Source organism: Microcaecilia unicolor, chromosome 1 (genome assembly GCF_901765095.1).
Source record: "Microcaecilia unicolor chromosome 1, aMicUni1.1, whole genome shotgun sequence".
Taxonomy (NCBI): domain Eukaryota; kingdom Metazoa; phylum Chordata; class Amphibia; order Gymnophiona; family Siphonopidae; genus Microcaecilia; species Microcaecilia unicolor.
In genome coordinates, this window is record NC_044031.1 from 40932637 (window position 1) to 41076815 (window position 144179).

The 144179-nt window shown below is 45.0% G+C and overlaps 4 protein-coding genes, 1 long non-coding RNA gene and 1 pseudogene across 7 annotated transcripts; 3 read left to right on the forward strand and 3 right to left on the reverse strand.

Moving 5' to 3' along the window:
• The first annotated feature begins 33216 nt into the window (after positions 1-33216).
• Positions 33217-67402, forward strand: LOC115465520 (retinoic acid receptor responder protein 2-like). Of its 2 annotated transcripts, XM_030196045.1 has the most exons (5): positions 33227-33492; positions 46337-46441; positions 54273-54371; positions 63959-64069; positions 66984-67402. In XM_030196045.1, exons 1-4 carry the CDS (start codon positions 33304-33306, stop codon positions 64061-64063), a joined length of 498 nt encoding a protein of 165 aa, XP_030051905.1. In that variant the 5' UTR covers positions 33227-33303; the 3' UTR covers positions 64064-64069; positions 66984-67402. The 2 variants fall into 2 exon arrangements, with proteins under 2 accessions (XP_030051912.1, XP_030051905.1); XM_030196052.1 differs by lacking the exon at positions 46337-46441 and having other exon boundaries at positions 33217-33492.
• LOC115460054 lies at positions 40032-42792 on the reverse strand (annotated as a pseudogene).
• Positions 48137-54336, forward strand: LOC115465513. Its single transcript, XM_030196039.1, has 2 exons — positions 48137-49670; positions 54250-54336. Exon 1 carries the CDS (start codon positions 48188-48190, stop codon positions 49121-49123), a length of 936 nt encoding a protein of 311 aa, XP_030051899.1. The 5' UTR covers positions 48137-48187; the 3' UTR covers positions 49124-49670; positions 54250-54336.
• Positions 67403-75790: 8388 nt separating the features above from the next.
• On the reverse strand, positions 75791-114481 carry LRRC61 (leucine rich repeat containing 61). Of its 2 annotated transcripts, none has more exons than XM_030189884.1 (3): positions 114372-114481; positions 94049-94222; positions 75791-77527 (listed from the first exon to the last, which is right to left on the reverse strand). In XM_030189884.1, the coding sequence occupies exon 3, from the start codon at positions 76888-76890 to the stop codon at positions 76090-76092; it is 801 nt and encodes a 266-aa protein (XP_030045744.1). In that variant the 5' UTR covers positions 76891-77527; positions 94049-94222; positions 114372-114481; the 3' UTR covers positions 75791-76089. The 2 variants fall into 2 exon arrangements, with proteins under 2 accessions (XP_030045744.1, XP_030045745.1); XM_030189885.1 differs by lacking the exon at positions 114372-114481 and adding an exon at positions 94895-94947.
• A 1690-nt stretch (positions 114482-116171) lies between these two features.
• On the reverse strand, positions 116172-133115 carry LOC115465539. The gene is made up of 3 exons (XR_003941430.1): positions 133103-133115; positions 132693-132699; positions 116172-116249 (listed from the first exon to the last, which is right to left on the reverse strand). It is a non-coding gene; the product is annotated as an uncharacterized LOC115465539 (long non-coding RNA).
• LOC115465530 (retinoic acid receptor responder protein 2-like) lies at positions 123632-138703 on the forward strand. Its single transcript, XM_030196066.1, has 4 exons — positions 123632-123878; positions 127164-127268; positions 130047-130145; positions 138465-138703. The coding sequence occupies exons 1-4, from the start codon at positions 123684-123686 to the stop codon at positions 138615-138617; spliced, it is 552 nt and encodes a 183-aa protein (XP_030051926.1). The 5' UTR covers positions 123632-123683; the 3' UTR covers positions 138618-138703.
• Positions 138704-144179: the final 5476 nt, after the last annotated feature.

Here is a 144179-nt window from a genome sequence, read left to right on the forward strand (position 1 = left end):
AAAAGCGACCCGTTCTTTGATTGGGAGCCAGTGCAGTTTTTCTCGGAGGGGTTTGGCGCTTTCAAAACGTGTTTTTCCAAATATAAGCCTGGCTGCTGTGTTTTGAGCGGTCTGACGTTTCTTTATTATTTGTTCTTTGCAACCCGCATAGATACCGTTGCAGTAGTCTACATGGCTCAGTACCATTGATTGTATTAAGTTCCGGAATATCTCCCTCGGGAAGAACGGTTTCACACGTTTAAGTTTCCACATTGAGTGGAAAGGGTAGATGTGAGGCGTCTGTTTACTCTTTCCAAAAATGCTAGGACTAGGGGGCATTCAATGAAGCTACAAAGTAGTAAATTTAAAACGAATCGGAGAAAAAGTTTCTTCACTCTACATGTAATTAAACTCTGGAATTCATTGCCAGAGAATGTGGTAAAGACGGTTAGCTTAGTGGGGTTTAAAAAAGGTTTGGACGGCTTCCTAAAGGAAAAATCCATATACCATTATTAAAATGACTTAGGGAAAATCCACTGCTTATTTCTGGGATAAGCAGCATAAAATGTATTGAACTTTTTTGGGATCTTGCCAGGTATTTGTGACCTGGATTGTCCACTGTTGGAAACAGGATGCTGGGCTTGATGGACCTTTGGTTTGCCCAGTATGGTAATACTTATGTACTTATGAAACTATAATACAACTTGTAAAAAAGGCCCGTTTCTGACACAAATGAAACGGGTGCTAGCAAGGATTTCCTCTGAGAGTGTATGTTTGAGAGAGAGAGAGTGTGTGTGTGTGTGAGAGAGATGGAGTGTGTGTTTGAGAGAGAGAGAGACAGACAGACAGAGTGTATGTGTGTTTGTGTGAGTTTCCCTCCCCTCCATCCATGTCCAGCATTTCTCCTCTCTTCCCTCTCCTCCATCCATGTCCAGCATTTCTCCTGGCCTCCACTGCATCCATATCCAGCAACTCTCCTCTCTCCCCTGCCCTCAGCTGCATCCATGTCCAACAATTCTCCTCTGTCCCCTGCCCTCACCTGCTTCCATGTGCAGCAACTCTCCTCTCTCCCCTGCCCTCACCTGCATCCATGTGCAGCAACTCTCCTCTCTCCCCTGCCCTCACCTGCATCCATGTCCAGCAGCTCTCCTCTCTCCCCTGCCCTCCCCTCCATCCATGTCCAGCAAGTGTCCTCTCTGCCCTGCCCTCCCCGCATCCATGTCCAGCAACTGTTGTCTCTCCCCTGCCGTCCCATGCATCCATATCCAGCAATTCTCCTCTCTCCCATGGCCTCCCCTCCATGTCTAGTGATTTCTTCTCTCTCCCCTGCCCTCCCCTCCATGTCCAGTGACGCCCCAAACCCCCCTACCCCCCCCCCCGAGTTCCAACCCGTCGTCTTCTCCCTCAGCAGCCCTCCTTGCCTTCGTGCCAGCCAGCCAGCGCTTAAAACTCATTTTACTAACCTGACTGAAGTCGTGACTGCAAAAGAAGCAGAGTAGAGCAGGCTCGCTTTCAGCCTTCCCCTTCTCTCTCAGCGTGCAGCCCTTGTGTAAACAGGAAATGAGGGTGGGACGCTGAGAGAGAAGGGAAAGGCTGAAGGCCCCTTCTCTCTCAGCGTCCCGACCTTGTGTAAACAGGAAATGAGGGCGGGACGCTGAGAGAGAAGGGGAAGGCTGAAGGCTGAAGGCGAGCCTGCTGTACTCTGCTTCTTTTGCAGTCACGTCTTCAGTCAGGCTAGTAAAATGAGTTTGAAGCGCTGGCTGGCCAGCACGAAGGCAAGGAGGGCTGTTGAGGGAGGTCCGGGGCTGTGGAACTCGGAGGAGAGGGGGACGTGGAACTCGGAGGGTAGTGGAAGGAGGGAGGGAAGGAGGGGGGCGCCCTTCTCACTTCCCATTGGGAGGGCGGGACGCTGAGAGAGAAGTGGAAGGCTGAAGGCAAGCCTGCTGTACTCTGCTTCTTTTGCAGTCACGACTTCAGTCAGGTTAGTAAAATGAGTTTGAAGCACTGGCTGGCCGGCACGAAGGCAAGGAGGGCTGTTGAGGGAGGTGCGGGGCCGTGGAACTCGGAGGAGAGGGGGGGCGTGCAACTCGGAGGGGAGTGGAAGGAGGGAGGGAGGGAGGGGGCATCCTTCTCACTTCCCATTGGTCTGGCCTCTGACATCATCCCCATGGCGGACCAATGGGAAGTGTGTTACGAACCCAGGCATCCAGACGGAGGTGCAAATTATTATATAGGATATTATGCATTATAAGGTTCCAGGGATTAGGTGGAGAAATTTAAACAAGTAAAATACAGGAGGGAAGGATGTGCTAAAGATCTCAAAGGACATCAGTAACAAAGTCATACTGGGACTGCTGTTTACTCAGTTATTACATACCAATATTGACAGCACTTGGGTAGGCTTGTTTAAAATGAGTCCAGTGGCTGCGGAAGCTGGAGACAAAGACAAGGAAACTCCCAGTGGGCTTAAGGCCACATAGAGGGGCATAATCGAACAGCGCCGGCCATCTCAATGGGCGGCCATCTCTGGGGACAGCGCCGTAAGTGGGTGGAGTCAACTGTATTTTCGAAAAAGACGGCCAGCCATCTTTTTCTTTGCTAATATGGTTGGGCCCGGCCAAATGTCAGAGCTCGCTGGATTTGAGATGGCCGGCATCGGATTTCGGCCATAATGGAAAATAATGCCGGCGATCTCAAACCCGGCCAAATCCAAGGCATTTGGTCATGGGAGGAGCCAGCATTTGTAGTGCACTGGCCCCCCTCACATGCCAGGACACCAACCGGGCACCCTAGGGGGCACTTCTAAAAATTAAAAATAAAAATAGCTCCCAGGTGCATAGCTCCCTTCCCTTGGTTGTTTAGCCCCCCCAAAACCCACTCCCCACAACTCTACACCATTACCATAGCCCTAAGGGGTGAAGGGGGGCACCTACATGTGGGTTCAGTGGGGTTTGGAGGGCTCACATTTACCACCACAAGTGTAACAGGTAGGGGGGGGATGGGCCTGGGTCCAACTGTCTGAAGTGCACTGCACCCACTAAAAACTGCTCCAGGGACTTGCATACTGCTATCAGGGAGTTGGGTATGACATATGAGGCTGGCATAGAGGCTGGCAAAAAAGTTTTTTTTGGGTGGGAGGGGGTTGGTGACCACTGGAGGAGTAAGGGGAGGTCATCCCCGATTCCCTCCGGTGGTCATTTGGTCAGTTGGAGCTCCTTTTTGAAGCTTGGTCGTGATAAAAAAGGGACCAAGTAAAGCCGGTGAAATGCTCATCAAGACTGGCTTTTTTTTTCCATTATCGGGCGAAGCCGGCCATCTCATGAGCACGCCCCCATCCCGCCCCCGTCCTGCCTTCACTACCCTACCGACACGCCCCCTTGATGTTTTGCCAGCTCCGCGACGGAAAGCAGTTGAACCCGGCCAAAATCGGCTTTCGATTATACCGATTTGGACGGTTTCAGGAGATCACTGGCCATCTCCCGATTTGTGTCAGAAGATGGCTGGCAATCACTTTCGAAAATGAGCTGGATAGATACCTTATTCTGGTAGCATCACTAGAGGTCTCTGCTGTGCAATTTTAGAAATCAGAGCCCTGTGATTCTTCACCAGATTTTCAGTTTGCAAATATAAAACAGTAAGATGGAGCTGGGAGGGACGAGGACTTCTTCGTGACTTTCTTCATAAAATTATAATCTGCTAAAAATATTCAATTCCATTATATTGTGGCCTTCAAGCCAGGCAGAGCAGGGCATGCAGTCCAAGTCTTCTCAGAGTGTCACTGGTAGTTTCTCATGAGGATCCCAAACTCTTCAACAAGGGCAAGGGACAGCAAAGACACCACCCCTCATAATGTCACTATTTACAATTAGGTGAGGTTTCCCCAGGGGTAGGGGCCAGAGGCTGGTGCTGAAAGGAAACAGTTAGTTGCAAAAACAACAGGATTTCCTAGACAAGAGAATGGTCTAGGTTGAATAAAACAACTTTGAGAAATTTTATTTAAACTCAGGAAGGAAAATACGGCAAAATAGGGTAGGACCAGGCTACAGGGTGGGGGTGGGGCGGGCAGTAGGATTTAGTACAACGCAACTGATTCCAAGAGATCAAATTATTCAGTATTGACTTGAGGGGGAAATCAGCAGGGATATTTAACTCAGAGAGAGGGAGGATTGGATGTGCAGGAATGGAGTTGCGGGGTGGGGTACAATGCCTCCTTGGCCCAGTGGCATAGTCATGGGGGCCATGGGGGCCTCGCCCCCCCCCCAAATTTGCTCTGGGGCCCCTGACTTGGCTGGCGGGGGTCCCCAACCCCCACCAGCTGAAGCATTTGTCCCACACTAGTCTCGCTGCATTGCCTACCCTGCTTTTAGTTGCGCCATGAATGCTCGTTTTAGTGAAACTGGCAGATCTAGGCGGTTTACATAAGTACATAAGTAATGCCACACTGGGAAAAGACCAAGGGTCCATCGAGCCCAGCATCCTGTCCACGACAGCGGCCAATCCAGGCCAAGGGCACCTGGCAAGCTTCCCAAACGTACAAACATTCTATACATGTTATTCCTGGAATTGTGGATTTTTCCCAAGTCCATTTAGTAGTGGTTTATGGACTTGTCCTTTAGGAAACTGTCTAACCCCTTTTTAAACTCTGCTAAGCTAACCGCTAACATAGGTCCAAAATCAGGTAAATCTCTCTTAACTGTTCCCTTCTCTTCCACTGCCAACTCCAGACTCCGTTCCTTTTATCTTGCTGTACCGTATGCTTGGAATAGACTTCCTGAGTCAGTGCGTCAAGCTCCAGCTCTGGCCATCTTCAAATGTAGGCTAAAAGCCCACCTTTTTTAGGCTGCTTTTAACTCCTAACCCCTATTCACTTGTTCAGTACCCAAGTCTGTTTTATCATTCCCACTTTAATTAATTCCCTTATCCCTTATTTGTCCTGTTTTTCTGTCTTGATTAGATTGTAAACTCTGTTGAGCAGGGACTGTCTCAGAAATGATAAGTAGTAGTAACCTTTCTCTTTATTTATTTATTTATTGCCGCCTTTTGGAAGGAATTCGCTCAAGGCGGTGTACAGTAAGAATAGATCAAGCATGAGTAATAGACAATTACAGCAGTAAAAATATTCAAAAACAATACAAAGTATGGCATGGTATGCTATTTACAATGTCAACACAATACGTAATAGACCATTATAGGTGATAGTGAAGGATAAAGCAAAGATGGAACATACAGAAGGGTAAGAAAGTAGGAAGAGTTAGAAAGTAAGGTGATTGATTTAAAGAAAGTTGCATATGAGGTCAGAGAAATGGTTAAATATTATCTCAGCTAGGGTAGGAGTGTATAAACATGTCCTACTGCAGTATATGCAGCCTGAGTACTCCTTGTGTGTGTGAGTGAGACTTAACGAGTTAGTTACTTCTTCCATTAAAGGCCTGGTTGAAGAGCCAAGCTTTCACCTGCTTCCTGAAGTAGCGATAGATAGTCTTCTGTTAAGCCATATTTGGCTGCTTGAAAACTTGGGATATCTTTGGCCGGTTTAAAGTCTGAATATTGACTTAGCTGGTTATCTTTAAACTGGCCCAAAATAAACCGAATATTCAACGCTGGTCACCGGGAATGGCCCAGAATTGAATATCCAGGCTCAGCACAGACTATGGGAATTAGCCAGTCTGACTTCCCCAGTCTGAATATTGACCCCATATTGTTTTTTCCCCAGTAGATTACATGACAGTTATGACAGTTAATATTCAACTTTTCCCTCCACGAAATACAAATACCCTCTTTGCTAAAGTGCTTTCGAGAGACAAAACCGTTAGATTTGAGGTTCTTCATGCCAGATTTAATTATGATAACTTCTCTGTTAAGAATATTAGCATAAATGAACACAAATAAAATCAATAAACATGAAGGTAATATTCAGCCGACGGTGGGAAGTGGGTAGTAAGCCGCTTCCAGCTGGGGACTGACCTAACCTTGGATATTCAATTCCGTGGCATTCGTGGCTCCCAGAATTCAATATCTGGGTACATGTGCTGAGCCAGCAGTTAACCGGGCACCGGCCAATATTCAGACGGGTGCCCAGGTAACTTTACGCATAAAGGGCCTCTTTTACTAAACTGCGCTAGTGGTTCCCAGTGCAGCAAATGAGAGGAAGGCCATTCAGTTCCAATGGGCTTCCTCTCATTTGCTGGGAATTAATAGGGCGGCTTTTGTCCTAACTTTATGCCTCCGATATTCAGTGCTATTTAACTGGCCTGAATGGCTGCTGACCGGTTAAATAGGGCTTAACTGGCTATCTGCCACTGAATATCCCCAGTGAGTGACTAGTGGCTAGCCAGTTATATTGCACACTATAACCAGCTATCTGTCAATTTTGAAAGCAAGTTTAGCAGCTATATTTGATCGCGTGAAACCGTAGAATATCTTTGGCTGGTTTCAGGATATCCAGCTATGTTATCTTGGAACTGGCCAAAAATAAACCGGATATTCAATGCCAGTCACCGGAAACAGCCCAGCATTGAATATCCGGGCTCAGCACCGACCACGGGAGTTAGCCAGTCTAACTCCTGTGGTCTGAAAATCAGCTTCTATGTGCTTAGCCCATTAACGGATTGAATATCACTGTTAATTGGCTAAGGTCCTGCTCCGCCTTAACTCCGCCCCCAGAGTGCCTGTAACCTAACCTGTTAGGGGATGGTTGGTTAGTTGGGATATTTAGTGGCGCTACCCAATACCTCTCCGGTACTATGTAAGCCACATTGAGCCTGCAAATAGGTGGAGAAACGTGGGATACAAATGCAACAAATAAATAGATGCTGCTGAATATCTGGGATTGGCTAGCTTAGTGGGGTTTAACTGGGCAGGAGCCCCTCCTTTCCAGTTAACCCCTTTTGAATATCTACCCCACTATTTAAGATTTTCTGTGACAGCAATTCTGACTCTTTGATGGCTTTCTCTGCTTGGAAGTTGTTTTATGATTCCCTTGGTATTAAGGCAAAATCTTCTTTCTTCCTAGAGCACGTTCCACTGTTCTCTCTCTGGTTTTCCTTTTCCAGAATATTCCAGAGACAAAGGTAAATCTTACAGAGGCTCTTGGAAGAGAATCGAACTCCACCAGTGATCGCTGCCAGGGTTGCTGTAGTGTTAATGCAACGCACGTCTCAGATCACCCGAAGTCAGCGCCAGAAGGAGAAACAGGGGGAACGAAAGCACGGCCCATTCAGAATGTAAGGAAACCTCTGTCACTAGGAATAAAAGAACAGAACATAGATTATTCACTTCTTTGTATCTGAGGTAGTTCTGATTGAAAAATGCAATGTTTCTCTTAACTGACATATGTGGCGTGCGTTCGTTTTACATTGTCTGGAACTGGAAGTTTTTGCATGGGTAAATGAGTATCTGCATAAAGACGGTCATTTTATAACAAGCATTTGTACAAGCGTTGATACTAAGCTTGTTGGATTACTGTAATATTTTTTATCTTGGCTGTTCCAAGGAGTTGTTAACAAAATTACAGACTATCCAAAACATGGCCTTACAGTTGATTTACTCCTTTAAAAAAATCCAATAGTACTTCTTCAATATATAAGCAGGTTCATTGGCTACCAATATATGCCAGAACCTTATTCAAGTTTCTGTGTTTGACTCAGTGGCGTAGCCAAGGGTGGGCTCGGGCGGGTCCAGGCCCACCCATTTTGTGCTCAGGCCCACCCAGTAGCAGCACACCTATGATGAGGCTGGCAGGGATTCCCAAGCCCCACCAGCCGAAAACTCCCAACAACTCTCTCTCCTGCATACCTTGTAAAGAGCAGATCTTCGCCTGCAGCGAGCAGCAACTGCTACATGCTGTGGAGCTAACAAAAGTAGTGTGTATTAGTTGCTGCTCGCTGCTGGTGAAAATCTGCTATTTAAAAGGTATGCGGGGGGTGGGGGGAATGCTTGAGAGACCATATGGTATGCAGGCGAGAGAGGGAGAGACCAAATCACTTGTGGGACGAGGCGGAGTTCTTCTGCCCACCCATCTTGGGCCCAGGCCCACCCAAAATTGGGTGTCTGACTACGGCCCTGGGTTGTATTTGGTCTATTTCCCTTATATTTGGTTAATCGTTTTGGGGGTCTTTTACAAAGCCAGGATAGCGGTTTTAGCTCACGGTAAAAATCAGTTAGCGGTAAACGCTGAGATCCCCATTATATTCCTATGGGCATCTCAGCGTTTACCACCAGCTGATTCTTACCGCAAGTTAAAAACTCTAGTATGGCTTTGTAAATGGCCCCCTTTGTCTTTTGAACTTCAGTGAACGACTCACAAGCTTGCAATTTATTCAGTTATCCCTTTTTAAAGGGTAGAAAGAGCCTCAGGTTATCGGAGAATCTCTTAGCCTTCCAAGCAGAAAGACTAGATAAAACTACTTTCAGTGTTATGCTTTCTGCTTTAGATTATAGGCATTTTAGATGCACGACTAAGATATACCAGTTTAGGAAATTTGTGTTAAATTCCATAGATTAACAATTATTGGTCGTCTATTACCTTGTTGTTCACTTTATTGTTAATTTTTAAAGGGAATTTTATTTTTTTTTATCATAATGTAATGTTGCTAATCTCTGGTAATTTCCAGATTTATCTTTTGTAATCCGCATAGAACCGAAAGGTAGATAGCGGACTATAAGATATTGTGTTACATTATGTTATGTTTAGTCACCTATGTGTGAAGACCACATCGGTACTTATTTATAACTTATTTTATAAAATACCAGCAAAACTGCTCTAGAAATAGCAGCCAGATTGCAGACATATAGGCCTGTTCAGACGGAGACTCCTGCTTTCACGGGACTTCTGCCGCTGGGGAGCCAATAACTTCCATTCAGCAGCCTCCCCCTTCATCAGCAGTAGGAGATGCATTAATAAGACATCAGCTCCTGCTGCCAAAATACCGGTCTTGCAATAAGAGTGGCAAAATCTTACAGCTCTTATCAGAAAACTGGTCCCGCGGTAGCAGGAGATGAAATTTTATTAAAGTACTGATACTGATACAGGCCGGTGGTGTTAATTTGCATGTTCACAAGTTGTACAACCTAGTAAAAGGATTCATATGCTGTCAGGATTCTCATAGAACCACTGGGTTTGTGAGCCCTTGGACCACTGCCAAGGAGCGGCAGCGGCAGGAGAATCACCTAAACACAAGACAAGGCAGAACAGACGTACCGGCAAACCCAGGACTGGAACTACCAGATGGAAGCTGCAGCCGAAGCAACGCAAGGTGGAGCAAGCAGGACAGGAAATCAGCCAAACTTCACCTGCACTTGACCGCCGTTCCTCAGGAGTTGAGCCCCTGGGTGCAGGCGGCCGGCAGGACTTACCGGACAGGACAAAAAGTCAGAACTGCAGGGTTCAGCAGCCGGCCAGCAAACAGCAGATCACTCCAGAAACCACACCGGGGTCCCAGACAGCCGCATGCAGAGAAATATGTCCGGAACCAGACAGGTTCAAAGGCAGGCAGCAGGCAGAAGAATAAACCAGGAGACATGCCAGGTCTTAGGCAGGCAGCAGACAGCAGAATTAACCAGGAACAAGCAGGGCCAAAGCCGCAACCGGAAATAGCACAGCAGCACTGCAACTAACTCTCACCAAAGGTAACTCCTCTGAGGACCTCTGTTGCAAGGCAAACTAGAAAGCTTCCCAGGTGCTTAATAAAGGCAACAAACAAGGGAGTTCACCAGGTACGGGTACTGCTTAGTTTCAAAAAACTCCCAAAACAATCTGGAAGGCTGGAAGTTCCGGACCGGACCGGAATATCTTCAGGAACATGGGAAACAACAAGCAGTCAGTCCATAGCAGCCACCAGGTCTAACCACTGGGGGCGAGGTGACTGAGAGCAAGGAACATGGGCACAACTGTGACATATGCACTAAACAATTGACTGTAACCACTGAGCCTACTCCCACTGTGATTCAACTAGCCGCTTATTTGAACAAAAAAATAATTAAAATCAGGGATGTTGTTAACAAGTCTAATTGCCATTCTCCAGTGTCAGAGAGTGTATTATCTAATTCTTATGATGTCGTTGTTGCACGTAGATACTGGTCCACTTTCTCTGTTCCCTTGCATGATACAGTTAAATCCTTTCTTTTAAAGTATTTCTTCTCACAGCGTACCTTGAACACCTATCCTAGTACTCACTAAAGCGTGCTCCCAGCTCATTTGTTGACCTCCTCCAGTCACATATCTCGTACATGTTATTTTGTGGTCTTTTTCCCATGGAGAAGGGTTCTATTATACTTACCCCTATTCTTAAGAGCACCCTGGTATCTGCAAGTAATGTAACAAATTATAGACCGGTTGCTTCTATTCCACTTTTGGTCAAGGTTATGGAGGGTATAGTGGCAGCACAACTAATGGACTTCCTATCTTCCTTTTCCCTCCTGCATAAATCAAAGTCGGGTTTCAGACTCTGTTATAGTATTGAAACAGTCCTCTCTATCTTAGTATTGAACTTTAGAGAAGAAGTCAGCTTGAGTAGTAAGTTTTTTAGTGGTGCAAAATAGAGTGGATACCCTGGAGGGAGTCGAATCAATGAGAAGGGATCTCCAAACGTTAGAAGAATGGTCAAGGGGCTGGCAGTTGAAATTTAATGCCAAGAAGTGCAGATGATGCACTTGGGGTGTAGAAACCCAAACGAGAGATACCGAATAGGAGGGGGAGAAATTAGTAAGCTTGACTCAGGAGAGAGACCTTGGGGTGTTGGTGTCCGAGGATCTCAAGGTGAAGAAACAATGTGAAAAGTTGATGGCCATGGCCAGAAGGATGCTAGGCTGCATAGAGAGGGGTATAACCAGCAGAAGAAAGGAGGTGTTGATGCCCCTCCACAAGTTGTTGCTGAGGCCCATTTGGGAGTGTTGTGTTCAGTTTTGGAGGACATATCTTGCTAAAGATGTAAAAAACTGGAAGCTGTGCAAAGAAAAGCTACAAAAATGGTATGGGATTTGTGTTGCAAACCATATGAGGAGAGACTTGCCGACCTGAACATGTATACCTTGGAGGAAAGAAGAAACAGGGATGACATGATACAGATGTTCAAATATTTGAAAGGTATTAATCCGCATACGAACCTTTTCCGGAGACGGGAAGGCGGTAGAACTAGAGGACATGAATTGAGGTTGAAAGGGGGCAGACTCACGAGTAATGTCAGGAAGTATTTTTTCATGGAAAGGATGGTGGATACATGGAATGCCCTCCAGTGGGAGGTGGTGGAGATGAAAATGGTAATGGAATTCAAACATGAGTGGGATAAACACAAAGGAATCCTGTCTAGAAGGAATGGACCTATGGAATATTAGCAGAGATTGGGTGGCAACACCAGTAATTGGGAAGCAAAACCAGTGCTGGGCAGACTTCTACGGTCTACGCCCTGATCATGACTGATTAGATATGAATGGGCTGGAGTGTAAATTTTAAGGGACTTCGATGTTAGCTTCAGAACTTTTAGTGATTTGAAAGTAAATTTAGTCACAGTTTCCAGGATTTTAGGAGTGGAAATGGATTGTCAATTTTCCTTAAGTTCCCGGTCAATATAATAGTGAAGAATTCTTCATCTTCTTAGAAAATTTAGATTTATTCAAAAATTCTTCAATCAGGAGATGTTCCGGTTGATAGTACAATCTTTAATACTTTCTCAGTTGGATTATTGTAACTCTATATATATTGGTTGTATGAAGAATCTAAAACGTAAACTGCAAACGGTGCAGAATGCGGCCATACGAGCCATTTTTGCTGCACACAAATACGATTCCATTACTGTATTAACCCATTAGTGTCCAATGTTCCCATATGTGGGAACAAGGATGGGAACATTGAGCACTAATGGGTTAATAAAACTACTACACTGGCTACCAGTGGAGGCCAGATTACAATTTAAGGTGCTGACACTGATCCGTAAGATTTTTTATGGGGACGCTTCGGCATATTTGTCGGATCACGTTTCGTTTTTAAACGGAAATGGTTTAAGAACAACTAGAAATTATTATTCCTGGTGTTAGACAGGTAAAGGCTTTTCACCCCCATAAGTCATGTTTTTCTTTTCAGGCTGCAACTTACTGGAATAAGACGCCTGTTTCTCTTATGGATTGGATAACTACAAGCTATTCAGAAAGTTGCTGAAAACCTTTCTTTTCACAAAGTTTTACAATCATGAATGATTACTGTTGTTCTGATTTCACTGTACTTGATGTATTTTAAGTCTGGTATGTAACGTTTTGAAGAATGCTTCAGTGTTTTGATTGTAACTTGCACTGAACTGGCTGGTAGTTGCGGGATGTAAGACTGAAATAATAATAATTATTCCAGGAGAAGTTGTTAATCAGTATTCTAGCCATTTTCCAGCATCCTATTGCATACCTAAACTCCACCATCGAGTTGCCATCTATAACCTCTCACCCTTTTTCCATCTTGCTCCACAGGACGGGGATGGTGAGAAGACCAGAAAGAAGTGACTTGTTCATAAGAAGATGTTTTGACAAAGAGCAAGAAAATGGCCATGTCGTCATTTTGATTGCTCATCTCCTGTGGGCATCTGTGTAACCCCATGCCAACCAGTGAAGAATGGTTAGCATAAATAGACTAACTCAAGAGTCGGTAAATGAAATTTACTGGAAGCTTAATCCAAATTAATGCGGGGAAACAGATGTAAAGAAGACAAACTTCCTTTCTAATTCTTCTTTTCTTCTATGAGAACTTCCCTGGCGAATTTAATGCAGTTTACTGTGGTTGGTCACATATACATGTATAGCTGTTACCTCGCCCATGAGAGATTCCTTTCATTCTTTCATAAGAGTCTGTGGATTGTCTTGTATTACCATACGGTATTAAGCTACATCAATGTGTGCTTTTTGCTTCTTCTTCCATGTGTAGTCTTAGCCTCCTCCCTCACGCTACCTGGTCAAGTGAGTGTAGTTCTGTTGCTTGACCTGTGAAGCAGATTTCCTGGGGAAGGGTATTGATCCATATTGTTTTTGGCGTTCCTCTGCAGCTTTCCCCCTCCACCTGCATTTCCCAATATCTTCTTGCCAATATAAATGTCATCTTTTCTTTCCATGTATCTAGATCAGACTGTGGTCTTCTTTCCTTCATCTTCTCTGTGGTCTCAGTCTATTTTTTTCTTCTTCATTTCCGAACTAGTCACTTTGTATCACCTCAAGGATCCCGAGTGGCTTACTCAGCTCTGTCATATCCATTTTTTCTCTCTTTCTTTCCCATGCTCCATAGACATAGTAACATACTATAGTAACATAGTAGATGACGGCAGAAAAAGACCTGCATGGTCCATCCAGTCTGCCCAACAAGACAAACTCATATGTGCTACTTTTTGTGTATATCTTACCTTGATTTGTAACTGTCATTTTCAGGGCACAGACCATACAAGTCTGCCCAGCACTAGGTCTTATAATTGATGTACCTGTAAATACCTAGTGGTCCAGTGGGGTCTGATGGGCAGCAGCAATGCCCACTCGCTCCTACCTGTCACGGCAGCTATTGTGAAATGGCTGCTGCAACCTCTAGCAGCAGCCTCGTGGCATTTGCTAGAATCCCAAGGCTTCTGATAGAGGTTGTGGCAGCCATTTTGCACTGGCTGCTGTGACAAGCAGGAGAGAGTGGGCATCATCTGCCCATAGGACCCCACTGGACCACCAGGTGTTTTTAGCTAGACCTGGGAGGACCTACAGGGGGGGTTCTTGAGCCAAGATACAACATGTGCATAGCAGGAGGGAGGGGAGATTGAGGTCATAGGGGAGGGAGGAGGCAGTAAGACAGCTAGCTACTGCCAGAACCTGAAAGCTAACTGGGCACCGGACACTATTCAGACCAGTACCCGGTTAACTTTGCAACTACAGTTAGGACAGCTTTTTTGCTGTCCTAACTTTAATTGTTTACCTAACGCAGGGGTTTTTGACCCAGTGCTCAGGGCACACCCAGCCAGTCAGGGTTTTCAGGATATCCCCATCCTGAAAACCCCGACTGGCTGGGTGTGCCCCGAGGACTGGGTTGAAAACCTCTGACCTAATTGGTTAGGCCCCAGCTCCCACCTAATTCTGCCCACAAAGTGCCCCTGCACTAACTGGAAAGTGTAGCAGGGGCATAGCCAGGCACCAGATTTGGGGGGGGGGGCATAGGGAAGAACTGGCATTTTCCATCAGGAGGAAGTCTTCAGGTGGCCGAGCTTGGGATCCCACCAGCTACTTCTAAACGTGTGCTACTGTTGGGCGGGCCTGAGCCCTAAGTGGGTGGGCCCTGGCCCACCCAGGCCCACCTGTGGCTACGCCACTGAAGTGTAGGGACAGTCTGTGGTGATATTTAGTGGCAGTGTCTGGTTAATTGGCTGAATATCACCACTTAGGCAGTCAGAAGCGATTTAACGGGCAGGAGCCTCTCTTGCCTGGTTAAATCACTTTCAATATCTGGCCCAAAGGGTTAACTAGCGAACGAGGGGAAAATAAGTGAAAAAAAAGCAGTAAGTTGCAGTCAAGGGCAGAGAATGTGGACAGAAGGATGATATATGCAAGGGAAGGAAATGTGTTCTGACTTTTCTCACAGCTTGAAAGAAAGGGGATAAGATAGGAAATTTCTGTAATTAGCTGACGCTTATAGAACTCTTGTTATCAGAAACCCTGTACAAATGAACTCTGTTTCTTTGTCTAATCAGAGAGAAATGTAGCTGCATCGACAATGTGCAGTTTTGCATTTTTATTTTAGAACAAGGCACTGATATCCGACCTTGCATTCAAGTGCTGTGCTGTTTTCTTTTCTCCCCTTTCTAGGAAACACATAGAAAAAATTTTTTCCCTTGTCCTTGCCATCTCTCATTATTTGTTTTCCTTTTTTCCTCCCCCTCCCCCCCCCCCAATATTAGCTGCTTTTACTGCCATCGTGAAATGGCATTTTTAAAAGTATCACAGAAAAGTCACCTATTTTTGTGACATTTATTTACAGCATTCCACGTTATTGGCCGCACTGCTGACGTGTGGTAGAAGTGACCATGGCTCCACATTTATTGAGGAGTGGAGGAGCAGCCTAGTGGTTAGAGCAGTGGGCTGAGGACAGTCCAATTCAAATTCCAGTACTGCTCCTTGTGATCTTGGGAAGTCACTTAACCATCCTTTAGCTCAGGTACCACCTTCTCTTACATGAGCACGCAGTTGTGGAATGCATTACCTACAGCCCCGAAAGCTATTGACGAAATAACCAATTTCCGCAAAGCTTTGAAGACACATCTCTTCAACAAGGCCTACAAAGAGAACCCATAGCCTTACAAATTACCTCACCAACCCACCCAGTTATTAAAGCCCACCTTCTATCCTGCCTAACACCTTCCTTCTTTCCTCCCTCACTTAATCTTTGTACATTACTAATTGTATCTGATATCATGGAATGATTATGTCATAACCAAACTCTGTAAGCCACATTGAGCCTGCAAATAGGTGGGAAAATGTGGGATACAATTGCAATAAATAAATACACTTAGATTGTGAGCCCTTCAGGGACAGGGAAATACTGTACGTGAATGAAACTCACCTTGAGCTACAACTGAAAAAGGCATGAGCTAAATCCCTTCCCTTAACTGTACCACATACCAGAGTGTTACACATGTGTATCAAAAATTGAAAATGTTCTACTTTTGGTGCATCATATGCAGTGGCAGGACTGCTCTATTTGCTCTAGAATAAAACAAAGAAAAGTGAAAAGAAACTAACATTTGTGATGCCAGATTAACACTGTTCCCTCATTCACTACAACATAGGTATGATGTCACAAAGAAGCCTCATCAGCCAATCACATTGCGAATTTCATCTGTCAGCACATAAGGCAAGTGGTTCTCAATCCAGTCCCTGGGACGTACCTAGCCAGTCAGGTTTTCAGGACACCCACAATGAATATCCATGAGATAGATTTGCATACAATAGAGGCAGAGCGTGTACATTTGTCTCATGGATATTCATTGTGAATATCCTGAAACCCTGACTTGCTGACTGTGTCCCAAGGACTGGGTTGAGAACCCCTGATTTTGGGTGATGTAATGGTGGCCAACACTGTTTCCTTGTTCCCCTCATTCAGTCTATTGATTCTTGTTTGACTGCTATGCCATCCAGGGGCCCTTTTACTAAACCACAGCAGACATTAACGCATGCCTACTGTTTGCCAGAAAATGCTGCCACGGGATGTTTTTTTTTTTTTTTTAGCACAGATGTGTCTATGAGCAGAGATTAGGTGTGCTCTATGCTAATCGGAGAGTGCAGGTACATTGCCACATGCTGCCTGATTAGCATGGAAGCCCTTACCACCGAGCAGGGGCGTAGCTATGGGGGGCCATGGGGGCCTGGGCCCCCGCAAATTTCATCCGGGCCCCTGGTTTGGCTGACAGGGGTCCCCAGCCCTGCCAGTTGAAGCCTTCTTCAGCGCCGGTCTCCGGCGCAGTCTCGTTTGCTGCCCTGCTCTTCTTTCTTCTTTCTCCTCCTATGTACATTGACGTTGGGGACCCCCAACAGCAAAGGTATTTGTTTTTGCAGGGGAAGTGGCAAGGAGGGGAGGCGAGGTGGTGGGGGGGAGGGGGCGGCACTCAAAATGTGCCCCCAACCTCGGGCTCTGGCCCCTGCCACCGTGAGGTCTGGCTAAGCCCCTGCCACCTAGTAAATAGGTGGCAGTAAGGGCTCCTGCGCTAACAGCCATGCGCTAATTGGGAAATTAGCGCATGGCCATTGCAAGACACAATACAAAATTGGCCATTTTACCGCCACGCTTAGTAAAAGGGCCCATCAGTCTCTTATAACCAGAGCTGACATTGTGATGTCATAATACCCCATTCCACCAATGCCTAAGAGCCAACCTCATCAGTGATGTCACAATGGCTTGATTGTCCTGTACTTTACTCACTTTAATTACATACAGTAGTGATTTCAATTTCTAGAGATGCTTCTCTTTTCATTAATTAAGAGGGGAAGTTATCAACATGGGCTACCGTTAAGAAGGGTTATTTACTGTTAACCCCAGTTATTAGTAACTAGGTTTCATTGCATAAAATGGGGCCTGTGCTAATTGCTAAAACAGCATGAGTTAGTGGCAAAACAGCACCTTTTAATGGTAACCCACATTGATACCTACTCCCCTTAATGCACTTGGTGGGCTTAGTTGCTAAAACACAGTAGGGTTTTGCACCGAGCCCATTAATGTCAATTTAGAAAATGCATTAAGGAGGAAATTCTATAGTTTGTTTGGCACCAATTCTGTAACGGCACTTAGGCGGCACACCTAAACCGTTCTAGAACATTAGCACAAAGTTGTGTTGACGTGCTGAAATTTAGGCATGCCTACTTATGACAGGTCGATGACTGGCATTAAATTGGCATTCCTAAATGCTCCATACAATGCCTGCAATTCAGAGTGGCCTAGTGATTAGGGTGCTGGACTTTGTTCCTGGGGAACTGAGTTTGATTCCCACTTCAGGCACAAGCAAGTCACTTAACCCTCCATTGCCCCATGTAAGCCGCATTGAGCCTGCCATGAGTGGGAAAGCGCGGGGTACAAATGTAACAAAAAAAAAACCTAGTGGTTAACTACTTCAGTGGCATTTTAATTTGTCTTTAAATCAATTGCACAACCATTGTACTTAGGAGGAAATGTATTTAATGTGTTGACCCCAGACATTCAATGCCGGGCCATTTACAGTGACCGGCATTGAATATCCAGGGTTTTTGTGGTTAGCTTTATCAACCAGCTACGTGAATATTCAGCACTGAAGTTAATAGCAGGCAATTTAGGTGGTCCAATTTGACTGCTAAACTTAGTAGGCCAGCGCTTGAACATTCGTGGATTACCAGCTATATCAATCCTTCTGGCTCACTCTTTCTACCTTTTTGGCCACCTTCAGTTCATCAGAAATGATTACCCCCAAGTCCTGCTCTTTTGAGCACAGAAGTACTTCTCATTGGGGCCCTTTTACTAAGGTGCGTAGGCACCTACATACATCCAACGCATGCCAATTTGGGACTACCGCCTGGCTACCACGTGCCTTGGGTGGCATTGCCATTTTTTACGCGGGTCCAATACGCGCAGCAGAAAAAATATTTTTATTTTCTACTGCGTGGCGCCAACCAGGTGGTAATCAGCAGTGTATGCAAGCTGATGATTAGCGCCTGGTTAACATGTGAGACCTCACCCCTAAGTTAATGGGTGGTGGTAAGGTCTTAGGGCCAAAATGGATGTGCATCAATTTTTATTTTTGCTGCACGTCCATTTTTGGCCAAACAAGAAAAGGCCTTTTTTGCAGGCAGGCTGAAAAATGGACCAGCGCACGTCCAATACATGCGCCTACAACAGCGCAGGCCATTTTCTGACGCACCTTAGTAAAAGGATCCCCTAAATAGTACTGCGCCCTTGGGTTTCTGTAGCCCAAGTGCATGACCTAGGGTTGCCATATTTGCAGAGACAAAAAAATAGGACACAAAAAATAAAAATGGTCGCTACCTTTGCTAAATAAATATTTAATCGTAGCAAATGTGTAAATGGCTTTTAGTTAATGAACACAGTACAGCAGTAGACAATAATCTACTTTTCAAAAACTGCCAGATTTGAGTTTGATTGAGTCTAAGCCCAAATGTACTCATCAGAATAGATATCCCTCAATAACTTTGGCTGACTTCTGAGATACATGTGAAAGTCTTTGCATGACATATTAGTGGCGTAGCCAAGGGTGGGCATGGGTGGGCCCAGGCCCACCCACCTTGGGCTTAGGCCCACCCAGTAGCAGCACACCTATGAAGTGTCTGGCAGGGATGCCCAAGCCCCACCAGCCGAAAATTCCTGTCCTTCCTGCGTACCAGCCTTCCCTCTGATGTATTCCCACCTATGCGGAAACAGGAAGTTGCATCAGAGGGAAGGCTGTGGAGCCAACATGAGCAGTGTGTTTTATTTGCTGCTTGCTGCCAGTGAAAATCTGCTATTTAAAAGGTATGGGGGAGGGGGATGTTTGAGAGACCATATGGCATGCAGGCGAGAGAGGGAGAGACCAAATCACTTGTGGGACAGGGCGGAGTTCTTCTGCCCACCCATCTTGGGCCCAGGCCCACCCAAAATTAGGTGTCTGGCTACGCCCCTGTAATATGCTTTGTGCTGCACAAACAAATTTCCTTTGACAGATTCAACCAGCAGGGAAACAGAGAAGAGATCAGCAATGCCTTTCTTTCTCTTTAGCACCCCCATGTGTCCAGACTGACTAACAGCCAGGCTAGAGCTGTTTTTTTTTTTTTAAGTTTAAAGTAATTTTATTGATAACTCAAAGTTAAGCAACACAACACACTCAATATTGCCAACTTACAAACAATAAGATACTATGCATGAACCATACAGCTTGTAGAGCTGGTTTTTATTTTGTTACATTTGTACCCTGCGCTTTCCCACTCATGGCAGGCTCAATGCAGCTATGGAGGGTTAAGTGACTTGCCCAGAGTCACAAGGAGCTGCCTGTGCCTGAAGTGGGAATCGAACTCAGTTCCTCAGGACCAAAGTCCACCACCCTAACCACTAGGCCACTCCTCCACTGTTGCTACTATTTGAGATTCTACATGGAATGTTGCTATTCCAACATTCCATTTAGAAGTCGGCCCTTGCAGATCACCAATGTGGCCGCGCAGGCTTCTGCTGTGAGTCTGACATCCTGCACGTACGTGCAGGATGTCAGACTCACAGAACCAGAAGCCTGCGCAGCCTTCTGCTAGTGGAATAGCAACATTCCATGTAGAATCTCCAATAGTACCTATTTTATTACATTTGTACCTCACGCTTTCCCACTCATGGCAGGCTCAATGCGGCTTACATGGGGCAATGGAGGGTTAAGTGACTTGCCCAGAGTCACAAGGAGCTGCCTGTGCCTGAAGTGGGAATCGAACTCAGTTCCTCAGGACCAAAGTCCACCACCCTAACCACTAGGCTACTCCTCCACTGGCAACAGTCCATGTAGAAGCCTGCCCTTGCAGCCGCGCAGGCTTCTGTTTCTGTGAGTCTGACGTCCTGCACGTACGTGCAGGACGTCAGACTCACAGAAACAGAAGCCTGCGCGGCTGCAAAAGCAGGCTTCTACATGGAATGTTGCTAGTGGAATAGCAACATTAACATTCCATGTAGAATCTCAAATAGTAGCAACAGAATCTCAATAGTAGCAACATTCCATCTAGAATCTCCAATAGTATCTATTTTATTACATTTGTACCCCACACTTTCTCACTCATGGCAGGCTCAATGCAGCTTACATGGGGCAATGGAGGGTTAAGTGACTTGCCCAGAGTCACAGGGAGCTGCCTGTGCCTGAAGTGGGAATTGAACTCAGTTCCTCAGGACCACAGTCCACCACCCTAACCACTAGGCCATTCCTCATGGTTTCTCTCATGTGGGTAGGTGTGTTGGTCATAAGCACATAAAAGAAAAAGAGAATATTTCCCCCCAAATTAAAAAAAACTGGAGGACATATCTGAAGAAGTCCTAAAGGAGGACACACCCTCTTAAAAGAGAACGTATGGCAACCCTAGCATGACCCTGCAATTTTTAGCATTAGATTTTAGTTGCCAATTTCTGGACCATTCTTCCAGCTTTGCTCTTCACCATCAGAGGTGCCAACCTTATTACGGAGTTTTGTATCACCTGTAAAGAGACAAATATTACTCGACAGCCCTTCCACAATATCACTCACAAAGATGTTTAAAAGATGGGTATTTAACTGTTCTGCAGATTTGGGTTTAATTATGCATGTTCACTCTTCATCCAACTCTTCCATATTAGGGAACCTATTTACGAATCTACACTGAGGTTTTACACTTGATGCATTGTAAGAGCCAGAGTTCAGGTGCGTTACATGCAAACTATTGGAAGAATTCACAGCGCTTAAGGGAAGGCAGTTGTACATTAAAATCACTACTACTACTGCTTAACATTTCTAGAGCGCTACTAGGGTTACGCAGCGCTGTACAAATTAAACAAAGAAGGACGGTCCCTGCTCAAAGGAGCTTACAATCTAAAGAACGAAATGTCAAGTTGGGGCAGTCTAGATTTCCTGGGTAGAGGTGTATTGGTTAGGTGCCGAAGGTGACATTGAAGAGGTGGGCTTTAAGCAGTGATTTGAGGATAATGGGAAATGGGACTTGATATACCGCCTTTCTGAGGTTATTGCAACTACATTCAAAGCGGTTTACATATATTCAGGTACTTATTTTGTACCAGGGGCAATGGAGGGTTAAGTGACTTGCCCAGAGTCACAAGGAGCTGCAGTGGGAATTCAACTCAGTTCCTCAGGCTCAAAGTCCACTGCACTAAGCACTAGGCTACTCCTCCACTAGTAACATTCCATGCAGAAGCCTGCCCTTGCAGATCAGCCGCGCAGGCTTCTGTTTCTGTGAGTCTGACATCCTGCGGCCGCTTCTACATGGAATGCTGCTAGTGGAATAGCAACATTCCATGTAGAATCTCAAATAGTAGCAACAGAATCTCCAATATTAGCAACATTCCATGTAGAATCTACAAATAGTTTCAACATTCCATGTAGAACCTCAAATAGGAAAAGGGAACTGGGACTTGATATACTGCCTTTTGGAGATTTTCTGTAAATACATCCAAAGTGGTTTACATATATTCAGGTACTTATTTCGTACCAGGGGCAATGGAGGTTTAAGTGACTTGCCCAGAGTCACAAGGAGCTGCAGTGGGAATTGAACTCAGTTCCCCAGGATCAAATCCGCTGCACTAACCACTAGGCTACTCCTCCAACTCTAGTCCTCTAGTGCAGGGAATGTGCACCAAAGATTAGCGCAAATTGCATTTAGTAGAAACAATTTTTATTGATGACATTTCCAACATATAAATCCAACATTGTCAGTAATATGAACAAGTTTTTTTGTTTGATTTAGACCAACATCGTCATCACTTTTTTCAAACTTTTGTATGTAATCTAATAATAAAATTATCAAAAACAACATCCTTAACACCCATCACATTATAACATTCTATCTCGTCTTTAACACTTTATAGAACATTAGATGTCGAATCTCATCATGGATAGTATGCCCTCCTCCCCTCTTCGTTTATTATCCCAATCGAATTAATGAAGTTCTTCCCTCCCCCCTCCCTACAAATTCCCTCCCCCCCTCCCCCCCCCTTTTTGAAGCATCAGTTCCTGAGTCCTAGGGATGTTGGACCACCTTTTTATTTGTTATGTTACAGGATTTGTCAGGTAGGAATGCGAGGGTCCCCCAATCTGTTAATAATGTTACTACGTGCGTGGGGTGCAAGGACCTGTATATAGTTTCTCCAAATAAGATATAATTCTTTTTGTCTTTTAAATCGCAAGGCGACAGCTCGAACTTCCATCAACAGTAAAGCATGAAATCTATTACGCCATTGCCAGTATGTCAGAGGCTCCTGCGTAACCCAGTTGACCAGTATGCATTTTTTCCCCACTAAGCAGGCCTTGTAGACCAACAAATTATGGTGGACAGCACCAGCCCCAGACCCTTCGTCCATCCCTAATAGGGCTTGTTCCGGTTTCAGCGAAATTCTTTTGTGTTCCAAATACCCTAAAAAATTAAATATTTTAGTCCAGAACTGCTGGACTTCCGGGCACTCCCACAGAGCATGGTAATATGTACAGGGCACATTTCCACATCTCCCACAAGTTGATTCTCCTACTCCTCCCATTTTGAAAAGCCGTGATTTAGATGTATAAGCCCTGAAAATCACCCTTCCTTGACATTCTCTTAATTCTGCACTGTTTATTCGTTTAGGGATTTGTCGTAAACAACTCAACAGCATATGCAATGTCACCTCCCTTCCAAAATCTGCTGACCATTTCAGTAGAAGCTGGCTCATAGTTTGATGTTTTTTGTGTTGTATCAGTCTTTTGTGAAGGAGTGATATTGAGACCGCCTCCTCAGTAGGCATCTCATACAATTGTTCTATTTTATTGGGCACATCTGCTATGAGAAATTGCGTGGGAATCCCTATTATATAGTGAGATATCTGTTGATGTGCAAAGACATCCGTCCACGAGACTTCACCTATCCCCAATGACTCCACTCCTCTCATCCTACCTGCAGAGTCTACCAGGTCTTGTATAATTTTAAGCCCTTTTTTTCTTCCAAATTTTAAATCTAAAATTATCCATTCCTGGAAGGAAGTCTCCATTCCCCACTATAGGTAGTAATCCACTTTGATGTGCATCAAACGCCCATTGGCGGCTCAATTCTCTCCATATCAATCTAAGTGGTCTAACCAACAGACTGTTCTTTATGTGTTTTGGTAGTGAGGACTGTTTGGCCTGCAGCACATACTGCAATTGCAGAGGGCTAACCCACCTCTCCTCCACTGCCCGCGGTGTGTGGTAAGACGTCTCCCTGAGCCAATCCCCCACATGTCTCATCAAACATGCTCTGTTGTAGCGTAATAAATTCAGTACCCCCACTCCTCCTTTTTCCCAAGAGTCTAACATATTTTGCCAATTTATTTGTGGTCGTTTATGATTCCAAAAGAACTTTGAGAGCATGCTCATCAATTTCCTCCAATCTTTTTTTAAAAGAAAGAGTGGTAAAACCTGAAAGCAATACAGCCACTTCGGGAAGAGTATCATATTAAATAAAGATATGCGGCCTAGTAGGGATAGCGGTAATTTAGTCCATCTATCTAATAAACGCTTTGTATACTCAAACAATTTAGCTATATTCCTCTGGTATAATCCAGAAGGCTCCCCCGGCAATTGTATCCCTAAGTATTCAAACGAGTTATTTGCACGTTTTAGTGGACATGCTAATCTAGACCACTCTGTTTCTGTCATATTTATCAATTGAATCTCAGATTTGTCCAGATTAAGACCAAACCCTGAAAAGTCCCCAAATTCTTGTAAAGTCTCTAAGATCACTGGTAAGGATAGTTCAGGTTGTGTTAGGATGACCAGTAAATCATCCGCAAACGCAGATATCTTAAAATGTTCGTGTCCTATATGTACCCCTTGTATCTCTGGTGATTTCAAAATATCCCGAATTAGAGGGTCTATCACCAATACGAACAGAAGTGGAGATAAAGGGCACCCCTGTCTAGTGCCTCTAGCTACCTCAAATCGTCTAGATGTCAATCCATTTGTCATCACCTCCGCCATAGGGCCTTTATATAACGTTCCAATGGCCCTCCCAAAAAACCCATTGATCCCATATGCTTCCAGTACTCCAAACATAAAGTCCCATCGTACTCGATCGAATGCTTTGTGTGCATCAAAACTGATCAGTATAGACGGATCTTTGCTCAGTGTTATGTGTTCCAATGCTAATAAAATTTTTCTCAGATTTTTTGCTACTGATCGGTCTCGCACAAACCCCACCTGTGGATCCAATACCAGGTGGGGCAGAAATCTAGCTAGTCTATTTGACAAAATTTTAGCAAACAGTTTGGCTTCATAAGCTATTAAAGAAATAGGTCGATAAGATTCTGTTTGAGTTGGGTCTCTGCCCGGCTTCAATAACACGATGATTTGCGCTGTTTTCAGCGAGTTAGGGAGTTCTCCTCTTTCTACATAATTGTTAAAGACCTTAGTTACACAAGCTCCAATCTCTTCAATCAGAATTTTGTATACTTCTGATGTGAAACCATCCACTCCTGGTGATTTATAGAGTGGACTGTCCCTTATACACCACTGGACTTCCTCCTCCGTTATGGCTGCATTTAAGATGTCTTGTTGGTGGCTTTTGAGTTGTGGAAGTATCTGTCCCCCTAAATATGAAGTCGCCTCCAATCCCTCGTCTGCTGGTTGAGAATACAAGCGGGTGTAAAATTCCTCAAACACTCTATTAATATCTTCATTAGTATGGAATCTAGCACCTTTCTCATCCTGAATTTGTGTTACCCATCTCCGCCCCCCCACCTGACAGACCAATCTCGCTAAGAGTTTCCCTTGTTTGTTAGCATGTTGGTATAACTGGTATTTATAATATATCAAAGACTTTTGTGTATGAGAGTGAATCAGTTGATTGAGTTCTACCTGTGTCAGCAGCAGTAGTTTCTTATGGGAATGGGATTGCGTTCTACCATATAGTTGTCGAAGCGTTCGCACCCTTTTCTCTAACCGCCTCAGCTCGGCTTCTCTCATTTTCTTTTTATGGGAGGAGTATGATATTATATGTCCTCTCAGTACGGCTTTGGCTGCCTCCCAAAAGAGAACTGGGTCTGATTCATAGCTTTCTCTATTAAATTCCCCATACTCCCTCCATTTATCTTTCAGAAATATATGGAATTGAGAATCATAATATAAATTTCTTGGGAACCTCCAATAATATGGGCCCTTTAGTTCAGCTTCCCATTTCAGGATTACCGATATCATTGCATGATCAGACACCAGAGTAGGACCGATCTCTGCCCTCTCCAGCTGGGTCGCCATGCGTTGTGATATTAGCAGGTAATCTATCCGTGACTGAGTACCATGGGCTCTTGATAAATGGGTATAGTCACGATCCCCTGGATGTAGCAGGCGCCAGGAGTCCAGCAGCTCCAACTCCGAACATACCCACGGTACTCCCCTGGAAAAATTCACTGGTCTTATCCGGGAGGGGCCAGTGCTATCCACCAAGGGATCAAATACTTGGTTAAAATCTCCTCCAATTATTATCGGCATCTGGTCAAAGCTTTGTACATGTTTTAGGAGTGTCTGGGAAAAATTTTTGTCATACTGGTTCGGAGCGTATATATTAACCAGTAACAATGGCTTATTGTTTAATGTAATATGTTGAATAATATATCTGCCCTGGAAGTCTTGAATCTTTCTGTGCTTCACATACTGTATTCCTTTCCTAAATAAAATGGCTACCCCTGCTTTTTTGTTTGAAGTTGGGCTATCAACCAGGTCTCCCACCCACCAGCGGCACAGTTTTTTATGTTCATCTGCATTCAAGTGCGTTTCTTGCAACATGACTATCTGGGCCTTATGTCTATTCAGCGTTTGCAATATCTTTGATCTTTTAATGGGTGATGAAATTCCCCCCACATTCCATGATATTATCTTAACCACAGTTGTTTCCACAAAAGCTCATTATGTTAACTCTCATTGAGCACAATTGTTCTGGAAGGCGAGAGCATCCCAGCTTGCCCCCGTCCCCCACTATTAGGTGGCTCCCTCCAATCCCCGTATACCTGTCCATGTCTTTACATTGAATTCCCTTACGTTGATCTATCAGCTTCCCCCTCTGTCCCTGTTCCTGATCCAAATCCCTCCCCCCTCCCTCCTCCCCCAATTGTCCCCTCTTCCCCTGTCCTAATCCCAGTTCCCCCATGTAGTTCTTATAGAACCGGTCACGTATAGGTACCCCACCCCCTCCCTTACTGATTTGATTGCATTCCCTGGTTATGACTATGTACTCAGTTATATTACCACTCTTATTGCGATTTACCTTGCACATCAGTCAGGTTATACAAGACAAAGCTGTTGAGTTATTAGCAAGCCAGGACCTTCTATTAAACCAACTTTAGTCTAAAGTCACAAGTCGCCATCTCGCAATTTTCAGGACTCAAATATTCCCTCTGTCCAATGTCCTTATCTTCAGCAGGTTATTGTTAATCCATTGTTATTCTCATCTTTCTGGAGTTCCATCTGTGTTTTATCGCTGAGCTTTATAACTCGTTCCGCTTTTCATTTTTATGAGGTCTCTTAACTGCTACACAGTCTTGTTATTCGCGTTTTCCAGTCATGAGGTTAGCTGCTATGTGCTATTTCATTTTGTTGCTTTAGTTGGTAGCGTTTTCAGATAATCTCTGGCTTTCTCCACTGTCTCATAGGTATGTTCCTCGCCCTCATAAAGAATCCGCAGTTTGGCCGGATATATCAAAAAGAACTTAATTTTGCGTTCATATAACTCCGCACATATTGGAGCATAAGCCCGCCTCGCCGTCGCCACGCTGATTGAGTAGTCCTGAAAGCATAAGATTTTTTTCCCTTCATACTGCAGTGGCTGACCTGCTCGAATCGCTCTCAGGATCGCCTGTTTGTGGCCATATTGTAATAGCTTCATAATTACCACTCTGGGTTTGTCATTTGATTGTCGGCGAGGCCCCAGCCTGTGCGCCCGCTCAATTCGCAGTGGATCTTGTAAGTTATTTAATCTTAGTGTCTCCGTGAGCCAGCGTTCCAGAAATCCCACCAGTTCTGCGTCTTTTAAATTTTCCGGAAGCCCAACAAGTCTTAAATTGTTCCTTCTTGCTCGATTTTCCAAGTCGTCTAACTTGTGTTCTAGGTCTTGCACCTTTTTTTGAAGTTCCGCTCGTTGCTCCTCGGGCTCCTGCATGCGATCTTCGATGTCGCTGATTCGCTGCTGCATGTGGTCAAGATCTAGATTAAATCCATCTAGTCGTTCATGGGCAGCCTCCGCTCGATCGTATAGAGCCTGCAGTTTTTTTATCTAAAGCTGCTTCCACTGCCGCCGTAACCTCTGCAGTGATCTCAGCGGTCCACGCGGAGCACACCGAGGAGTCCGCCATATTGGAATCTAGGGCCTTACCCTTTTCCTTTTCTTTCTTTTGAATTCTTGTGGCCATTCCTTAGCGAATTGTCGAGTCAAAGTTCTTGTCTCGTGCTCTCTTTTCTCTATTGTATTGCACGAGGTATTCTCTGTGTTTAACTGATGTCGGGTGCCGATTTTGCTGATGAGTATTCGAGGAAGTGTGGGAGCTCCGCTTTTCAGCGACTGCTCTCCACCATGGTACCACGTGACCTCAGCGCAAATTGCATTTAAATGTAGGCAAAAGGATGTAAATGAGGTCATTAACTATTCCCTCCAAAGCGCAGAGAAACAGTGACACAAAACCCTGCCCTAACGCTGGAAACCTACCGCTAGCTCCGAGGTCACGTTGAGAGGTTAGAAGAGAGGATTGCTCATGGATTCCTTTTAAAATCTGCTGTTTTTTTATTTAATTTGAAAGAGGAAAGAAGCCCATGCAAGCCTCTGAGTGCCAGTGGTAAAGAACAAATGTGTGGGAGTCCCAGCAAAACCGAAAGTGGAAGCACACATTGGCGCCTGTTTTCTGCGCTTAAGTGTAAGCTTTTCAAGTGAAAAAACATTTGAAAAGCTTATATTTAAGGAGCAGATGAACAGTGCTGATATGTGCCTGCACTTCAGGATTTGAATGAGCATGTGCACAAGAGTACATACAGTGGTGGAAATAAGTATTTGATCCCTTGCTGATTTTGTAAGTTTGCCCACTGACAAAGACATGAGCAGCCCATAATTGAAGGGTAGGTTATTGGTAACAGTGAGAGATAGCACATCACAAATTAAATCCGGAAAATCACATTGTGGAAAGTATATGAATTTATTTGCATTCTGCAGAGGGAAATAAGTATTTGATCCCCCACCAACCAGTAAGAGATCTGGCCCCTACAGACCAGGTAGATGCTCCAAATCAACTCGTTACCTGCATGACAGACAGCTGTCGGCAATGGTCACCTGTATGAAAGACACCTGTCCACAGACTCAGTGAATCAGTCAGACTCTAACCTCTACAAAATGGCCAAGAGCAAGGAGCTAAGGATGTCAGGGACAAGATCATACACCTGCACAAGGCTGGAATGGGCTACAAAACCATCAGTAAGACGCTGGGCGAGAAGGAGACAACTGTTGGTGCCATAGTAAGAAAATGGAAGAAGTACAAAATGACTGTCAATCGACAAAGATCTGGGGCTCCACGCAAAATCTCACCTCGTGGGGTATCCTTGATCATGAGGAAGGTTAGAAATCAGCCTACAACTACAAGGGGGGAACTTGTCAATGATCTCAAGGCAGCTGGGACCACTGTCACCACGAAAACCATTGGTAACACATTACGACATAACGGATTGCAATCCTGCAGTGCCCGCAAGGTCCCCCTGCTCCGGAAGGCACATGTGACGGCCCGTCTGAAGTTTGCCAGTGAACACCTGGATGATGCCGAGAGTGATTGGGAGAAGGTGCTGTGGTCAGTTGAGACAAAAATTGAGCTCTTTGGCATGAACTCAACTCGCCGTGTTTGGAGGAAGAGAAATGCTGCCTATGACCCAAAGAACACCGTCCCCACTGTCAAGCATGGAGGTGGAAATGTTATGTTTTGGGGGTGTTTCTCTGCTAAGGGCACAGGACTACTTCACCGCATCAATGGGAGAATGGATGGGGCCATGTACCGTACAATTCTGAGTGACAACCTCCTTCCCTCCGCCAGGGCCTTAAAAATGGGTCGTGGCTGGGTCTTCCAGCACGACAATGACCCAAAACATACAGCCAAGGCAACAAAGGAGTGGCTCAGGAAGAAGCACATTAGGGTCATGGAGTGGCCTAGCCAGTCACCAGACCTTAATCCCATTGAAAACTTATGGAGGGAGCTGAAGCTGCGAGTTGCCAAGCGACAGCCCAGAACTCTTAATGATTTAGAGATGATCTGCAAAGAGGAGTGGACCAAAATTCCTCCTGACATGTGTGCAAACCTCATCATCAACTACAGAAGACATCTGACCGCTGTGCTTGCCAACAAGGGTTTTGCCACCAAGTATTAGGTCTTGTTTGCCAGAGGGATTAAATACTTATTTCCCTCTGCAGAATGCAAATAAATTCATATACTTTCCACAATGTGATTTTCCGGATTTAATTTGTGATGTGCTATCTCTCACTGTTACCAATAACCTACCCTTCAATTATGGGCTGCTCATGTCTTTGTCAGTGGGCAAACTTACAAAATCAGCAAGGGATCAAATACTTATTTCCACCACTGTAAGTACATAAGTATTGCCACACAGGGACAGACCAAAGGTCCATCAAGCCCAGCATCCTGTTTCCAACAGTGGCCAATCCAGGTCACAAATACCTGGCAAGATCCCAAAAAAGCTCAATACATTTTATGCTGCTTATCCCAGAAATAAACAGTGGATTTCCTCCAAGTCAATTTAATAATGGTCTATTAGGAAGCTGTCCAGACCCTTTTTAAACCCCGCTGATCGAACCGCCTTTACCACATTCTCTGGCAATGAATTCCAGAGTTTAATTACACGTTGAGTGAAGAAAAATTTTCTACGTTTCATATTAAATTTACTACTTTGTAGCTTCATTGAATGCGCCCTAGCACTAGTATGAAAGCGTAAACAAACGCTTCACGTCTACCTGCTCCATTACACTCATTATTTTATAGATCTCTATCATATCTCCCCTCAGCCATCTTTTCTCCAAGCTGAAGAGCCCCAGCCGCTTTAGCCTTTGCTCATAGGGAAGTTGTCCCATCCCCTTTATCATTTTCGTTGCCCTTCTCTGTACCTTTTCTAATTTCACTAAGAGCTTTGCTTACCGCAAATTTCTTGTGCTATAGTGTAAGGCACGCCCCTTCCCCTTGCACATTGCACATATAATTTGCATGCTGTTAACGTTGAGCATTGGGAAGTTATTTTTGTACGCTGGATCCACTGTATTTTCTGGTGCAGTTCCCTATACTGCCAGAGTTCTGAGTATCAGCCCATAGGTGAGGTCTGAGCAGCCTGTACAAAGGTGTGATTTCTTTTCTTTTTGTAGTGGTTATACCTTCTTTGGCTATTGCCGTGTCACAGTTTCATTACCTTTTTAGATATGATCAGATGCCTTTCCTTTTTGTTAGTGAAGGACAGTATCTCCCAGGCTTTCACCACTGGGGGGGGGGGGGGGTGACATGTTTTTAGGGATGCAGACAACAGAAGTGCTACAGGGGGCACCGCTCTCCAAGAGTGAACGGACCCTGTGGGTCACCTAGGAAATGTCTGGTGGTGACAGTATGAGGGTTCTGCAGTCACCTAGATTACTGCAATGCAATCTATGCTGGATGCAAAGAACAAATCATTAAGAAACTCCAAACTGCCCAAAACACAGCAGCCAGACTCATATTTGGGAAAGCGAAATACGAAAGCGCCAAACCCCTAAGAGAAAAACTACATTGGCTCCCACTTAAAGAATGTATTACGTTCAAAATCTGCACTCTGGTTCATAAAATCATTTACGGTGAGGTCCCGGTCTATATGTCAGACCTCAAAGACTTATCACCCAGGAACACTAAAAGATCAGCACGTGCATTCCTGAATCTCCACTACTCCAGTTGCAAAGGACTAAAATATAAATTAACATATGCATCCAGCTTCTCCTACATAAGCACGCAGCTATGGAATGCATTACCACTCACCGTGAAAACAATGCACGACCTAACTAACTTTCGGAGATCACTGAAGACCAGCCTGTTCAATAAGGCATACCACAATGATCCAGCCTAAATACTAGACAACGAAACTCAAACCAGAACTGGATAAAACCTACCTCTCTATACTCGACTACCTCAGTTACTCTACCACGAATGAACTTTAACGCAATACCACTTTATCTCTCATTCCGAATTTGAACTCCTTATACTTGACTGCTTAATCTACTCTGTCAATCATGAACTTTAATGCAATACCACTTTGTATCTCTCATTCAAGTGTACAGCGCTGCGTACATCTAGTAGCGCTATAGAAATGATAAGTAGTAGTAGTCATTCCGGAAATGGCAATCGCCATTACGGAACAATGTAAGCCACATTGAGCCTGCAAATAGTTGGTAAAATGTGGGATACAAATGCAACAAACAAACAAACAAACAATTCCTATATAATAATTCTCACCACCAACGTTCTAATGTGGGACTGCCTGTGTCCGTGGCTCCTGGAGTTGCTGAGCTAGGCTCCGTAGCCAGGATGACGTCACTAACAGCTGATTCCCAGGCAGGGGGAGGAGTAGGGAAACATGTGTTTCGCTACTCCTCCCCCTGCCCGGGAATCAGCTGTCAGTGCGCTGCTCCCTGGCACTTCGGAGCAAGTGGCAGGGAGCGGCGCATCAAAAAACTACAAGAGCGGCACCATAGAATCCCCCCCTCGGCACATCACCCAATCCCCCCCCCCCCCCGGCGCATCAAACCCCCATCTCCACCCACAGATGCCAGTAGTAACACTGTCCGGCCGCTGCTGCTTCTCCCGTAGAGCAGCAGCGGCTGCTACAAAAAGAAAAGAGATAAATGTTTTTAAAACCAGTCCAAATCATTCGCAAATGCCCGAGTCTTACAACGCAGTCTCTGCAGCCGCTCCTCCTCTCGCCTCCACATCACTGCCCCTGGAGTAAGACCCCGGAGGAGCACAGTGATGTGACAGGCGAGAGGAGGAGCGGCTGCAGAGACTGCGTTGTAAGACTCGGGCATTTGCGAATGATTTGGGCTGGGGTTAAAAATGTCTATCGCTTCTTTTCTTTTTGTAGCGGCTGCTGCTGCTCAACAGGGGAAGCAGCAGCGGCCAGACAGTGTTACCACTGGCAGCTGCCGGTGGCGAGGGGGTTTGATGCGCCGGGGGGGGGGGGGGAGGGTCGCTGGACATAGGTAGCTGGAGGGGGGAGGGGAGAGGGAGGTGGGGAGGGGGTCCTGAGACCATAGAGGTGGGGGTGGGGAGGGGGGCCCTGCGAGAGGGGGGGGTGGGGGCTCACACTCACTTACTCACCCACTGTCTTTCACATACACTCACTCTGACACACTCCCTGTCTATCACACTATCTCTCTGTCACACACACACAGTCTCACACACACAGACACTCTCTCTCTCTCACTCACACACACACACACACACACACACACACACACACACACACTGTCTCTGTCTCTCTCTCTCTCATTCTCTCTCTGACACACACACTCCATCTCTCACACACACACTCTCTCTCTCAAACATACACACTCCAAGGAAAACCTTGCTAGCGCCTGTTTCATTTGTGTCAAAAACGGGCCTTTTTTTTACTAGTAAATACATAAATAAATAAACATTCCACATGGCTTTCGTAGCTTAGGATGAGGGGCAAACTGCAATGACTTTATGCAAGAGGTTTCAAATAGATACAACTAGCCCTTCCTACAGGATCACATTGACATCTCTGTCCTTCTGCTGCCTGGGGGAGGTGGAGTCCCGCTGAGTCCTGTGGGGAAAAAGAACAGAACAGGCATCATAAAAAATCAACATAGCAGGACGATAGAAGGACTGCCCTGGGTCTGGTTGTGATCTAACACTTTTAAACAAGTCTCTGCCAAAGGTCAGCTCTGAGGCACTGCTGCTGGGGGGGGGGGGGGGGTGGAGGTTGGGGAGGTGGAGGAGGGCAGTGATGGCTAAATAATAAGTTAATGGACGACTAGGGTCCACCGTCCATATTATACTTTAGCTTCTGGAAGGGATTAGGAATATTGCCATCGGGTCTGTAGGAGAACAGAGGAAGAAAAATCATGAAGGGAGCACTTAATATTTTCTATTTTGGCTTGGCCGCTGCCATCGCATTTGTTGCCGCCGTGGAGGAAGAGGAGCTCACGGAAATGCAGAAGAAGGTCCTGGGCCTCTCACTGCAAGAGTATCACAAAAAGGAGCACGTGATAAATGCATTTAAAGTCTCCTCCATTCAGAGCATCACTGAAACGGTGAGTGAAGAGCAACAAGCTGACTTTCATTTGAAATAAGACAGGACATGTCCTGTTTCGTTTGTTTTTATTTAATTAGTGGATTTATTGGGATTTATTAACAACCGTTGGGTCCCTTTTACTAAGCTGTGGTAAAAGAGACCCTGCACTAGTGGGTTTTTGCCGTGCGCAGAATCCCCTTTTACTGTAGCGGGTAAAAGATGGATAAAAGAAATTGCCATGCAGTAAGTTTGCACTTGCCACGCGGCCATTTCGGGAGGAGCACTTACCCTTTGAAGTGGTGGTAAGGGTCTCTCGCGCTAACCCGGCGGTAACCCCCTGCAGAAATTTCTGGCAGCGCTGAAAATACTGCGCGCTGGGGGCAGAGCTACCTCCGGCATCCGCGTTGGGTCAGCGGTAGTTCCAGATTGCCGAGTTGCATTCCTTTTGTAAAAGGGGCCCTTTATGAATAGATTCACACAAGGTGATGCATAGCAGGTGTACTTGACAGCATAACAATAGTAAAATGACCACACACTTAAACCCCCTCAAACCCCTGAAGAAATGTTTTCCTGCTCCCTCCTCTTTGCTTTCCCCAAACTCCTCACTCTAATTCTTACCTCTTCCACCAGTGAATAACAGAAGGAAGTAAGGAGAAACAGTGGGAAATGGGACTTGATATACCGCCTTTCTGTGGTATTTTGCAACTACATTCAAAGCAGTTTACATATATTCAGGTACTTATTTTGTACCAGGGGCAATGGAGGGTTAAGTGACTTGCCCAGAGTCACAAGGAGCTGCAGTGGGAATCGAACTCAGTTCCCAAGGATCAAAGTCCACTGCACCAGTAGCGTTCCTAGGGGGGCTGACACCTGGGGCGGATTACCGATGCGCCCCGCCCCCCGGGTGCAGCGCCCCCCCCGGAACAACGCGACGCCCCCCCACCGGCGAAAGAACCCCCCGGGTGCACGCCACTGGGGGGGGGGGGGGTGCCACACGCCTGCCGGCTCTTTGTTTTCATGCTCCCTCTGCCCCGGAACAGGAAGTAACCTGACAGGCGCGCGGCACTCCCCCAGCAGCGTGCACCCGGGGCGGACCGCCCCCACCGCCCCCCCTTGGTACGCCACTGCACTGCACTAACCACTAAGCTACTCCTGCACCTGGGCCTCTTCTGTGGAAATTCCTGTGGGTGGGAGCAATTTATTAATAAACTCTCTAATGCAGAGATGCTGAGGTATCCAGTCCCATGAGGGAGACTTTTTGTTCAGAGCTGGTTCTATACTTATATTCAATAGAAATAAAACAAAATAAAACATGGAAAAGAAAATAAGCTGTGGTAAAAGGGACCCTGCACTAGTGGGTTTTTGCCGTGTGCAGAATCCCCTTTTACCATAGCGGGTAAAAGATGGATAAAAGAAATTGCCATGCAGTAAGTTTGCACTTGCCACGTGGCCATTTCGGGAGGAGCACTTACCCTTTGAAGTGGTGGTAAGGGTCTCTCGCGCTTACCCGGCGGTAACCCCCTGCAGAAATTTCTGTATTAATTCCCAGTGATCAGGCATAAAGAGCGCGTACACCCCTCCCTCCTCCAGCTTCTCAACTAAAATCTAAAATCTAGTGCAGCTTGTGGGGGGGGAGGTGAGGGGCTGGTTGCTGTTTAGTTTGTGGGGTGCCCCGAAGTATTGTAATTTTGGTTCTGATGTATTTACTTGTAACCACTCAGTTAGCAGTAAGTAGGTTCCCGAGACTAAGTACTAGGGGGGAGGAGGGGTTGGAGGGGGTGTGGGGGGGGGGAAGGGAACTTTACACGTTGTATGTTTTAACCGCGATATTCTATTGGCTGTATGTAAGATGTTATGAGTATGTTAAGTTGTTTACCTTTGTTATAACAATAAATAAATCTTAAGATTAAAAAAAAAAAAAGAAAAAGAAAAGAAGATGATACCTTTTTTATTGGACATAACTTAATACATTTCTTGATTAGCTTTCGAAGGTTGCCCTTCTTCGTCATTGGTTAGAACATTCAAATAATATAGATATGATGCTAATGCTTTTTCTATCGACTTACTATGTAGTCAAGGGGCCAAGTGGAGATATATAGACAGTGCATTGTTTCTAGCAAAAAAAGGTGCCAGTACTCAAATGTTAGGCCACCCTTCAAGGGTGGAGTGAGTACTGAGGGATGCACTTCACAATAACCAGGCTCCCTGCAACTAGTCACAGAATCTATGACAAGGCAGAATTGGTGTGTAAAGCCTGAGCTCTTTCATTAAAACTTGGTGTTTTTGGGTCACTTTTAGCAGACAATGGAAAAGGTGCCGGTACTCAGTACCCCCAAGTACCCCCTCAAAAAAAGCCCTGTATATAGATGGGGACAAGAAAAGTGAAGCTATTACTACTACCACTTAACATTTCTAAAGCGCTACTAGGGTTATGCAGCGCTGTATAATTTAACATAGAGGGACGGTCCCTGCTCAAGAAGCTTACAATCTAAGAGACAAGTGAACGGATAGTCCAATAGGGGCGGTCAAATTGGGGCAGTCTGGATATAGTGAACGGTAAGAGTTAGGTGCCGAACGCAGCAATGAAGAGGTGGGTTTTAAGCAGAGACTTGAAGATGGGCAGGGAGGGGGCTTGGCGTAAGGGCTCAGGAAGGTTGTTCCAAGCATAGGGTGAGGCGAGGCAGAATGAGCGGAGCCTGGAGTTGGCGGTGGTGGAGAAGGGTACTATTAACCTCAGATACAACACCCTGTAATCCCCAGATGTGCCCTTCGACCTGGGGTATGTCAGCAGCACTATTTTAGCACAGCTTCCGAAATATACAGTCAGGAAAATAACTCCAGCAGTTTCAAGAACGTAATTCCAAAAACAAACAGGTAAAAAAAAAAACCCAGTAGTTTTAATAATGCAATTCCAAAAGCAAAACAGTTCAGGAATCTCAACAGCTTCAAAAATGCAGTTCATAAACACCCAGCTCAGAAATCCCCCATCAGTTTCAATAATGCAGTTCAACACAAACAGGGCATGAATCTCAGCAGTCACAATGATGCAATTCAAAATAAGCAATTCCGAAAACAAAAACTGTTCCAAAAACAAGCAGTTCAAAGAAAACAAGCACTTCCAAACAGGCAGTTCAAAAACAAGCAGTTTAAAAATCCCACCAGCAGTTCAGAGGGAGAGAGCCTCCAGGGGTCTCACCCTTCTCTGGCCAGCTCTATCTCCTGGCTTCCTCCCACTTGACCCCATCGCTTCCAGGATCCTCCACGATAGCCACTGCCTTCCTTTTTTTTTATCAAGACCCCTCACCAAGCGGTTACCTGCTATTTGAACTTTCCACCTTTGGATCTTGCCAGAGCTACAATATCCATCGGCTCCTCTTGCCTCACTTCTTCCTCCTTTTCTTCCCACTTCCAGTCCATGGGCTCCTCGCCCCACCCATTCTCCAGCTGATCCTCCTCCCCCTGCTCAGTTCTGCTTAGAGGCTCCCCCTCCATTCCTGGCCTCCCGATCGTGTCTTGGGTTTCACCTGCTTTTCCCTTGGGCTCCACTGAGGGCTGCTGGGATAGGAAGTCTTTGATGTTGTTGTAAGACCTCCTCAAGTGTTGCTGGGAATCGTAGTTTTTACCCTGCTTCCAGCCCTCTGGGGAAAATGATCTATGCCTTCTCCTGGCATGTGGAACTCCCTGAGCTAAGAATCTGGGTTGTCCCCTCCTCTGGGCCTTATCTTCTCCTCTGCCGGTACCCCCCCCCCCCCCCCCTCTCTGTCCTCTTATCCCCTTCTTCACAAGAGCTGGATGGCTGCCAATAGATTAATATGGCTAAGACTCAAATAATGATTCTGTCAGATCTGATTTATCTTTCCCTGTACAAATTGATTTGGAAGGTTCAATAATTGATGTTAAATGAGAAATGAAATATCTTGGGGTACTCCTGGACTCTTCTTTGTCTTCTTCAGGCCATGTCCAGAGCCTGGTCAAACAAATTTTCTTTAAAATAAAGCTTTTGAGTAGATTAAGGGCCTATTTGTCAGAGGATAACTTTAGGACGGTTATCATGTTACTTCACTATTCGACTACTGTAATGCTTTGCTTATGGGAGCTTCGGGGACTCTGTTGCATCGTCTTTAGATGGCACAAAATGCTTTAGTACTAGATTTAACCATATCATCCCAGTGCTGATGAAACTCCATTGGCTACCAGTTAAATGGCGCTCACAATTTAAGATTCTGACACTAATTTATAAGTGTCTGAACGATGAGGTTCCAGTCAGTTTGGCTACTCTATTTTGAATTTACTGTCTAAAAAGGTCCCTTTGCTCTGATAACGTGTTGTTACTTGATGTACCTACTGTGAAATATATATGATTGGAAGATCGTAGACTGAGAATGTTTTATGTGGAAGGAGTGAGGCTGTGGAATCGGTTCCCAGATCAATTTGCCTACTGAAGAAATATAGTCAATTTAGAAAACATGTGAAGGCATTCCTTTTTAGGGAGACCTTTGGTATTGATCTGGAGGCTTAGGGATGTTTGCTATCTGTGATTCTTGTTTGTTTTGCTGGAACAGCAAGTGTTGTTATTGATCTGGGGTTTTTTTTAAATTGTGTATGTGGAAATTGTAAACTGCTTAGAAAGTTTGATAGCGCAGTATAGAAACTGAGTAATAAATAAATAAATTTAGCATATTTCTGTTATATTATTGTTCTACAGTGCTGTTAAATGTGTATATTTTGATACTGTTTCCAGTGGCATAGCAAGGAGGGCTGCCACCCGGGGCGATTCGCCGTTGCACCCCCCCCCCCGGGTGCAGCATGATAACACCCCCCCTCGGCGCATCAACACCCCCCCCCCGGGTGCAGCATGATAACACCCCCCCTCGGCGCATCAACACCCCCCCCGACCCAGTGCCTACCCTCCTCAGCTCCCTCCAACCAGCTCCCACACCCTACCTTTAAAGAAATTTTGGAAGCCGTGGAGAGGCGAGGCGCAGTGCATCGCGCCTGGATGTAAAAAAAGCGTGGATCAAGATCGGGCGGGCCTTCCCTCAAGCTATCTGTCCCGCCCTTGCAGAAATAGGAAGTTGCGTCAGCGGAGGGCGGGACAGACAGCATGAGGGAAGGCCCGATGACGGTCCATGCTTTTTTTACATGCAGGCGTGAGGCGCTGCGCCTTGCCTCTCCACGGCTTCCGAATTTAATTTCTTTAAAGGTAGGGTGCGGGAGCTGGTTGGAGCCGGAGGGAGCTGAGGAGGGTAGGCACTGGGTCGGGGGGGGGGGGGGTGTCATCGTGCTGCACTCGGGGGGGGAGCTGGCAGGGAGCATCCCCCCCCCGAGCTGACACCCGGGGCGGACCGCCCCCCCCCCCCCCTTTTGCTACGCCACTGACTGTTTCATGTTAGTCCTATTATTAGGTTTAAATTGGCCATTTCCAAGTTTGCCTGATTTATTGTATTCATGTTTATGTTTGGTCATTTTACTACTGTTAGGCTGTTAACAAAATTGTAAATGCTATGTTAAACTGTACCTGTTGTACACCACTTTGGGTGAATCTCTTCATAAACGTGGTTAATAAATCCCAATAAATAAATAAATGCATACAGAAATGGTACAAAAAGTTATTGAGGGCTTTGCACAGTTTGACTCTGATGGAGAAGCTTAGCAAGCTTATAGCTGGTCTGTCAGTACTTTTCTAATAGAACTCAACATTTGGCTAAGCTAATTGTTTTCCCACTGATAGGGAGACCTAGCTTGGTTTATGGAAAAATGTTCTCTCTGGGCAGGGGGACCTCTTTCAGTCTCCTGACTTAATTGAACTGCTCTGACCCTTTTTGGATTCAGGTGCCTGGGGGCATTTGTCTATGGATGGACTTGTGTCTTCCAGGTGGTCTCAAGGCTAGGAGATCATTTACAGTTCGGGGCTGTCCTTTATTGGCCCATATGTTGCAGTTGCAAGCTGAATGGTTATCTTTCATAGCTACTGTAGTCTGACTGTTTCTTTCTGGAAGTGAGTGTGTGGACCAGTGGCGTAGCCAGAAGGCAATTTTTGGGTGGGCCAACAAGTTGGATGGGTGGGCACTAGAGTTGTCAACTTTTTGAAAGAGAAAAAAAAACAGTCACCTAATGAACCCATGCTTTGTCCGTACCCCACCCCATGCTCTACCTCTACCTCACTTCCAATTACTTCAATGAGGGTATCAGTGGAGGCTTCAGTGGCCAGTTGAGAGCTAAGAGAAGTACAAGAGACTACACTATTCTTCAGCCATCATTGAGACACAGTCCTCGGTATTGAAGCCAAATACATTCTGCATCCAGAGAACCTCCTGGCCTTCCACCAACAATGGATGCAGAACAGAGCACGGACATTTCCCTATAAAGCTCACCATACAAAGACATTTTGGTAATCTCAATAATAGACATATTGCAAAGTAATTTAAAAAAATCTATAAACAAAAAGTCAGTCAGAATCTAGAGCAAATCTACCATGCCAGCACTAACTTCCAAAACAAGGATCCTACCTATGAAAAGGTAGTGCCCTAAATATCACAGTGGAACCCTAAAATAGCGCTACATCTATCGAGAAAACTGAACAAGCCAAATGACTACAGAATGCTACATAGAATCTTCATGGTGACAGAATACCTCAGGGTCACACACACACACACAAAACAAATGCCAAATACACAAACTCTATAAATATAAATTAAACTGAAACCCCAAGAAGCCAGACCTTGCATGTAGTACAACATTAGAGAAACAAGAAAGGCATTTCCTCCTGTGCAAATTATAAAGATAGCACATGCCAGAGATAGTGTTTGGGGGGGGGGGGGGGAGGGAGGTGCAACTAAGGCAATTGTGCTTGGCTCTCTAGCCAGAGAGAACCCCAAGCCTGCCAGAGCTGAAGAAGGTGCAGCCTGGTAATGGGCTTTGGGGTCCTCTCCCAGATTCCTTCCCTGGGCCCCAGCCATATCTGACATATACCAAATCTGGCATATTCTAATCACAAAATAGAAAATAATTTTTTGTACTTTTTTGTTGTCTGGTCATTTTATTTTTCAAATCATATTGGTCCCAGTCTCTGGTTTCTGCTGCCCTCTGTCTTTCCTGTCCATTTGACATTTCTTCCGTCTCCATGTCACCATCTATCTTCCATCTCTGTGTCCACACATTTCCTTGTCCAGCATCTCTCCTGTGTTCATATCCCCACATCCATCATCATTCCTTTTTGCACCCATGTACCCCATGCCCAGCATCTCCCTTCTGTGTTCCTCTTCTTCCCCTTGTCTGGTATCTCCCCTCTGTGTCCATTGTATCTCTATTCCCGTATCTCCCCCCTTAACCATTGTATCTCTATTCCCATATCTCCCTCCCCACCCCGTGTTGGGCATTGCCCCTCTGTGCCCATATGCATCCCAATACAGCAGCTCACCTGTGTCCCTGTCCCCATGCTCCCACCCAATGCCCATCTCCCTTCTGTTTCTCTATACCTCTCTAGGACCCATTTCTCCTTCCCTCACATCAGTGTGTCCCTCTCCTCTCTGACCCCACCCCAACCAGCTCCTCTCCTCCTCTCTTCCCTGAATGTCACTCGATCCAGTCCCCAAAGGGCCCCTTCTGTTGTGGCAATAATAGTAGCAGAGGCTCTTGGAGTGTTGTACACCAAAGCCAGCTCTCCAAAACTTCCACGATTATCATAACAGCCAACACAGTGGGCCTGATTATCTCTAGTTACATAAATATCATACAATCCTCTTTCAATGACAAAGAAATTGTTTTCATCATCTCCCTCATCAATGACGTGTTCCTAAGGTTTTACTCTGTGCTCAAACATGGCATCCAGAACCTGAGAGAGCTGCTCCTGATCAAGGTTTTTGAAGAGAAGAATATCTTTACAGGCATCCTGAAGTCTGCATCGTTGCTCATCTGTTTTTGGATGAACCACCATGGTTCTGTCTCTCCCTCCTCTTCATCTGGGTTAAAGGCTTCAGCACAAACTGAAACTCTTCTGCTAAATCTGTTGATAACTGGTGGTTCAAAGTCGGAATCATCGTCGTCCTCGTCCCTTTCTTCTCCATCGCCGTTGAATTCTGTCTGCATGTGCTCGGTATCGAAGTTCACCCCCTCCGTAAGAGTTTTGAGGCCGCCCCCTGCGCCATCATGCTCCCAATTCTCCTTCAGACTCGTGAAATACTGAATAGCAAAGTTCACCAGGTCTGCGGGTCGCTGGCGCAGCACCTCCACCGTGTAGCCCTGCAACAAGTCCATCAACCCGTGCGGAATCCGGGATCTCGATACCCATCATCCCCTCCAGTTTACCCCGATTCCCTCCACACGTTCACTCAGTCACACATGCACACTTGCCAACGGAAGGGAGACGTAAACCTCGAAACAAATTTAAAAAACAAAACAAGGATTTAAATGCTATAATAAAACAAACAAAAAAAACCAAAACAAAATAAAGCTTTCTTCTCCCCCCTCCCCCAACCCTGAGAACCGGCTGCCCGAGAGCAAGAGAGACCGTCCTGCCCCTCGGCCCGACGCTGGCGCTATAAACAAGGGAAGGGGAGGGAAGGGAAGAGGTGCTGCGCTGGACAAGCAGGAGGTTGGAAGGAAGGAAGAGATGGGATGTTTTGGCTGGGGGGGTGTATGCTTCTGGGTAGGCCTGAAACAAAACTGGGTGGGCCTGGGCCCACTCAGGCCCACCCGTAGCTACACCCCTGGTGTGGACTATAATTCTTAGCTGTGAATGTGGGGAGGGGGAGCAGTCTCTGCTATGAGTTATATGCTCTTAATACATGGGGCAGGAAATCTCGAAGATTCTCTCTTATAATGCTAGGGGGATGCAGAGCAGCAGAAGAAGAAAGAAGGTACTTCTTGAATTGGGCCATAAAGGAAGCTGACATTTTTTTTTTTGGGGGGGGGGGGGGGCGGGGTTCAGCAGTCACACTTAAATTCTGATGATAAACTCCAAATGAGGGCATGGTAGCTAGGAAATTTTTATTTTTCATTTGGTACGTCCAAAAGCACCAGGATGGTTATTTTATATAGGAAATTATTTATGGGGTAGGTTCTTTGGAGCTGGAAGGATCAGGCTTAGCGCTACAGTTGTGTACACATTTGCTTTTTTATGTTTAGTAAATACATATACTCTAGGTCACATGATGCTGTGAACCAGTGGCGTAGCTAGGTAGGGCGCCAGGGGAGCGGCCGCTCCCCCAAACAGAGTTCTGCTGGCGCCGGCACCTATTTTTTTTTTGTCCTGTTGCAGTGAAAATGTGGGCCTGCGGAAGTCCACTCTCGCACCCCCCGCGCTGTCAACTTGCCTCATCCTGGTTCCGCTTCTGCTGTGAACGGCTCTAGACGTATGTTTGTAGAGCTGCTTGAGGGCCTTCTCCCAATCTCTCTTCATCGGCACATCAAACGTGATTATTGAGCACCTCTGGCACCAAATTGCTACTAAGCTTTATATGGACAAATTTCTTACCCACGAAGTGTACCCGATGGCCACTAAACCACAGCGTTGGGAAAAGCAGTGAGGTCAGGCTTCAGAGAACATCATGGCTGCCTCGCCTCCCGTTCCTGATTCGTTGGAAGCTACCAACCTGATTCTGGAGTTGACAGCAGCAATCGTTGAGGCTCTGAATCCACACTTCTCACAGCTGTCCGAACAAATGGCTGGAATTTCGCAGCTTACGTCAGAGCTTACTCATGGAACTGGGGAACTTGAATCTCAGGCTTCTGATGTTGAAGATTTGGTGCAGGCACACTTGAATGACTTGGCGTGACTGGAGGAGCTGTCACGCTCCCAACAAGTTAAAATTGACGACCTAGAAAATAGGGACAACCTGTGCTTTGTCAGCTTCCCAGAATCGGTACCTGACTTCTTGTTGTGCACTACACTTGAAAAAGGGTTGCCATACATCTGGTTTTACCCAGACATGTCCTCTTTTTGAGGACACGGCCGGGCATACTGGCGGATTTTGCCAGCCTGCTTGTTTGTCCGGATTTGCCGACAAATGGGCAGGCTGGCGGGCAGGCAGGCCTCAGGTTGTCCTATCTAGGGTTACCATATGGCTCCAGAAAAAGGAGGACGGATTCAGCCAGCCGGGTTTTACTTCCATTGCTTTCAATGGAAAGCAATGGAAGTAAAACCCGGCTGGCTCTATCCGTCCTCCTTTTTCTGGAGCCATATGGTAACCCTAGTCCTATCCTCCCCTCCCCTCCTTTAACTTAGTGTGGTGCCCTGGTGGTCTAGTGACCTCTGAGGGGTAGGGAAGAACCCCCTCTTTTCTGCCCTGCGTATCTACAGACTGTCTTGCTCCCGGCGCCGCTTCAAAATGGCTGCTGAGAGTTCAAGCAGCGGCCTCTAGAGACTTCCACAGAAGTCTTGCAAGGCCACTGCTTGAACTCTCGACAGCCATTTTGAATCAGCGCCAGGAGCAAGAGAGGTCTACAGCCGCATTGGGCAGGAAAGAGGGGGCTCTGGAAATGCATACGGGGCTAATGCAGACCTTTGTAGGAAATATCCAGCAGCAGGAGGAATCTCATATAGAGTGATGGAAGTCTGTCTGAGGAATCTGGGTGGAAGTGGGTCATCTTAGATGAAAGGTGGAAGCAAGAAAGGGAAGCATCAGCACAGGCCTCAGAAGCCCAACAAGATGAAGTTCTCCATCAGAAAGAGGAGTGTGACAGACTGTTAATGTCCCTGAGGGCTGAACTCTGTGCAGAGCAGCACAGTAGAGAGGGGAAAGAACAGGAAGTCACCCAAGTGCAGGACACCTTAAAAGAAGTTAGGGAGCCTGGATTTATTTATTTATTTATTGCATTTGTATCCCACATTTTCCCACCTCTTTGCAGGCTCAATGTGGCTTACAATACATCATGAATGGTGGAAATACATAAGAAAATAGATATTTAGTATTACAGAAAGATCTTGGGTAACATGATAATGAAAAAACATGATATTAGTGTAATAAGCAAATATTATAAGACAGTTCTGGATTTCTGTGTGAAGTTCACATTTGTTGATCTATGTGGTATGCCTGATTAAAGAGATGGGTCTTCAATAGTTTGTGAAAGTGAGTTAGTTCATAGATCATTTTTAAGCTGCGCGGTAGCGCGTTTCAGAATTGTGTGCTCAAGTAGGAAAAGGATAAATGATCTGCAGCTGGTCCATGAACAGGAGATAGCTGAGATGGCTCACCAACTACAGAAGGACCAGGTTAAGGTGGTAGCTAAGCTGGAGGTGGCGCTCCAAAACACCTCCAGCTTAGCTGCTATCTGAACCTCGTTCTGCTGTAGCATGGGTGTTAACAGCCTGTACAACAAAACAGTGGGTAAAAAACCAGGAGTTCCAGAGTGAAGATGAACCAAACTTTATTAATCAGTATATTGACTCAATACACTGATTAATAAAGTTTGGTTCATCTTCACTCTGGAACTCCTGGTTTTTTACCCACTGTTTTGTTGTATTGTGACTATCCGTGGGATTTCGTTGAGTTCTCCACGTTTGTGGATTCTCTACTGTTAACAGCCTGTCACACACCTCCTAATGGAGGACTTTGGCTTATTTGGCTTCTAAGGCCTGTGCAGAAGCTTCCCTTTCTTGCTTCCACCAGTCTCCCTGAAGTGCTGAGGCCCAGGGGCTTTGTCACACTACTCAAGTGACAGACCTCTACAAGATACATTACCCATATTACAAAAGATATAAGCAGGCTTAAACAGGCAGAGTTATATTGCTAAATCCTTGAAAACTAGGGTTAACATTGTCAAGATGAATGTGACCTCCTGCTTATTATGTATCTCTTGAGGCACTGGAATAGTGGGAGGAAGCAGTAAGGACAAATGGATGTATTATCTATCAAGTATTTCCTCTGTGCTGTGCACCACATTTTGATACCACATCGGGCAAATGAGGAAGGGGTGGGCAGCAGGGAAGTGCACTTGGTTTGTTTATGTATTAAAAAGAAATGCACACAAAATTGATTTAATGCGTGTTAATCTATGAATTAACCTTATTGTATTCCTCTCTACCATGTATGTATGCACATGGCATATATTTATATACCATGATCTGTTCCATTTATGATATGTTCCATGTATGTTCTATGGTATATTTCTTACCATGTATGCTCACAGATTATTGCAATACCATTTGTAATTCTGTTACCCGGAAATGGCATGCGCCATTACGGCAAATGTAAGCCACACTGAGCCTGCAAATTGGTGGGAAAATGTGGGATACAAATGCTACAAATAAATAAAAAAAATGTACACTTGATTTCAGCACTATGAAAAGTTCTGATACTCTTACAAATGTAAGAAAAAAATTAACAAACTGGAAATAAGGTAAAAAAAAATCGAGAGAAAGGTCTGAATACAAATCAAAACCAAACTGTAGCTTTTTATTCCCCTGCACATCCCTAGTGGACAGTGTTGTACCCACTATTCCATCTACTACTACTACTTAACATTTCTAGAGCGCTACTAGGGTTACGCAGCGCTGTACAAATTAACAAAGAAGGACGGTCCCTGCTCAAAGGAGCTTACAATCTAAAGGACGAAATGTCAAGTTGGGGCAGTCTAGATTTCCTGAGTAGTGGTTAGGTGCCGAAGGCGACATTGAAGAGGTGGGCTTTGAGCAATGATTTGAAGATGGGCAGGGAGGGGGGGCCTAGTGGACAGGGCTGTACCCACTATTCCACCTCTTTGTTCCTCATGATGGTGTGTGTGTGGGGGGGGGGCCTCCTGATTTTTGGGGGTCTGAAATTGCAGAGCATTATGAGATAAATTCAGTGGAGACCTGATTCCAACCTTCAAGAAGGGCAGCTGTACTTCCTCTAGCTGACTGTTTCTTTTCTTCCCTAATGAAGGTATTCTCCCAGGGGACTTTTGTTCATCTGCAGCTCCTACTTGAACAAACAAGCTGCAGGAAGCACCAATGGCAAAAGAAAGACTGCAAGATCCTAAGGAGAGCTGTAAGTATGGGCAGGCGGCCTCCTCCCCTCCCCCTCCATCTGCTTCAGCTCTAGTGCAGCTGGCAGCACCATAGCTGGAGATTCTACCTGGATAGCAATTGATGGCTCTGCTCAGTGAAGCTGGGAGTTAAATCCTCTGTTGCCGGAGATTCTGATGGGTCCTTTCTTTCCAGAGTCTTCCCTAAATAAAATTCCAAAGTGCAGTCAGAAAGAAAGAGCTCAGACAAAACAGAACCTGTTCAATCTATGATGAGGTGGAGTCAGGTCAAAACTATATAACCATGCAGATGAGGCTAAGTAGGGTGAACAGAAAAGCCATATCAGTCCTTCAAATGGGATGTGAACAGTAAATAATTACCCCCCCCCCCCCCCCGCTCTTTTACAAAGCTGCACTAGCGGCTACTGCGCAGCTTTGTAGAAGTGGGGGGGGGGGGGGGGCGGGGGAAGAGGTAAATACCTTTCCACAGGGAAAATTGAACATTACTAGTGGAAATTGGGACGTTGATTACTGCCAAACAGTCCTTGTGTAAAAGTAAACACATTCCCCCTGATTCCATATGGATCACCCAAATTTGGACACAAATCACAGAAGTGTGTGTAAACTAATTGGTCAATTAGGTGCTAACAATCAATGATTGGAGTTAATCCTATATAATAATTTGCACCTCCAACGTTCTACGTCTGGATGCCTGGGTTCGTAACATCCATTCCCACTCATTGCCCCGCCCTCGCATCAAAATGTGATGACGTCAGAGGGCGGAACAGTGAGAGGGAAGGGAACGCTGGAGGCTGGCTGACGTCAGGAGGGATGTTATGAACGGAACAGAAGCCAGCGCCAGCCAGCCAGAGAACGTTCAGGTACAAATCAAGGGGAGGAGAGAATCGCGGGACATCGAGGGGAGGAAGGGAGGAAGGAAGGGAAGGGGAGGGCAGAGGAGAATGGATGGGATGGGAGGACAGTAGAGGAGAGAATCGCGTGACACGGATGGGAGGGCAGGGAAGTGGAGAATCGCTGGACATGGGGGGGGGGGAGGGAAGAATTGCTGGACATGGAGGGGAGGGCAGGGGAGAGAGAAAAAAAAGCTTACATAACAGCCTTCCTAAGGCCTCTTTCATTGTTGAGGAAGCGGCCATGGTTCCACTAGTTTACACATAATTGGCATTAATTAGGAATTATGCGCATCTGCCCTATGCCCTATTGTTAAAATGCATGCCTAAATTTCAAGTTATGCAACTCGGGGGGGGGGGGGGGGGGGTTGTGGCCATAGAAGGGGCATGGGCGGTTCAGGGGGCGTTCCCGAAAATTAGTCATGATGTTATAGAATACTTGGATTTGCAATTTACACCAGCTTTTGGCAGGCATAAGTGCTCGCACCCAAAGCAGTGGCGTAGCCACAGGTGGGCCTGGGTGGGCCAGGGCCCATCCACTTAGGGCTCAGGCCCACCCAACAGTAGCTTATGTTTAGCTTAACTATTCTTTGAGTGAAAAAATTATTTCCATATAATTTTATTGAGTGTCCCCTGGTCTTGGTACTTTTGAAAGAGTGAAAAATCGACTCACACGAAGATTTAGTAGACCTCTTGAGGTCCACTGTGCAGTATGAGTCTCTGTAAATTTTCTAATACACCACCGGCTTACACAGTCTACTTTTTTCCGTGACGAAAGGAATATATCAGTGAATTAGTATTACTGAATACCTGAGTGAGGAACTGTCAGTGAGTGCATGCCATTAGATGTTTTAGCCCATGTTACAGAGGAATAACGAGATCCCGTCGCAGGGACGACTCGCTATAGTAAACCTTTCCAATTATCATTTATCTGAAGTTGAGGAAAGGGTGTTATCCAAAGGACTCACATTCGTCCCCACCTCTAGACACTTCCCCTTTCAGTTTCATGTGGACTTTGAAAAATTTATCCGCTCTCTCCAACTCAGAATGTTTTTCAAAGACTTTAAAAGCGCTTTTTCTGATTGTGTTGCTAAAAGCACGTGGATACCTCCGGGTCCACTTAATCCTGCTTTATTGATCTTCAAGCAGTTGGTCCTTCAGGATGTGGAACAGTTGGAAGTTAGTCAATACAGAGGTAGATCGAATATGTCAAAAGAGGAATTTCTGGCGATACAGAAACTCAAAAATGAAACGTCTATAGTAATTAGGAAGGCGGATAAAGGGGGTGCCATTTTGGTACTCAACAGAACATATTATCTCGATGAAATACATCAACAGCTGTCTGATGTGAATACATATTGTAAATTAAGGGAAGATCCTACTTTTGATGTATTGATAAAGATTCAGGAATTGACCAATTCTGCGGTCCAGTCAGGTTTTTTAACTAAGAAGGAATGCCAATTTTTGTGTCATCTTCATCCAGTTACACCTATATTATATACTTTCCCCAAAATTCATAAAAAATTGGAGGCCCCTTCAGGCAGGCCTATAGTTTCGTCCAGAAATTTGTTGCTTGAAAGAATCTGTAAATATACGGATTTCTCTTTACGACCACTGGTTCAATGCATTCCTGCATACATCAAGGATACATCGCATTTTTTACAAAGAATGGCTGGTCTGTGTATTGAGGAGAAAACTTTGCTGGTTACTCTCGATGTTCATTCATTATACACATCGATCCCTCAAGCAGAGGTGTTAGAGGCTGTTGAAGGGGCTTTGGAAACACGGCCATGACCTCATGTGGTCCCTATGGATTTTTTGATTAAGCTGATTCAGATCGCATTGAGCAATAATCATTTTATTTTTGGTGATGAATTGTATCTGCAGATATCTGGAAGAGCCATGGGGACCTCTTTTGCCCCTTCAATTGCGAACATCTTCATGGGGTGGTATCAGAATCAGCATGTTTACACCTCTCCTGATTTTAGTAAGGTACTCTATTGGGGTCGGTACATCGACGATGTTTTTGTATTGTGGCAGGGCACGGAAGATGAACTTTTGGGTTTTGTCCAATCATTGAACAGGTGCCATGCAAATATCAAGTTTGAATGAAAATATCATTTGGTTAACATCAATTTTTTGGATGTATTGGTGAGAAAAGAAATGGGGGTTTTAAGGACTGATGTTTTCATTAAACCTACAGACAAAAATTCCCTGTTGATGTATGACAGCATGCATCCTTACCACTTAAAATGTAGTGTTCCTTTTTCCCAGTTCCTTCGGTATCGGAGAATCTGCGATACAGCGGACCAATACCAAGAATCGGCTATCAAGTTAAAAGGTAAATTTAGAGAAAGAGGATATCCAGACAAACTTATCAAACAATCTTATAAACGAGCATTAGCGTTAGAAGTGAAAATACATAGTAAAAATATTTTTAGATACATTAAAAGCAGGAAGCCGGCTAAAGAATCGGTTGGGCCGCTGGACGAAAATGGTGTTAAAGGGGTGATCAGGGAAGACCGAGCCATAGCAGAGAAATTAAATGAATTCTTTGCTTCGGTCTTCACCAAGGAGGATTTGGGAGGGACACCGGTGCTGGAAAACGTATTTGAAGCGGGCGAGTCGGAGAAACTAAAAGAATTCTCTGTAAACTTGGAGGATATAATGGGTCAGTTCTGCAAACTGAAGAGTAGTAAATCACCGGGGCCTGATGGTATTCACCCCAGAGTATTAATAGAACTGAAAAATGAACTTGTAGAGCTACTGTTAGTAATATGCAATCTATCCCTAAAATTGAGTGTGGTACCAGAAGACTGGAGGGTAGCCAATGTTATGCCGATTTTTAAAAAGGGTTCCAGAGGAGATCCGGGAAATTATAGACCGGTGAGTCTGATGTCGGTACCGGGCAAAATGGTAGAGGCTATTATCAAGAATAAAATTACAGAGCACGTACAAAAACAGGCTGATGAGACAAAGTCAGCACGGATTTAGTGAAGGGAAATCTTGCCTCACCAATCTACTGCATTTTTTTGAGGGGGTGAACAAACATGTGGACAATGGGGAGCCTGTGGATATTGTGTATCTGGGTTTTCAAAAGGCGTTTGACAAAGTGCCTCATGAAAGACTCCTGAGGAAACTGGAGAGTCATGGGATTGGAGGTAGGGTATGGATTAAGAGCTGGTTGAAAGATAGGAAGCAAAGAGTAGGGTTGAATGGTCAGTATTCTCAGTGGAGAAGGGTAGTTAGTGGGGTCCCGCAGGGGTCTGTGTTGGGACCGCTGCTTTTTAACATATTTATAAATGACCTAGAGATGGGAGTAACTAGTGAGGTAATTAAATTTGCAGATGACACAAAATTATTCAGGGTCGTCAAGTCGCAGGAGGAGTGTGAAAGATTACAGGAGGACCTCGCGAGACTGGGGGATTGGGCGTGCAAATGGCAGATGAAGTTCAATATTGACAAGTGCAAAGGTATGCATATGGGTAAGAGGAACCCGAATTACAGCTATGTCATGCAAGGTTCCGCGTTAGGAGTTACGGACCTAGAAAGGGATCTGGGAGTCATCATGGATAAGACGTTAAAAACTTCTGCTCAGTGTGCTGCGGCGGCTAAGAAAGCACACAGAATGTTGAGTATTGTTAGGAAAGGGATGGAAAACAAAAATGAGGACGTTATAATGCCGTTGTATCGCTTCATGGTGCGACTGCACCTCGAGTATTGTGTCCAATTCTCATTGCCACATCTCAAAAAAGACATAGTGGAATTAGAAAAGGTGCAGAGAAGGGCGATGAAAATGATAAAGGCAATGAGAAGACTTCCCTAAGAGGAAAGGCTAAAGCGGCTAGGGCTGTTCAGCTTGGAGAAAAGATGGCTGACGGGAGAAATGATAAAGGTCTATAAAATAATGAGTGGAGTGGAATGGGCAAACGTGAATCGCTTGTTTACTCTTTCCAAAAATACTTGGACTAGGGGTTACACAATGAAGCTACAATGTAGTAAATTTAAAATGAATCGGAGAAAATGTTTCTTCAATCAATGTTTAATTAAACTCTGGAATTCGTTGCCAGAGAATGTAGTAAAAGCAGTTACTTTAGCGGGGTTTAAAAAAGGTTTGGATAACTTCCTAAAAGAAAAGTCCATAAGCCATTATTAAAATGGACCTAGGGAAAATCCACTGCTTATTTATAGGATAAGCAGCACAAAATGTATTGTACTGTTTTGGGATCTTGCCACGTACTTGTAACTTGGCTAGTCCACTGATGAAAACAGGATGCTGGGCTTGATGGACCTTCAGTCTGTCCCAGTATGGCATGTACTTAAAGTGCCATGGTTTTGGATGGAGACATGTTTGTTCATTGCCTCTGTTAGACCAGGAGGGGCATAATCGAACAGAAACGCCTATCTCCATGGGCGTTTATCTCCGAGAACGGGTCCGTGAAGGGGCGGACCCAAGCGTATTTTCGAAAAAATTAGACGTCCATGTTTTATTCGCCAAGTTGTGAGCTGGGCGTTTTTGCTTTTCAGCGATAATGGACAATGAAATCGCCCAGCTCACAAACGAATAAATCCAAGGCATTTGTTCGTGGGAGGGGCCAGGAGTCGTAGTGCACTGGTCCCCCTAACATGCCAGGACACCAACCAGGCACCCTAGGGGGCACTTTTACAAAAACAGAACAAAAGGTAAAAGAGCTCCCAGGTGCATAGCACCCTTCCTTTGTGTGTAGAGCCCCCCAAATCCCCCTCAAAACCCACTGCCCACAAGTCTACACCATTACTATAGCCCTAAGGAGTGAAGGGGGGCACCTACATGTGGGTACAGTGGGTTCGGGGGGGGGGGGGTTGGACGACTAAGCATTAAGCAGCACAATTGTAACAGGTAGGGGGGGGATGGGCCTGGGTCCACCTGCCTGAAGTCCACTGCACCCCCTAACAACTGCTCCAGGGACCTGCATACTGCTGCCAGGGAGGTGGGTATGACATTTGAGGGTCAAAATAAAAAGTTGTGAAACATCATTTTTTGTGGTGGGAGGGGGTTTATGACCACTGGGGGAGTCAGGGGAGGTCATCCCCGATTCCCTCCAGTGGTCATCTGGTCATTTAGGGCACTTTTTGGGGCCTTATTCGTGAAAAAACAGGGTCCAGGAAAAGTGTCCTAAATTCTAGCTAAAAACGCATACTTTTTTTCCATTATCGCTGAAATGCGCCCATCTCTGTTCGGCAGATAACCACGCCCCAGTTCCGCCTTCGCCACACCTCTGACACGCCCCCATAAACTTTGTCCGCATCCGCGACGGAGTGCAGTTGAAAACGCCCAAAAATCGGCTTTCGATTATACCGCTTTATTCGTTTTTGTGAGATAAACGTCCATCTCCCGATTTAGGTCGGAACTTGGGCGTTTTTCTCGTTCGATTATAAGCTGGCAGGTGTTTTTCTTAACTTCCTGGATCTGAAAGAGGCCTATCTTTACATTCTCACCCGAGCAGCTCACAAGTGCTACTTGTGCTTTTGTATCTTGGGGATAAATCAATTAAAAAATCCTCAAATTTATCACTGGGGGCAAGTAATCATCAACGTATTAAGAACCCAGCGCTATATCAAAAGCTCATATAGAAATCACTTCTAATTCACATAGGTACCAGTGATCATTTCTCAGCAGCAGTTTGTTGCACTTAGCTTATGTTGAGTTATTCTTGCTGTACACCTTCTTGAATGAATTCCTTCCAAAAGACGGTAAATAAATCCGTAAATAGAGAACTCACTCATGTCACTTTGTAAGTCTACGTGCTTTGAAAATATGCTTCTCTATGATCTGTTGACATCGTCATCGGTCCACTCAATTCTAATTTTTAATCTTTAAATTTTTCATTTTTTATCAAAACTTTTAAACTAATAACACATCTTAAATATCAAAATGTCTTAAAATGTTACTATATCACTGTGAAAAGCACTTATCGTTTATTAATGTAAGCCGCAATAAGTACTCCAGCCAACATGGGCCATGTTTCGCCTGTGCTGCATTAGGACTCGATCTTTATGAACTGCTGAAAAAAACTTTCTGCCACAGCTTCTATCTCAGCTTGAGGTCCTGAGAAACGATCATTGGCCCCATCCTTGGCCACCTTTAAATCTAGACTGAAAGCCCACCTCTTTAACATTGCTTTTGACTCATAACCACTTGTAACCACTCGCCTCCACCTACCCTCCTCTCTTCCTTCCCGTTCACATTAATTGATTTGATTTGCTTACTTTATTTATTTTTTGTCTATTAGATTGTAAGCTCTTTGAGCAGGGACTGTCTTTCTTCTATGTTTGTGCAGCGCTGCGTATGCCTTGTAGCGCTATAGAAATGCTAAATAGTAGTAGTAGTAGTAGTACCTATGTGAATTAGAAGTGATTTGTATCTTGGGAAAGCATTTTCAGTTCTGAGCCCTCTGGTATGGTTTGGCGCTGAAAGGTTTCAAGACCAGCACCAGCCTATATCCTGGTGATGTCTCTGGAAGTTTCACTCTATCTGCTGGTAGGAAAGGCAAGACCATCCCATTTGTCCACACTGGTGTGGCTGAACTAAAGGAAAGGAAATTAACAGGTATGACTAAATCTCACCATTACCGATGAAGTGTACATGAAAGTTTGTGAGCAAAATTGTTATTTAATGAGAAAAAAAGGGAGAGAGAGGTTAAATTAGTGGATGGGTATGTATCAGGGAGGGAGTTTGTGGGGGAAATGAATGTCAAAGACAGAACAAAAGAGTGAAATAAAAGTAGAGAAACAAATTAAGACATCAAGAAAATCTTCCCGAGATAGGTGAAATATTAGAATGCCATCAAGCTATAGCAGCAAACTGAACACTTCACCAATAGGTCCCTTCTGTTGCTAAAATAATTTCTGAAAAGAGGTGCTTCATTTTTCTATGTCAGTACTTGTTTGTTATTCTAACCAGAGGAGACTGAACTGCGTTACCTGCTATAAGATAGAGGAAGAGAGTCTAGAAGTTGTGTCTTCTTATATGGACTGCATTCCAGAACAGCTGCTGCAGACGGTAAGTGAAAGCTGGTAACTCGGAAGAGTTGATCCTTCTGGTATGTATTTCAGCCATAATGAGACTATTTGGGAAAAATATTATAAATCCATTCCTCCCAAATTTTTGTGTTTCATACTAACTACTGGGAACTCATAATAACAAAAACACTCTTTCCTTGTCATCTACACCAGACCAGTCCAGACTAATGGTTGTGGAGACAGAGAAAATAGTTCCAAGTGAACCGCCCCTTAAGGGTATCATGCAGCCTGTCTCCTAGCGGATGGTGGACGGATCTTGCAGCTGCTCTGGATTGCTGGCTGGTAGCTCCTGTCCTAGATTCTTCTGGTGACAGTGGAGCTAGGGGTGTGCTGGTAACCGTGTTGGGGCTAGTTTTAGATGATACTCAGTGGTCCTGAGTTCATCTGCCAGCTAGGGTGATATCTAGTGACCCTGGTTCCCTCCCCTCCCCTTCCTCCCCGGCTGTCTTTTTAGCAGGGTGATGGTTGGTTGTGGCATGGAGTAACTTGTCTCCCCTGTGAGGTTCTTCTCTTCTGTGGTGGTAGGTATATCTGAATTTCTGCCTCTGAGGTAAGCCTTTATTTATTCCTGTCACTAGTGAAGGAGGTTGTTTAAAAAAAGAAGGATAGCCGATTATACTGACTGACATAACCGGCTAGTCACCTATTTTTCAGCCTCACTTTAGTGGCTTTATTTGGCTGTGTAATTATAAGTACATAAGTACATAAGTACATAAGTAGTGCCATACTGGGAAAGACCAAAGGTCCATCTAGCCCAGCATCCTGTCACCGACAGTGGCCAATCCAGGTCAAGGGCACCTGGCACGCTCCCCAAACGTAAAAACATTCCAGACAAGTTATACCTAAAAATGCGGAATTTTTCCAAGTCCATTTAATAGCGGTCTATGGACTTGTCCTTTAGGAATCTATCTAACCCCTTTTTAAACTCCGTCAAGCTAACCGCCCGTACCACGTTCTCCGGCAATGAATTCCAGAGTCTAATTACACGTTGGGTGAAGAAAAATTTTCTCCGATTCGTTTTAAATTTACCACACTGTAGCTTCAACTCATGCCCTCTAGTCCTAGTATTTTTGGATAGCGTGAACAGTCGCTTCACATCCACCCGATCCATTCCACTCATTATTTTATACACTTCTATCATATCTCCCCTCAGCCGTCTCTTCTCCAAGCTGAAAAGCCCTAGCCTTCTCAGAAATATCCAGAGTACCTGAATGTAACTCACCTTGAGCTACTACCAGGGCCGTGCCAACACGGTAAGCACGGCAGGAAGGCGCTATCCTCTGGGGGGGATATTATGTAGGATATCCTTGGCTGGTTGGAAGATAACTGAAGTCTGAATACCAACATATTTATTTTTATTTATTTAGATTTTGCTCACACCTTTTTCAGTAGTAGCCAGGGCCGTGCCAAGGGTCTGTGGCGCCCCCCTGCAGATGATCAGTTGGCGCCCGCCCCCCCCCCCCCCCCCCGCAGACGAACAGTTGCGCGCGCCCCCCGTGAAGGTGATCGCTGCCCTCCCGCTCCCTGGGCCATGTCCCAACTGCCCGCCCTCTTCTCCCCCCCCCCACAAGATCCCTTTTAAATTTACCTCCGGCAGCGAACGAAGGCGCAGCGTCAGTGAAGGAGGCGGCGCTCCCAATGTCTCTAGTCTTCCCTTTGCTCAATGTCCCGCCTTCTTCTGATGTCATTTCCGTGACGTCAGAAGAAGGCGGAACACTGAGCAAAGGGAAGACTAGTAGAGACGTCGGGAGCGCCGCCTCCTTCACTGATGCTGCGCCTTCGTTCGCTGCCGGAGGTAAATTTAAAAGGGATCTTGTTGGGGGGGGGGAGAAGAGGGCGGGCAGTTGGGACATGGGAGAGGGCGAGGTAACCATGGCACAGCGGGGCGCCCCCCAGAGGATAGCGCCTTCCTGCCGTGCTTACCGTGTTGGCACGGCCCTGGTAGTAGCTCAAGGTGAGTTACATTCAGGTACTCTGGATATTTCTCTGTCCCAGGAGGGCTCACAATCTAAGTTTGTACCTGAGGCAATGGAGGGTTAAGTGACTTGCCCAAGGTCACAAGAAGCAGCAGCAAGATTTGAACCGGCCACCTCTGGATTGCAAGACCGGTGCTCTAACCACTAGGCCACTCCAGCCAGTTATCTTCTAACCACCAAAAAATAGACCAGATATTCAGTGCTGGTCACTGGAAACGACTAGGCATTGAATATCTGGGTTTAACGGTGACTGCGGGAGTTATCCAGGCTAACTCCAGCGATCTAAATTTCGACCCCTTTGGCTTTTTCCATAATGTTATACACTGTGGCGCTATGGATGGAATTTAAGTACCTCTCCAACTAAGGACATGATTTTTTTTCTGAGCACCATATATATTTAACACATATGATTTTAGGATTTATGATACAAACTCCATTTCAGGCAGCCATCTGGTTCATTCCATAGCATCAGTCATAATAAATATGACTAAATAAATGGTGTGTGAACAGAAAACGCCCCAGAAAAGAAACCTAGCTGTAAGGGGTCCTTTTACTAAGGTGTGCTGAAAAATGGCCTGCGGTAGCGTAGGCGCGGGTTTTGGGTCTGTAAAAAGGCCTTTTTTAAATTTTGCCAAAAATGGACTGCGGCAAAATCAAAATTGGCGCATCCATTTTGGGTCTGAGACCTTACCGCCAGCCATTGACTTAGTGGTAAGGTCTTACGTGGTAACCGGGTGGTAATGACCTACGCATGCCAAATGCCACATGACACGCGTAGCTGACGTGCACCAGAAAATACAAAATATTTTTCAGACACGCGTAGCGGACGCGTGCAAAAAAATAAAATTACCGCAAGGGCCACGCGGTAGCCGGGCAGTAACTTGGAATCGGCGTGCATTGGGCATGCGTAGGTGGTTACACAGCTTAGTAAAAGGGCCCCAAAAGTATTCAGGGGACATTCAGCGGGATATTTAGTTACCACAGTTACAGCAGCCATAGACCTGGCAAGGGTACATGTAACTTACTGTAGTCTATGTTGCACATGTAAGTAGCAGGCCCCCACTCATGTCCCTCCCATACTCTGCACAACAGCACAGAGAGAGTCCAAAGTACAGAACAAAGTCCAAATAGCAAAAAAAAAAGCACCAAGAACCTTCAAAATCGGGACACAATTCCTTTAATCGTATACCTTAAACATAAATGACCCGACACGGGCCGTGTTTCGGCGCACAGTGCCTGCGTCAGGGGTCTGTATCAAACACAGACAAACAATGCTGATTAAACGTATATTCCATAGGAAATTAATGGTAAATCCCAAACGAAATAATAGCATGTATAAAGAAATGAATAACATACATAGAGGGTGAACATGCACGTGTATTATTCTTTATGAAAAACATAGGTGCACCTTGTGGAAATACTCTGCCCATATGAGCACCTCCTTGCATTCACGTACTATCCCCCAAGTTCTGTAAATGGTGCTTAAAATTGCATGCGCACATTTGGGCGTTGATCCAATTAGTGCACACAATTTAATGAACGAGTCTATCAGTGCCAATAATTGAGCATTAACAATCAATTATTGGTGTTAATTGGCAACAATTTGGTTTTACGCTCGCATCTTGCTAGGTGCTATTCTATAAAAATGCACGCGTAAATTTTTCAGTGCTCAGCTGAAAAGGAGGTGTAGCCATGGGAGGAGCACGAGAAGGTCAGAGGCATTCGCTCAAGATACCCGCACTATTATAGAATTTAGGTGATCTGTGCCTGATTTACACCAGGGTTCTGTTGGTGTAAATCCTCATGTCTAAAAATTGGGCGCGGATGCCGGTGCTACGCGCTATTCTATAAACAGCGTCCAGCTCTGAGCACAGTTTATAGAATAGCGCTCAGTGCGCATTTTTGTGGGCTCCTAAATTTGGGCACCACTGACTGAATTTTGTCCTATCTGCCTAATGCTCAAAGCAGTTTAAGCAAGCAGGAGAGGCTTCGGCCTGCCTAAATCGCTTGAGGCCACCCAACTGCCATTAGCGGTACTTAACTGGGCAGTACCACTGCATATCGGCTCTAATCGGCCATATTCAAAGTGGACAGGACAGGGGTGTTACAGGGGGTGGAGTTTGGATGGAGCCAGCAGTTTTGCGGGTGCTGGCGATATTCACTGAATTGAGGACAGATCAAAAGCAGTCCTAATTTCATCTATTCAGCTATGTGGCGCCAGCATTGAATATCAGCTGGCATCCACATAACTTCCGGGTCCCGGCCTAAGTGTGCTGATTCCCCTCTCTCCCTCACCCCCAAAGTACATCACCTGCCTTACCCCTCTCCCTCCCTCCCACCCCTCGAAGCACATCACCCATCCGATCCCCCTTCCCCCGATGAGGCAAGATCCACACTTCCCAGCCCCTTCCAGGTCTATTTCCCCTCCTATCCACCCTCCACTCAGGCTAGGCCTCTCCCAAGCCTACCTAAAGTCCCTGGTGATCCAGTGGGGGTGATGGTGACCTCTTGCAACAGCCTCGTGGTACTACCAGGATGGTTGATGTGCTTTTTTGGGGGGAGGGGGAGGGAGGGAGCTCAGAAGAATATGTTCTTAAGAGATGGAGATTAGGGCATTACAGGACACCTGCATCTCTTCTGCAGGTTCCATCCGATATTCAGTCAGGACCTGCACAAGCTCTGGTGGCCAGTACGACTTAAACTAGCCAGAGATAATCAGTGCCAATGTCCACACATTGCCTTGCACTGAATATTCAGGGTTAATTTAGCCAGCGACAGTGTTTGAAAAATGCTGACCACTGCTGGCTGAATCAGGATGCCACTTACATGCTCCCTTACAGAAGAGCGCTTAGGTGTTTTGCTGCCACTTAAGCACATATTCTGTACACTTATGCACTCAAGTGGCCTGAAAGTAGGCGATACTGATCAGTTAGAAAATCCATTAGCCCAGTGCTTACCAAACCTTTTCAGGCCATGGCTCCATGGTTGTGGCTGCAGTGACCTCCTGAGTTTGCTGAGGTACGTCAGAATGATGTGCCTATGTACTTCCAGGGCAGGTCACAACCTCAAACATGGTGTGGCGACCGGTTACCATATGGCTCCAGAAAAAGGAGGACGGATTGAGCCAGCCGGGTTTTACTTCCATTGCGCAATGGAAGTAAAACCCGGCTGGCTCAATTACGTCCATTGAAAGCAATGGAAGTAAAACCCGGCTGGCTCAATCCGTCCTCCTTTTTCTGGAGCCATATGGTAACCCTAGCGCCGGCCTGCGACCTCATTTGGGAGCGCGACCCACAGTTTGGGAAGCCCTACATTAGCCCATGCATCAGTAGGCAGGGTAGGCATCTAGGAATTTTCTAGCTGGGTTCTTTATATGGAAGTCCAGGAGAAAAGCTAGAGTAATTCCAAAGGATATAAATAGAGGATTTGTAGCAAAAGTTGTTCCTCTTTTTGCCAAGCTAACAAGTGGAAGGCAAAGCTGCAGTATCAGCGGGGGTGGGCGCTGGTTAAATCCCATAGCAAAGTAAAGAAGGAATTTTGGGTGCTACCTTATCCCCAGACAAGGAAAGGGAGAAACAAGGAATGCTACTTCCTGACTAAGCAGGCCAAGATTGGTAGGAAAATTCAAGAGGCTTGTGAGTGTTAGAGGATGCCGGAGAAAAGAGAAGAGAGCCCTCCATACCACATACTGTCTGCCTTTTGAGCCATCCTGAGAGGAACCTGACCCCGAAAGCATGTTCACCCTGAGTAGTGTATCTGTGTTGGTAGCAGTAGCATCTGCTAAGAGCCTGGAGGTGCTTGTATCAGGAGAAAGAAGAAGGGAGCCAATAGGCAAGTCTAGAGAGGGGAGTAGTTTGCTAAGTACAATAGGGTAAGAGAGTTAGTACAATGAGACCTTACATTCCAGAGAAAAGGAGGATGTGTGGTTCCAGATAAGAGGAGAAAACTGGACTCAGACAACAGAAAAGAGAACCTTGAGGGAAAATTTCATACAAATCCAATGAACCATAAAAAACAATCTTGTACTTATATTCATCTCCTCCCCCTTCAATATTAAACCTGTGGCAGTCAGAATTTTTTAAACACTGTCTGCCCAGGCTGTTTCAGACCCTGATTTTCAATACCGGGCCATATTAAGATACCGGTTCTGAATACCCAGGTCTTTAGTGGCTGCTGGAAGTTGTTTGGGTATTGCTCAGAGCCATCTGGGCATGTTAGGACAGGTTTTTTTTTAATCTTTTTTTGTTTGTTTCATTTGTACCCCGTGCTTTCCCACTCATGGCAGGCTCAATGTGGCTTACATGGGGCAATGGAGGGTTAAGTGACTTGCCCAGAGTCACAAGGAGCTGCCTGAAGTGGGAATCAAACTCAGTTCCTCAGGACCAAAGTCCACCACCCTAACCACTAGGCCACTCCTCCACTCCACTCTAACTGCCTGAATAGTTATCAGGTAACCTGTACTGAATATCGGTGGTGCCCAAATAACTTCCCTTTCTGCCTTAGCTCCATCCCTGGACCACACTGATAGTGCTAAGGAGATCAGAGCAGATACTCAGTAGCAGGGGCAAGCTGACCATACAGACATTTGGGCAGGGCCCAGAGGGTCTGGGGGGGGGGGCTCAGTGCCTCCCTCCCCCCCCCACCTGCATACTACAGCCCCCACCCCCGAGCCTCAGTGGGCCCTCTTCAGGCCTACTTTGAAGGGCAGGGCCCAGAGGGTCTGGGGGGCTCAGTGCCTCCCTCCCCCCCACCTGCATACTACAGCCCCCACCCCCAGCCTCAGTGGGCCCTCTTCAGGCCTACTTTGAAGGGCAGGGCCCAGAGGGTCTGGGGGGCTCAGTGCCTCCCTCCCCCCCACCTGCATACTACAGCCCCCACCCCCAGCCTCAGTGGGCCCTCTTCAGGCCTACTTTGAAGGGCCCTGGTAGTCTAGTTGCCTCTTCAGGGGCAGGAAAGAACCCCACTCTTTCCTGCCCGGTGCATTGCTCTGTCCACAACCATCATATCTTCAAAATGGCTGCTGAGACCCGCGAGACTGCTGCGGGAAGTTTCGGCAGCCATTAAGAAGGAGCGGCGGTGCTGGGTAGAGCAGTGGCGGCAGGCAGGAAAGAGTGGAGTTCTCCACTCTTTCCCGTCCCCCAAAGAGGCCACTAGATCACCAGGACTCTTCAAGGTAGGCCCAGGAAGCTGTAGTGTGCAGGGGGTGGTGGTGCTGGAAACAAAGGTGAGGGCAGCAGCCCAATGACTCCTTCTGCCCGGGGACCCAAATCACTGTCAGCCTGCCCCTGTTCAGTAGCACTCTCTGGTCATCCGATCAATCCATGACCATCTACCCTTCCGGAAAGCACTAAAAACCCATTTATTCAAGCAAGCCTATCCAAATGACCCAAACTAATGAACCCATCTACTTAACAAATACCAAGAGACAACGACATTGACCCAATCTACACCTCCCACCTTAATCCATTCTCCACTACCTATCTCTACCAACTTATCTATTCTACTACTCGGCTTTACTTAATCTATACCCTCACTACAGTGTATTCCCTATTACTGTGTAAGTCGCATTGAACCTGCTTTGAGTGGGAAAGTGCGGGATACAAATGTAATAAATAAATAAATTAATTAAGTGCTCCTGAACACTGTTCCCTCTAAGCTGAGTGGGAGTCCTCCACCTACAGTCCTGCCAGTGGGAGAGGTGCCGTTTCACTATCATATTTTCAATAGTGAGGGACAGGCAAGCTTTACACGACTCTAGAGAACCTGCCTCTCCCTAGTGATTGAAAACACAATATTGATGCACCGCCCCCTACTGGCAGCAATGCAATTGGAGGATTTCCACTTAGCTTAGAGGGAACAGTACTCCTAAATGTCTGTGCTGGAGAAGTTAATGGGGTAGAAGCCACTCCTATCTGGTTAACTCCCACTAAATATTGACCCTATAATTTGTATTCACCCAGTACACTAAAGGGTTGCCATTCAAAAGGGTTTGACTAGGTAGGAGAGGCTCCTGCCCAGTTAAACCCCGCTGAGTGAGCTGACAGCTGATATTTAAGGGCACTTAACCAGTTAGTGCCACTGAATATGTTCGCTTACTAGCCATCCCTTAACCGGATAGGTTAGGGATGGGCTGAGGGTGGAGTTAGGGCAGAGTGTCAACTTAGTGAGTTAACTTCCGGGTCAGCAGACATACTTGGATATTCAGTGCTGGGAATCCAGCACTGACTATTTGGGATCTGGAAGCAGATTGCCAGCCAGTTATCACTGTAGGCTGAATATCAGGCCCTAATTTTTCAACCAACTTTTCTGGGCTTTGGTTTATAAGTATGGTTGGAGAGATGTGCATGTTCCAGGTAGGGGGCTTTAAGGTTCTCTTCATCCCCCCCCTCCAAAAACAAACAAACAAAAGTAAAGCAAAACAAAACAAGAAAGTCCTTTGTAGAGTCAGAGCCACTTCTAGCCAAAGAATTCACTACACATTAGCAACGTGTATAAAACATGATAAACTCCTCTTTATCGTGCATTCATATGAAAATGGCTTAGAGCACTCGATGGAAAGCTGCATCAGAAGTGTCCTGTGCAACATTTCAAAAGTACTTAGATCAAACAAGAATTCACATTAGAGAGTTCCACAGGGCTAGAAATTTAACCTATCCCCCACTGCAGTCTAACGCATACCTGCTAAGATCCATTCCAATCCCAACCAACCCTGCAATTAATCTCCTCCATCCTGACCCATACCCGCAAGAGTCAACATTATTACTTACTCACTTGCAGCCTTCCCTTTCCTCCCAACTCCAACAGCCTCCCGCAGTTATTTGGATGGTATTCACTATTCAACCAGTGAGTGTTTCGAGCCTCAGTCTGGTGTTCCGGCTGCCTCTCTGGATATTCCAAGCCTCATTCTGGTGCTCCAATCTCCCAGTGCACTGCGAGCCTCATTCTGGTATCACCAGAAATTTTGACAACACTTCCGCCGGAATCCCACGATAACTTCTTTCATCCTTGTGGGATTCCCGCAATCACCATTCCCATGCATCTCTCTAATTCATATCACGTAGAAATTATAAATTGTGGGGTGAACACTGATTTTCCCATCCAAAATGTATCTGTTTTGCAGTCTCCTAATGCTTAACAGAAGTTCTTAGGTGATCAGTGGCTGCTGCTGACTGCCTAGAGTGCCTTTGAATGCTGACTAGTGTATATGTAAGTTTCTGGTTTTATATATTCAGCATTGTCTGCCTAATGGTAACTCTGGCCACATAGATAGTAGGCCTAAAGTTAGCCAGGTAAATTTATATGGATAACATAAACTGGTTATATTTAGGGGAAGATTTACTTGGTTAATCCTTGCTGACTATCCACACCTAGATTAAGTAGCCATAATATCATGCTCAGGAGGGGTAGGATCAAGAGTACCTGGCTGGAACAGTGGTAGAGGCAAAAACAATAATTATATTTGGAAAGAGAAATTGGGAGGACACAGGCGACCCTTAATTGTGAAGGGAACTGGACAGAGTAGATGGGCCGTACTGTCCTTTTCAGCAGTTCAATTCTCTGTTTCTACAAACCCTTCTGCCTCTACCTGCAGGATCGAGAAGAAGGAAGAAGGGAGAAATGCAATGAAGTGAAACAAACCAGAGAAACTGGCCTGGGTCTTCCTGGTATCTTCAGCTTCTCAAGAAGTCGTCACTAGGCAGAGGTAAGTGCTTAGAAAGATACTGAAGGGAAAGAAGCAGAAATAAGAACATTCTGAATGCAAGCCAGTATCTCCAAGGTGAGGGGCAGGAATGGAACAAGTCATCATCAAAGTAGTCATCTTATATGGTCATCGTTACCATCATTTATTTAGATTCTATTGCGCCCCTATCAAGATCCCAAAGTGGACTGCAGCAATAAAAAATACATATTTAGAAACAAATTATTTATAAACAATAAAATTGTGTAACAAAAATACAATATACTACACGTATGAAACAGAACACAAAGTAAGAAACAAAAAGTAACCCCTACAATGTCAGCAAAAACAACCAAGAAATGATAAAAACATTTCAAAATTCACTAAAAAAACATGTACAAAATTATATATTAAAAAATCATATTCTAGTCATGTGTTCGAGGCCTTAACACAGAGACTTAGAACTCTGAAAATTAAATATTAAAATGTATCAACATTAATCACACGTTTTCGCTGGTTCTGTATACCTGGAATTTCAATGCTGGAGCCCAGACACGGCCAAGCATTGAATTTCAGGGTATAATGTCTGCAGCAGTCAGCAAAATGCTGATCGTCTCCGGCTGCATATTGAACCTGTTGATTTTACTAGGATTCAGGGGATTTATTTTGAGCTGTTTAAATCTGGAATAATGAATTATTTTATTTGTATTTGCTAAGCGTCTTTTCCCTGTATAAGCTTTGTATTGTATCCTGCTTTGCCACCTGTATTGGTTTTGAGTAATCACATTTTAACATAAACAAACATTATATATCTTCTAAAAATCTGCCCAGTTTACTTTTGAATTGATTTTGGAGGTTGATTCCCTAAATTCAGGCGATTATGTAGGTGACTTGATGGGCCATATTGGTCTTTTTTTTGCCATCATTTACTATGTTACTATGTATTGAATTGGCTGTGTTGGCATTGCCGCATGGCTTGGTAAACAGGGGGGGGGGGGGGGTGGAATTTATTGAGGGCCAATGATGGATTCCAGACAGGTCAATAATACAAAACAGGATTTAGTAACAAATGTTCAGCAGAAAGACTCAACATAGTGCTGTGTTTCGGCATAAATGCCTGCCTCAGTAGTCTCAAACATCTAAATCACTTAGGACACAGCTATAAAACCATAAAACATCACTCCAAAGTGAAACAAGTCTTGGCATGAATCCCTTTTTCACAAACACTCTGAGCAGCAGAGTCGGTACGAAAAAACGTATAGCATGTAAAAATATAGAAACGGATATTTACACTAACTCTAGGGCTGTCTGTACCTGTAATGCAAGAGTTGTGTCAGGTTACTTACACAAAGTAAGCACCTATATAGGCTTCTCTGTAGATGTCTACCCATGGTACCCTGTTATAAAATTACTTTTACAATGCATGGTGTTCTTTGCCTGTTGAGTTGCGGATAATTTCTTCTTATTTATTATTTCGGAAACAATTGAAGACTTATTTGTTTAAAAAATTTCTTTGTTAGGCTTTACTTTTTCATTTTTTTTCCCCTTATTTCTCATTTGTAATCTGTATTTTCCGTTATCTGCTTTGAACCTATTGATGGGAGTTGGCGGAGTACAAGTACTATTACTATATATCTTGGGGATCAATGACCAATATTCTATGTGATGAGTTATCAGTGAAAAAATAACAATAAAACTGAACAATTTCATAAAAATAAGGCTGACTGCTGCCGTGTCATGCGTCGATTACTAGGACATATAAACAACCATGGAGAAAAAAAACCTCTTTGATTTAAAATGTTTATGCTTAATCAAGACTTGATATACCACCTTGCAAGTTAAAAGTCAAAGTAGTTCACAAAAGAAAACCTAGAAAACAATTTAAAAAAAAAAACGTTAATAGATAACTGGAGTTTAGGTCAGACTGAGGTAGGCCACACAGAACATACTGTATATAGTTATGAAGAACTGTGGTGGGTCCCATGTGGACATTGAGATGCAGTATTCTGTTCATATTCACTTCAACATGTATGAAACCTCCAGAAGCTTTTCAGACACTGTTCTGGACATGGCTCTGTCGTTTCTTTCTTTACAATATCCGTAAAATCCGCCCCTTTCTTTCCGAGCACTCTACCAAAACCCTCATCCACACCCTTGTCACCTCTCGTTTAGACTACTGCAATCTGCTTCTTGCTGGCCTCCCACTTAGTCACCTCTCCCCTCTCCAGTCGGTTCAAAACTCTGCTGCCCGTCTCGTCTTCTGCCAGGGTCGCTTTACTCATACTACCCCTCTCCTCAAGTCCCTTCACTGGCTCCCTATCCGTTTTCGCATCCTGTTCAAACTTCTTCTACTAACCTATAAATGTACTCACTCTGCTGCTCCCCAGTATCTCTCCACACTCGTCCTTCCCTACACCCCTTCCCGTGCACTCCGCTCCATGGATAAATCCTTCTTATCTGTTCCCTTCTCCACTACTGCCAACTCCAGACTTCGCGCCTTTTGTCTCGCTGCACCCTACGCCTGGAATAAACTTCCTGAGCCCCTACGTCTTGCCCCATCCTTGGCCACCTTTAAATCTAGACTGAAAGCCCACCTCTTTAACATTGCTTTTGACTCGTAACCACTCACCTCCACCTACCCTCCTCTCTTCCTTCCCGTTCACATTAATTGATTTGACTTGCTTAATTTATTTTTATTTTTATTTATTTATTTATTTGTCTATTAGATTGTAAGCTCTTTGAGCAGGGACTGTCTTTCTTCTATGTTTGTGCAGTGCTGCGTACGCCTTGTAGCGCTATAGAAATGCTAAATAGTAGTAGTAGTAGTAGAGATGTTACCCATGTGCAAAGGCTGCTGTCTTGCTTATCCTTGGAGAAAACCTACTTCACTTTTTAACATTTCTATTTCTAATTTTATTTTTTCAAATCTCCTCTCTAGTCTCTTCAGCAAGACAAGGTGTCCCTTCCTCAAGACAGGAACAGATTTGTCAGTATGAAGATGAATTTCCTTCACTCGTTCTTCTGTTACACAGGGAACGGAGCAGTTGCAGGACATCAGAGCTTCATACCTTCGTGAACCTTTGAGCTGCTGATCGACTAATGAGTTCCTCTTTATTATAGGGATGTTTAGTAGTACCGTAATACTGAAATGAATGTGGGAAAAGCTGTTGTGTTGTCTAGAGTGGGATGAGTCTGTTTAGGAGAAGGTTACTGCCTTCTAAAGAGGGTGTCTATCTCCTGAGGGAGGGTGTGTTTCTTATTGTCAGAACATGATGCTGGTCCCAGGCATCTTGATAAATTTGATTTTGGTTTATTGTTAAGTTACAGAAAAGATTAAAGCATCTCTGTCTCCCTCTTGTTTGTTTTTTCTTCTTTGAAAATGGTGATATAGGCTGAGAGCACATAAAAGAACAGCAGTGGGAATACCCAAGGAAAGAGTTCCTTGCACACCCTAATGCAGCTTTCATTGGGAAGCGAGACACTGGCCAATGTCAAGTTACAATGTTTGATTATGGTCACCTCAAAAATTGCTGGTTTGAAGAAGCTATAATCTACTATCGTATTGACTGCAGCAAAAACGCTGCCATTGATGCGGTTATCAATATTTGTCCACAGTTGTCCCCTTAGAATGAGACTCAATTGGAAGTGTTTGCATCCTCTAAATAAGAGGTTCTCAATCCAGCCCTCGGAACATACCCAGCCAATCAGATTTCCAGGATACTCACAATGAATATGCACGAGATAGTTCTACATATGATGAGGGTAGTGCATGCAAATTTATCTCATGTACATTCATTGTGGATAGTGTGAAAACCAGACTGGTTCAGTGTGTCCCAAGAACTGGTCCGAGAACCCCTGCTCTAGATTAAGATAAATTAAGAGATTGAATATTTTTTTCAGTTTTTATTCCTGATTGCACAGTCAGGAAATAATGTTTTTGAATGTTTAAAATATCTGTGTTTTTTTTTGTGAACCACAATAGCTAATTAAACTAGAAATACTTCATTACAAGAAGTGATATCGATAGACCCAGCCACATAAGAAGAGTCCTGAGGCGGGCCAGTGGGCCAAATCACGGCCGTGTCAAGTCATTATTGCTGATCAATAAATCTTTTAGACCATACAGCATTATCATTTTATTGAGTCACCTTCGCTGTCTTCTGAGTGTTATCTCTCTGAGGTTTTGTTCTTCTGTATTTTTCATTACACCGGTATCATCATTGAGGTATTTGGGGGTATTGATAGATTCTACTCTGTCTTGTGAGCTACTTATTTTAACATTGCTTTTTATGCCTTACGACAATTATGTGCAGTGCAGAGCTATGTTAATGCTCATTTCTTGAAGACGCTCTTACATGCCTATGTACTATCAAGACTGGACTACCCGCAAGCGAGCCTTCTCCGGAGTAGCCCCCACACTCTGGAATGCACTGCCTGAAGGGCTGCGCTTAACACAAGACTATCTCTACTTCAGGAAGCAGGTGAAAGCTTAGCTCTTCAACCAGGCCTTTAATGGAAGAAGTAACTAACTCGTTAAGTCTCACTCACACACACAAGGAGTACTTAGGCTGCATATACTGCAGTAGGACATGTTTATACAAGCCTACCCTAGCTGAGATAATATTTAACCATTTCTCTGACCTCATATGCAACTTTCTTTAAATCAATCACCTTACTTTCTAACTCTTCCTACTTTCTTACCCTTCTATATGTTATATCTTTGCTTTACCTTTCGCTATCACTTATAATGTTCTATTATGTATTGTGTTGACATTGTAAACAGTATACCATGCCATACTTTGTATTGATTTTTGAATATTTTTACTGCTGTAATTGTCTATTGCTCATGTTTGATCTATTCTTACTGTACACCTCCTTGAGCGAATTCCTTCAAAAAGGCAGCAAATAAATCCTAATAAATAAACACAGTCTATGCAGGAGTTCTGGAGTACCAATAAAAATAACTGCAGACATTACAAAGTACAGCCCCAAATGTCATCTTTGCTGGCTTACGTGCGCATGAAAAACATTTTGTGTGCAAGTTTTCAGACTTGACTCAATGTGCATGGAATAGCCTATTCTCACAACATAGAAAGCCAGCGAAAATTTGTGCATCCAGTTTCTAGGTATGTGCACTCCCTTTCTGACCCATGTGCGCACGCACACAGAGCGTGATGCTCAGTTTTGCATCATGCTTGTAAGTTTGACCATGCCCAGCCTTTATTAGCTCATTTACATAGGTTGCTCATTTTTTAAAAGGTTTCAATATAAGATATTGCTTTTAACATTTAAAGCTGTCCATGAACATTCTCTGTTAGCCTCCCTGCTTACTTTATATGCCCCCCCCCCCCCCCCCCACACACACACCTTACATTCTCTTGATGCCCACCGTATGGTTCTCTCGCTTCCAGCCTCAGCAAGGCATGAGTGGACAAGAAGGAGCACTTTTTACTTTCTGGCACCTCATTTATAGAATAGTCTCCCAAACCTTTGGAGAGAGGAACAATCCTTCATTCAATTTAAATCCCTTTTAAAAACTTTTTGTGTTTGTTTTTTTTAGTCTATCAGGATTAGGAGCTGAGATTCTGCAGGCAGTTAGGAGTGCCTATGTCAATTTTTTGTCCATGAATGCATTTTTTTCTTCTATTTTTGTGTGTGTAGAAGTAGAACAGCCATACTGGGTCATACCACGGATGACAAGAGATACAGCTGGGCCCGGGGCAGGACCGCCTTACTCCTACCACTACCACTCGGACTGCTCCCAACATTCACACTGCCCACGCATCTTCCTGTCACTGTGTTCAAGGAGGTACCTCATTGCCTGTGTCTGACTGCTCCTCCGGCCTTGGTCTGTCGTCTCCTGCTCCTGTGTGCCGGGACCCAGATGATTGTATTAACGCAATATTGTGTTAATGCAATCATCCGGGTCATGGCTCACAGGAGCAGGAGAGAGACAAACACAGAAGCAGGCAGGTAGGAAGCTTGCTGGCGCCAGGCCCCCCCCCCCCTTGGAGACCAGGCCTGGGGAAGTTTGCCCCCCTGCCCTGGGTCAGATCAATGGTCCATCTAGCCCAGTATCCTGCTTCCAGCAATGGCCAATTTAGATAACAAGTACCTGACAGAATCCCAAATAGTAGCACGATTCATGTTACTGATCCCAAGAACAAGCAGTAGCTTTACCCATGTCTATCTCAATAGCAGACTATGGACTTTTCCTCCAGGAACTTGTCCAAACCTTTTTTAAACTCAGATACACGATCCGCTGATACCACATCTTCTGGCAATGAGTTTCAGAGCTTAACTATTCACCGAGTGACCCAGTACCATGTAACTTCCTTGAGTATTCCCTAGTCTTTGTACTCTTTTGAAAGAGTAAAAAAAAAAAAAAAGCGATTTACATTTACCCTTAGCCGTCTCTTTTCTAAGCTGGAGTCCTAATCTCTTAAGCCTTTCCTCATATAAGAGGAGTCCCATCCCCTTACTCATTTTAGTCGCCCTTCTTTGAACATTTTCTAATTCTGCTATATATATATTTGTAAGATAATACGGCCAGAATTACACACAATACTCAAGGTGTGGCTGCACCATGCAGTAATACAGTGACATTATAATATTCTTTTGTCTTATTTTTTTATCACTTTCCTAACAATTCCTAGCACTCTGTTTGCTTTTTTGGCTGCTGCCACACACTGGGCAGAAAGAAGACTTCAGCATACTGTCTACAATGACACCTCCATTTTTTTCTTAGATTCTAACTCTTAAGGTGGATCTTAGCATCAAGTAACTATCATTTAGATTATTCTTCCCCATGTGCGTCACTTCGCATGTTCCACATTAAATTTGGATTGTTTCCTATCTGATAGTTTCTTTCTTCTTCCTTTGTTTGGTTTGTAAACTGCTTTGATTTGCATTTGCAACACTTGTGGCATATCAAGAATAAACAACTTAACCGTAGCCATGCTTGCATTTAAAATTAAAAGTGGAAGAGAGAAATAAATTATGATTCCTTGGTAAACCAAATTAAGTAGCACCGTGGATTGAATTGTGGAGCAATAAAGATGTTGGGATTAAAAAAAAAAAAATGTTATCAGTAGTTGTTTGCATTCATGGTAGTAAAAAACTGTATTTGTCCTGCTCGCTTGGAGGCCACACACTAATGTGCATTTGATTTTGTGGCACCAGTTCTATGGAATTCTTTGCTTCAGTTTTTGTGACTACAGCCTTCTGTTTTCAAAATTTAAGGCATCTTTAAAAACTTCTTTATTTCCTGCTTAAATCAGAGCTGTGGCACTTGGCCGGAAGCATGTTGATAACTCTGGAACAGCAGTTCTCAAGCGATGTGTCACAGTCAGTTCTCAAAATGCAGCACTTTTTTTTTGTGTGTTTGCATTGTTGTTTCTCCCTCCTCTCCCACCACGAGTACAGTAGCTTCCCCTCGTTCTCCCTCAGCCAGCCAGCCTCCTCCCCCCCCCCCCCCCCCCCCCCCATGTTACTTGGCAGCAGCAGAAGCAGCTACCTGAGCAGACCTGGAGCCTTTCCTCCACTGCTGTCCTGCCCCTGTAATGCTACTTCCTGTTTTAATGCTAATAGAACAACATAGGAATAGCCATACTGGGTCAGACCAACGGTCCATTTACCCCAAGACACAAGAATCTGGCAGAAACCCATGGAATGGTGCTATAAATTGGGTTTCTGCCAGGTACTTGTGACCTGGATTGGCCGCTCTTGGAAGCAGGATACTGGGCTAGATAGACCACTGATCTGGCCATTCTTAGATACTTGTCATAGTTACCTGATTCTAGGGTTCACCTTGGGAGTCATCATCCAAGAAAAAGATCTAGGTGTCATCGTAGATAATATGCTGAAATCTCCTGCCAAGTGTGCGGCAGCAGCCAAAAAAGCAAACAGGATGCAAGGAACTATTAGGAAAGGGATGATAAATAAGACTGAGAAGCCTATAATGCCTCTGTATTGCTCCATGGTGCAACCTCACCTAGAGTATTGTGTTAACTTCTGTTCACCGTATTTAAAAAAAAATATAGCGGAAAGTTTCAAAGAGTGACCAAAATGATAAAGGATATGGAATTCCGTTCATATGAGAAAAGGCTAAAGAGGATTAGGGCTCTTTAGCTTGGAAAAGAGATGGCTGAGGGGGGATATGATTGAGGTCAACAAAATCCTGAGTGGTGTAGAATGAGGAGAAATGAATCAATTTTTTACTCTTTCAAAAAGTACAAAGGCTAGGATACACTCAATGAAGTTACATGGAAATACTTTTAAAACAAATAGGAAATATTTTTTCACTCAATGAATAGTTAAGCTCTGGACCTCTTTGCTGGAGGATGCAGTAACGGCGGTTAGCGTATCTGGGTTTAAAAAAAAAGGTTTGGACAAGTTCCTGGAGGAAAAGTCCATAGTCTGCTATTGAGAGAGACATGGGGGACCCACTGCTTGCCCTGGGATTGGTAGCATAGAATGTTGCTACTGTTTGTGATTCTGTCAGGTACTTGTGACCTGGATTGGCCACTGTGGGAAGCAGGATACTGGGCTAGATGGAACATTGGTCTGGCCACTGTTGGAAACAGGATACCTTTAACAAGAAAAGTCTATGCAAGCCAATAGATACATTTTGCCCTGGTATGTTGCTATCTAATCAAAATATATCCACATAAGTATAGGAGGGGCCAGGGATGAAGCCAAAAATTGTGATAGCAGTCTTATTCAGCCATTATCCAGATAACCTAATCTGTTTAGTAGGATCACACGAGTAGCAGTTCAATTTAACTGGCTAAGTTTTCTGTTTAAGTTCAGAACAGCATATTCAGTGACTTTATAGAAACAGCATACCAGCCATGAAGATAATAAAACATCCATTTATCTTTTCTTTATCCATTAAATGTTTATGATGGCCAACACCGCCATGGTATTTGCTTATTCTTCCCTTAATATGAAGTTCCCTTATTTTCCAGGATAAAGAAAGAAATTAATACAGTAGCATTCCACCCAATATTCAAAGCCATTTAAACGGCCAGGAGTGGCTCCTGGCCATTTAAATGGCTTGCCTGGGGGCTATCCAGTGGCATTTAACTGGTTAGTGCAACTGAATATCCCCAGTAGCCAGCCATCATTAACTGGATAGGTTAGAGGCAGGGTGGGGCATGGGCAGAGCACAGCTAGTTGGTAGCAATTTTCAGCTCGCTAAACAACTAAGTCGTAACTGTAGGGGGTGAAGTTCACTGGATGATGGTCTGAATATTGGCTAGTGCCCAGTTAACTTCCGGGTAACTGCTGAGGCCTGGATATTCAGTGTCTGGAGCCACATATGCCCCGACATTGAATATCTGGTTCCCAAGAAGCAAGAAGGCAGACAGTCCACAAAATTCAGAACGGCGGCCAAGCCAGAACGCAGACCGAGATGATCTAAGATGAGTTCATTGATGGGAGTATCTGACACATAAGAAGCAGCCAATTCCATCAGTATTTTAAATGTTAGAACAAGAAACAGAACCTTAAACCTAATCTTGTGCCTTGACGGGTAACTGAATTAAGCTTCATAAGCACCGTGGGTCTAAAACCAGCCTAGGAGCTGTACTCTGAAGTATTTAAATGTACTATAAAGACTTAAATGGTAGGCCTGCATACTAAAGCAGCATTATAATAATCAGGTCTGAGGGTGAAAAGTGCCTACTTTACTCAAATTCAATCCTATGTAGAACGATAAGGATAACAAGATCTGAGGGATCCCAATACATGAATGGGTAAAAGCAGAAATTTGGGATGCCATATTCAAATTGGAATCAGACTGTACACCTAAATCATATACTGAAGAGAAAACCTGATTGTTACACTAACAGATTCACCCAAAAGAAGCACTTCAATCTTTGTACCACTAGCTTTTAACTTAGCCTCACGAAACCAAGAGAAAAAGAGTTTAGACAGGATTGGACCAAGTCCACTCCCACCCGCACCTAAGCTATGAAGTGAAACTAACACTGTATGTGATCAGCAAAGCCTGGTAGCTTGTGCCAAGGCTAAATGCAGAGATTAAACAAATATGGTGATAAAACAGCTCCTTGTGATACACCAGAAAAGAATGGCCATGGATCAGAGCAACATGAACAAATTTCCACTACCTGAGGGGGTCTTTTACTAAAGGTTAGCATGAGTTGTCTGCAACAGGTCCCATTTTATTCCTATAGGTCCTTCTTCAGATAACTCGAGCTAATCTTTAGTAAAAGACCCCCTGAATTCAGCTTTTCTAAAGAACACATAAAACATTATAAGACCAAACCCTATAGTCCCAATACTAAGTTTCTATGATATACTGTATCAAAAGCTGAAGCTGTGTCAAGCAAGAGTGAAACATGATATCCTCATATCCAAAGACCTATGAAGAACATCAGATAGGGACACAATGACTGCTTCAGTGCTATAACCCTGACTATTGGAAGAAACAGTCACATACACAAGGCCTAACACCAGCTGAACTGCAGCAGAATTTGCTTATCCACTCCGATTCTAGCTGACATCATTTTCCTGAACCTTTTCTGATTTCATGTGCAATTTTTCCTTAAGGTAGTTGTCCTTATAAGTACATAAGTAATGCCACACTGGGAAAAGACCAAGGGTCCATCGAGCCCAGCATCCTGTCCACGACAGCGGCCAATCCAGGCCAAGGGCACCTGGCAAGCTTCCCAAATGTACAAACACAATACTCGAGGTGCGGTCGCACCATGGAGTGATACAATGGCAGAATAATATCCTTATTTTTGTTTTCCATATCTTTCCTAATAATACCCAACATTCTATTCGCTTTCCTAGCCACAGCAGCACACTGAGCAGAAGGTTTCAGCGTATTATCGACGACGACACCCAGATCCCTTTCTTGGTCCGTATCTCTTGTTAATCAATTTTATCTGTCTGTATGTTCCATCTCCTCTTACACCTTATGCTGTCTATTAAGATGCTTTAGTGTGTATTGTGTTCACGACGTGAAGTAGAACACAATGCTATGAGTATTATTATGTTCTACTTATTCTTGTTCTTCGCTGCCTTGGTTGAGGGGAGATATGATTGAGGTCTACAAAATCCTGAGTGGTGTAGAATGAGAAGTGGTGAATCCATTTTGTACTCTTTCAAAAATTACAAAGACTAGGGGACACTCAATGAAGTTACATTGAAATAATTTTAAAACAAATAGGAAAAAAATATTTTTTTTCGCTCAACAAACAGTTAAGCTCTGGAACTCCAAGATGTGGTAACAGCAGTTAGTGTATCTGGGTTTAAAAAAAGATTTGGACAAATTCCTGGAGGAAAGCTCCATAGTCTGCTATTGAGATAGGCATGGGGAAGCCACTGCTTGCCCTGGGATTGGTAGCATGGAATCTTACTAATCTTTGGGATTCCAGAATCTTGTTACTCTTTGGGATTCCAGAATGTTGCTACTATTTAGGTTTCTGTCAGGTACTTGTGACCTGGATTGGCCAGAAACAGGATACTGGGCTAGATGGACTATTGGTCTGACCCAGTTAGCTATTTTCAGCCTTTCTTCATAAGAAAAGTACTCATCCCTTTTATCATTTTTGTTGACCTTCTTTAAACCTTTTCTGATTCTAGTATATCATTTGGAGATGGGGTGCCTAGAACTGTATAGAAATACATCATTATATATTAATAGAAACAAGAAACAGAATATATATGTAGTTATATTTATTAGATTTAGAAATAAACAACAGAACCCAGCAATCCATTGACACATTTTCCAATTTCAGCTTGACTGAGGCAAATCTGGGGAGCATGCAGGTAAACATTTATACTTTTATGAAAAAACAATAAATATTTCTCAGAAATGACAATGGGCCATCCCACAAACACAAGTGACGATGCCAAGAGTTCATTCAATGCAGACATTTAAGTTAAGACATTGCCCACATTTAACATAAATGTTTTAGAGACATTTTTGAAGGTTTTCCGTTACAGAAATTTGTATATGTTTCACACATGGACTTCTATAGGTGTTGGTAGCATCACAAGTGCTAAAGTTTTTAGAACACAAATGATGTGGGATCATTACGAATATTGAGTGCTTGTTCAGCTTGTGCAATGGTATCATCGGCCCGTTTGCTTAGTTCCTTGCACTCCTGGAGCACATCATTGAATTGCTTGTATGCTTCATCAATGATGGAGCTCTCAGCTGGTTTCACATCCCAGTAACTCTCTTCCACCCAAGGCTTAGCTGCTCCCGACTTTGTTCCAGGTATTTCCATTGTCACTGGACCATTGCTCAGAAACCTTTTCAAAGAATTATCGATGTCTTTACAGAGTTTGTAGAGGTCGCTGCCCTGGCCAGAAACTCTTTCCCCATCTATCACTTTGATGCTAGGGATCATATCCAACAGAGAGCTTTGGTAAGTGCTACTGTTACACAGAGGGTTGCTCAAGTTACAGACAGGATCTCTCAGGCGAATGCTCTCCAGCTTCCCCAGCCCTGTCAGGCTCTGTAGATTCTCCAGACAATTGATGTTATTACCAGCTGCATTCAGGCTTTGTAAGCTATCACAGGAACCTAGGGGTTCCAATGTTGTAATCCTGTTGGCAGACAAATTGAGGACCACCAACAACTTCAGAGAGGCCAAGGGCCCCAGGTGTGTGATGTTATTATTGGAAAGATCCAAGCGCTCCAGGTTCAGGCACTCTCCAATGCAACCTAACTCATAAATGCTCAATCCCTTGAGTTTCAGGAACAGGATAGATTCCAAATCAAACTCCCCAGTCTTTGACTTAAGTAACTGGGAAGTAATCTTCCTATTTTCACTCTCTCTCTCTCTGCCCATTCTATTCTCCATTGCTTACTTGCGTAAAATCTGTGCTTACAATCAGAACAAAACCAGAGCGTCTGCAAAAAAAAAAAAAAAATCCTATACAGGATGCCTCTTTTCTGTGTGGTCAACACATACTCTTTGGCACTGTTAAGGAAAACTGAAATGCAAACTGCTATACCAACCTTCTTTAAGGATCACTATTTCTCTAATCTTTGGTAAGAACTAGGGTCCTCAGTCACTAGACCCTGTAAAAAAAAGGAAAAAAGAAAAGGAGGGATTGGTGGAAAGTACGAAGGGTTGCTTTTAAACATAGAACATCTTGTGACGTGTTCCACTCATATCTGAAATATTTATAATGGAAAGTTGAAGGATAAATTGGAATAATATAAATAAATAATATATAATGGAAGCCTCAAAGAAATTAGTTTCATCAAGGGTCTCAAAGAACTTTTGATTTCCAAAATATTTTCTATGTAAATTAATACAGAAAGCCTGACTGTATTAAGTCTATGGCCAAGTGAAATGTAGTCCACTTTAGTTTCCTGGAATTGACTGGGTGGATACGTTATTCTGGGAATATATCTCCACAGTTAGATTAGGATATCCAGGATTTCTTCAAGGAAGAGACCTGCTAGAGCTGAGTAGGTAAATCCACAAGTTTCTGAAACAGCAAAAAGAAACATTAAAAATGACAATTTCATGATCTGTAATACATTGCCCCCTTCTATTTTCATCACAGATAAGGATGAAACAGGTACAAACAGCAGCCATATAAATGTTATAGATATTAACTCAAGTCTTGTATGTCATTATTCATCCAATAACCACGTATAAAGTCCTTATTACTTTATGACTGGTACACTATAAATTAAATGACAAGTGGATGTTCAACATACATTTATATACTGGCAACTCCTTTTGTGCTTCGGTTTATGAGGCTGTCATAATAGGAGTGTGCAATTGACTATACAGAAAGTTACAACTGGGAGTCGGCCAACACGTTACATTTTTTGTGTAGGGTGGGTGAGGAGATCTAAGGCCTTGCTCTCACATCAGACAGCAAACTTTCTCCATTTAAATGAGTAACACCTCTATAGTGGAGTCTTTCCTGGTAGCCAGCAAGATGCAGGAGACTCCCTCGGATAAATTTAAGGATTCAAATTCTATGCTCTCAACATCCAAGCCATGGGCCAGGGATTGGAAGTTGGGATACAGAAGAGATCCCTTGTTCTGTGTAATGAGGATTGGAAAATACTCCGATTTTCACGGATCTTCAGAGAACAACTCCAGAAGAGGAGGAAACCAGATCTGCCTTGGACAGTAAGGCGCGATTAGGATCATAGTTCCCTGGTCTTGCACAAGAAGTTTCAGTAAAGTCTTCGCTATGAGAAGTATTGGAGGATACACATACAGCAGTCCCTCCTCCCAATGTAGGAGAAAGGATCTGACACTAGTCTGCCATGTGATCCGATCTTGGAAAAGAACTAGGGGATATTGTTGTTGAGATGAGTGGCAAAAAGATCCACCAAGGGGGTGCTCTAATCTTGGAAGATCTTGCGGGCTATGCCCATGTTGAGACCACTCATATGGTTGCAAAACCCTGCTCAGTTTGTGTGCCAAGTTGTTGTCCTTTCCTGGTAGGTACTTGGCTCAGAGTACCATTCCGTGAAGGTTGGCCCACAGCTTCCTGACAAGGGGTAGGACCCCATACTCCCCTACTTGTTTATATAAAACATTGCAACCTGGTTGTTTGTTTGAATGAGAATAATTTGGTTCTGTAGCCAATCTCTGAAAGCCTTTAGAGTGTTCCAAATGGCCCTCAGCTCGAGTAGGTTGATATGGAGATCTGTTTCCTGAGCAGACCAGATTCCCTGGGTGTAAGGCCCATTCATATCAGCTCCCCATCCCAGGTTGGATGCATCCATTGTTAAAACACCTTCTGAGGAGGTGGAATTTGGAATGGAGTCCCAATGTCAAATTTGTTTAAATTGTCCACCAGAAAAGGGCACGAGTCAACTTTGGAGGAATCTGGATTACATCCGCTAAATTCCCAGCCGCTTGAGACCACTGGGAAGCTAGGGTCCACTGGGCCTCTCACAAATGGAGATGAGCACAATCTCAATTTTTGCCAAGCTGTGACCTGCTTTGGACTTGAGAGACAAGTGCCGATAAGGTCTCTGCTCTCGCTTGTGGAAGAAAAATCTGAATTTGCAATGTATAGAACAGGGCTCCTATGCACTCTAATTGCTGGACCAGAAGATGGTGGGACTTAAGGTAGTTTATGACGAACCCTAGTAGCTCCAACACCCAAATAGTTAGGCGCATTGACTCTGACACCCCCTCCTGCAATGTGCTCTTGACCAGCCAATCATTCAGATAGGGAAACACATATACTCCCAGTCTGTGCAAATAAGGTGCAACTAGCACTAGACACTTGGTGAATATCCTGGGAGCTGACATGAGGCCAATGGAAGAATGCAGTACTAGTAATGGTCTTTTGCTATCCAGAATCTAAGATATTTCCTGTGACTGGGAAGTATCAAAATGTAGGTATAAGTATCCTTTAAGTCCAGAGAGTACAGCCAATCATTTTTGTGAATCATAGGGAGAAGGGTGCCCAAAGAAACCATAATGAGCTTTTCTTTTACCAGGAATTTGTTCAGGGACCTTAGGTCTAGGATGGGACAAAAATCCCCCCATCTTTTTGGGCACAAGAAGTACCTGGAATAGAATCCTTTCCTTTCTTCCCCTGGCAGTACAGGTTTGACTGCATTGGCCTGAAGAAGGGAAGAGATTTCCTCTACAAGTACCTGCTTGTGCTGAGAACTGATGTATGATGCTTTCGGTGGGCAATTTGATGATCTTTGACATCAATGCAAGATGTAACAGAGAGGAACTATTTGAAGAACCCACCGGTCGAAGGTTACAAGGGGCCACCTATATTGGTAAAAATTCAACCTCTCCTCTACCGGTAAGCCATCCTGATTACTTTGAGTGTGACTATGCACTCCTGGAGCCAGTCAAAAGCTCATCCCTTGCTTTGACTGGGGAGCTGGCTGGGCCTTCTGAGGTTGGGACTGGTGAGGCTGAGAATGCTGGGCCTGGGGGTTCTGGACAGAGTGAGAAGTTAGCGGAAAACTACGTCTTTGAGAGTAGTAGGGTTGCCAGCCAGGCCCTCTCATAAATCTCCGTGAGGAAGAGGTTGCAACTGGAGGGTGCTGAGACAGAGTTTGGATGGTATTAAAATGTTTCTTTATGAGGTCAGTGATCTCTTCTACTTTACCTTTTCTTGTCACCTTGGCAAGGAATGTCGCCAATCTCTTCTGGACTGCTGGTTCTAGGTCAGAGACACGGATGAGAGTCTACACATCCCCACACCAATGGCGGAGAATCCGGATGCTATGTCAAAAGAGTCGTATGCACCTCTGTCCAGATACTTTCTGTACTCCAACTGCTTACTGGCCAATTGGCGAAGCTCTGCAGCCTGCTCCTATGGGAGAATCTGCAAGACTGAGTGTACTGCAGACCAGAGACTGCAAGTAAAGGCTCATGTAGAGCTGGAAGAACTAGATGTGGGCAATGCGCATCAATGCCTGAAAAGCTTTCCTCCCATCCAAGCCTCTCTACCTGGGAGCACCAAAGCATGAGTCCAGGATCTGCTAGCTCATTTAAGGGCAGATTCGACCACCAAACATTGGTGTGGCAGTTGAGTCCCCTCAAATCCGGTAGTCTTCTGGATACGATACTATGTATCTACCTTCTTGGTTGCAACCTGCACTAAGAGGGGAGATTCCTAGTTCTTCGTCAGTGCATTTTTAAGGACAGGGTGCAATGGTACCATGACCCCTTCCTTAGGAGGAGACTCGTAGTCCAGGACGGTTAACATTTCTGCCCTGGGCTCTTCCTCCATCTCTAACTTAAATGGGATGGCAGAAGCCATCTCCCTGACAAAACTGGTGGAAGAGAGACTCTCAGGTGGAGACTTATGTCTCTCTTCATGAGGGGAGGGATCAGAAGGTATTTCATAAGACTCCTCTCCTCTGAGAAGGATCCTCTTCCGAGTCCCATGAACGGTTCCATTCAGAATCTTTACCATACTCAGACCAGGCTGAGTGAGCCTGTGCCTGCTTCGGCTCAATGGAACCATGTCCATGCCTGAAGAGAACTGAGTATACAGCCCTACCCTCAGACTCCAGGAAAGCTTCCTCACCCGACGTCGAGAGCGGTACTGTCTGTGTCAATTGTTGACACCTTTTGAGGTGCCTGCATTGAGGGTCTCTGCACAGGTATAGATGGAGCCTCAGGAATAATCTGGGGCTGATCCACAGCTGGTGCAAGCACCCTCGATGTCTGAGCAGTTTGCAGCTGCATCTGTTCTAACTCCTCCCTGAGCATGACTCGGAACTGATCATCAAAGGCAGGCATCAGCAAAGGCAGGGGAGCCAGAAGAGAGGCAGCCTGAGAAGGCGTCAATGCCAGACCGGTAGAAGGACCTGGATGTCCAGAGACTTGCACACTGGCACCTCTTCCTAAGAGGGGAAGCATTCCTGCTGGTGCCACGCGTCAATGAGAACCGATGCTTACGCTTCTTGGGCTTATCTTGATGCTCAGCACTGCAATCCTTCAGTGCAGACGAGGCTAATGTACCCTCAGTGTCGGGTCCTACTGTCAGCAACTGATGCCAAGAGAGTTGGGAGACCTTCTCGATACTGGTGAACTCCCAGGGGATGATGAAGTCTTGGTAGCCATTGAGGTCAATGCTTCAGGTGCCAAGGTTGATGCACCAGTCTTTGAGTCAAAATGTCTCTCCTGTTGGACCTGCCATGCCCTCTGTGTCCTCAATACTAACTAGAACCCCAGGGAGAGACAAATAAAAATATCAAACAAAAAAAAAAAGAGTCAATCCCGTGAATAAGTATGAATCAGATATCTACCGAAAAACACATGTATAAATTATAATATAGTATTTTCTAGTGAAAGGGTTCATAGAGAGTTCAGTAAAGGCTGTATCCACAGCCGAGCATAAATTTCAGTGAGTCATACCACAGAAGCGGCTCACTACAAAGCTCTATACATCATGTAGTACTCTCTGTAAATACGGCCTCAATGTGTCCTCAAAGCATTTTCAAACAGAGAGAACAAGAGTTAGGCTCATGGTTAGGCCCAAGCACCCGATGCACCAAGTGTGTGGGCCTGTCATGGAAACCACCCACTTACATTGGACGCACCTTTTGAAGCCACTGGGGGTCTTCTTGGACATCAAGAAAAGAATCACGGCCACATTAAACTCATAAATTGTGAACAGTAAAAAAGGGCAGCGTTCAAACTGAGGTTGGTGCTCTGGCCCAAACGGGCCCAGCAACTCCTGAAAAAGAAAGAAACAAAAATACCCACACAGAAAGGCACTATGAACAAGAGAGAAAATACATACTGAGAGGAGAACACTGTCAGGTTTTCAAAGCAGCAACTAGGTTTGTGAGCCCTTGTGCCGCTGCCAAGGAGCGGCAGTGGCAGGCAAAACCACCCCAACCAGCACTGGGCTAACACAAACACAAAGGAGGGACTGCAGACAGGGATAAGCAAAGCAGGAACACACTGGACAAGAACACTTGGACTGGAACACAGGACTGGAACAAGGCTTCACCTGCACTTGACCACTATTCCGCAGGAGCCCCTGGGTGCAGGCGGCCGGCAGGACTTACCGGACTGGGCAGGAACTGGATACCAGCAGGAAACACACAACAGAGTCAAGACTACAAGCTGCCAGGCAGCCACCAAGACAGAAACACAGACACAAGACAAGGAAATGCAGACCAGAAACAAGACTAGGAACTAAACAATAAAACCAAAGCTAACTACACACAAACAAACAAACAAACAAGAACCAGGCAAGAACTCAGAATAAAGCTGGACTAGGCAGAAGTGCACAGAGCACACCCACATACCAGGGACCTTAGATGATGCAAAGGCAAACACAGAAGTTTCTAGGTGATTAATAAAGCCCATCAGCACCTGAGGCTCAGCTGCAGCAATCTCAAAGCAACTACGGGTGCTGTTCAGGCACAAACAAGAAAGACAAGTCTGGCAGCCTGGAAGATCTGGAACGGGTAGGGACAGCAAGACGGTCTATGGCAGCCACCAGTTCTGGCCACCAGAGGGCGAGGAGAGCACAAACCAAGAAGCAGGCAGAAAGCATACTGAAGCACAGAGTGGCTCAACATACAGAGGTGCAGCACAGTGGAGAAATCAGAGTCATGCTGGAAGCAGCCAGCACACAGAGGCAGAGACAAGGCTAACTCAGGAAGAACAGACAAAAGCCAGCTTAGAAGCTGACCGCAAGAAATAAGGTAAGCCTGAGAGGGGTCACGACCACAGACGTGACAAACACTATGACGTGTTCTCCCTGCTCTGTGGAAAAACAAAGACTGAGGAACCCCTGCTTAAGCGTCAGGCTAGACGTCACCAGTGCATCTCACTTGTCAACGTTCAATTCACGCAGGGCTCTATTGGATGACATCAACCAGTTGTGAGAATATAACGGCCTGCTTGTCCTTGGAGAATCATCATGCCACAATCAAAAGAAATTTCTGATGACCTGTCTAAAAATGGAAAATGTTGAAAACTACAGTGGCTGGACCCAAGATCACCCCAAGAGTAAACTGGGAAATAAAGCCATTAAGTGAAGAAGGGTATAGAAAGTCAAATTAAAGTCAGAAGGAACCACAAATTATCTGCTGGCCTCTTTCGTTGTGGCTGATGTGAGAGTTCATGTATTGACCATTAGGAAAATACTGAATGGGAATTGTGTTAATGGGAAGGTAGCTAGGAAGTAACCACTGCTCTCCAAAAAGAATATTGCTGCCTGCTTCAAGTTCATCAAAGAGCACCTGGGTGACCCGATTGCCATTGAAGTCTGTCTTATTGTTGAAATCCCACCTCCTGATGTCCCCTGTGATGTCATCAGTAGCCACTACATTTACAAGTTTCTCTGTGGCATTTGCTCTGTGGCGCCGAAGGACCGTGCACAAACAGAAGTGCTCCTTTACTAAAAACAGGATAACAGAAATCCTTTCTAGCACTGACAGCACTAAGAGCCCAATATTTTAACTGGGCAAGAAAGGATCCAGCTTTGTTAAACCTTACTGAGCTGGCCATCTGGCAAAATTCAGCAGCACTTAAGCTTTCAGTACCACTGAATATTACCTGTGACCATAAGGCACTGTCCTGGTAGTGCCGGGAGCAGTGCTTGGGCAGAGATGGAATTCAAATCGGTTAGCAATATTCAGTCCACTTGGTTAAGTGGATAAAGTTAGGACAGCAAAACGCCTATCCTAATTTTATCCGCCGAGCTAAATGGGCACTGGTCTGAAGGGCCTTCCCTGTGGAATTTGCTGCCCCAACACCTTCACTTACAAACTTCTATCACTGAATTTAAGGTTGATCTTAAAACCCTTATTTTTAATGATGCTTTTTGCTAATTCCTTATTATGTAAAAGCAGGGTCCTCATCGACTCCTAGCGTAATACAGTCAAACTCCCCCCTTTTCTATCACTAATGGAGTTTTGCACCCTCTTCGCTGCTACTATCTGTCTCAACTGGATTCTCTCTTTCTACCCCCTTTTTTACATAGATTGTAAGCCACCTAGATGGCTCGTCCGTATGGCGGGATAGTAAAAACTAATAAAACTTGAATATTGGCTAACTACCAGATGATCGCACATGCCCGGATATTCAAAGCCAGAACCCAGATATGGCCCAACATTAAATATCTGGTCTTAATTGTATTATAAAGCTTGAGGGAGTTCAGTATCTTTATTGCTCCTGCTCAGGTTAAAAAGGTTATTAAAAAAAAGAACCAATGACCCAGGGTAATTTATGCGCATCAGAGAGGCTATTAGGGACTGCTTTTTCTCCATTACATAATCTATCATCTGTTTTTATATTATAAAAAAGGGGAAAAAATCCATGATAATTAGATTTCTTCTCCTTTTTTTCCTTTATGGTGGACTTGAAATTCTTATGTAGCTTAAATTTCCTTCAGTTAGTTTTCCAGTATTTTGATCCACATGGTGAAGGTTTCCTGATACAGAATGCATTACACTGGATGTATAATTATGAAACATTTTATAAGGGGAAATTAGGTCTTACCTGTTAATTTACTTTCCTTTAGTCCCTCTAGAGTGTCACAGATGGTTATGCACTCCTACCAGCAGATAGAGACTAAGAACCACCGAGTTTCAGATACAGGTATACGGTGAACTGTGCAGCCCCCTTAAAATCAGTCTATGATTAGCCAAACAGAACTACCGATGAGAGAAAAGAAATTACATAGTCCAAAACCCCTAGCAGAACCACAACGGGAACATGGCCAACAGGGACCAACACTGTCTGCTGCCCAACACTGGAAGGATCCCAGCACAAAAGGGGTCACAAATATCCAGAGATCTGTATTTTTTTTTTGTTTGAAACCATGCCTTTGTTCCTTGCTTCTTCTAATTCTGTACCGAGAACGACTCCTGCCGCAGACAAAGCCAACCACCAAAGCTAAGCAGACCCACGAAGAACACAGCCAAAAAACATACTCCAGAGAAGGAATTCAGCTGGGAGGGCTCTGTGACAGTCTAAAGGAACTAAAGGAAAATAAATTAGAAGGTAAGACCTAATTTCCCATTTCTATAGCGTCCCTCTAGACCGTCACAGATGGGAAGTACCAAAGCAATGACCATCATGGAAGAGACCCTCGAAGAACCGCTTCCAACATTCTAACTCCAAACAGCACATTCTGCCACACGTGCACATCTAATCTATGACTACAGGCAAAGGAATGCAACGAAGACAACAGCACTGCCTTGAAGATGTCGAGCGGAGACATCAAGGAATGCTCCACCCACAAGGCCGCCTAAGCCTGAGTGGAATATGCTCGTAAAAAGGCCAGAATCGGCCTGCCCTTAAGTAAATAAGTGGGCGTGACCGCCTCCTTGATCCACCAAGCAATAGTAGCCTAGGAAGCTACTTTCCCCTTCCAACTGCCACCAAAGAGCACAAAAAGACGATCAGAATCGGAAATCCTGAGTAGCACTTAAGTACCACCGGAGAACTCGATGCACTTTCAGATAATGCAGTTGCCGTCGCTCCTCTGAACTGCCCCAGACACCCTGCACAGGCAGGGAGACTGACTGAATGACATGAAATGCCAATACCACCTTAGGAAGAAAAGAAGGAAACAACCTGAGCTTCACTTTATTCTGAAAGAACAGAAGAAAGGGCTCCCAACATGAAAGCACCTGCAACTCTGAAATCCTGAGAGCTGAAGACACGGCCACCAAGAACATCGCTGTTAATGTCAAATCCTTCAGCCCACAGCAAGATAAAGGCTCAAACACAGATTAAGGTCCCAAAAAGGAAAAGTGGGCCACACTGGTGGTTGAAAAACATGCATCACCCAAAATAAATGGACTATGTCCTGATGCATAGCCAGGGACTTACAGCAGACTAATCCCCTGAAACATGAGAGTCTCCACCTGCACGTTAAGCAAAGACAAGGCCAGTCCTTTGTCCAGCTCTGCCTGCAAGAAATCCAAAACCTGGGGCAACAACATGCACAGAGGAACAGTCCGCTGACTTGTCACACCAGTCCACAAAAATACACCACACCCACACATAAGCAAGGGAAGTAGACCACTTGCGAGACCGCAGAAGCCTAGCAAGAACCAAAGCAGAATATCCTTTCTCCCTCAAACACGCCCTCTCAAGAGAGAACTGAACCAGGCTAAGGCAGCAGCACTGGACCCTCACACAGCAGGTCACCCAATGGAGTCAACCAAAGCGGATCAATGACCAGGAGATGCACCAGATCGCCATACCACTGTCTACACGGCCAACCTGGAGTCATGAGAACCACCAGTCCCCCGTGATGCTCTATCCTTTGAATGACCCAGTCAAACAGTGGCCATGGAGTAAACACATAGAAGAGACCTGGCGATGGCCACAGATGCATCACAGCATCCAAGCCTTCCGTGAAGCTGTCTTTTTTTCAACTGAAAAACCGAGGAACATTGGCATTGGACACAGTCATCATCAAGACAAAGACAGAAGAGACTATGAGGTTAGGTGCAGCTATGTTGCAAAGCTGCAAAAGACAACCCAGCAAGAGAACCCAAAAGTATTGGGCTTCTGAAAAAGCAAGATATGTTGGTGAGCTGGGAAGACAAACTAGTGAATAGCTATATGCCAGCTCCCTAAAACAGGAGCCATATCCAGCCATGAGGTATACCTTTCCCAGTAACCTGCTTTTATCAGGAGTACATAAGTACATAAGTAGTGCCATACTGGGAAAGACCAAAGGTCCATCTAGCCCAGCATCCTGTCACCGACAGTGGCCAATCCAGGTCAAGGGCACCTGGCACGCTCCCCAAACGTAAAAACATTCCAGACAAGTTATACCTAAAAATGCGGAATTTTTCCAAGTCCATTTAATAGCGGTCTATGGACTTGTCCTTTAGGAATCTATCTAACCCCTTTTTAAACTCCGTCAAGCTAACCGCCCGTACCACGTTCTCCGGCAACGAATTCCAGAGTCTAATTACACGTTGGGTGAAGAAACATTTTCTCCAATTCGTTTTAAATTTACCACACTGTAGCTTCAACTCATGCCCTCTAGTCCTAGTATTTTTGGATAGCGTGAACAGTCGCTTCACATCCACCCGATCCATTCCACTCATTATTTTATACACTTCTATCATATCTCCCCTCAGCCGTCTCTTCTCCAAGCTGAAAAGCCCTAGCCTTCTCAGCCTCTCTTCATAGGAAAGTCGTCCCATCCCCACTATCATTTTCGTCGCCCTTCGCTGTACCTTTTCCAATTCTACTATATCTTTTTTGAGATACGGAGACCAGTACTGAACACAATACTCCAGGTGCGGTCGCACCATGGAGCGATACAACAGCATTATAACATCCGCACACCTGGACTCCATACCCTTCCTAATAACACCCAACATTCTATTTGCTTTCCTAGCCGCAGCAGCACACTGAGCAGAAGGTTTCAGCGTATCATCGACGATGACACCTAGATCCCTTTCTTGATCCGTAACTCCTAACGCGGAACCTTGCAAGACGTAGCTATAATTCGGGTTCCTCTTACCCACATGCATCACTTTGCACTTGTCAACATTGAACTTCATCTGCCACTTGCACGCCCATTCTCCCAGTCTCGCAAGGTCCTCCTGTAATCGTTCACATTCCTCCTGCGACTTGACGACCCTGAATAATTTTGTGTCATCGGCGAATTTAATTACCTCACTAGTTATTCCCATCTCTAGGTCATTTATAAATACATTAAAAAGCAACGGACCCAGCACAGACCCCTGCGGGACCCCACTAACTACCCTCCTCCACTGAGAATACTGGCCACGCAATCCTACTCTCTGCTTCCTATCTTTCAACCAGTTCTTAATCCATAATAATACCCTACCTCCGATTCCATGACTCTGCAATTTCTTCAGGAGTCTTTCGTGCGGCACTTTGTCAAACGCCTTCTGAAAATCCAGATATACAATATCAACCGGCTCCCCATTGTCCACATGTTTGCTTACCCCCTCAAAAAAATGCATTATGGATCCAGTTGAAATTGAACTCAAGTGGAGTTTTATGCCTGTGAAGATAATTGACCCTGGTAAAGTCCTTTTTATCCTGAAAGATTTTCAATACAGGTGGAGGCGAGGGGGTTGATGCTTTTTCCCTCTCATATTTATTGTACTCCATGAGGGTTAATATAGTCTAAAAAGTACTTTTGCAGATTATATGGGAGAGGATTTGGTGGGACTTGTTATATATGCACTCTTTCATCCTCTTTATTGTTTGAACAGTTAAGTGTGTGCCATATGTGGAAATCTGTGAGCAGCCCCGACTTTGCTACCTTGGCAACAGACATTTTATTAATTCCAGAATATCCAAGCTATGTCAGAGCTTGTAAAAAAAAAAAGAAGAAGTTTATTCTTGTCAGTGTGATTGTAGATGATGGCACAGCTCAGCTCAAAAAAAAGTCTTTGCTTAAAGCCCACCTCTTCAATGCTGCGTTCGGCACCTAACCCTTACCGTTCAGTGAATCCAGACTGCCCCAATTTGACTGCCCCGATCGGACCGACCGTTCACTTGTCTATTAGATTGTAAGCTCTTTGAGCAGGGACTGTCTCTCTTTGTTAAATTGTACAGCGCTGCGTAACCCTAGTAGCGCTCTAGAAATGTTAAGTAGTAGTAGTAGTAGTGAGGCAAGACTTCCCTTCACTAAATCCGTGCTGACTTTGTCTCATCAGTCCATGTTTTTGTATATGCTCTGCAATTTTATTCTTAATAATAGCCTCCACCATCTTGCCCGGCACCGACGTCAGACTCACCGGTCTATAATTTCCCGGATCTCCTCTGGAACCCTTCTTAAAAATCGGGGTAACATTGGCTACCCTCCAGTCTTCCGGTTCTACACTCGATTTTAGGGACAGATTGCATATTTCTAACAGTACCGCCTCTAGAAGTGTGTTACCCTAGCACTCCATCAACTCCATTACACAGAGAAGCAAAGATGCAAGGCTCCACGGAAACCGAGATTGACTTCCACGCGACCAGTGGTGTGCTGGAGCCGGCTCTGTCCGGCTCGCAAGAGCCGCTTGTTAAATTTTGACAGCTCTTGCGAGCCGGTTGTTGTTTGGGGCGAGCCGACTCCATTACAGAGGTAAGCATGGCAGGAGGGTGCCATGCTTACCTCCCCTCCCGCTCCCAAACATGTGCAGCGATTGTCCTTCGCCCCCACCGTCCCCTCCCGCTCCCATCCATCTTGTTTATTACCTCTCCATTAAAGCGCCGCATTATTTAAGCCCTGCTGCCCATCTCCAGCCTTCCCTGCTTGCTTGATGAGTTCGTTCGTGCCCTTAGTCCCGCCTTCTGACGTCATAATGCCTTTGTATTGCTCCATGGTGCGACCGCATGGAGTATTGTGTTCAATTCTGGTCGTCGCATCTCAAGAAAGATATAGTGGAATTGGAAAAGGTGCGGAGAAGGGCGACGAAAATGATAAAGGGAATGGGACGATTTCCCTACGAGGAAAGGCTAAAGCGGCTAGGGCTCTTCAGCTTGGAGAAAAGGCGGCTGATGGGAGATAAGATAGAGGTTTATAAAATAATGAGTGGAGTTGAACGGGTAGATGTGAAGCATCTGTTTACGCTTTCCAAAAATACTAGGACTAGGGGGCATGCGATGAAGCTACAATGTAGTAAATTTAAAATGAATTGGAGAAAATTTTTCTTCACTCAACGTGTAATTAAACTCTGGAATTTGTTGCCAGAGAATGTGGTAAAGGCGATTAGCTTAGCGGAGTTTTAAAAAGATTTGGATGGCTTCCTAAAGGAAAAGGCTATAGACCATTATTAAATGGACTTGGGGAAAATCCACTATTTCTGGGATAAGCAGTATGAAATGTTTTGTACTTTTTTGGGATCTTGCCAGGTATTTGTGACCTGGATTGGCCACTGTTGGAAACAGGATGCTGGACTTGATGGACCTTTGGTCTGCCCCAGTATGGCAATACTTATGTACTTATGTTGCATTTTGGCAGGAGTAGGAGGGAGAGAGAGGGTGAAGGGGTAGGAACCAGTCCCCTGGGATGGCAGCTGAGGATCCTGCAGAGAATGGCCACCCTCTCAACATAGGCAAAAGGCCTTGGCCATGGCCAACACAAAATCCGGAGAAAAATCCACCCCAGAAGCCTGAGACCATCGCAGACTGCAGGCCAGGTACCGAGGAAGTCATGGGCAGCAACCATGGAGGCTGATTGGGAGCCGAAGCAAACGTCAAAATGGCAGCAGTTCCTGTCGAAATCAAAATCGCTGCCACCATCGACTGCTCCCCCAGCGCGCTCAAAGCGTCTGCAACTGTACCAGAAGGATCTGCTGCCAGCCCTGACAAGTCCTTGCCAGCAGAGACCGAACAGTGCCCCGCCAAATCTACAGCAGGCTGCTGACAAACCACGCAGTGCTTCCAGCGCTGTGAAATTATGGTGCACTCAGCAACACCCATGGAGCACAAGACCACACAGCCACTGGGGCACCCAAGTGGCACAAAACTGAAACGGCCCCGGGAAAGGCAGGAGACCGACTCCCTGCACTGTTCACACAAGCGGGAATCTGCTGGCATTTCTTTTTTTTTTTTAGCCTAAACAGCTTAAACAAGCCCCCCAAAGGCTGCGTTTTTTATTTCTTTTACATCAAGTTGTGGAAAAGATCTCCAACAAGCATGGCCAAAGGCAAAGGGCAGACCACTCAGGCACTCAGGACTGCCTGTCCACCGCAGGCTAAGAACAGTCAAGGCTCTTACACCCGAAACCAAGGGGGGGAGGGACTTGGCCACCCGAGTGTGACACCCCCAGGGCACACACACAGACCCCCACAGACCTCAGAGTATGGAAAGGAATTGGGATCAACTTTGTTTAGAATAATCTTTTTATCTCCAGAGGTTGAAAAAGGTGTTTAAAAAAAACGGAAAGAGAAAACATCCCCCACCTGAGACCAAAACACCAAACAGGACTGCACAGGCGTTACCACTGCTACCATCTGCTGAGACTGATTTTCAGGGGTGCACAGCTCACTTATACCTATATCTGAAACTCAGTGGTTCTCAGTCTCCATCTGCTGGTAGGAGTGCATAACCATCTGTGACTGTCCAGAGGGATGCTATCGAAATAAAAATTAAAAAAAAAAAAAAACAACAACAAAACACAAACTACTAGGTTTTATTGGTCCATACTGGCTGCTAGTCCATACCATTAAAAAACATGTCTGTTCCCATGTTCGCAAAGGAATTATGAAAGAACCTCTTCAACAATTTACTGGTAAAATCTATAGCTGATGATATTGGGTGAGTTTTCATAGTTGTGTACTTTTGAAATAATATGCACAAAGGTGGTTATTTTGGAAACTTTATTCACTATTTGCATGTGCAAATACTAGCATTTTAAATAAACGTACAAATTTTGATTTTTAGAAAGCTGGAGTTTCCATGTATAAATTGTGAATACAAGCAAATAGTGAGAAATCATGGCTAGGGAGCAGCCAAAACATACATGTGTTTTCCCCATTTCAGAAAAGGAATGAATGTCTATAAGCACTAAGATCAGTGTCCGGACTTATACCTGCTTCTGGGCACATCTAGGACCCTGATGCGCAAACGTCACTGTTAAATACCGCAGCAGCTGTTGAACTTACCATTATCTAAACAGTGACCGATGCTCAAAGGAAATGGCATGCAAATGAGATGCACGGAAAATCTGCAAGCAGCTCGACAGGGAAAGCACCTAACACATGCGCAGAACAGTTTCTCAGTAACAGTCCATGTTCTGCGCATGCACAAGAATCATTTTGTCCTGCTGCTCCTTTCCCCTGTAGTGCTCAGCTTACTTGCTTTCCTTCTAGCTGCCTCCCCCCCCATTGATTTTGCCGGTGCGCTTTGCTAAAGCCCCCCCCAGCTGACATCATAGGGGTATTTTCCAGCTGATAGGCTGTCTGCTTTTGTTTCTCCACCCCTCTAAGCTGTTCTTTGCTCTCCAAAACTGTTTTGCTTCTCTTGCGTGCTATTGAAAAATGCAAACAGATTACACACACAACAAAAGCTCCAGACCTGCCGGACAATTCTGCATGTTAATGGTAGACGCTCCTTTCTATGCATCACACGGGATGCTCATTTTAATACTAATGAGCTCATCGTAATACATTTGCATTGGATTATTGGTAGCAGCTATGGTGAACAGTTAAAGCTACACAAAACCCCTTTGTGCATTAGATGCTAGATAATATTTGCTTTAGACCAGCCACAATTGGTCTAAAGCAAACATTGCAAACACGGTAAGCTTTGTGCATCAGGCCCTAGGTTTGTTAAAAGTGCTCGTTTTGGCCAGTGCTATACAGGAGGGATTAGAGAAGGTTGCCCCTTTAATCTCCTTGTCCCCCCCCCCCCCAAGAAACTGATAGTGTCCTACGATCGTAGGCTCTATACCTAACTGGGAAAATACAGGCATCTATTCCAAAATATAAGGCATATACATCTAATTATTGGCACTTACACATGTATTTTCTGAATACGAAACAAAGGGGTCCTTTTACTAGCACGCGCTAACAATGAGCACGTGCTAAATGCCATGCAGCCCACAGGAATATAATAGGCTGTAGAGCATTCAAGCACATGCTAATCAGTGTGCACTAAATCTGTTAGCGCATCTTAGTAAAAGGGCCACATACATTTCTAAGTGCTGACACATATTCATGTTGCTTATTTCTCTCCATTGATGTTTTAGACGTTGACATTTGCATATTGTTTTTTCTGCCACACAAGCGCCAGTACATATTTGTCCATTCCTGCATGTATTTCAGAAACGGCTGTATTGGCAAATCCGTTTCTATAATACGAGCAGAATTTGACACATACCAACCTGAACATCTCAGTTCTGATCTGTACATTCTTTCTAAAATCTGTCTTTTAAAATAAACTAAAATTTATTTAAAATTAATAACACAAGCATAGAGTAAAATGTTGTAGGGATGGGGCTGTGGTTGGGGTAATTAATCATAGTATTCATGTTGGAACAGCAGGAAGTGGAGGCTCGGCAGACAGCTGTGCTAAATTCATTGTAGCCCAAATTTACATTCCCTGCAACATATTTTCAAAGGAAATTTTTTGGGGAAAAAAGGGAAACAACGTTATCATCACTGACATGAATTAATATAGAAAAATGTTAGTGAGGAATAAGAGGAGGTTGGCAGGATATCATTTATATCAAATCAAAGGGTAATTTGGAAGTGTGGTCCATCAGATGACTAGGCCTAATTTTTCCTTCTATTATGAGGCGCATATCCTACCCAAAGACATTCAAAAAGCTGATTACTCTTCTCTTCCCCTCCCCTTTCATTTCTGATTCCACAATGCAATGGTCTTCCTTCCCCCTTCCCCTGGGGGCCAGTCACCCTGCAGAGAGATGTTGGGAAAGGAGGTATAGACTTGATGGGGGGGGGGGGGGGATAGCAGGATGAAATGGGGGAATACAGTTTCCCTTAGCAACCGTCAGCCTCACACAGAGCTGGCAGCCAGGCGACATGCTCTTACTGCCAAGCCTAGGCAAACAGACAGGAACTGTGGTCCTCACCTCTGTCCTCTACTTAATACAGCAGAAATTCAGCAGTCAGACCTTCACAATCCCGGCTTCTTTAGGTCTTCTTTGATTTCTTTTGACAACAGCTCTCTCAGTGTTCTCACTCAGGGTTCTGAAAACAATACATACCTGGTCTGTGTCTAACCCGCTGGATGTGGTCTGGAGATGCTGAAAGAAAAGGACAGCACAAATAACTCGTTATTTCTTGAAAGCAGCTGGTGCACACACACCCTTCCTTATCAAAATGCAATCAGAGTTCCGAGATAGGTATGAAAAGCATGTCCTGAGTCTAGCTATTACAGGGATGTTTCCTCTCCAATGAAAGATGAGAGGAAGGCAGGCAACACATAAGAGCAGAAACGGAAACATCTGCAGGCTCGATTGTACAGCAGACACAATAAAAAACAAATACTGTCTAGCACACAATCAAGCAAAGTAGAAGAGATGTACCATGTACTTCTACAGAATTTCAGGCTTCATTTAAATATATCCAAGCAGATACAAGTACCACAGTTTCAGCACTGCACATTGTACAAAAAAAACACAGACATGAAAGAATACTCCTGTACCCCCTTTAGAATGACTGCATCTGGGCTTTTTTTGTCTAGTGCTGCCCTGGCAGCTGCTCTTGCTGTGCCTTCTATTGTTTACCTGCCTTTTTTCTTTGATGCCCTGCAGTAGGTAGATGTGGCAGCCGTGGGCTGGACACAGTGGAGGCGCAGGGCCCCCCCCCCCGTTCTGTGCCTCTTTTAGCTCAATCACTGCCACCAGGGTAGATACTGAGTTCCCTGGTCTGAAGTCTCTGCTCCAGGTTCTGTGAATGGAGCAGCCTCACCTCACCTTGTCTCTCTTGCTCTATCACAGATGTCAGCAGTGGATGCCTTAACTTCCTTCACTGATCCCCTTGGGTACACAGAGCTCCAGTCACTGTCAGTATAGAATGAAGCTGCATCATAAAGGTTAACCCTTCCAAAGCCATGTTGCACAGATGAACATCAGCACTGGCAGTTTGTACTTTTTTCCTCAAATAGCAGACACTTCTCAGATTAACCTATAACTAAAAAAAAACAAATGCAACAATATATCCAGGCTATCTTGTTGAGAAAGAAATTAGTCTGAGTTCTCGGACTGATTATTTAAGCGAATGAGAGACATGTGTATGTGTGTGTGGGGGGGAGAGGGGAATGAACTACTGTTTCTCACTTTGTGCCTGTGTTTTCTTGTAGACAGCAGGACTGGTCAGGCACACACAAGTGGTTGAAATCGTCCGATTGCATCACGATAGTTCTGCGCACTGGGAGAGCTGTTCCAAGTGTATATTGTGAGCATGCACACCTCTTCCTGTGCTCAGCAGTTATCTCTGAGCTACTTCCATAACTCAAGAAGGAATACAGAATGTGGGAGGAATCAAGTGTCTGAACAATTCTGCTGTCTGTGGAAAGTCTCTGTTACAGGACTGAATCAGGAACACAAGGGTGTGACTCCCAAGCTCAGGCTGCTCATTTACGTATGAGCTATCAAATTGTTCAGATTAAAAAGAAAATTTTGAGCATTAACAATGTTGCAAAGATAGGCTAGGCTAATGTAACACCGATTTTTAAAAAGGGTTCCAGGGGTGATCCAGGAAATTACAGACTGGAAAGCCTGACTTCAGTGCCAGGAAAAATAGTGGAAACTATTTATAAAGAATAAAATTATGGAACACATAAACAAACATGGTTTAATGGGACAGAGATAGCATGGGTTCCGCCAAGGGAAGTCTTGCCTCATCAATTTGCTTCATTTCTTTGAAGGACAATGTTATGGCTGTAATAGCCTCTTGTACTTCACCTTTTAACCATTCTGTGTTTTCTCTTCTTTCCACCTTTGCAAATACATGGAATGCATCTGGTCTGGGCTTCCAAAATGGTATTTTTGAATAACTTCCACACCTGATTTAGTGTTCTAACCTTAGCAGCCGATCCTTTTAGCTTCATTTTAACCACTTTCCTCATTTTATTTTAGTTGCCCTTCAAATTAAATGCTTCAGTAGATTTCCTTTGCAGGTTCATCCCAGATAGAAGCTCAAACTTGATCATGTTATGATCACTGTTTCCCAGGGGACCCAACACCGCCACCTCTCACACTATGCCCTGCATGCCACCAAGGACCAGATCCAAAATGGTATCCTCTCTTGTCGATTCCTGGACTAGTTGCTCTGAGTAGTAGTCATTATTACATCTAGACATTTTATCTCCCTGTGTCAGACCTGTGAGTTCTTGTACCAAGTAGAGCGCTGCCGAGCCCGGTACTCGGACTAGGTTCTGCTTGGCAGCCGGACAACCCCGGGTTTCACCTGCGCTGACCGCCGTTCCCCAGAGGTTGAGCCCCTAGGTGCGGGCGGCCTGCAGGGCTTACGAGATGGAGTAGGAAGCGGGGTGATGAACGTGATGGCCAGACAGGCAGCAGGCAAGAGAGTGATCCAGGTACAGGCAGAGTCAGTAGGCAGGCAGCAGGTACGAGAGTAATCTAGGTACAGGCAAGGCAAGGTCAGGAGGCAGGCAGCAGACACAAGAGTAATCCAGGTACAGGCAGAGTCAGTAGGCAGGCAGCAGACACAAGAGTAATCCAGGTACAGGCAGTCAGTAGGCAGGCAGCAGACATGAGTGTAATCCAGGTACAGGCAAGGTCAGTAGGCAGGCAGCAGACACAAGAGTAATCCAAGTACAGGCAGAGTCAGCAATGAAGAACAAAGTAGAGGAGAAGCACACTACTGAGCAAGTAACACCTACCAAAGTAGAAGCCGAAGCAAGGAGTCTAGGGAGAGCTCAGCTGATAAAGTGCTGGCATCTGACTTCAGCAGGGAGAAGGGGAACAGCCATAGGACAAGAGCAGGGGAAGGAGGAACCGGAAGACCAATAGGAGAGAAGCAAGGGAAGCCAGGCAGAGGAAGAGCAGACCCAGGTGGGTGGAAGCAAAGCAATCAAGGAGTCTGGAAACCAGGCAGAGAGAGAGAGCAGAGCCAGGTGCATGGAAGCAAAGCAATCAAGGAGCCTGCAGCCAGAGAAGAACTACACACACATGGCTCAGGGCTGTGCCAGTCAAGTGTGTGTGTCAACGGGACACTGCGCAGCCCGAGGATGCCGCTTGTGTTGAGGTAGGGGACATGACACCCTGGCACTCCCTGATGTAACATTTATTCAGTCAATATTGGGGTAATTGAAATCACTGATAATTTCCAAAGGGATAGTAGAATGATAATCAATAAAATATCTAATTAATTCTACTCTGTTACACACGAGTATTGGAAGTGTGCAATTGCTAGCATATATGAAAATGTGGAGAAAAAAAGACTTCAGAAATCCTAACGAGTGCTTTTAATGTGGAAAACCACCTTTAAATTTTCTAGCACTCTAGTTCTTCAATCACCAGTCTTCACAAAAAAAACTCCACTCTTCTTCTTCATATAATACATGCCTGAACACCTTTTCACAATACTCGATGTTGAAGGCTCTCAATCATAGTAAACAAACGGTGAATCAAATGTAACTTAACTGAAATGTTCTTCAAGCTGTCAATGCTACGTTCGCATATAATGTTCCCAAAGCCCAACAGGAGACCCTGTTTCGCCAATCCTAGGCTGTTTCAAGGGCCAGAACTTTCATAAAGACAGATATTTCTTATCTTCCAATTTCACCGCATTCAACTGCCTCCCGTCGGCGTCCTGAAAACCAGTCCTACTTACCTAAGTCTTACCTAAGGGATTGAATATATCGATTGAATGGAAGGCTTTTTTGTGAAACAGACCCCTGTCAATAAAGTTGTTGAAGTTGATTTAATGGGTTGTAAGAAATGACGTATATATAGAGGAAGGAAGTAGGACTGGTTTTCAGGACGCCGACGGGAGGCAGTTGAATGCGGTGAAATTGGAAGATAAGAAATATCTGTCTTTATGAAAGTTCTGGCCCTTGAAACAGCCTAGGATTGGCGAAACAGGGTCTCCTGTTGGGCTTTGGGAACATTATATGCGAACGTAGCATTGACAGCTTGAAGAACATTTCAGTTAAGTTACATTTGATTCACCGTTTGTTGACTATGATTGAGAGCCTTCAACATCGAGTATTGTGAAAAGGTGTTCAGGCATGTATTATATGAAGAAGAAGAGTGGAGTTTTTTTTGTGAAGACTGGTGATTGAAGAACTAGAGTGCTAGAAAATTTAAAGGTGGTTTTCCACATTAAAAGCACTCGTTAGGATTTCTGAAGTCTTTTTTTCTCCACATTTTCATATATGCTAGCAATTGCACACTTCCAATACTCGTGTGTAACAGAGTAGAATTAATTAGATATTTTATTGGTAATTGAAATCACCCATTATTACAGTGATGCCCAATTTGCCAGCTTTCCTAATCTCTGTAAACAATTCTTCATCTGTCTGTTCGTTCTGTCCCGGCGAATGGTAGTATAGCCCTACCAGAATACTCCTTCCCTTCTCATATGGAATTTCTATCCATAATGATTCCATGCTGCTATCTGTTTCACGTGGAATGCTTGTTTTATTTGACTCAATTCCCTCTTTAATATATAGTGCAACCCCCCTTCCAATTTGATCCTATCATTGCGATATAATTTGTACCCTGTTAACACAGTGTCCCATTGATTGTCCTCTTTCCACCAAGTCTCTGAGATGCCTATTATATCTACCTCAACATTTAGTGTTATATATAATTTTGGACAGATTTGTAATTTTCAGATTTATTTATTTAGATTTTGCTCACACCTTTTTCAGTAGTAGCTCAAGGTGAGTTACATTCAGGTACTCTGGATATTTCTCTGTCCCAGGAGGGCTCACAATCTAAGTTTGTACCTGAGGCAATGGAGGGTTAAGTGACTTGCCCAAGATCACAAGGAGCAGCAGAGGGATTTGAACTGGCCATCTCTGGATTGCAAGACCGGTGCTCTAACCACTAGGCCACTCCTCCACTGTTTGCTTGTTTATAGAGAATGTGCTCCTGCTTATTGACTGCTGCAAGTCCCTGAAGCAGAAACAAAATGCTGGCCACAATTGGACTTTTGTGGTGGTTATAAAACTGACAAGTTAAATATGTCTTTTTTGAAACAATGTGTAGATCTTACTACATTCTTTGACTTAATAAATAATATAAAATAGCACAATCTCTGTAAAACAAGCAAACATTCTTATAATCTGAAAATCAGAAATCTGTCCAAAATTTCAATCAACAGATTACCGTACTTCAAAAACTCAGGAAGCTCGTCACTAAATCGCTCTCACTGACTTGACATGACTTCCTACCGCTGTCTTATGCTTCTGCTCCTGCTCATTGACTGCCGCGAGTCCCCGAAGCAGAAATGAAATGCTGGCCACCGTCTGACTTTTGTGGTGGTTATAAAACTTACAACTTAAATATGGCTTTTTTGAAATAGCGTGTAGATCTTACTACATTATTTGATTTAATAAATAATATAAAATAACTAACGCAAAAGAAGTTTCTTTATGCTGATGATAGACACTGAACCCCAATTGGCTATAATGAGATAAAATAGCTGGGGTATACCGAGTCTTTTTCCTCTTTGTGTTCTGTGTAAACGTTTAAAAAATTTGAGAAGCCCTGCTAGAACTGCTGAGTATCTGGTGTATGATATAAATTGTGTTTTGAAAATTTAGAAGTATTTCACCGCCTTCCAATTTATTATTGATAGCTGTAGATTTATATTTAGATGCAGGAAACAGATGCTAATGTGTGCTTTCGCTTGGGTCTGCTGTTTCTTGCGAATAGCACTTAAGGATTTGCATGGGTTTCCTTCTGCTTACAAAAGCAACCAAAACCGGCACATTTGGCAGAAAGAACATAAGCATGAGAAATCCTCTCTTCCAACGACCTAATGCCTGCTCTGACCTGGCGTTATTTTTTTGCAGCGGTAAGGCAGTTTTGTTTCAGGCGCTTTTTTGTGAGCATTGGGGAGGAATACAAAATGATCTCATTTACATCTTGACTACATTTGCATGCTACCTGCGCTAGTGCCTGGTATGCTCATTTTCCACCCTAGACCCCCTCTGAACATTCTGCACAGGTAAATACGGGTGCTAGTATGGCGCAAATGGCCTCGAGCACCTGCGATTACTTTTGAGCATTGGGGCCCTAGTTCCCTTACCTCTGCCACCCAATTTGAGCACACGAACTGCCCTTCTGCCCTCCCTTCTTAATCCCTGCTGTCTTTTCCCCTGGCATTCCTTTCTCCCAGGCTCTGTTAACTTCTCCAAACTCATTTCCATAAATTCTGGTTCCCTTCTCTTGACAAATCTCATCCCTCCTCTGAATTTCCACTTAACTCCCTACCAAATCTCCAAACTCCAGCTTTCCCACCCCATAGTAAGTGCTTCCTTCCTCTTTCTCACTAACTCTTGCTAACCAGCATAGATTTTTTTTGTATGTCTCTCTTGGGTATGGGCATCTTAGTAGGTCTTGCCATATGTTCATTCCCCTTCCTCTGCCTGCACACGAGCATTTTAAAAAGTGCATGGCAGGCCTGGCTCTGATGCTAGACTTGAAATAAACGAGATGGGCCCCACTCTCGTGCACACTCTTAGAATAGTTGTCATCCTCTGTCAGTATAGCGTGGAAGGCGTGGTGCAGATATATATATATATATAACCAAAAGAACAACGAATGATATTCCAATTTGAAACAATGGAACCGTCAGGTTTAAATAGAAATGTGGAATGGAAAGCGTTTTTCTGATCGCTGTACCTTTAAACCTGTCCAAGATTTTGATTGGCTGAACTTGAGTACGGAGTTCATTTGTGAAATTGAACATTCATTTTGTCTTCCTGAAGCAGTGAGTTTTTGGCGCGAAACAAGGCGCTCTTGTAGAAGAATGAGGAATTTAATAGTTATTTAACTCTTATCAAGCCCGACACAAAAAAAAGAGAACAGATGTGGAGTGCAAAGAAATCAGAGGAACTCCGGAGTCTGCTGGAAACCGGTGAATGGTGGATGGTGAAGGAATCAACAGCAGCGAGGAGAAGTGAAAGCCACGTATAGAAGTGGAAGGAACATAAGAAGAATCCGTTCTTTGGCAGCTAAGTGAATTGGTACACCACTTCGGTGGGGGTGGCTGTGTGAAAAAATCTTTTGCTTAAATTGAAGGGTCGGGTTGAACGAGTGAGAATTGGATTACACATTTTTCTTTTGGAGATTTTTGGACATTTTTTCTCATAGATACTGTGAAGAGCAAAGAAACTACAAGCCCCAGAAGGCAGTGCAGCACCAGAGAGATTCAGAACCAAGGAACTACAAGCCCCAGAAGGCAGTGCAGCACCAGCAGACAGATCAGGTGAAGGGAGAAGAATCTATGCAAGGGAGGGAGGAGCCGGGGTGTGATTGGGAGATGGAATCAGATGGGGGAAGGGAGGAGCCCCTAGACCGGGAGGAAGGGGAGGAGAGAATGGAACTGGAGGAGGAGAAAGGAGGGGAGAATGAGGAGGAAATGGAAGTGCTGGTGGAGGGCTCTTAAAGTGAGTTATGAACTGAACTGGAGAGAGTGAATGAAGCCTTGGTGAATTGACCCGGTGGGTGGATGTCAGGTGGTTTTGTGCTGACAAATGAGGGAGGTGGGTCATTAGGTCTAAGAGTGAGAAAGTGACTTAGACCATATTGCCATTGAATTGAACTGTTTAATTTCATTTCTAAGATGAACTGTGTGTGAAGGCAATGCTAAACTAAACTGTGTTTGAAAGCAGTGCTAAACTGAATTGAGGAGGAAAACATTGCTAACTGAACTGAATTGTGAGCAGTGCTCAGTAACTGTGGGAAAGAGCAGTGCAACTAAGTACTGGATTAGAAGCAGTGCTGGGGGGGGAAACCATATTGAAAGCAGGGCCAAAGTGAACTGTGTGGAAAGCAGGCCCGCGCTGAACTATATTGCAAGCAGGGCTCCAATGAACTGGGTTTAAAAGTGGAGCTACACTGAGGAGAGAGAAAGGCCTGTGAAGCCTTAAAGCAGAGTAAATGTACTCAGGAGCTAATAAAGCACTTCTGGTGATTTGCCTGTTGTCCGGAGACCCTGATTGCAGACTGTCGACTCGTGAGTGAAGGGCGTGCCGGGTAAAGAAAGGAAGAGACTGAGAAAGAGTGGCGCGGATCTGGCGGCTGAGCGTGACATATTATGGTGGCAGTGGTGGGATCGCAGTGAACCTCCACGGGAAGGAGTAGTGTCCTAGAAGGAGTGGAGTGGGTTCCGGACCAGACCAGTCGAGCAGTCGGAGCGAGGTGCAGGAGTCCTGGAGGTTTCGGAAGCCCGTCGTGTGGGCCAACGCTGACAAAGGCGTATTACTCGCCTACCCAGGTAAAGGGTACCTAGGGAGGAGGCGAGGGAGGATACAGTAATTGGAGAAGCACAGTTTCTGTGCAGTGGAAAAGAGTTTGTGAGATACCGCACTTGGGTGGTTGTTTTTTTTTGTCTTTTTGCAGGTGCGGGGAATCCGGTGAAGGATATGGATCCCAAAGAGCTGTTTGCGTTTATGACGCATCAATTTCAGAAACAGCAAGAGATGGCTCATCAGCTGTTGGAGGAGTCGTTGGCGGCTTCCCGGGCACAGCAGCAACCGCTCTTGGACTTATTTCAGGAGTTGCTTCGAGGTGGAGGACGGTTGTCTGACAGGGGGCCGGATGGAAGAGTGGACCGAGCAGAAGGAGCGGTGGGAGTAGGAGGACTTCCCGGAGTGAACTGGCTGCCGTGGGGTAAGCTGACTGAGTCGGACAATATTGAAGATTACTTAGGGGCATTTGAAAGGGTGGCGGTGGCTGCAGGGTGGCCCCGGGAACAATGGACAATTCGATTAGCCCCTGCGCTGTCTGGTGAGGCCTTGGCCGCCTTTAGGGCTTTGCCTACACTGGAGGTGGCGGACTATACCAAATTGAAAGAAGCTATTCTGGACAGGTATGGAGTGAGCCGCCACACATATAGAAGGCGATTCAGAGAATTACGCTGGGTGGAGAGTGAAACACCCCGGGCGTTGGCTCAAAAGCTTTTGGATTTAGCAGGAAAGTGGTTAGAGCCTGAAAAGAGAACTATGAATCAGGTAATGCAAGAGCTTGTGCTGGAACAATTTTTGGAGGCACTACCTGAAAAGTTTCGGGTGGATTTGATAAAGAAGGGGTGTATGTCACTTGAGGAGGCCATTAAAAGCATGGAATGCTTCCTGGAGGCCCAGCGGTGTGAAGGGGGAGGGGGACGAATGGGGGAGAAAGTGGCAAGAGTAACAGGGGCCAGACCTTTAGTGAATGAGGAGAGAATGTGTTACCGGTGTGGAAGGAAAGGACATCTGAGGAGGGACTGTTTTGCTAAACTAGGGTTCACCTCGTACTCCCAAGGGCCAGTGGTGAAACAATTGAGGCAAGCAGTGGAGATATGTGGGGTCTGGGTCAATGCTCTGCTAGATTCAGGGGCGGATCAGACCATGCTGTCTCGGGCCCTGTGGGAAAGAATAAAGGGAAAGAGAGGAGTATGTAATGATAATAGGGGCCGGGAGGTCAGCATTCAGTGTGTTCATGGGGCTACCACTACATATCCCCTTAAGCGAGTTGGTATAAAAGGTCCTTCAGGGTCACACTGGGTATGGGTGGCAATATTACCCCGGCTACCTCAGGAACTAATTTTGGGGAGGGATTGGCCCCCATTTGTGCACTGTTTAAGAGAAAAGGAAGGGTTGGTTGTTACTCGGGGGCAGAGGAAAGAGCAAGAAGGAGTAGAGCAGAACTTGTCACATATTTTTCCCTTTCATTTGGAGGTACTAGGGGCACCTGGGAAGACGCGGGAGTCAGGGCAAGTAAAAAAATTAACGCAGAGGCACAGGACTCAGACAATGAAAGGGATTGAGCAGGGAGGGGAGTTTCCGGAGGATCCTGAGGAGTTGTTGAGCAGGTTCCCTTATTTTAGCAGGGAACAGGAGTCAGATCTCACATTGAAATATGCCTGGGAACGGGCGAGGGAGCCGGTGGGGGGCACACAGGGACCCAAGTTTGTGATAGAGAAGGGTTTACTGTTTCGGGTGATGCCAGCTGAGGGCAGTGAGGAGGAGATTAAACAACTTATTGTACCTAGGGGATTCCGGAAGTTGGTGTTACAGTTAGCGCATGACCATCCTCTGGGAGGACATAAAGGGATCCAGAATACAGTGAAACAGTTACTAGGGCGGTTTTACTGGCCTGGGGTATATAAAGAGGTAGAGGAATACTGTAAATCCTGTGTGGTATGTCAGAAGCTGACAGAGAAAGGGCCAAGGCCTGCTCCATTGCACCCTCTTCCCCGAATTGAGAATCCGTGTGGGAGGTTGGCAATGGATATTATCGGTCCCCTACTTAAATCCAGGAGAGGGTTTTCTTATATTCTGGTGATTGTTGATATGGCTACCCGTTTCCCCTGGGCCATACCCTTGCGAAATATCTCGGCAAAGGTGATTGCTGCGGAGCTGATTCGGCTCTTTTGTGAGGTTGGCTTTCCTAGGGAGGTGTTAACTGATAGAGGCACCAATTTTCTTTCTCGCACCCTGGTACAGGTTTGGGAGGCTTTTGGTATTAAACACATTTGTACTTCAGCCTATCACCCTCAAACCAACGGCCTAGTGGAGAGGTTCAACAAAACTTTGAAGATGTTGTTAAGGAAGGGGTTAGGATCACACTATGAGAACTGGGATCAACTTTTGCCTTTTGCATTGTATGTATCTAGGGAATGTGTGCAGGCTTCCCTAGGAGTATCCCCCTTTGAATTATTATATGGGAGGGCCCCAAGGGGAGTGTTGGATATTCTCCGGGAGCAGTGGGTACCGCCGGAACGGGAGGATAAGACGGTAGTAGAATATCTTCATGATTTGAAAGGGCGGTTGTGGAGGTTAGGCACTTATTCCCGGGGTAATCTAGAGAAAACCCAAAGTTATCAGAAGACGCATTATGATCAGGGAGCGCAGGTCAGAGTATTTCAGGAAGGGGATAAGGTGGTGGTTAGGGTCCCGGATAATCCACATAAATTTTTAAGTAAATGGAAGGGACCCTGTACGGTGAGGAAACGGTTGGGCCCGGTCACTTATGAGGTATTGAATGAGCGAGGGAAGCCTCAGACCTATCATGCGAACTTACTCCAGCCTTGGCAGGAAAGGAAAGCCTATTGGGCAAAAGGGGAGGAGGAATTGGAGGAGGACTTAGGACCGCAGATATCGGAGATCTTTATTCCTAGGGAAGTGACAGTGGGAGACAGCTTAGAGGGTCCCCAGAAGGAACAGATGCAAGCTCTGTTGCTGGAGTTTCAGGATGTTCTCACAGCGTGTCCTGGGGAGACACACTTAATAGTACATGAAATTGAGACGGAGAAAGGGAGGGTGGTTCGTCAGCGACCTTATAGGTTATCCCCAGGTAAAAAGCAGGAGGTAGTTAAACAAGTGAAGGAAATGCTGGACTTTGGGGTGATCGAGGAATCCTTTAGTCCGTGGGCGAGTCCGGTGGTGCTAGTGCCTAAGAGGGATGGATCCTGGCGTTTTTGTATAGATTTTCGGCGAGTTAATGCGCTGTCTGTGCCAGACGCTTATCCTATGCCTCGTATTGAGGATTTGATAGATAGGCTGGGTTCGGCACAGTTCTTGTCTACTCTTGACTTAACTAAGGGGTACTGGCAAATTCCCTTATCGAGGAAGGCCCGGCCTAAGACCGCTTTTTGCACCCCGCTTGGGTTGTTTCAATTCAAGCGAATGCCATTTGGCTTAAATTCAGCTGCGGCTTCTTGCCAACGCCTGCTGGACAGAGTATTGAGATCACACCAGGAATATGCTGCTGCATATTTGGATGATGTTATCATTCATAGTCCAGATTGGGAGACCCATGTAGTCCAGGTTAGGGGGGTATTGCAATCTTTTCGGGAAGCAGGTCTCACCCTTAACCCTCAAAAATGCCATTTTGCCCAGCGGGAGGTAAAATACTTGGGCTATCGGGTAGGAAATGGTCAGGTTAAGCCATTGTGTGATAAGGTGAAAAGTATTCAGGAGTTTCCCCTTCCTACAAATAAGAAAGCGCTAAGAAGTTTTTTGGGATTGATAGGTTATTACAGAAGATTTATACCTCACTTCGCCTCTCGAGCCGCCCCCTTGACAGATATGTTGAAGGGTGGTAGACCGAATCAGCTCCAGTGGCAGGAGGACTCGGAAAGGGTATTTGCGGGGATGCGGTCAGCATTATGCCAGGAGCCTCTACTTAAAGCAGTGGACTTTGAGAAACCTTTTGTATTGCATACTGATGCATCTGGGGTAGGATTAGGTGCGGTGTTATCACAAGTGCATGAGGGAGAGGAGCACCCGATTATGTACTTGAGCAGGAAGCTTCTCCCTCATGAAACTAGATATGCCACGATTGAAAGGGAATGCCTGGCAGTTAAGTGGGCGATACAAGCCTGTGAGTTCTATCTTGAGGGGCGTCCCTTTAAGCTGGTCACGGATCATGCCCCCTTAAAGTGGCTGGGTCAGATGAAGAACCATAATGCTAGATTGATGAGGTGGTATTTGGCGTTGCAACCATTTCAGTTTCAGGTGGAACATCAAGCAGGGAAATTAATGCAGCATGTTGATGTTCTGTCAAGGATTGCTAGTCCGGTAGTAAAGGAAGGAAAAAACAAACGGACTAGCAATCGTTTGACTGGGGGGGTATGTGAAGAGCAAAGAAACTACAAGCCCCAGAAGGCAGTGCAGCACCAGAGAGATTCAGAACCAAGGAACTACAAGCCCCAGAAGGCAGTGCAGCACCAGCAGACAGATCAGGTGAAGGGAGAAGAATCTATGCAAGGGAGGGAGGAGCCGGGGTGTGATTGGGAGATGGAATCAGATGGGGGAAGGGAGGAGCCCCTAGACCGGGAGGAAGGGGAGGAGAGAATGGAACTGGAGGAGGAGAAAGGAGGGGAGAATGAGGAGGAAATGGAAGTGCTGGTGGAGGGCTCTTAAAGTGAGTTATGAACTGAACTGGAGAGAGTGAATGAAGCCTTGGTGAATTGACCCGGTGGGTGGATGTCAGGTGGTTTTGTGCTGACAAATGAGGGAGGTGGGTCATTAGGTCTAAGAGTGAGAAAGTGACTTAGACCATATTGCCATTGAATTGAACTGTTTAATTTCATTTCTAAGATGAACTGTGTGTGAAGGCAATGCTAAACTAAACTGTGTTTGAAAGCAGTGCTAAACTGAATTGAGGAGGAAAACATTGCTAACTGAACTGAATTGTGAGCAGTGCTCAGTAACTGTGGGAAAGAGCAGTGCAACTAAGTACTGGATTAGAAGCAGTGCTGGGGGGGGAAACCATATTGAAAGCAGGGCCAAAGTGAACTGTGTGGAAAGCAGGCCCGCGCTGAACTATATTGCAAGCAGGGCTCCAATGAACTGGGTTTAAAAGTGGAGCTACACTGAGGAGAGAGAAAGGCCTGTGAAGCCTTAAAGCAGAGTAAATGTACTCCGGAGCTAATAAAGCACTTCTGGTGATTTGCCTGTTGTCCGGAGACCCTGATTGCAGACTGTCGACTCGTGAGTGAAGGGCGTGCCGGGTAAAGAAAGGAAGAGACTGAGAAAGAGTGGCGCGGATCTGGCGGCTGAGCGTGACAATACTTAATATTTACTTAAAGGGTTTTTTTGAGGAACCAATGATTTTTCTCTGCAATAGGAGGTTTTTTTCATTGGTTTATTTTTACCCTGCATAGAATATTATATGGACCAATGATAAAATTCTGCTCCTGATATAGTTGAGACATTACCAGTAAGAGAGGATTTGTTCAGGAATGAACAGTTTCACTAGGAAGCTTTGAGGTCCTTTGACTGGAGAACATCGGATGTGGTCCCTCTTCACAAAAGTGGTGATAGGGGAGAAGCTGGAAACTACAGGCCGGTAAGCCTCACTTCGGTTATTGGAAAAGTAATGGAAGCGATGCTGAAGGAAAGGATAGTGAATTTCCAGGAAGCAAATAAGTTGCAAGATCGGAGACAACATGGTTTTACCAAAGGTAAACCGCGACAAACGAATCTCATTGAATTCTTTGACTGGGTGACGAGAGAACTGAATCATGGACTTGCTATAGACGTAATTACTTAGATTTCAGCAACACTTTTGACACGGCTCCCCACAGGAGGCTCTTGAATAAACTTGACAGGCTGAAAATAGGGCCCGACGTGGTGAACTGGATTAGGAACTGGTTGACGGGCTGATGGAATTTGCTCGGGTGAGGGAAAGGTGAGTAGTGGAGTGCCTCAGGGATTGGTGCTGGGGCCGATTCTGTTCAATATATTTGTGAGTAACATTGCCAAAGGGTTAGAAGGTAAAGTTTGCCTTTTTGCGGACGATATTAAGATTTGTAACAGAGTGGACATCCGGGTGGGATGAAAAAGGATCTGCAGAAGCTAGAATGGTCTAAGGTTTGGCAATTAAAATTCAATGCGAAGAAATGCAAAGTGATGCACTTAAACATAGTAGATGACGGCAGAAAAAGACCTGCACGGTCCATCCAGTCTGCCCAAGAAGATAAATTCATATGTGCTACGTTTTTATTTGTACTGTCCTCTTCAGTGCACAGACCGTATAAGTCTGGCCAGCCCTATCCCCGCCTCACAACCACCAACCCCGCCTCCCAACCACCAGCTCTGGCACAGACCGTATAAGTCTGGCCAGCCCTATCCCCGCCTCACAACCACCAACCCCACCTCCCAACCACCAGCTCTGGCACAGACCGTATAAGTCTGCCCAGCACTATCCCTGCCTCTCAACCACCAGCTCTGGCACAGACCCTATAAGTCTGCCCAGCACTATCCTCGTCTCCCAACTACCAGTCCCGTCTCCCACCACCAGCTCTGGCACAGACCGTATAAGTCTGCCCAGCACTATCCCTGCCTCCCACCACCGGCTCTGGCACAGACCGTATAAGTCTGCCCAGCACTATCCCTGCCTCCCACCACCGGCTCTGGCACAGACTGTATAAGTCTGCCCAGCACTATCCCCGCCGCCCAACCACCAGCCCCGGCACAGACCGTATAAGTCTGCCCAGCACTAGCCCCGCCTCCCAACCACCAGCTCTGCCACCCATTCTAGGCTAAGCTTCTGAGGATCCATTCCTATTGCGCAGGATTCCTTTATGCATATCCCACGCATGTTTGAATTCTGTTACCGTTTTCATCTCCACCACCTCCCGCGGGAGGGCATTCCAAGTATCCACCACCCTCTCCGTGAAAAAATACTTCCTGACATTCTTCTTGAGTCTGCCCCCCTTCAATCTCATTTCATGCCCTCTCGTTCTACAGCCTTCCCATCTCTGGAAAAGGTTTGTTTGCGGATTAATACCTTTCAAATATCTGAACATCTGTATCATATCACCCCTGTTTCTCCTTTCCTCCAGGGTATACATGTTCAGGTCCGCAAGTCTCTCCTCATACGTCTTGTAACGCAAATCCCATACCATCCTCGTAGCTTTTCTTTGCACCGATTCAATTCTTTTTACATCCTTAGCAAGATATGGCCTCCAAAACTGAACACAATACTCCAGGTGGGGCCTCACCGACGACTTGTACAGAGGCATCAACACCTCTTTTCTTCTGCTGGTCACACCTCTCTCTATACAGCCTAGTAACCTTCTAGCTACGGCCACCGCCTTGTCACACTGTTTCATCGCCTTCAGATCCTCAGATACTATCACCCCAAGAAAAGCTACAAGAATGGTATGGGATTTGTGTTACAAGACGTATGAGGAGAGACTTGCTGACCTGAACATGTATACCGAGTCTTGTAAGGTCCGCTTGTAATTTTTCACAATCCTCTCGTGATTTAATGACTTTGAATAACTTTGTGTTATCAGCAAATTTAATTACCTCACTAGTTACTCCCATCTCTAGGTCATTTATAAATATGTTAAAAAGCAGCGATCCCAGCACAGAGCCCTGGGGAACCCCACTAACTACCGTTCTCCATTGAGAATACTGACCATTTAACCCTACTCTCTGTTTTCTATCTTTTAACCAGTTTTTAATCCTTAATAGAACAAATACAGACTGACAGAGTAAATGTGGAGGAAAAAACAAGGGGTGTAGTGAGGTGGAGGAGACGACAAGAGGGAGAACAAGGGCTATGGGATTGAAGGCAGGGTGGACTGACAATGATCTTGGCCCACAAGTAATAAGGATCATGGGCCCCTAACCACCTATCAAAAGTGACTAAAGTAAAAATGGAAGCTATGGGACAGTGGGCCTCCTATTGCTGTGAGCCATCAGGTACTGCCCTATTGTCTCAATGGTCAGTCCACCCCAGGTAGGTCACAGCAGCACAGGGATGAAAGATGAAAGGGAGCTGGGGGAGGGAATGGTGAATGCCGGGCCTGTCTTAGGCAGGAAAAACCAGTGCAATCGCACAGGGCCTCCCATTTCCAGGAGACCCGCGCTGCCAACCCTGACATGATAGACATGACAGGAAGTGCCTTGTGTTGCTATGAAATGTCAGGCTGTGAACTCAGCTCATGATTAGATGTCTCCTGCCCCATGCTGGCAAGTCTGTGTATGTGATGTGGAGGAGCGCTCACGTGTCACTTACTACTAGACATATGCAGCACTGTACACATTAAATACAGGTAGTTTTCACTGTCCCAAGGGGCTCACAATCAAAGTTGGGTTTTTTTTTTGTACCTGGGGCAAAGGAGGGTTAGGTGACTTGCCCAAGGTCACAAGGAACTGAACCCAGGTTGCCAGGGCCAAAGCCCGCTGCACTAACCATTAGACTACTTTGCAGAAGTGGTATTTCAGGAGCAGAGAATAAGTCAACATGGATAAGAAGTCAGTGGACTGGACGAGGCTGAGGTTGTTCTTCAGATAGTGCCAACTACCTCATGACATGATGTCACCAATAGCGTCACTTGAGCTCTTTAGTAATGGGGACCCACAAGTAGCCCCAACCCGAGGTTGGGGCGGGTGACCTATGAATGCAGTGTGCTTCTTACAGAGGCATCACCAAGTACAGCGCTATACAACTCCCTTAGACAGCAACTCTTAACCTGATGGAAGCCTGAGCGTGGGGTGGGGGGTGCTCTTTGGCTTGTGACCCATGTTGACATCAGACAGGGGTGTCTCAGGTACTGCTGTCTCTCTGCCTCTCTCAACTCGCAGCTTGGTGAGGAAAGGGTCTGTGCTCTCCGCCACCCAAGTCTGTATGTATAGAATGTTTGTACGTTTGGGAAGCTCGCCAGGTGCCCTTGGCCTGGATTGGCCGCTGTCGTGGACAGGATGCTGGGCTTGATGGACCCTTGGTCTTTTCCCAGTGTGGCATTACTTATGTACTTATGTGATGGGGAGGAGGCAGCTCAGCACAATTAACCAGCTCTGGAAAATCGAGCTCTTCATCTCCTGCTGCCACTGACTGTTGGTGTTAGATTTTATTTATTTTATTGCATTTGTATCCCACCTCTTTGCAGGCTCAATGTGGCTTACAATTCATTGTGGATACTGGAAATAGAAAATATACATTTGGTTTATAGAGAGTTTGGGTTACATGATTGTATTACAGCAAAAGACGTTATAAGACATTCCTATCTATATTACACGTGTTGATCTTAGTGATATATCTTTTCGAAGAGATAGGTTTTCAGTAGTTTGAGGAAATTGGCCAGTTCATGGACCGTTTTCAGGTTGCGTGGTAGGGCGTTCCATAGCTGCGTGCCCATATAGGAGAAGGTGGACGCATGCAACAATTTGTATTGCAAACCTTTACAATTGGGAGGATGAAGATTGAGGAATGTACAAGATTTTATTGCGTTCCTGTGAGGTAAGTCTATTAGGTCTGACATGTAGGCTGGGGGCTTCTCCATGGATAATCTTGTGGACTAGGGGTACAAAGTTTGAACGTGATGCGTTCTTTAAGTGGGAGCCAGTGTAGTTTTTCTCGTAGTGGTGTCGCGCATTCATATTTTGGCTTACCGAATATTAATCTGGCTGCTGTGTTCTGGGCTGTCTGGAATTTTTTAAGTATTTGCTCTTTGCAACCAGCGTATAATGAATTACAGTAGTCCAGATGACTGAGTACTAGTGATTGTACCAGATTGCGGAAGACGGACCTTGGAAAAAATGGTTTAATTCTTTTTAGCTTCCACATTGAGATGAGGGGGAGAGATAGAAAAGTAATAAATAATAATAATAAAAGGCAGAGTTGAGTTTAGTTGGTTTTGTAGTAGTTCAGTTGAAGAGGAATTTAGTGGGTGTGTGCCTTTTCAGCAGTAGCTTAAGACAATTTTGCATTCACTTACATTAAGTATTTCCCTATATCCAGAGGCCTTTTAACTGCAGATTTGTACTTGGGGCAATGTCAGTGACTTACCCATGGTCACAAGAAGCATCAGTGGGGTTTGAACTCTGTTTTCAGCTTATTGCTGTAACCCTAGGTTACCTTTCCAGTGCAAGTTATTTTGTTAGATTTATGCTTTGATTGTGTTAGAGGATACAGAAGTTTAAAAAAGTGCTGGATACAAGATCAACGGAGAACTGCCATAACTTACCTTGTTCCATGATAAGTAGAAAAACTAGGGGTTCGTTGTTGTAAATGTTTTATGGAACGGAGGACTCACCACATATCTTAAATTAAAAAAAATCCTCATCACTGGAGGTAGGGGCAGAGTTTGGGCAAGGGGTCGGGGGGGGGGGGGGGGGGCTCCACCGAACTCATCTGCACAGAGCTCCACAATTGGTAAGACCGGCCCTGGGTGAAGGAATGGGGTGACAGTGGGGAGCAGAGAGCAAGGGTTGATAAAAGTGGAACTAAGCATGAGTGAAGGAACTGAGGGGTAAAAGGAAGAGAGCTGGGCCTTCAGCACCTAACCACTACACCTCTATTCAGGAAATCTTGACTGCCCCAACTTGACATTTCGTCCTTTAGATTGTAAGCTCCTTCGAGCAGGGACAGTAATTCTTTGTTAAACTGTACAGCGCTGCGTAACCCTAGTAGCGCTCTAGAAATGTTAAGTAGTAGTAGTAATGGACTTGCACACTGTTATAAAGGTTTTGTATACAGGTCACATTCCCTGTCCGTTTTGAACGACAGCATCACGACCACCTCTCCGTTCAAGTCATCCACTTAACGATAAGAAAAGCCTTTCCCAGGGTAAAGGGAAGGAGGAGGAGAAGTAACCCTGGCAGTCTCAGATTGAAATACCAAGTCACACGCATTCGGAGACCAGGGTCCCCTCTCCATGGTCTATATCATAGTAACATAGTAGATGACGGCAGAAAAAGTCCTGCACGGTCCATCCAGTCTGCCCAACAAGATAAACTCATATGTGCTACTTTTTGTGTATCTTACCTTGATTTGTACCTGGCCTTTTCAGGGCACAGACCGTGTAAGTCTGCCCAGCACTATCCACGCCTCCCAACCACCAGCCCCGCCTCCCACCACCGGCTCTGGCACAGACGGTATAAGTCTGCCCAGCACTATCCCCGCCTCCCACCACGGGCTCTGGCACAGACCCCAGCACTATCCACGCCTCCCAACCAGTGTTGCCAGGTGGGCGGTTTTACCGCCCGGTTTTCCGCAAACCGCCGCGGGAAATTTTTACCCGCGGCGGGTTGCGGTTTTTTGGGCTTGTTTTGGGTGGTTTTTTCGGCCGTGGGGGCGGGGTTACTGATGTTTTGGGCGGGGTTAGTGACGTTCTGGGCGGGGCCGATGACGCAGGGTGGGGGTGTCAGGGGCGGGGTTTGAGTTTAGGCAGGTTTTGGGCTGGTTTGGGTGGGGAAAAAATTTTCCACCTGGCAACCCTGCTCCCAACCACCAGTCCCACCTCCCACCACTGGCTCTCTCCCCAGTCTAATATATCTCCTTCTAATCTCCCTCAAATTCGTACCTCAGATCACACCCCCAGTTTCCCTTACCCGATACCCCGTCCCCTCTAACACAACCTCTCCCAGTCTCTTCCTCAGATCAAGGCTTAATTAAACCTCTTTGCCTCAGATGCATGGACCCCAGTTCCACTTCCCGGCCGGGACCGGCGCGCCTGCCTTAGCTTAGTGCTAGGCTAGTGCCTATGCCTACTGCGTTTCCTTTGCCCTATTAATTTGCAATGCCTTGCTGGATACAGGAAGTTGCGTCAAGGGAGGGCGGGACATCGGAGGAAAGCACAGCTGCAGCCAGGCCCCTCACTCGTAGCGATCTCAAAGACAACACAAGTAGGTTGAGGACGGGTAGAGAGCTGGACGGGAGGATTTGTAGTAACAGAGGCAGTTCCTGAAGGGTTCACGTGCGAGTGATCGAACCCTCTCAGAGATCAACTACCTAGTGTACCTACCCAGGCTCCAACGTCCAAGTACCGCCTCTTTTTCCCTTCAATTCAGGGCAGCCGGCCGCACTTGCTGTCAAACCAGGCTGGTGCATCAAGGCCCACTGAGGTTACCAAGGAGCTGCTTCAGAACAGGAGACGGCATAATGTGAAAAAGTTGAAGCCGGCTCAGCCCCGCCTCCCTCGCGCAGCCGTCATCCCCGTGCACCCAAAACAATGCTGACAAACCTATCAGCTGCTGCTGCTGCATCCACGTTGTCGTTCTTTATTGTTGGTGGCGTTTTTATTTGATCTCATATTTTCAAACATGCTGGGTTGTGTGCAGCATACGGATGTACACAGAAGAAGTATCGGTTTCATCAGTTAGAGTGCTAGTTTGTTCTAAATCGTAATCAGTGTGGCATTTGGAGCGGCTGGTTATGGGGACACCCTAACAAGGCGTTGTATTCGTGCAGGGATAAAGGGCCATCAAAATAGACATCATGTTATGAGAATCAAGTCTCCACATTTTGGGGGTCTTTTACTAAGCCACGGTAGCGTTTTTAGCTCATGGTAGAAAGCTGGCGGTAAACCCCAATATGCCCATTATATTCCTATAGTGCTTACCGCTGCCTGATTTAAAAAAAAAATTTTTGTTACATTTATACCCTGCGCTTTCCCACTCATGGCAGGCTCAATGCGGCTTACAACTGTGAGCTAAAAGTGCTACTCCCTCAGAGTTTCAAGTATAAAGGGTTTAACCTTAGGGGCTCTTTTACAGAGCGGCGGTAAGCCCAACGTGGGCTTACTGCTCGCGCTTCCAGGACGCCCGCCAGTTCAACGAGGCTGCCGGCAGTAGTCCCTCCCTGAGCGCGAGCCATTTCCGGGGGATACCCCCCTCCCCAGAAATAGCTTGCATGGCAGTAATCCAGTGGTAATCGGGCATTGCCACATGCTTGCCACCTCTGTGGGTGGAGGTAAGGGCTCCCCACTGCATGGCCATGCGGTAACAGTTTTCTTACCGCATGGCCATGTGTGCCTGGGGGCTTTTTACCTGCTGCGGTAAAAAAAGGCCCAGGTGCGTGGGAAAAATAATGTCAGGGCAGATCAATTTTGGACAACATTTGAACCTGTTACTGTGGTTGAGGTTCAGTCTTTGATTCCTTTACTTTCTCGGTGCACTTGCATTCTTGATAGATGTCTATCCGATTATTTTTGTCTATTTCTGTATTCCTTGCTTGTTGGATTTTTCTATCCTTTTTAAATTCTCTTTTAATATTATGGTGCCGCCCACAAAATATGAGACAAATAGTTTTTTGCCAATACCTATGGTACAAGGTCTTGATCTTTCATCTGTTGCTAATTTTAGGCCTATAGTGGGTATTCATTTTCTCACTAAACTTTTAGAGACTTTTGTAGACAAGCAAATGGCCCACTATGTAGAAACATTTTCTTGTTTGCACTTTACGCAATTTGGATTTTGACCCCAGCATAGTACTGAGACCTTATTACTTACTTTGGTGACCGAGCTTAAGAACTGCTTTAGTTTGGACAAGCAAGCTATATTGCTCCAGTTTGACATTTCAGCATCAGTCAACCACTCATTATTGTTAAAAAGGCTGAGTGAATTAGTAATGGTGGGATCTGTGTTAAATTGGTTTAAAGAATTTATAGGTCATACACACAGACCACAGAGACATGGTTCAATGACTTCCACGAATGGGACGCAAACATACCAGGATAAAATCTATTTAGAAAGAATAGAGATGGTCAAAAAGGTGGAGGAGTAGCTCTATGTGTGAGAAATAATATCAAAGCAACTGAAATGCAAGGGGCCTAGGAAAAGGAAGAAGTGATCTGGATCACCTTAAAAAGAGAACATGGAACCTCTATCCACATGGGTGTTGTCTACAGATCTCTAACACAATCGGAGCAGCTTGATAAACATCTGGTTGCAGATGTCCAAAAGTTGGGAAAGAAAGGGGAAGTGCTACTACTGTGAAAGTTCAGGCTGCTGGATGCAGACTGGAAAGTTCCATCTGCAGAATCGGAAAGAAGTAGGGAGATCGTGGATGCATTTCAAAGTGCTCTGCTCATACAAATGGTGATGGAACCCATGAGGGAAGGAGCAACACTGGATCTGATGCTCACAAATGGGGAAAAGTGTGTCTGTTGTCAGAGCAGGTGCCCACCTAAGCAGTAGTGATCATCAAACAGTTTGGTTTGATATAACAGCTAGAGCGGAGGGCAGACACTTCCAAACTTAAAGGCCTAGATTTCAAATACGCTGTCTTCTGTAAAATGGGGGTGTACCTGAAGAAAGATCTGATATGTTGGGAGGACATACAAGAAGTGGAAAGTCAATGGTCTAGGCTGAAAGGAGTGGCCTAGTGGTTAGGGTGGTGGACTTTGGTCCTGGGGACCTGAGGAACTGAGTTCAATTCCCGGCACAGGCAGCTCCTTGTGACTCTGGGCAAGTCACTTAACCCTCCATTGCCTGCCGCATTGAGCCTGCCATGAGTGGGAAAGCGTGGGGTACAAATGTAACCAAAAAAAAAAAAGAAGCTATTAAAATAGCTATTGACTATGTGAAGAGAGTAAATAAAAGCCCAAATGGCTGAGAAAATAAAGGCAAAAGAGGTCGGGTTCATGAAATACAGGAAAACTCAAGAAGAGGAACACAGAAAAGAATACCAGATGAAAATGAAAGAAGCCAACAGGGAGATACGTTGGGTGAAAGCAGAGGCAGAAGAACAAATGGCTAAAAATGTAAGGAAGGGGGACAATAATTTTTTCAGGTATAGTAGTGAAAGAAGGAACACTAAAAATAGAATTGTGAGACTGAAAGATGCTGTGGACGGCTATGTGGAGAGTGACGAGTAAATAGCGAACATGCTAAACAAATACTTCTGTGTTCATGGAAGAAAATCCTGGAGAAGGACCACAATCGGCAGGGAAAGGTAGATATGTGAACGGAGTGGATATTGCACTGTTCACAGAAGAATGTGTTTATGAACAACTTGAAAAACTGAAGGTGGACAAAGCCGTGGGATCGGATGGGATGCATCCCAGGATATTGAGGGAGTTTAGAGAATCTTTTACTAAGGTGCGCTAGCGTTTTTAGCTTGTTCTAAACGCTGATATTCCTGTTGGCATCTCTGCGTTTATCGCCAGCTGATCTTTAGCACAAGCTAAAAACGCTAGTACACCTTAGTAAAAGACCCCCTTAGGTTCCGGCAGGTCCTCTTAAAGATTTGTTTAACAACTTCTTAGAGACGGGTGAGGTTCCGTGGGATTGGAAAAGAGCGGATGTGGTCCCACTTCACAAAAGTGTCAACAGAGAAGAAGTGGGAAACTATAGGCTGGTAAGCCTCCCTTCAGTTATTGGAAAAGTAGTGGAAGCGTTGCTGAAGGAAAGAATAGTGAATTTTCTGGAATCCAATGGGTTACGAGATCCAAGGCAACATGGTTTTACCAAAGATAAACCATGCCAAATGAATTTGATTGAATTCTTTAACTTGGTGACCAAAAAATTGGATTGAGGATGTGTTCTAGATGTAATTTACTTGGATTTCAGCAAAGCCTTTCACACGGTTCCTTATAGGGGGCTCTTAAACTTGACAGGCTGAAGTTAGGACCCAAAGTGGTGAACAGGATTAGAACCTGGCAAATGGACAGATGCCAGAGGGTGGTGGTCAATGGAGTTCACTCAAAGGAAGGAAAGGTGAATAGCTGAGTGCTGATCGGTGCTGAGGCCAATTCTGTTCAATATATTTGTAAATTATATTGCTGAAGGGTTGAAAGGTAAGGTTTGCCTTTCTGCAGACGATACCAAGATTTGTAATAGAGTAGACACCCCAGACGGAGTGAAAAGCATGAAAAGAGATCCTCAAAAGTTAGAAGAATGGTCTAATGTTTGGCAATTAAAATTTAATGCAAAGAAGTGTAAAGTGATGCATTTGGGAAGTAGAAATCCAAGGGAGCTATATGTCCTAGGAGGTGAGAGGCTGACGTGCACAGTCAGGGAGAGGGACCTTGCGGTAATAGTGTCCAAGAATCTTAAAGCAACAAAACAGTGTGATAACGCAGTGGCCATAGCCAGAAGGATGCTAGGCTGCATAGAGAGAGGAGTAACCAGCAGAAGAATGGATGTGTTGATTCCCCTGTACAAGTCACTGGTGAGGCCTCAACTGGAGTATTGCATTCAGGTTTGGAGGCCGTATCTTGCCAAAAGACTAGATGTGGTCCAGAGGAAAGTGACAAAAATGATATGAGGCTTGCACCAAAAGACATATGTGAATAGACTGGAAGACCTGAATATGTATACCCTAGAGGAAAGAAGGGACAGGGGAGATATGATACAGACTTTTAAATATCTGAAAGGTATTAATATAGAAACAAATCTTTTCCAGAGAAGGGGAAACGATAAAACTAGAGGACATGAGCTGAGGTTGCAGGGTGGTAGACTTAGAAGTAATATCAGGAAATTCTTTTTCATGGAGATGGTGGTCGATGCCTGGAATGCCCTCCCGAGGTGATGGAATTCAAAAAGGCATGGGATAAACACAGAGGATCTCTATTTAGAAAATGGATAGTGTTAAAAAAAACCTTAAATAGCTACAGGTGTGTGGATGTGTGAGTGACGCTTCGATGGCAACTCTGGCTGTGAAGAACTAAGGCCAATGCCAGGCAGACTTTGTAGGTCTGTGCTCTGTATATGGCAATCCAGTTTACTGGAAGGGGCTTCAACGGCAACTTCAGTAGCTGGAACCTAGAACAGTGCTGGGCAGACTTTTAAGGTCTGGGTCCCGCAAATGACAAGACAGATAGGCTCGAGGGGAGTTTGATGGCAACTCCAGTAGTTGGAACATAAGGACAGTGCTGGGCAGACTTCTATGGTCTATATCCCAGAAACACCAAAGAAAGACAGTGATCAAGTATATATCATGTTCATTGTTGATTTAATCTTGAATTGATAATGAGTGTGACTGTTGGGCAGACTGGATTGCGTTCAGGTCTTTATCTGCCGTCACTTACTATGTTACTATGGGGCTCATTTTCGAAGGAGAAAAATGTCTAAAAAGTGGCATAAAGCAGTGGAGTGGAGGAGTAGCCTAGCGGTTAATGCAGCGGACTTTGGCCCTGGGGAACTGGGATCGATTCCCACTGCAGCTCCTTGTGACAATGGGTAAAGTCACTTAATCCTCCGTTGCCCCAGATAGATTGCTTTGGATGTGGTTGCAAAAACTGTAGAAAAGCGGTATATCGAGTCCTATTTGGATTTTTTTTCACATAAATATCCAAATCAGTATTTTCAAAACCATCAGCAGCTTCTCTTCCTTTCTGCCCCTGATCAGCAGGAGCTCCTGCTCTGTCCCACCCCTCCACTGAGCAGCGGCTCATCCTTTCTGGCCTTCCCCCCAACAACGAGCAGGAGCTCCTCTCCCTTTCTCTGCCTCCTGTGGTCTGTTTTCACTTGCCTGGAATGCTGCCGGTAGCGACAGCACAGCGATTCAGCCGGTCTGCTTCTGAGGAAAGAGAAGGTTGCATCATCGGAGGCAGGGCGTGGCCTAGGAAGGCCCGAAAGCAGGCTGGCTGGCTGAATCGCTGCGCTGCCACTACTGGCAGTGTTCCAAGCAAGACAAACCAGGGATAGGAGAGCTGTTGTTTGTCCGGGAGGAGAAGGAAGGAAGGAGGGCGGGAGACATGCGGGCGCTGCATACCCCCTGCTAGTGGTTCGCATACTATGTATTGGGAACCTCTTACTTATAGAATGCTATCAGGTGTGTGTGTTGCACAGTGCACTTAGGCACGCTAACTTACACCAGTCATTGACCTGCTGTAAGTGTGCACATCTATGTTTTGGCGCACCAATGCAATATTGCGTTTGTATTCTATAATGGCTTAGGTGCAGTCATTTCAGAATTTGCACCTCCATTTCGGTGCCAATTTATAGAATTTTTTATTTATTTTATTTTTGTTACATTTGTACCCCGCGCTTTCCCACTCAAGGCAGGCTCAATGCGGCTTACATGGGGCAATGGAGGGTTAAGTGACTTGCCCAGAGTCACAAGGAGCTGCCTGTGCCTGAAGTGGGAATCAAACTCAGTTCCTCAGTTCCCCAGGACCAAAGTCCACCACCCTAACCACTAGGCCACTCCTCCACTCTATTACCCCTTAAGGTAAGAGCTTTGCTTTAAAGCACTCCAGAGTGTAGCAAATAGCACAGTTCCCTCTATGATTGCAGCACTGTTTGATGTCACAATGCCAGTGCGGAACTCACTTCCCGGCTGTAACAGTGAAAAATGAAGAAATCTGAAATGATTTAAAGTAAAAGTGTTACTTACATACACTCTCTCATTGAGACAAATATATACAACATTCCAGAGCGTAGCCAGCCTTCCAATTTTGGGGGTGCCAAGGGGTGGACTGGAGGAGACAACGCATTCTTCCTTCCTCTTCTCTCCCACCCCCACCCCACATGTTCACTAAACATAACGTGGCTGGCGGGGATGCCAGCCTAATAAATACAGGTGCTCAAGCCGCTCCCCTCCTCCTTGCGCTGTTTCCTTAACACACAAGTCATCAGTGTGCCTTCAGCTGCCAACTTCATTAAGGAAGCAGCGTGAGGAGGGGGAGGGGAGCAGCAGCACTGTATTTATTTGGTTGGCGGGGCTTCAGAATCCCGCCAGCAAAAGTAAAGGGAGGCTGCAGTTCTGGAGGGGACCTGAGTCCAAAGTGGAGGGGACCAGTTCCCCAAGCCCCCCCCCATATGCTATTCCACTGCAATATACCACCCACACAGGCTCTACTACCCTACTGAGAAACATTTCATTATATTTCTTTCTTTAGGGTCCCAGACATCCGGAGTCTGTGAATGGAGGAAAAGGAAAAGTGCCATTGTATCACACTTCAATATATACACTTTTCAGATTGTATCATAAGAACTTTTATGGTATTGAATTGTAATCTATCATGATGATTAAGGAAAGGTGGATATCCGCATGAAAAAATGTGACCTCACTAAATGTTTAGATTTACAATTAGTGTCCTCTGTGCATTATGCTGCTAATCAAGCATCAGTAGACTAATTTCACTGTAGTATACAACCAGTGTGTGTCAGGGGAAAGTCTCATACTGTCTCATGGACATAATGTAATCTACACCTGCAATAAGGGTGAAGCCCTTTTTGTGACTGTTATAATCATAGACAAAACCCCCTCCTTCCAAATGTGTTGCTTATGAAAGCATGTGCTCTCAAAGTGTCAGTGTACAAATATATTTTTTTAACAGGCAAAAAGCGGTCCCTTATCTTTAAGATCTGTCAACTCGCCAGACACCGACAGGTGCCTGTTTTGCTGAAGCTTTGTCAAAGGATCTTAAATGGTTGCAGACCAGTGGCGTAGCCACGAGTGGGCTCGGTTGGGCAGTGGCCCACCCATTTTCACTTCAGGCCCACCTACCTAATGGTGCCACACATTGTTGGTGAAGCTGGTGGGGATCCCCGGGCCCCGGCATCTGAATAGTCCTTTCTGGAATCCCCTGAGCAGTCTGATTCCTTAGGTAGTCAGCAGCATGCTACCAGCTGCTGACGCCAGCACTCCCCCCCCCCCCCCTCACCTCCCTTGCATGCTGAGTTCAGTTGGCATCCCTGTACATGCGTGCATGGGGGATGGTGGTTGAATTGAGCATGCACGGGGCAAGGGGAACAATGCCGGTGTCGGCCAGAAACACGCTACTGACTGCCATGGGGATGAGACTGCTTGGGCCTCAAGGTGCTCCAGAAAGGACTCTTCGGCTGGCAGGGCCAAGGAATTCCCACCAGCTGAAGTATTCATGTTTACTGCTTCGGGAGAGGGGAACAGAGGGGAAATGCCCATTCAGTCCACCCTCAGGCCCACCCAAAAATTATGCCACCAATTAAGAAGAGGTCAAGCAGATGTCTGCAACCATTTAAGATCCCTTGACAAAGCTTCAGCGAAACAGGCACCTGTCGGGGTCCAGCGAGTTGACAGATCTTAAAGATAAGTGACTGCTTTTTGCCTGCCATTTTCAGTGTGATTATGTAAAAAAAAGTGAAAAAACTGTTTAAAAAAATATTTGTACACTGACAGTTTGAGAGCACATGCTTTAATAAGCAACACATTTGGAAGGAGGGGGTTTTGTCTAAGATTATAACAGTCACGAAAAGGGCTTCACCCATATTGCGGGTCCTGTTTGTCCTAATTAGATTGTAAGCTCTGTCGAGCAGGGACTGTCTCTTCATGTTGAAGTGTACAGCGCTGCGTACGTCTAGTAGCGCTATAGAAATGATGTGTAGTAGTAGTGTAGATTACATTATGTCCCTGTGACAGTACGAGACTTTCCCCTGACACACACTGGTTGAGATTAGTCTGCTGTTGCTTGGTTTTGAAGTTCGTTACTTACTTTAAGTAGACTAGAGTCGCCGCATATGTATTGACAGTGCTACTCAAGCATCGGCATTCTCAATAGCAGGAAAACTTATGCAGAATGATTTGCCAGGCCAGTTGTGTATAAGTTCTAGTATTCAGCAATTTAAGAAAATGTTAAAACCACAGCTTTTTGTCCAAGGTTTTTTATTTTTTTTTATGGGCAACGTAGGTTTGGAGGGTTCACAATGGCAGCACTTCATATTATGTGTGTCGATGGAAGATGATTTGTTTATATTCTATTTTGTTATTTTTAATATGTATGTTTTTATGGAAACCGCTTAGGTTATAAGCGGGTTAGAAGTGTTCTAACCTGTTTACAATAAAATAAATAAAAATATATAGAAACATGGACTATGACAGCAGGTGAGGAATTTAAGATCCATCAGTCTGCCCAGTTTACTTCCTTATGCAATGTGATTGACCCTCATTTGATTTTTGGTTTTGCTTATTCTGTGCTTTCTGAATGGTATTACTGTTTCTCTCCACTGGCTCCACTGGGCGGCCATTACGTGCGCCTTTGAAAATTTATCCGTGGTGACATGCAATGTATCACAGGATCGGCGGCCAAGACAGTACTACAATGAGGAGATTCAGCTGCTTGCCAAAGATCACACTGATTACTGGCAGTGGATAGGATTTAAATTTTCATCATAGATGGCCTCCTGACCCTGTAGGTCAATGTTTTAACCACATGGCTAAACTTTAATCCCCTCCTTCCCCCCAGGACCAGCAGTAGTTGGCACCTGTACATAACTGCATGTCATGTACTTCAGGAGAATTGTGACTGCCCGGAATAATAAGTTAATTCTTCACTAGGATAAGCAAGAGGTAATATTTAGGAAAGAACTCAGAAGTGTTCCAATAGTTTCAGCTGTATTGAGGAATTAAGATGTTGAAGGCATTATTCCTTGCTGTGTGCCTTACCTGGGTCACCAGCTATGTCCCAGGCACAGCCACACAAATCGAACTGCACGGGATACATGAACTGAAGGACAAGACAGTGGCCCTCGCAGTGGCAAATTTCAACCAGAGATCAAGTATACATGCTTATAAAGAGTTGGACACCCTGAATACTACTGCAACTGTATGTATGAGGAAAAGCTCGGGGGAGAGGGGGGCTCTGTCGTCATCATCTATTTATTTCATGCTGTAAGGTCAGAAATTATGTTGGAAAAGAAACATAAACCGACCAATATTCAAAATGATTCAACAGGTCAGAAGAGGCTCCTGCCCACGCTTGCTTATGGCTAACCACCGCTATTCAGCAGCACTTAATTGGCTAGTGCCGCTGAATATTTGCAGTTGTTGCCCGTGCTGAAACTGGCTAACCTGTGGGCATTCCAGGGGTGGAATCGGCACGTATGTGGTTAACTGTCGATGTTCAGCACTTGACGGCATAAGACGACCACTTAAATTGGGCCGCATAAATAGCAGTCCTATCTTTGCGTGGCCAGTGAACAACACGGCAAAAGGTCTGCCAAATCCAACATGGAGAATAAAACGAAAAGGCAGACCTTGTAAAAGAATATAGTCTTTATTAATTGAATTAAAAGCTCCAGAGGTTCAACATAAAATGCCTGACATGGCCATGTTTCGCCAGAATAACCGGCTGCGTCAGGGGCAGTAAGTGACCAGCTGATGATACACCTCAAAATCAGCCTGGCTGGTGCAGCTGTTATAAATTTAGCAAACAATGCTCTGGGATCATTCACTGATAAAAACGTGTATTCAGTGAAAACCTGTGGGCGTTCCAGGGTTGCAGTTGGAACATATGTGGTTAACTGTCGATATTCAGCACCTGACCGCATAAGATAACTGCTTAAACTGGGCCTCATAAATAGGAGTCCTATTTCTGTCTAAAATTCTGTCTCCTATCAATCAGTATATACCTCCCGGTGTATACAGTTGCTACTGCCTGTTAAGCTTGTGTAGACGCTATAAGTAAAAGGAATTTATCATCCTATTACACCCACTCCCACTATAAATTTTAGCCATTCTGTCTTTAAAAAAATTAATCAAGCTTACATCCTTTAAGCTACCACATATCACAATTCCCCTTTCGTGCTCTGTAAAACACAATAACTGTGATAATAAAGGACCCCTGTTAAAGTATTTTGTGATAGTTTGCCTTTTAGTGGAGTGGAGGAGTGGCTTAGTGGTTAGAGCACCGGGCTTGAAATCCAGACAGTGCTCCTTGTGATCTTGGGCAAGTCACTTAACCCTCCATTGCCTCAGGTACAAACTTAGATTGTGAGCTGTCTTGAGAGAGAAATATCCAGAGTACCTGAATACCTTGAGCTACTACTGAAAGGTGTGAGCACACTGCAAATAAAAATTTTAGTGTGTACTGTCACTGCTATTTTTTTTAAATATTTTTTGGGAGGGGGGCATTGAATGGTCATGGAAGCATTATCCAGCTAGTGTGGCTGCATTAGCATGCACTAACTGGATAATGCAGACTTAACATAGGTGTACTGAGAGCGCCCCTTAAATGGGAGATGATAAGTGCTCTTGTATTATTTTTTTTTGCAAGTTCAGGGGTCCTTTTACTAAGGTGCACCAAAAAAATGGCCTGCGCTGTTGTAGCCATGTGTATAGGACGCACGCAGGTTCATTTTTCAGCACGCCTTCAAAAAAGGCCTATTTTTGTTTGTCCAAAAATGGACATGCGGCAAAATTGGCATGCATCCATTTTGGGCCTGAGACCTTACTGCCACCTATTGACTTAGCGGTGAGGTCTGACATGTTAACTGGGTGGTAATCGTCAGCATGCGTACCCTGCCCGGTAAACGACACAGTAGAAAATAAAAAATATTTTCAGACACTCCTATCAGACATGCGTAAAAAAAGGAATTACCGCCAGGGGCACGCGGTAGGGCGGTAGTTCCAAATTGACGTGCGTTGGACGCGCGTAGTTCCCTACATGTCTTAGTAAAAGGGCCCCTCTATGAACTGGTGCTTCATATTAGGTGCCACTTGTGCATATGTGTTACAGAATAGTGGCAATTATGCACAGCAGAGGGGCCAGTAGCAGTTATGCATGCAAGGGTAGACATACACAACAGAGACGCTTAGAGCTAGATTCTATATATATGGCACGAAAAAAAAATATCAGCACCGAAAAAAGTGCTAGTCTATAAGCCGCTCTTAAAGTTAGGTGCAGTTTACAGAATAGAAGTCATGCCCGGGAATCCCGCCTAACTTTCAGCACCTGAAATGTGGTGCAAACGTATGTGACTACATTCTATAACAACGCATGTTAATTTTAGGAAATGCCCCCCATTAGGCCCATGACCCTCCGATTTCCATGCCCCTTTTTCAGATCATGTGTAAATTTTAGGCACAGATCCCACACCTAAATTTCTGCACCTAAATGCCAGTGGAATCTGATTGGTGCCAATAGTTGCGTGTTGATGCTAATCGAATCATTATTCAATTAAATTGCATGGGCAAATTGGACCCATGCCCAAATTTGTGTGTGCAATTTTTGGTGACTTTTATAGAGTTAGGGGGTTAGTGCATAACTGTGAGGGGGCACACATGTGGGTGGAGAATGGGTGAGTCATTGTGTGTCATCAAACGATGCACACAACTCATAGGATAGCATCAGTTGTATGCATTGTATGGTGCACTTACACCAGCCATTGACCTGTCATAAGTCAGCCTGCCTACCAGGGGCGTAGCCAGACAACAGATTTAGGGTGGGCCTAGACAAGAAGTGGGTGGGCACCAAGTGTTCTCCCCCCCACTACCACAAAAATATCCCAGCTGGTGGGAAAACGCTTCTTTCCACCTTGGCAGTCTGCAGCAGGCATACACTGAAAACTGAGCATGTGCAGGTGCCGGTATCATGGAGAGTAGCATTTTCGTTACCATAAAGGGGAAGTCTTCAGCTGGTGGAGCTTGGGATCCCCATCAGCTACTGTGAAACATGTGCTACTGTTGGGTGGGCCTGAGCCCTAAGTGGGTGGACCCTGGCCCACCCAGGCCCACCTGTGACTACGCCACTGCTGCCTACATTTTGGCATGCCAACCTGGCTTTCTGCCAGTATTTTATAATGACTTAGGTGCACCCTGAAGCCATTATACCAGTGGTTCCCAAACCTGGTTCTGGAGGTACCCCAACCAGTCAGGTTTTCAGGATATCCACAATGAATATTCAAGAGAGAGATTTGCATGCAGTGGAGGCAGTGCATGCAAATCGCTCTCATGAATATATAGAACTGGCTCTTTTATTTTTAGAAGGAATGTTATGAGTTTGCAGGCAGGATTTAATTGTTAAAAACTGTGTAATATTATAGAATCATGGCATTGTTTACCTTCTCAGTTTATATGGTATGCTACTAGAACCAGACTCTTTCTCCTACAGGCCACAGTCACTGGAACTTTTGTCAAAGTTACCTTCACCATAAAAGAGACAAATTGCAATAAATTGGGCTACCAACCAGATAGATGTCAGCATAAAGGAAACGGGGTAAGTGACTCATGAAAACGAAGTGTATTAGGGAAGCAATCTGACTAGTCAAAGGCTGTATGTTGGACCACCCTCCTTCACTCCAGGAACTGTGAACACTGACTGACTCAGCAGTCATCCAAGAAGTCAGGCATATGACTCTACTGGCCAAAAGGCATTTATTTGAAAGACAGCTTTGGTTGGTTCTGCAAAATTTGGGGTATATGCCAGGGGCGTAGCCAGACAACAGATTTTGGGTGGGCCTAAGCAAGAAGTGGGTGGGTACCAAGTGTTCTCTCCCCCCTCCCCCCAACCACAACCACCACCAGAAATATATCTCAGCTGGCAGGAAAATGCTTCTTTCCACCTTGGCAGTCTGCAGCAGGCATGCGCTGAAAACTGAGCATGCGCAGGTGCTGGTATCATGGACAGTAGCATTTTCATTAACATCAGGGGGAAGTCTTCAGCTGGCAGAGCTTGAGATCCCCACCAGCTACCGCTAAACGTGTGCTACTGTTGGGTGGGCCTGAGCTCTAAGTGGGTGGGTCATGGCCCACCCAGGCCCACCTGTGGCTATGCCACTGGTATATGCAAAAAAAGTTAGACTGAAGTACTTTTACTCTTGAGCTGAATATACCGTACCTCGAGATGAATCAAATGCATGTTTTTGTAGCATCAGAAAAAATGTGAGTTGAAGTATTTTGAATAATTCAAGCCATGATCTACAGCCTAAAAAGGGGAAATCAGGTTTATTTCTACTCACCAAGATTTTCCTCATTTACTCTGTACAGAGTTTTCTATTGTTTTTATTTTGGGGATAAAAAAGGGAAGACGTCCTTTATTTAGCATTGTCTGCCGTCCTAGTGTAAATCTCTGTGAACTTGGATACTGCAGTGTTCTTTCAATGATACTTTTAATAGAGAGGTGTGGTAGCCGTGTTAGTCCACTCTTAAAGGTTATCAATAGAAATCAAACAAAATAAAACATGGAAAAGAAAATAAGATGATACCTTTTTTATTTTATTATTTTTTTTTTTTTATTTTTTTATTTTTTTTTTTTTATTTTATTTTATTAAAAAAGGTATCATCTTATTTTCTTTTCCATGTTTTATTTTGTTTGATTTCTAATGATACTTTTTAAACAAATTGCGAGATGTAGCATAAGGGGATGTGGCACCAAATACCCTCCTCAAATGTAAATAGGTTTTCGCTTTATTTGCATGAACATTGGCTAGTTGCAGAAGCGGAGCCAGGTTGATGACCCAGGGGGAGCAAGAGCGGACTTGCGCTGGCGCACATTTTCAATGCAACAAATTGAGAAAAAAATAGGCGCCGGAGCTGGCAGAACTCCATTTGGGGGAGCGGACGCTCCCCTGGCACCCCCCCCCCCTGGCTATGCCACTGGCTAGTTGTATACTGGTTTGGGAAACTGAGGCTTGTTGCACGATCTCTTCACACAGGCAAAAAGATTTGGCTCTTGTAAATGAAGAAACCCCTCCCCCTGCTTTTCATGAATCACCCACAATCTCCCAGATTCTATAAACATCAACTAAAGTTGTACTCACACATCTGCATGCATAGCTGATTTGCGTGCGGACCTTATTTGTTTAAAAAGCTAATAAGCACCGACAATTGGCCAGTAACAAGCAATTACGTGTGCAACTTTCTAAGTGTATTCTGTAAAATGGTCCACATACATTCTAACGCACAGATCAGAAAATGGGGCGTGGCATTGGAAGGTCATGGGCATTCCTGAAAATTACATGCCGTGTTAACAGAATATGCCCGATCTGCATCTAAATAAGATGTGGGCATTTACGTGGGATGAGAGAGGTTCCACTAGGTTTTAGCTGGTTTAAATTTTAATCATGTGACGACCGCTACACGTGTTCTATAATCTGCGCCTAACTTTAGGTGAGGTTTATAAAATACCACTGTTTTTTTAAAATTGCTGATTTTTTTGTCACCATTTATAGAATCTGGCCCAATACTCTCTTCACAATAATTTTATTTCCTATTTGGTGATTAGAAAATGTCAGTCTTTGGAATGTACAACTGCCAAGGCTGGTATCAGGTAGGACTGAGGTCCATGGCAGAAATCTGGGAAGAGACCCAAAACTCTGTATCAGAATATGCATTCTTTGAGTTCAGGCAGGCTCGATGCCCCTTCTGGCCAAGGAGTTACAGACAATTGCCCTGGTTTCACTCTGCTCCCAACACTATCCCTGACATCTGGTATCTTCATATTTTGCACAGTACAGGAGGAAATCCATCTCTCTCTCTTTTTCTGATGGTGCTCTACATGCAAGGTCTGACTTCTTGGGATTTCAGTTGTCTGTATTTATCTTGTTGGGCAGGCTGGATGTACCGTGCAGGTCCTTATCTCCATCATCTACTATGTTACTATGTTACATATTTGTATTTGAGGCAACTTATTCTGTATTTGGTATTTGTATTCTGTGTGTGTTTGACCAAGGCAGGCTGTTCTGTTAGCATGAATTTTCAATGCAGCAATCTATAGTAATTTAGTTTGTTCAGTTTTCCCAATAGATGTATTGAAGTTTTAGGGCTCACAGTAATATTTAAGGCATTGCTGTTGTGTATATATTGGGGGGGGGGGGGGGTGTCAAAAAGAGATGGTAGTGACAAGTGGGTGAGAGGGAACAGAAGAGTTCAGGAGATGTGATCTAGAAATTGTTGCTCAGGAGCCTTAAGATTCATTTATATATATGTTCATTTCTATGACTGAACGTACAATCACTAATTATTTACTATATTTTCTTTTCTCTATATTTTTTAGCGGGTGTTCTACTGTGTTGCTTGTTTTGCATATAGAGCAATGGAAGAGGAGTCAGCAGCAGAGTTTACAGACTGTGTTCCAAGACATCCACCTACCAAGGTGATTTCCACCATTCTTTAATTCCTTCTCTAAATTTGCATACCACTGTTAGCCAGGCAGACATGATGGTGTTTACTTTGCCGGTGGGTGTACAAAGGGGTGGCGTTTAGACAAAGTGTGTACTATACAGGTAGATTATAAAATACTATAAATTACAGACCTGATATTTAACCAGTGGTGATCAGAATTTGCTGACTGCCGTCGGCCTTAAACCTGGAATTTCAATGCTGGGGCCATGTCCAGGTGCCGGCATTGAATTTCTGGGTTTCTTTTGCTGGCTAATGCAGGCTTGTTTTCAAATAGCTGACTTGGAAGACGGTGCCACAACATGCTCTTGTCACCCTTGCTTGTCCGAACCCTCTTCGACTACAGGCGATGATCCAGACACGAGTTTCCAGTTGATTGAACAATGGAAGTGCTGCAGACCTAGCTACGGGATGCCCAGCTTGACAGATAATTGAGAAGATGTTGCACTAGGCCATAAGATCTGAGAGTCTTTGGTGCCTTCGCTGCCTAGAGGGAAGAATAACAGTTCCTCTCCAGCAAACCCAGGTTGCTCTGGGCCACAGAAACTGAGCAGAATCAGTGCCCCCATTACCCAGAGGAAAAAGTAGCTGCGCCCCCCCCCCCCCCCCCCCAGTGAAAATGAGCTCCACCTGCACATTGCAGGTGGTGTGAGCAGCTTCAGCTGAATCCCTAATTGCATCTGTGGAAAGGGCACCAAACCACAGAGCACCAGACACAGAGAAACTCAGAGTGGTGTTGGTGGCATCAGAGCCTGGAAAGAGCAGGACTGCATCTCCTGAAACACGAGTGAGCTCATGGCGCCAGCAGTGCTTACCAATGAAGGAACAAAAAGGCCTCTCCTGCAACATGGACTAGCTCTCCCTGGGCACTGCGGTCAGCGTTGGCAATCCAGATGATGCAAGGAGACACCTTACGAAAAACAGCACTGTGCACAGAGCCACCCGAATTCTCCAAGAAGCAGAAGACACAGACAAACCTGGAATGCCTGAACACCACCCCAATCTTGGATTTGTCTATATACCAAGTGACCTTAACGCATCCTGGAACGCTTACGAAGAGCACAAGAACTCCCCATTACTATCCATCTTAGTCCTATTTATATCTCACATCAGGATCTTTTATCTTAGCTCCTAGACCAAGTCTGCATCTCTGATGATCTAGCTTTAGCTCTGCACATGATTCAATTCTTAGCTCCCACCCTGTCTAATTCTATACACGACCCAGCTAATAGTCCCTGCCAACATGCCAACATCTCCAGTCACCATTCCAATGACCTTACTTCTTACGGCCAAGAACTTGTACTTTAGTGACCTCAATCCCCTAAGACCATTAACTTTCACTTGTATCCATGACAATCTAACTCTCAATGCCCTGAATAAGTCCTGAGTTTAATTCTGTTTTCACATGCCTTCTCAGGCAAATTCACATGTGACTCTGCAGGAAACGTGTAAAAATTTGAAAACTTTTTTCAATCTCTCGTCATCCAACTGTTCACGTGTGAAGCCAGCGAACAGGCCGCAATCAACTCTTTGTTCTTCTAAATAACATTGCACCTTCCATATAATAATGCGGTGGCCTTGGTTGCTACTACTACCTCTTCTCGGCCTTCCCACCATGGCTACCACAATGGGCCATGACTCACCGATCAAAAACATCCCAGTATTACCTACTGCTTTGCATAATCATAAACCCAGGAGGGGTAATGTCCTCACTAATCAGTGCCTCACTGATTGCTCCTCTTTATTCCATACTCAGACTGAAATAATAGTTAAGACCAAACTGAGACAGTCACGTTCCTCCAACAGGAAGACAGACTACACCACCATTCAATCAAGCATGCCCCATCAGACCTCACCGCTGTGACCACCATGCCAGTGCCATTTAACTACATTAACATTAGATCAGTGGGCAATAACCTGCAACTGCTGAGTGATCTGATAGTATCCCAAGAGCTAGGTATTATGTTACTAGCTGAAACATGGATGGCAGAAACTGACAGTCCCCTCATCCCTCATTCCTGTCCTCAAGGATACAAAACTTTAAACCCCCCTTGCTTGGGAAAACCAGATGGGGGTTGGTAATAGTCTATAAGAGTTTTCTTCAACTTACTATGGTTAAATCTATAATCTTATCCAAACTGGAACTAATGCTATGCAATCTCCAACTCAATTGGCCTACTATTGATTTACTGACCACCTGGTCCCTGGCCTAAAGTGGAACCCGTACTACTGGAAACTATCACGCAACCTTTCTGCAAATTCTCCAGGGTCATCAAGATGACCTACACTTACACATGGAAGATGACACACATCTTAATATAACCAACTTAAACCCTTCTTGTCATCCTGGGATCTATCCTATAGTATCACAGGTCATACTCACAAAAAAGGTCACACCCTTGATTTTTTGGGTGTATTCCCTCCACACCTGGTAGATCCTTCTACCTTGGGGGTGGTACCATGGCTGGACCATTACCTACTAGAAACAGTATCAAACATATGCCTATCTAAACTGATTCACCGGAATTCTCCTAGACTGATTCGATCAAGAGATAAAATCAATGGAGAGACATTCTGGTCGACAATAGCCCAAAAACAAAGTGGCCTGCCACTGGAATCCACCAAGTTGAAACCTCACTGAAACTTACTTGCTACTTCAGTACTAGATAAGCTAGCCACAATAAAAATTAAAAACATCACATTGAGGAGACCTGCTCCTTGGAAGCTTCAATGTAAAGCATATAAAAAGAAAACCATAGACATCAGAAAAACTTTGTTCCAAACTTATAAATGACAATTGTTTGAACACCAAAAAACTATTTGGCATTGTCAAAGACCTGACTACCTCCCCAACACACGAACATAAAACTCAAACAGCAAATCCAACACCTGAGACTGTTACAGTTACATAGTAACATAGTAAATGACGACAGATAAAGACCTGTAAGGTCCATCCAGTCTGCCCAACAAGATAAACTCATTTTACATGGTGTGTAATACTTTATATGTATACCCAAGTTTGATTTTCCTTGCCTTTCTCAGGGCACAGACCGTAGAAGTCTGCCCAGTACTGTTCTTGTACTAATTTCTGAAGCTAATATCGAAGCCCCTTAAAATTTACACTCCAGCCCATCCCTATCTATTCAGTCACAATCAGGGTGTAGACCGTAGAAGTCTGCCCAGCTCCTGTTTGTTTCCCAGTTACCGGCGTCACCACCCAATCTCTGGTAAGATTTCACGGAACCATTCCTTCTAAACAGAATTCCTTTGTGTTTATCCCACGCATGTTTGAATTCCATTACTGTTTCATCTCCACCACTTCCTGTGGGAGGGCATTCCACATATCCAGCACCCTCTCCTTGAAAACATACTTCCTGACATTAGTACTGTAAATAGTAGTAGTAGTAGTAGTCTGCCCCCCTTCAACCTCAATTCATGTCCTCTAGTTCTACTGCCTTCCTGCCTCCAGAAAAGGTTTGATTGCGGATTAATACCTTTCAAATATTTGAACGTCTGTATCATGTCACCCCTGTTTCTCCTTTCTTCCAAGGTATACATGTTCAGGTCAGCAAGTCTCTCCTCGAACGGTTTGCAACGCAAAACTCATACCATTTTTGTAGTTTTTCTTTGCACCGCTTCCAGTCTTTTTACATGTTTAGCAAGATACGGCCTCCAAAACTGATCACAATACTCCAAGTGGGGCCTCAACAATGACTTATAGAGGAGCATCAATACCTCCTTTCTTCTGCTGGTTATATAAGAACATAAGAATAGTTATACTGGGTCAGACCAATGGTCCATCTAGCCCAGTATCCTGCTTGCAACATTGGCCAATCCAGGCCACAAGTACCTGGCAGAAACCCAAATAGTAGCAATATTCCATGCTACTAATCCTGGGGCAAGCAATGGCTTTACCCATGTCCATCTCAATAACAGATTATGGGCGTTTCCTCTAGGAACTTGCCCAAACCTTTTGTAAACCAAGATACGCTAACCGCTGTTAATATATCCTCCAGCAAAGTGTTCCAGATGTTAACTATTCGTTGAGTGAAAAAATATTTCCTCCTATTTGTTTTAAAAACATTACCATATAATGTCCCCTAGTCTTTGTACTGTTTAAGAGAAAACATAACATAAGTTAACAGTGTATCTTATATTTCGCCAATACCTCACAGTTCTATAAGGATTATATCAATAGGTACTGGACATTACCAGGAAGATACATTGTATGATTAAAACATTCATTCAGATTCCTCTTCTCAACACAATTACCCTATAAAATTCAGATTCTATATAAATTGCATCAGCAAATATTAAGCATTAACAGAAGAATCCATCATCTAATCAAAGCATTCATTGAAGCTCGTCTGTTCAGTATAATTATCCTATAGGATTCAGTACATATTTCCTAAATAAATATGTTTTGATTTGACTTCTAAAATGCTTATAATTTATAGCTGATAATAGAAAAATCTGAACATCTTTATCCAATCCCATGGCCTGAAATGAAAATAAATTAACAAATAATTTAAGTCTCTTCATATTCCTTAAAAATGGAAAAGTAAACAAAGTAACAGTTCTGGTAACCCTAGACTTCTCTTGACACACAAAATGATTTAAGAAATATAATGAAAGCGCGGGGTACAAATGTAACTAAACTAAAATAAAATAAATAATGGAGTTAGACCATAGATAATCTTACATATTAGATAGAACATTTTAAATAGTACCCTTGCATATATAGCAAGCCAATTATCTTTCACATAAAAAGCAGAAACACTGTCAGTTTTTTTTTTTCAAAGACTAAATCAGGCTTAAAGCCATATTTTGGATAGATGGAAGTTTTCTTAGCAGCTGTTTAGAGCAGTACAAATGATCTTACAAAAAGCCAAAAGGCTCAAAACTAGAGATTGAACTATTAAATGAAAATGTTCTTGCTCAAAATATTTATGTACAAGACAAAGATTTCACATTAAAAAGAAAGATTTTTGAATCAAAATATTAAGCTGTGATCTGAAGGATAATCTAGGGGTCCTTTTACTAAGGTGTGCTGTAAATGGCTTGCGGGTTTTATGCGCACGCCAATCCATTTTTCAGCGCATCTGTAAAAAGCCCTTTTTAAAATTTTTGCCGAAAATGGACGTGTAGCAAAATGAAAATTGCGACGCGTCCACTTTGGGTCTGAGACCTAGCAGTAAAGTCTCATGCGGTAACAGAGCATTAACAACCTATGTGCGCCAAATGCCACGTAGTTGACGCATGCCAGAAAATGAAAAATATTTTTTGTGTGCACGTAGCGGATGCACGCCAAAAATGAAATTACTGCAAGGGCCACTCGGTAGCCGTGCAGTAACTCCATTTTAGCGCACACTGGGCACATGTAGACGCTTAAACGGCTTAGTGAAAGGGACCCCAAGAGTCCAAATGTATACCCAAACTTCTAATGGAGGACAAAAATTGATAATTGATTTTGTTTACCACCATACTTTTTTCTTCTTCACCAAAGGAATTACTAATTTATACAAAATTTGTTTTTTTCATGTTCAACTTAAGGTTATGCATTTTCATCCAGAGTTCTAGAGTATTAATAGTACTGTGGATTAAAGAAGATTTTAAAGAGACTAAGGGCCCAGTTTACTAATGAGTGCTAGCGTTTTTAGTGCATGCTAAAAATTAGCACACGCTAAACATGTAGACACCCATAAGAATACTATCTACCTTATTTTCAAAAGAGAAAATGCCAATATTTCGACCCAAATCGGGAGATGGGCGTCTTTTTCCCGTGGGCGACCAAATCGGTATAATCGAAAGCCGATTTTGGTCGTCTTCAACTGCACTCCGTCGCAGGAACGACCAAAGTTGATGGGGGCGTGTCGGAGGCATGGTGAAGGCGGGACTGGGGCGTGGTTATTGGTCGAGGAGAGATGGCCGCTTTCGGCTGATAATCGAAAAATGAAAGGCAGTTTTACCGCGATTTTGGGTCACTTTTTTTGGACCCCTTTTTTTCACGAACAAGTCCCCAAAAAGTGCCCCAACTGCCCAGATGACCACCAGAGGGAATCGGGGATGACCTCCCTGGACTCCCCCAGTGGTCACTAACCCCCTCCCACCAAAAAAAAAGAACTTGAAAAACCTGTTTTTCCAGCCTGTATGGCAGCCTCAAATGTCATACCCAGCTCCATGACAGCAGTATGCAGGTCCCTGGAGCAGTTGTTAGTGGGTGCAGTGGACTTCACCCAGGTGGGCCCGGGCCCATCCCCCCCTACTTGTTACACTTGTGCTGGTAAATGGGAGCCCTCCAAACCGCCCCCAAAACCCACTGTATCCATATGTAGGTGCCCCCCTTCACCCCTTAGGGCTATGGTAATAGTGTAGAGTTGTGGGCAGTGGGTTTTGGGGGGGGATTTGAGGGGCTCAGCAATTGAGTAACAACCTAATTAGTGACAATAATTGGGTGCTAACAATTCAATATAACACAAACAAACCCAATACCATAAACACCCCAGATTACACCCTTCCGGTCTCAGACAGTCTGAAAATTCTGGGAGTCACAATTGACCAAAATCTCACACTCGAAGGCCATGCGAAAAATATAGTAAAGAAAATGTTCCACTCAATGTGGAAACTTAAAAGAATCAAACCTTTCTTCCCAAGGGAAATATTCCGCAGCCTGGTACAATCAATGGTGCTAAGCCATCTAGATTTTAGTATTTCATGGCCAAGACCCACATAACTAGTGTAGGCTCTGAAAGCTCCCCCCCACCGATCCCCATCTCCCAAAGAGCCCCTCCCCAACCCACGATACCTAAAGCTCCTCCCTTTCCTCTCCAGAATGAGCCCCCCCCCCCAACAATCCCCCGAGATCTTGGTAGGTCCCCCTGACCTACCTAAATTCCTTGCTGGTCCGTGGGGTCATTGGGGGCAGGTGTGAAGCCCTTGGGTCACACTGAGTCAGAGCTTTTTCAGAATATGTACAACGAATATGCATTTGCATGCACCTGGCTCCACTGTATGCAGATCTCTTTGATGCATATTCAGTACGGACATCCTCTAAACCTTAGCAGCTGGGTGTGTTATAAGGACTCGATTGAGAGCCACTGGTTTACAGGGATTCTTTGCTGGCTCTAATACCTTCTGATTAGTATAAGAGTATAAGAATTATCCAGTGAATTATGCTATACATGAGTTTTCATGACCATTGAGGTTCTATATTGGTCCAATACAAAATAGGACAACCTGTTCAAATCCAGTTTCTCTTCAGGATCAGTAAATATAGTAGTACACTGCTACTGTGGTGGTAACAAGTGCATTTTGTTACTATGACTCCTTCCTTGACCAGCAAAAAAGGAGGTAAAAGACCTCACACACCGTGAGATGTAGAAAAAAAAGTGAGGATGAACCAAGGAGGAATACCAAACAACTGGCCTAGTGGTTAGGGTGGTGGACTCTGGTCCTGGGGAACTGAGGCACTGAGTTCGATTCCCACTTCAGGCACAGGCAAGTCACTTAACCCTCCATTGCCCCATGTAAGCCGCATTCAGCCTGCCATGAGTGGGAAAGCACGGGGTACAAATGTAACAAACAAACAAACAAACTTAAGGGTTTTCAAAAAACGACCTGACACGGCCGTGTTTCGGCCCTAAGGCCTGCCTCAGGGGTCTTGATCAATCTCAGGTGTAGCAGAGTAAAATAATACACCGATGAGAGTTTATGCTCAGTTATTGAACAATACAACGCCCCCTTCAATCTCTTCTCTGTGGAAAATGGAGTATTATCCGTTAAAAAAGGGGGCGGGAGTAGTAAAGTTGAAGTTCCCGTAGTCAAAAAAGGAAGTCACGTAGTCACAGTTGAGGTGTTGGCAGTTTTGTTACAAATAAAGACAGAGATATTCAGGAGGTTTTATTCATGGTTTTAGTACGGTAAGGTAAAGAAGAGAGAACTGTTGTGGGTAACTCCAAGGCAGCAGGTTAGATCAGTACAGACAGAGTGGCAAGGAATGGCCACAAATTCAGCGTTCCATAAATAAAAGAATCGCACTAGATTGGATTGAACATGCCTTTCCAGTAGTTTAAGGTGAATCATGTTAAGGTACAGTTGGTACTTCCCTGACCCCAGAGGGCTTACAATTTAAGTTTGTACCCAAGGCAATGGATGGTTAACTGACTTGCCGAAGATCACGGAGTGCAGCAGTTGGCTGTATGCCTGGTCTGCCTAGTTTTCAGTCTACTGATCTAACCAGTAGGTTATTCTTCCTATTTTGTGTTCTTTACTTATTACTATGCCTTTAATATAGGGGAGAGCTAACCAGCAACAGCAGCGCTGTGAAACTGTGAAGAGGGCAATCCCTGACCGTTACCGACCTGGTGAGATATCGATCATGGCCGGACTACCTTCTTTGGACCACAATAAGGGCATTTTAAGAGAAGATGTCCTGAATGCTTCTTAATAAAAACTCTAAGGCTTAAAGCAAATGAGAATGTATTAGTACCTGTCTTATCTGCAGAAGAATAAAGTTATTTTTTGTCTACTGTGTGCTGAATACAAAGTGTGGTCTTTATCAATTTAGAGGCAATCAACCTTCCAATATATATATTTTTTTACTAAAGCAGAAAATACAAAAAAAAAAAAGAAAGATATAAATTAGATTAATTTAGCTCTCAAAATAATCCCTTTTCAGAAACAAAGCAAGGTAACTAGAAATAAAAATATGTGTGCATGTATCTGGTCCTGGAAAAAAATATAGGATCCTTTTTATTAAGGTGTGTGAGCAGATTTAGAGCACGCTAAATGCTAACACACCCATTATATTCCTATGGGTGTCTTAGCGTTTAGTGTGTACTAAATCTGCTAGTGCGTCTTAGTAAAAGGGACCCATAATGTTTTATTACGTTTTTAAATATGTATACTCAAATGTGCACCACACACACACAAAATCAAAATCAAGCCAAAAATAGACAAACAAAATTTTTAACATTAAAGAATCAAGCCCACATCAAGAGAAAGTGGAAAGACCTGGATTCACATTTCAAGAAAAATAAAAGTAGCCAGATCATCTATTTCATAGAACCCTTTTAAAATATCCTATAATTTTAAGTAACGTTTCCATTAGAGACTTTATCCAAAAGAAATTTCTCCAGCTGAGAGGGATCCTAAAAGATACAATTCTGCAGTTTATTCACTGTGAGAAATGTGTAAATATATTTCTTTTTCACTTAACATAATTGCAAAGATAGAATATATACAGCTTATGCCCTAGTAGAAAGGAACTCTTTAGGGATAAGGGTATAACTATATTTGTGTAGCAGTGGCATACCTAGGGGGGCTGACACCCGGGTCGGATCGCTGATGCGCCCCGCCCCCCAGGTGCAGCGCCCCCCCCCCCAGGTGCAGCGCGACCCCTCCGGCGAAAGGACACCCTCGCACCCCAGCAAAAGAAACCCCCCCCCAGGTGCACGTCGCTGGGGGGGTGCCACGCGTTGGTCAGCTTCCTTCGTTTCCATGCTCCCTCTTCCCCAGAACAGGTTACTTCCTGTTCCGGGGCAGAGGGAGAATGAAAACGAAGGAAGCTGACCAGCGCGCAGCACCCCCCCCAGTGGCGTGCACCCGGGTCGGACTGCCCCCACCGCCCCCCCCCCCCCTTGGTACGCCACTGTTGTGTAGGCACTTTCTAACAGAGATCACCACATTATGGCTTTCTAAATTACTAACAAAGAAACTGTTAGTTTAAAGAGACGTGTGCAAATTGATAAGGAATGTAAGACCAGGAGGAGAGAGAAGGGGGAGAAAGAAGCCCAAACTGCTGAGACAGAGATGTATGAAAGTTTCAAGGACAGGCCTTAGAGCTGAAATAAAAATGTAGCCAGGCATGAGACCATGAAACTGTGAAACTATGAACAAAGGGAACAGAAGAAATGGAGGTTGGGGGTGGGGGGGGGGGGGGGAGGTGAAGCAGTGGCATAGCCAAGGGTGGGTCTGAATGGGCCCAGGCCCACCCAGTTTGGGCTGAGGCCCACCCAGTAGCAGCACACTTATGATGTGGCTGGCATAGATTCTCAAGTCCCACCAGCCGAAACCTCCCAACAACTGTCCCTCCTGTATACCTTGTAAATATCTGATGTTCACCTGCAGCGAGCAGCGACTGATACATGCTGTAGGGTCAACATAAGCAGTGTGTATTAGTTGCTGCTCGCTGCTGGTATAAATCTGCTATTTAAAAGGTATGCGGGGGGGGGGGGGGATGTTTGAGAGACCATATGGTATGCAGGCGAGAGAGGGAGAGATCAATTCATTTGTGGGACAAAACAGAGTTCTGCCCACCCATCTTGGGCCCAGGCCCAACCAAAATTGGGTGTCTGGCTCAGGGGCGTAGCCACGGGTGAGCCTGGACGGGCCCAGGCCCATCCATTTTTCCTCCAGGCCCGCCCATCCTTCGCACGCTGTCGCTGCCCTTTTGTCCCGCAGAGGCAGCGTTCAGCGTTTCCATCCTGCCCTGTCTTTTCCCCAAGCTCCGCTGCATCGTCCCTGCAAGTGGAATCCTTCTCCTTTTCGGCCGTCGCACTGCGCTGCCATACACACAGGCAGCTTCGCTCCTCCCCCGCCGCGTCCATTCTGGCCCTCTATGATGCACTTCCTGTTTAGGGCCGGATGAACGCGGTGGGGGAGAGCGAAGCTGCCTGTGTGTATGGCAGCGCAGCGCGACGGACGAAAAGGAAAAGGATTCCACTTGCAGGGACGATGCAGCGGAGCCTGGGGAGAAGACAGGGCAGGAAGGAAACGCTGAACGCTGCCTCCGCGAGACAAAAGGGCAGCGACAGTGCGCGAAGGTTGTGGATGGGCGGGCCTGGAGGGAAAATGGCTGAGCTGCTGGGACATGGGAGGGAGAGAGGAGGAAGGGACTTGAGGGAAGGGAGAGAGCTACTGGGACATGGGAGGGAGAGGAGGAAGGGACTTGAGGGAAGGGAGAGAGCTACTGGACATGGGAGGGAGAGGAAGAAGGGACTGGAGGGAAGGGAGAGAGCTGCTGGGACATGGGAGGGAGAGGAAGAAGGGACTAGAGGGAAGGGAGAGAGCTGCTGGACATGGGAGGGAGAGGAGGGGATTGGATGGGAGAGAGCTACTGGACATGGGAGGGAGAGGAAGAAGGGACTAGAGGGAAGGGAGAGAGCTGCTGGGACATGGGAGGGAGAGGAAGAAGGGACTGGAGGGAAGGGACAGAGCGTCTGGGACATGAGAGGGAGAGGAAGAAGGGACTGACGGGAAGGGAGAGCTGCTGGGACATGGGAGGGACTGGCGGGAAGGGACTGGAGAGCTGCTGGACAAGGGAGGAAGAGGAAGAAGGGACTAGAGGGAAGGGAGAGAGCTGCTGGACATGGGATGGAGAGGAGGAGCGGATTGGATGAAAGGGAGAGAGCTGCTGGACATGAGAGGGAGAGGAGGAAGGGGCTGGAGAGCTGCTGGACAAGGAAGGAAGAGGAAGAAGGGTCTAGAGGGGAGAGAGCTGCTGGACATGGGAGGATAGGGAGAGAAAGAGGGGAGATGGATGAAAGGATGCAGAGAGAAAGCGGAGAAACTAGAAGGATGTGGAGAGAGGGAGGAGACTGAACAGAAAAGGGTAGAGAGATAGACACTGGATAGAAGGAGAGGGGAGATAGAGACACTAGATGGAAGGATCAGGAGAGAGGGTAGATGAGTGGAAGGATAAGGAGAGAAAGAGGGAAGACACTGGATGGAAGGGTAGGGAGAAAAAGGAGACCCTGGATGCAAAAGAAAGAGGGGAGACACTGGAAGGATGGGGAGAGAAAGAGGGAGAGTACAGAGTAGGGAAAGACTGGAGAATAAGAGGAAGGGGCATGTGGCGAACAAGGGTGAGGAAAAGATGAAAAGGTGATGAATGGACAGGAAACCCTGGCAAGAGAAAGACGAAGGAAAGCAGAATCTAGAGACTGGGAGCAACACATGAGAAAAAGTAAATGGCCATACAACAAAGGTAAAGAAAATAATTTTATTTTTAATTTAGGATAAAGTAATATGGTACCTCTCCCTATCTGTCATTCAGCCTCTTCTAGCATCCAACCAACTGCTCCTTTCTCTTACCCACTACCCAGCTTCCCACTTCTTTCTTTCACCTCTCTTCACAAATCTGTCTTTTTTTTTTATAATAGCTTTTATTGAAAAATATACAGCTTAACACAGCATACCATTGTCCACTGTAAATACAACAAATCTGTCTTAAGCACTGACTCCCAGGGCCAGATGCACTAACAATACCAATGATTACACCAAATCATTTACCACGACATATTTAACGTATGGTCAGAGCAGTCATAAAGGCCAGAGCTGTCATCTCCCTGCTTCCCCCTGCACCATAAAAACCCAAGCTGGCATGTTTAAAAACAAAAGTGAGATAAACACCACCTCCCCGCTTTCCCCTGCATAAAATCTAAAATCTAAACAAAAATCAATAAGGATCGGGAGGGGGCAAGGCGCTCATCAGGAGCGTCATGTATGGACGGTCTTCTCCCCCCCCCCCCCAGGTCGCCGCTGCTCCCCTGCTTCTCTGCTCTCCGCTGAAGCCAATTTCCCAGTTCTGAAAACAACTTTAAGCAGCCCAGCCTGCCCAGGTCCCCCTCCCTTCCTCTGTTCCCCCAGCCGGGGGAGGCCCAGGTCTCTCTGCTGAGCTAAAGGGGATCACAGTGAAAGAGGTCTTTTGTTAGAAAGGGGGTTTATGAAGGACGTCCTTTTGGAGTCTTGAGGACATCTTCAACTGCACTCTCCTGCTAGGATCACAGAGCTAAATGCTCGCACGTCCCGATAGCCCCCCCCCCCTCGCACGCCCCCATCTGAGGTAAGCAACCTACGTAGGTTTAATACGTTTGTGTTGACAGTTTGTGGCATGCGCATAACGCTTGGCTGCTCTGCGCATGTTTTAGGAGCCGATTACCGACAGAGATTACGAATCTGTAATGCATTGTACTTTACAATACCGCACTGAACATGTGCGACTTGTTTTTTTGGTGCATTCTTCGTTTTTTCAAATTCGGTAAGCACTTTTACCTTTTAGATTTTTTCACGTTTGGTTGATGCATCTGGCCCTCAGTCCTTTCCCTGCCACATCAGATTCTTCACAACCATCTGTCCACCTGCCAACTCTTCTTCTTATCCCCTCCCTTCCTGCAGACACTCTTCTCCCTTCTCACTCCTTCCCTCCTTCCACTCCGACCTCTTCTCACTACCAGACATTGTTCCCCCTTTTCATCCCTTTCCTCCTTCCATACACTCTCTCTCTTGTAATCCCTTTCTTCCTTTCACTCTAACCCCTTCTCCCCTTCCCTCTAATTTTATCCCTTCTTACCACTTCCTTGCACTATGGCTCCTTTTAACCCCTTCAATCCCTCCAGACACTCTGACCTTTTCTGGTCCCTTCCTCCACTGTGATTATTTCTTCCCATTTCCCACCCTCTTTCCATCTACTCTTACCCCTCACCTCTCTCCTCTGGTCCACTCCTTTGTCCCTTGACCTTCTTCTAGAAGCTGTCAGTCATCTGTGGCATTATAGTGATCACAATCCTATCATATTTGACATCACTGGATGGAAAATGCTAAAAAATCTACTGCTGTAGTATTTAATTTTAAAAGGGGAAACCACGATAAAATGAGGAAATTAAATTAAAAACTAAAAGGAATGGTTGCCAGGGTCAAAAATGAAATGTGAGCATTATTTTAAAGCTCTATTTTGGAAGCCCAGATAAAATATATTCCTAGTTCCACCCATCAAAAAAGGTTGAAATAAGACCAAATGATGACAAGCATGGCTTAACAGTGAGGTAGAAGAGGCATTAAAGCCCAAAAGGACAGCTTTCAGAAAATTGAAAGGAGACCCTACTGAAGGAAACAGAAATGAGCATAAACAATGTCAAAGGAAGTTTGTTGCGGATGCAGGAACTAAAACTAAAATCTTTTTCAAATATATCCAAAGCATAGAGTCTGTGAGGAAGCTGGTTGGACTGCT

Excerpts from the sequence above, each read along its gene's own strand:
- LOC115465520 (XM_030196045.1), top strand. The coding sequence starts at position 33,304 with ATGAAGGGAGCACTTAATATTTTCTATTTTGGCTTGGCCGCTGCCATC. Across the intron at positions 33,493-46,336 it reads TTCAGAGCATCACTGAAACG|GTATTCTCCCAGGGGACTTT; the intron begins GTGAGTGAAGAG and ends TCCCTAATGAAG. Across the intron at positions 46,442-54,272 it reads GCAAGATCCTAAGGAGAGCT|AGGAGACTGAACTGCGTTAC; the intron begins GTAAGTATGGGC and ends TATTCTAACCAG.
- LOC115465513 (XM_030196039.1), top strand. The coding sequence starts at position 48,188 with ATGTTACAGAGGAATAACGAGATCCCGTCGCAGGGACGACTCGCTATA.
- LRRC61 (XM_030189884.1), bottom strand. The coding sequence starts at position 76,890 with ATGGAGAATAGAATGGGCAGAGAGAGAGAGAGTGAAAATAGGAAGATT.
- LOC115465530 (XM_030196066.1), top strand. The coding sequence starts at position 123,684 with ATGTTGAAGGCATTATTCCTTGCTGTGTGCCTTACCTGGGTCACCAGC. Across the intron at positions 123,879-127,163 it reads CCCTGAATACTACTGCAACT|GCCACAGTCACTGGAACTTT; the intron begins GTATGTATGAGG and ends TTTCTCCTACAG. Across the intron at positions 130,146-138,464 it reads CAAGACATCCACCTACCAAG|GGGAGAGCTAACCAGCAACA; the intron begins GTGATTTCCACC and ends CCTTTAATATAG.